At 45.2% G+C, this 144,179-nt stretch overlaps 1 protein-coding gene across 6 annotated transcripts; it reads right to left on the bottom strand.

Annotated features, from left to right (window-relative positions):
• Positions 1-25,603: 25,603 nt before the first annotated feature.
• On the bottom strand, positions 25,604-139,803 carry PIE1 (SNF2 domain-containing protein / helicase domain-containing protein). Of its 6 annotated transcripts, none has more exons than XM_086499402.1 (15): positions 139,552-139,802; positions 139,347-139,454; positions 119,506-119,586; positions 119,342-119,430; positions 119,142-119,239; positions 119,014-119,069; positions 118,750-118,902; positions 118,529-118,664; positions 117,923-118,252; positions 114,669-117,581; positions 114,389-114,450; positions 114,219-114,277; positions 111,643-112,375; positions 110,893-111,566; positions 25,604-26,623 (listed from the first exon to the last, which is right to left on the bottom strand). In XM_086499402.1, exons 1-15 carry the CDS (start codon positions 139,687-139,689, stop codon positions 26,011-26,013), a joined length of 6,243 nt encoding a protein of 2,080 aa, XP_086355528.1. In that variant the 5' UTR covers positions 139,690-139,802; the 3' UTR covers positions 25,604-26,010. The 6 variants fall into 6 exon arrangements, with proteins under 6 accessions (XP_086355528.1, XP_086355530.1, XP_086355529.1 ...); XM_086499404.1 differs by having other exon boundaries at positions 119,157-119,239; positions 139,552-139,801; XM_086499403.1 differs by having other exon boundaries at positions 118,040-118,252; positions 118,750-119,069; positions 139,552-139,803.
• Positions 139,804-144,179: the final 4,376 nt, after the last annotated feature.

The raw sequence follows: 144,179 nt of genomic DNA, 5'->3' as shown, positions 1-144,179 counted from the left end.
GACAATGGATTTTCCCATCTCTTATGCTAGTAGACAACTAAACCTAGTAGAAAAGGAGTACACCACCACCGAAAGGGAAGGCCTTGGAATGGTGTAAATGTTGACACTACTTGTTATCCAACAAGTTTGTCTTTTCTGTAGACCACCAAGCCTTACTCTATTTGGTGAATAAGCCATGCAATATTGGAAGAATAACAAGATGGTTTATCATCCTACTCGAGTTTGATTTTATACTGGTAGTCAAGAAGGGCACCACGCACCAAAGATAAAATCACTTGTTAAGGATCACATTAGGCAAAGCACAAAAGCGGTAGATGATGATTTGTCGGATGCCTATCTGTTCTCAGTGGAATCCCTCGATGGTAAAAAAAACTTGTTTTCTCTAATGACCATAGCTCAAGTAGTCTCACTGATCCCACTCCTAATCACACCATGATTGATAGAGAAATCCATCCTATATCAATTGTTGGCTGGAAGATTGTATTGAAAGAACAAAGATGGGATTCTACTTTTGTGCATTAGTCCTAAGGAACAAGGACACTATCTGAATCAATCTCATACAACAATAGTGGAACCTCATTTTGTGGAAGATCAAACCTTGAGATGGTTAACCTAGTTGGGAGTTTATTGGCCCACTATGAAGAGAGACATTCATGCTTATGTAAAGAATTGTTCCCAATGTAAGGAAAAAGTAGCCATTCCCCATGCCCTGTTATTCTAGATCTCTACTGCACCAAGATGGAGTAGATATCTAGTAGAATATCTGACGGATAGGACATTCCCTGAAGATATGAGTAAACAAAGACAGAGATAAATTGAGATGGAAGTAGGCAACTAGCAATGATTATTCATCAACTCTATAGACAAGGAAAGAACCAACAGCTTAGACTATGTGCCAATGAAGATAAATATCTTCAAATCTTGGAACAAGAGCACGTCAACCTGGAAGGGGGTCATTTCCTTCACAAAACCATATCTATATCTATATTGATGGCTAGCATTTGGTGGCCAACTCTACTTGTTGATGCCAAATAATTTGTTCGACGGTGCAACTCTTGTCAACGAGAAAAAATGCCAACAAGAATTGACAAAATGTTGTTGCGGCCTATGATGGGAGCACATGCTTCTGCTAAGTGGGGTATAGAGTTTCTCGGTCCAATACAACCACTAGCATACAAAAATCAAGCACCATACATACTTGTGGCCACTAATTACTCGACCAAATGGGCAAAAGAAAGGGACACTAGAAGAATGATGCTCACACCACTGCAACATTCTAGTATAAGTGCATATTTACTTGGTATGGACTTCCTATCGAGCTTGTGAGTGATTAAGTAACCCATTTCCTCAGTGAGGTGGTAAAAAATTTACTGAGTGATTTTATGGTGATCCATAACAAAATTTTACCCTATTATCTTCAAGTAAATGGTCAAGCCGAACATATGAACAAGATCTTAAGCTCAATGTTTACTAAGATTGTCAGCTTGGGAAATGCATCTTCATTTAGCCTTGTGGTTTATTGAAATTCATTCAAAACGGTTTTGAACACCACTCCCTTTAAGTGGGTCTATGCACTAGGCCATATTGCTCATGAAATTCTTATTGCCGACCCTTAGAGTTGCATACAAATTACAATGGGAAGGTCATGAGTTATTAGAATGAACGGAGGACTAACAATTAGATGAACAGGGATTGGCAACCATAGCACATATGTATGCACGAAAATCAAAACAAAAACAATTCTTCAATTCACATTTGCTCAAAAAGGTCTCCAAATCGGGAGATCTGGTATTGGTTTACTCATTGAAACAACACATTCCTAACTTCAAGAAAAACGGACACGTTCCTTTTGCAATTGAGGATGTTTCACCAAGAGGGGCAGTTAAACTAGCTACCTTAGATGGGGAAATTATGGAGAACTCGATTAATGGATGTCGTCTTTGGAAATACCACCTGCCATTGACTAATGATCTAAGGGACTCAATTTTGATGATGAAATGAAAGCTATCTTCTTTGCCTACATCATGGGATACATTTAACACTACCATTAGTAACTCTATCCCTAATGAAAATCTTGTTTTCAGTGATGTTACTAGTGCTTTGCTCATAGAAGAAATTTGACCTCAATATCTTTCCACTAGTGGACATGGTGATGTGTATATGGCTATTGGAAATAGCCAAAGGAACAATCAAAGGTAGAGAGGTAATTGTTGTAGTTGTAGTCATTCTTTGCGTCACAAGAATGCACATAGCAAGAGTAAGGGATCTAAAACAAGGAACATTAAATGCTACCATTCTCACAAAAAAGGACACATGAAAAATGATTTTTGTTTAAGAGAGAAGGGTAAATCCATTTTTGTAACTTTTGCATGTTCTCAGAGTAGTGCAAAGATAGAGGAGCTCAATGTCGTCGAGTCTCTACATGGTGATGTTGTTTTTGAGATACTGCAACTACCAAATTTCCTAGTCTTCATTTTTTATTTAAGTCGAGAGGCATTGTTAGCTCTTGAAGAATGTTGTGCATATAATTGGATTATTGAATCAAGTGTCAGTTTTCATGTTACTCACAAGGAATAGTTTTCTGGTTATGCTTCTACACATTGTTCAATTGAGCTGGTGATTCTAATCAACTTGAGATACATAGCATTGGAGATGTGAAGTTGTGTATGCACAATGGTATTTTTTCATGTTGAAAGGTGTTACACATGTATCAAAGCTATCTAAGAACTTAGTTTCAACAGGACAACTTGATTATTCGGGCTATACTATAGTTTTTGGCAATGGTTCTTGGATGATTTGCAAGGGAATTTTATTCATTTTGAAGGGCTAGAGTCTAGCTCATTCTATTCCTTGTATGTCTCTCCTGTGAAAGAGAACTCTATCTATGTAGCCGAACTTCCTTCTACTCGGTTATGACATAGCCTGCTTGGTCATATAAGTCAAAATGGAATGAAACTATTTTCGCATTTTAGTCATATCCCTGCATAAAACTATTTTGATTTAATTGACTCTTCTAGCTAAATAATAGTTTTCTCATAGTTGCACATTATATGGTAACTACCACTATCAGATAGGTAGCTAACTACCAAGACTAGGTGACCCTCACCTTAAATAGTAACAAGAATCAAACTAGGTTGGGATCCACTCCCATAGACAATTTGAATAGTGATTTAAAGCAACATGATGATGGTGGTGCCGATTTACGACCCAATCACAAAAACTCACAAGTAGGAGCCAATAGAAGAATAGGATCAATGGCAAAGAAAGAGAGTGCATGCATATATATTCACAGCATGAGAGTGTATGCACAATCCACAAAGGAAATTCCTATAATATCATGGTGTTCTTATTACACCATGTATGCAATATGAGCAGTTTTGAGCCATGCAATACGAGTAGACTTATCAGTACCTTGTAGGTTGAAAGAGGCGGTAGCTACTTGGTGCATCAAAAGGGTAGGGAGTCTCATTTGTAGGAAATGGAGGGGAGGCCAATCAATACATTTTAGAAGTTCCAGAACCTTGGTCAGAAGTAGGACATCAGTGGATCCATATAGAGTAAGGCCACAATATAGAGGGATAGAGTCTAAGATAGAGGGGACCAACGGACGAGGTACGTCAACGAGAGAAATAGAGAATGGGAGTGCATGCCCAAAATGCTAGCAATCAAGGAAGAGGGCATCAAAAGTTATAAGCACTAACTACCTCCCATTACCCAAAGGGTGGTGGTTGAAGTATCATTCGGTGGTAGTTTCCACTAGATAGGCACCATAATCAAGCGCTCCTTATTGGAGTTAGTTGTTTAGGAATTCAACCCAGTAGGAGGCTAATGTAGCCGGGTGACAAGCCTTGCTAGAGTAGAGTAAATTGAAGCCACAAGGACAAAAGGAAAACCATCATCCCCAAGGGTTATGAAGTTCTATGAGATTCATGAAAGGATAGAGAAAAGGTTTACAAAAACAAGGAAGTAGCTATCAACGAAATTATACTGACATAAGGTCCCTCATATTTTTTCTTCAAGGGTAATGCACTTTGGGATGTTAAGCAGGTTGAAGGGACATAAAGTAAAGTCAATGCCATTTTTTTAGGACTACTTAGAGCTAATGGCCGTGCCATTAGCAACCCAGGTAAAGATGTTAATGAAGATGCTTGTTGTTTGTGTTGGTTGGCTCATAGAGGGATACTATGGATGTGAACTATTTACAGGTATGTGAAGAATGTTTGGGTATAAAAGAAGATGATTGTTATGATGTGAAAATTGCATAGGATACCATGGATGTATTATATGATACATATGAGCAGGAGAAAGACCCTAAGGGTACTATACAAAACAAGTGCATGCATATGATGATGATGCAAAGCAGGATAAGAATGATGTTATTCATCTACCACTACGATCCTTCAAATTATCACTATAAGACATTGATAGCTTCCATGTTGTCCTCGAAAAAGGTACCTACTAGTCTGTCTGATTGTGCTTGCTACCAATATTCCATGGTGTTCCTAGTAGAATGGTAGCTACGGCTATCAACCTACTAGTTACTAGTCTTATAGTGCTACCTACCATGATAGTCATGGGAAAGGTAGCTACCACTCCAATAGTGGTAGCTACCACTATTATATTTTTATGATGATAACTACAAGTCTTCCATGGTAGTGTTGGTAAATTGGTAGCTAACATTGTTAGTATCGTACCAACCACTAGTGTTCAGGAAGACATGAGTCTTCTAATACTAGTCATGGTAGCTACCAATGTGATAGTGGTAGGCACTAGTCTTTGCCATGGTGGCCCTGGTGGATTGGTAGATATCATTGTCAACCTCGTAGCTGTCATGCTAGTTTCAATAAAGGTAGCCACCAGTATGATAGTGGTAGGTACTAGTTTGCCATGGTAGTCTTGGTAGCTACCACTACCTAGTACTATTAGTATAATAGTGGTGTAATGGTAGCTACTAATCTTCCATGGTACTTATGGTAGATGCAATTTTTTCTCGAGTGTTAGAAAGGGAATTTTTTGTTGAGCTTTGTAGCAAGAGTCTATCTTGAGACAAGAATCACACCCACAATGTTGAAATTGCAATTGGGTATTTTTCCAATCAAGGTGGGAGAAAATTGCATTTTTCTCTTGTTATTATACTATCTCAAGCATTTTGGACCAACATTTGCACCATGGGAAGACCTCAATGCAAGGAACCCACCTGTGGAGTCAGATCTTAAATTAAGTTGGTGTGCTTGAGATTAGACCAATTTGTCATCAAAAGTGGACCAAAAGTGGGTTAAGTGACCACCTAAGACCATCAAAAGAGTCTAAACCTTATGATTGTTGCAAGATTGAGTTTTTGGTAGTGTGTAGTATGCATGTGGGAGAGTAGGAGTGAAAAGTATCTTAAAAGCATCTAGAGAGGAGAAAATTGTGATTTTGTCCCACAAAGTGCAAAGAGTACAAATTTATGACAAAATTTGGTTCCACACACTGAAGAGATATTTGTAGAATATTAGTAAGCCTTGAGATCAAGGAAATTGTGCACATAGTCTTGTGGTATGCTAAAGTTGTGTATATACCATTTTCTAGCTTGACATAACTCCATCAGTGCTCTAGATTGTTTTGAGTATTGTACATGCAAGGAGATTGATGCACAAGGGGGGTTTGAAGCACGATATAAGTTCCAAGGGATCCAAAGAACTCCGAGTAGCATGTGAAGTTTCAATTCCCATATTCTTCATGTTCTTGAGACTAGGAGCTTGGTACCGGTAAGGTGTCAAATCGTTAAGAGATCAAGTAAGTCGTGGGTCTACTCAAGAGGGTGTCAATTAGGCCAGGTGTCAGATTGCCAAGAGATCAAGTAAGTTGTGGGTCTACTAAAGAGAGTGTCAATCAGGTTAACTTAGAACACTTATAGACTGTTCAAGAAGAGGTGGTCTCTGATACTTCTTTTGAGCTAGCTTCCATCATGCATGTGTTGAGGGTGACTTCCACTATGGGTGTTGATCCCCATGCCTGATTCTCTCCCTAGCCTTCCTAACTACATTCAAAATTTCCTTAGGCCCATTATCTTTGACCCCTTGGCATAGTAGGAGGTATTTGGTAAATAGAATCATCCATCATGTTCTCTACCACTTGATCTGTCAACCATTTTTGGCATGTGTCTGCATGTTCCCTCCCTTGAGGATGTTGCAATTTTTTTTCACTCTTTTCCTCAACTTTTTTGTGTGATGTTTCTTGATAATTTTTGCTTGCAAACTAAAATCTCATGAATTCATTCTTGTTTGCTCTCTTCTTTTCCTTCATGAGTTTTCTTAAAGGTCTAAAGATGATTGAGGTATTATTCTAGCTTGGATATGCATAGCTGGTGAGGGTTCCATGAGGACTTGACCAATCTTAATCATCTTTTTGCACATCTCCAACCTGATTTTTTCCCATTACGCACATTAGGATAAGTCCACCTATATTCCATTGTTTGTTTGTTGTCTATTCTGGTTTCATATGCCTTCATAATTGCTTCCAATGATTCAATTTTTTGTTGATTAGAACCAAACCTCCTGAGCTAGCTTCCTTTGTCTCTATTTTGATGTGCTTTTGTTAAGTCTCACGTACTTCCTCTAGCATGAAACTAGATAAGGGTTTTGTGGTTGCTATGATTTCTCTCAAGCTTGTGACAGCTCAACCGTAAGAGCCTTTAACTTCTTATGGTATGGGCTCTAACGTTGTCCATCGTGGATTTTTTTACTGATTTCACACTAACAGATTTGTTAGAGTCGCTACCACCTTTTTCATTTGTTGCTTTCTATTTTGCTTGCACTGTCATTATCCCTTTCAATGGTACTTTTGTCTCCATATCTGATCCACTTGAAGGAGGAAAAGCCTCCACAATGTTCATCGTCACTTGTCTACCTTTTTCTAGGTTCTGAGGGCAATCCGAGTACAAATGTTTAATTCCACATCCTCCACAATATCCACCATCACCCTTCTTTGCTTGAGGGATGTTGACCACAACATTTGGTTGGTCAATAGGTCAATCCCTAGCTAAATGGTCTCCATGACACTTGAAGCAAGGTCCCAACATTCTCTGTTGTCTAGGTTGCTAAGCATAGGGCCTTTGGGGATATGCGTTCAGTTTAGCCTTATTTTGACTATCTATGAACATTAGTGTTTCTTGATTGTGAGTAAACCCTTCACTTTGTGCTACATCACCCATTTTTGACTCAAAAATTCTAGAGGATGAAACAAAATTCTCATGCTCACAGGATTCCATGACCCTTGTAATGAATAAGGATCACTTGGATGGTAGGGTCTATAGTTTTCCTCTTCTTAATACATATGTAGTGGCATTAGAGCATTCTCCTCTTGGTATTGATATGGATACACATATCTCACTACTACCTGATTTTCACCCATCAATGGTGGTTGATGGCCTAACACTATATTATCCTCTCTAGTCCTAGTTGTGGATTTGTGGCCCTGTTGCATACCTTGGCAATGGTGGTGTTGGCATGTTTTGTTGATACTAAGAATTTATTGGCACGTTGTCAGGGGATATGTGTTTGAAACGTGATCCGAGTAGGCACGGGGCCTCTGGCTGTGAGAGGTGTGAAAGAGAGAGAATGAGAACAACACATGCAAATGGCTCTGGTAATCACCGTAAACTTCAATTACGATTCATCTTTGAATACAATGTAATCATTAGCCAAGGTGGGTTGTTAGTAGCACCAACACTTGGATTACATGGTAAATAGGAGTTTAAGCTCCTTTTACAAGATTAGCTTGGCTGTTAACAGCTCCAAAATTGACCTGCTTCAACTACCTTCAAGATTCTGCAAACTTCATTTAAGTTCACTATGTCAATCATCATGCTTCCATTTTTCTCAAATGTTCTGCAACTTCCTGCTCTATTTGCTTTGCACTACCTTAATTTCCTTTCACAAGCTTCAACTTCTCCTCTAATCGACTTGCTCTGATTGCCTTCAAGCTCTATATGCCCTTGGTGATTTATTTTTTGAGCTCAAGAGAGTGAGCTTACTTGCACCTTATGAGATGAGAAAAATCCGGATTCCTTTTGCTTAAGATTTTCAAGAGAGAGAGAGAGACATGCTTACTCACGGATGAGAGAAAGGGCCTTAAATCGCCAATGTAAAGAAAGAGATATTTCTCCTTCTCCATGCAATTCCCCCCCTTCTCGCCTCCTCGTTCATGCTTTTCTCCGAGAGAGAGAGAGAGAGAGAGAGAGAGAGAGAGAGAGAGAGAGAGAGAGAGAGAGAGAGAGAGAGAGAGAGAGAGAGAGGACATCCTTGACGTCGAGAGCGAGAGATTGCGAGCCCTCCTTCTTCTTGATCCTCCTCACATTCTAATCTCCTCATGCAATTCCCCTTTCTTAAAATATCCATCCCATCTCCTCGTGCATGCCCTCTTTTTTAAAATCAACAGCGTCGTCGGTGATGTGGCATGCAAAATGGCCCTTGGTGACATGGCAGGCCATTCAATGGACCTCCACCAATCCGTCTCCACTGATGCCAAACGGGAGCACCATGGTGAGCTCTACATTTTTCCTTCCTTGCTCGACATCGTCTGATGCCTCCTGTGGCCGGCAGAAGCGCTTCTTCCTCTCCCTACACCTCTACTTGCTACCTACACGCCATTCCCTCTCATTTCCCCCTTTGGTTCTTCTAAGAAAGAAGAGTACTATTTCAAGCATTTTGATGGCACAAACTTCACGATATGGAAGCATTGTATGCTTGATGTTTTGTAACACCATTAAAAGAGTGCAGGGAAAGTGTTAACATTGATGATCAATGGGAGGAGCTCGATGCTCATGCTATGGAGACCATTTTCTTGTATCTTGGTGAGTCCATAAAGAAGGACTTATGGAAGTCATTATGCTCATCTTGGGATGGCATGAGTGCCTCAAAGAGTTTACCATTGTTAGTTCACACTTATGATTTCAATAGCTTGTTTGTGCAACTTACATCTAAGGGACTCAATCTCAATGATGAAATGAAAGCTAATTTCTTGTTGTTTTCTTTGCCTTTGTCATGGGACACATTTAACACTACCATTAGTAACTCCGCACCTAGCGGTAAGATTGTTTTTTGTGATGTTACTGGTGTTTTGCTCACGAAAGATTTTAGATGCTATTATTTGGAAACTAGAGGGGATGGTGATGCATATATGGCTAGTAATGGTCATCACAGATAACGAGGTTGTAGTTGTAGTCACGGTCGATCACACAATCACAAAAATGCTCGTATATAGAAGTGTCATGGACATGAATTGAAAATGTAAAGTGTTATCATTGCCACACAAGAAAGTCTATGTAAAGAAAGATTGCCACATTTTGCAACATGAAAAAGGTTAAATTTATTGTCAAGTCTGACCCCCCTAAGAGTAGTGTCAAGATTGAGGAGCTCAATGGAGTCTCCACCAACTAAGGTTGTTTCTGATGTGGCGCAGCTATTGAATGTCTTGATATTCATTTTTGACTTGAGTATAGATGCATTATTGGCTCTTGATGAGTGTTATGCACAAAAGTGGATCATTGACTCAGGTGCCATTTTCCATGTTACTCCCCATAGGAAATAGTTATCCAATTATACATATGCATGGTTTGATCAAGCTAGGTGACACATATCAACTTGATATTTGTGGCATTCAATATGTGAACTTATGTATGCATAACGGCAATGAGTTTATGCTACAAGGTGCTAGACTCATTGCCGTTATGCATTGGGCTATACTACTGTTTTTGGCAATGGTTTCTAGACTCAGTGCCAAAGATGACTAAGAGCTTTGGGCTATACTACAGTTTTTGGCAATGGTTTCTAGATTATTTGCAAGAAAATTTTAATTATTTTGAAGGGCCAAAAGTTTAGCTCGTTGTACTCTTTGTATGTCTCTTCTGTGAAAGAGAATTACCATTTATGTTTTTGAGCTTCCTTCTATTCAATTATGGCATAGTCAGCTTGTTCATATGAGTCAAAAAGGAATGAAACAATTTTAACATTTGGACTACTTACATGTCTTAACTATTTTGAATTTAGCTTGTATGAGCACTGCATTTATGGCAAACAAACTAGGAAAATCTTTTTGCCATTGAATAGAGAGCTAGGATATCCTCTAGGCTTAGTACATATAGTGATCTGTGTGGGCCTATGCCACATAAATATCTAGGGAGGACATTATATTTGCTAACATTTATTTTTAACTCTACTGAAAGGTGTGGATCTACCTATTGAAGAGGAAAGACAAATTCTTTACTACATTTTAGAAATTGCTTACAATGATAGGGAACCAATCAAGCAAAAAGCTAAAGGCTTTGCACAGTAACAAGGAGGGAAAGTATGTCTCCACTGAGCTCAAAACATTCCGTAGCAAAAGACGCATGAGATGATAGTTTATTGCACCATACATGCCTAACATTGTTGAGGGTATGAATGGGACAATTCAAAAGAGAGTCATGGGACAATCCAAGAGAGAGTCACAGCCATGTTGTCTATGTCAAACTTACCTCAAAAGTTTTGGGGAGAGGCTATTATGATAGTAATCTACATCATCAATCGATCACTCCAAATGATAACACTAGGATTCCTATCGTCTCTTATTTTTAAGCAAATCTTTTCCAACTCTTTCTGATCATTTAACTGAGCTGAGACATCGCCCTCTTCCAATTCTGCCATTGCATATCGAGGTTCGGCAAAAATCATCACTCCAAGAGCATTGCTATTCAACTATAAGATTCCACAAGAGGTGTGTATTGGCAAGAAGCCAAACTATGACAAACTACATGTATTTGGGTGTGAGCCATTCTCACATGTCCCTAAAGGTCTACATAAGAAGCTAGACCCCGAATCACACAAATGCATTTTCATTGAGATATGGCACAAATGGATAAATCTAGAAAAGTCATTCGTAGATCACAACTTATCTTCAATGAGTCAAAGATGCATAGAAAACCTATCAAAGAGTTTGAGTATTGCAAGGTTGGACATAACCTCGAGTGAGATGAAATAAATAGCTCAGTCTACTAGTGACGTTCCTACCACTAGTAGCACTCTAGAGAGAGAAAAGTACAATAGTCAAGAAGTGGGGAGATCTACGTAAGTCTCTCATGCCCGTGAGCATTTTCAGCTAGGGTTAGACTATTTGTTGGGCAGTGATTGTGTAGAGCCTACACCAAGAGGCTAGTTAGATGGAAGATAGCATGAAGTGGGAGGATCCTAATGCAATTGGAGTATAAGTCAATTGTGACAAATGATACTTGAGAACTAATAGAGTTTCCAAAGAGCAAAGAAGCCTTGCCTTGCCAATGGGTGTATAAGAAGAAATACATAGTAGAAGATCCCGAGCCTAAGTATATGTCTACATTGGTTGCTAAGGGATTCAAGCAGAAGAAAGGCATGAATTTTGATGGGATTTTCTCTCTGGTAGTCAAGATGACTACATCATGTCTTGCGCTTGGACTAGTAGACACTGAGGACATGGAAATTATCCAGATGGATGTGAAGACAGTTTTCCTTTAAGAGATCTAGAAGAATATGTCTATATGAAATAGCCAAAGGGTTTTGAATAAACCTAAAAGGCCTACAAGGGTTGAATTGGCATGTAGACTTTGTAGGGCATTGTATGCCTTATGCGGACTATGTGGGTTGTAAGGATAGTAAAATACCCATGTTTAGCTATATATTCCTATTTTCTAGGCAACTGTGTCATGGAGATCATGTCTCCAAGATTACACTTTGTCTTCATCACAAAGGTACAGCTTGTTGCAGTTTTTGGTGCTTAGCAAGGAAGCTTTATGGTTAGCTTTTCTAGCGAGAGACCTTGGCATTTATCAGACTCTAATTCTACATTGTGATAGTTAGAGCTCTATTTTATTAGAAAATAACCATGTATTTCACTCCAAGTCAAAACACAGAGGTTAAGTATCATGTGATACACAACATATTGGCTAGCAAGCGCATCAAAATAGTCAAGGTTCATACTAATGACAACATTGCAGATTTTTTCATGAGGAGTCTAGCCTTGAAGCAGTTTTCACATTGCATTTACATGATGGGTAGCCACTAGAATGCTTCATGATTGTACAAGTTGTACATACATAGGCCACTTGTGCCATGTTGGCCTTCAAGTGGGATATTTTTGGGTTTCAGGCCAGTTGGCAAATACCCTTTCACAAAACCCATGATTACTAACTCACTTATTCTTTAATTGAATATAGAATAAATATCAACAGAGGATAACTCACTCTATGTGCTTCACCCACTCGGTGCTCTCCATCCTCGCACAACACTACACTTATGCATCCCCATATAGGACTCTTCATAGTGATCGAGTTACTTCCACTCTGACGGATGTATGGTTGTTTCAATATGGATTAGTATTTATGTAGCCAGTTTATTAAAAAATGAATATTTTTGTCTGCTCATTGAAACTACATGATGTAGATAGCCACAGGTTCTATAGGTTTATAGGTACAAATTTACCCAGATTTTGCACGTAGATTTCTAGGATGTATTTTGAGCATTTTATTTTCTCACTACTTGCGTGTATGATTATATGATTTATGCTAGGTTGAGAGATGTTTATCCCCGTATTGATCCCACTCGGTTTAATGATGCTATTTGTGCTTATATATCTCTTGTTGGTGGAGCTTGTTTATGTGCAAATCTGGGTTGTGGACTTGACAGTATATATCCATGGTAGAGTTTTTTTATGTATATGCAATGATTATGTATATGTCACATAGTGTTTGAGCTAATCTTCCACTTAGATGCATATGCAAATTTTGGTTTCTTGACATCCATATAGTAGATATGTGTGAAGTTTCAAAGTTTGCAAAGATGACTCCTGAGAGGCAAAGGTCTTGCTCTTGCCGATTTATATATTGTTGGCATTGTGGTCACACAGAGCACATTAGATGACATTTCTTTAGTCATATGAGATAGTACAAGATATCTATATGAGATAAAGATGCGGTTTTGACACAAGTTACAACGGTATTTTGATGGCTGCTATGCTAGTGATGGTGATGTTATGTTTGCCCTTAGTATTCCTCTTGCTTATATGACTAGCACATGTGAAATTTCTTCCCATTGATTTCTAGATGAAGATATAGCCTTCCACATACATCATGCCATGAGTGGTTTAGCACTTTCTCTAGTGGGAGTCTTGGTCGAGTGATGTTTGACATTGTAGGAGTAAAAAATATATGTATGTCATTGTCCAATGGTGCATCATATACACTTCGACATGTGCATTATGTTCCTCGACTAAGATAGAATTATGCTTGTATCTGAGGTATGAAACGGTTCGGTCTTGACTTGGTTACAAACATGTTAGTAAGAGGCGAGCTGAGTCTCTTTTGCAAATCTCTAGATTGTTGTGCATGACATGTCTATAGATGTAGAGTTAGAGCAGTCTTTCTAGATGCATTGCAAATCACTAGTGATTGCAAGGAGATCCTAGAGTGGCTTGGTCTAGTCTACATGTATCTAAGGTACAAGATGTTTTGATCTTGATTTGGTTACAAACATGTCAGCAAGAGGTGAGAGAAGTCTCTTTTGTGTGGATCTCAAGATTGTTGTGCACGAAATATTTGTAGATGTAGAGTTAGAGCAATCATGATTTAGAAAGACATAGTGGATTGATCGTCTTAGGATAGAGATGCCTCCTACTATGGAATTGGAACATATGGAGTGTTTTTATATGCTCATGCTAGAGGCTGATATGGTGATGTCAAGACATGTTGCAAGTAATCTTAATGATGCGGATGATGCAATTAGCACTGAGGTTCCTACTACGGATAGATTTGTAGAGGTTACACTAAGCTTAATACAAATACTAGGGACTAACAGACATATAACACACAATTTTCATCGGCCTTTGGGAGTCTCATGTAATAAATTGTAATGTTGAGACATAAAATAGTAGTTTTAATGGCAACCTTTGTAGTTGGCATTGTTTGTTGTGTGATGATTAACTCTAGCATGATGCATCATAGAGCTATGCAAGACATTACAGGATACTGCAAGATATACATGTGCACTCTAGGGGAGATACGTGCTTTCACACATCGCTAGAGCATAAATAGTGGCATGCATGTACTTTGAGAGAGCCAATGGGCATAGGTTGAGAGAAAATTATCCATGTTTTTTATATTCTACTAAGTCATATAGTAGGTCCACTTGTCCACACATTTTCCTTTAAGTGGGAAGTTGTTGGGGTGAAGGCGGTGTACCTTACCCCGGGCGCTAGAAACAATTCTTGGCGACCCACTTAATTTCACTTTATATATTGTATTTATACAAGAACAAGGATCTCTCTCTTGTACTTCTGAGAGGAAGCTTGAACCTATTTATGTGTCATTTCCTCTCTTCCCTTCCTGCTCTGCACTTGCACACATCATGCATGCCATCCATCTCTTAGTGATACACTCTTGTTTTGTGTGCCTTGAGCTTCTTCTCCATCTCCAAGCTATGTGGTCATTCGTGCAACCCTCGGGGGGATTACTAAATGTAAAACCTATATATCATGTGTGTGCAAGGACTATGAATAAAATGCCTCTATTGTGAAATTTTCACCCCAATAAAAGGAACCCTTTTCCTATTCAATCTGTAAAAAAAATTGAGATCATTTTTTCAACACCCTTCTATATGTGAAAATGTGACAAAATATAGAAAAAATTATCCCTACTATTAAACCCATGTGATAGGCATTTTTTATTGTAGTGACCCCCCGAGCTACAACCCTAATGCCAACAAAAGTATCTCTATGGATTCAAAAGTAGGAGTTCCATTTAGTGTACATGGACAAGATTCCACTGGATGATAGTGGTTGACCATCTGACCAAGATGTAAAGTTTATTCCTACAAAGACTACAATTAAAACTCTAAAATTGCCAAGGCTATTTGTGGAGAACCTCTATAGGTTATATGTTTTACCCATCAATATTGTAAATTCTCACAATCATACTTGCTCAATAGCCATTTTTGGCGAGCAGTATTCCAAAAGTTGGCTAAGTTGAGTCTTAAGTGTAGCTAACCATCTTGAAAGTGGTGGTCAAATTGAAAGGGTAAATCAAGTCATTGATAATATGTTGTGTGCCTGTGTAAGCAAGAAATAGTTGGATTGGGAAGATTATCTACCAATCTTAGAATTTGCTTACAATAGTATCAAGCATGTTCCTACACGTTTTAGTCCCTTTATGTTAATGTACGAATTTCAATGCCAATTGTCAATTTCGACGGGGTTAGCCCGCAAAAAGGTCCGGCAAATCAAGGACTTCTTATATGCTCACCTAGGTGTCTATGTTACATGTTATTCGTTTAACTGTGATAAGGGCACAAGACCAACATCAAAAGTATGCTAATGAAAAACAAAGATTGCTTTTGCCTTTGGTGATGCTACTATCGATGTTGTTGCTTTTCTTCTTCGCAAGAATTTGGACGGAGGATGACTCTTCTTTCCACACTTGCCATAGAATTTGAAGTTGATGTAGCAATCCTTTGCTACATGCCCCATTCTACCACAATTGGACATAAGCTTCTCTCAACAATGTCAATGCGCCCTTTTGATTCCTTTAATCAACTTGAAGAGAATTGATGACATCTTGAAATATTGGTGTTGGATCTTTTTCCTCAAGGATGGTAACTAAGTGGTCATATGAAGGTGGAAGTGCACTCAAAATGACAATCACTTTGTCATCTTCGGGGACTTCACAGTTGATGTAGATAAGTTGCGTGATAATTCTCTTAAAGGTTTGGCTAGGCTAGCTGTGTGTCCCCTACACCATGGTTAGCTTATAAAGTTTTTGTTTAAGGCTAGCTTTGCTCCTTTTAGCTTTAGCCACATGCACTTTTTCATTCATCAATAAAGTGAGCATCCTCACCATTGAATTTGGCAAAACCCTTCTCCTTCATTGTGTCTTGAGGATTGTTTCATCTTAGAGACTCTCCAACTTATTCTCTAATTCCTCTTACAAGTGCACCCTTTAAGTGATAATCAAAACATGTGTTGCAATATGTTGTGCAGGGATGTAGTTTCTTTTTAATAAAAAATGGGGAGAGGGAGAGAGAGAGAGAGAGAGAGAGAGAGAGAGAGAGAGAGAGAGAGAGAGAGAGAGAGAGAGAGAGAGAGATGAAAAATGCTCCTTTTACTTCTTACGTGAAGTACCTCTTCACTCAAGGGTGAAGCTACCCTTCACATTAGAGTAAAGCACGGCTTGGTGCAGCTAGGGTCCATCCATTAGCAAAACTCAAGGCCTTCTTCAATGGGATTGAGCACCTCCGATAGTTCTAGGCAGTGGCTTGTTGGCAAGTGGGCACCCAAGGAGGGTTTCCTTTTGACCCTTTTGGATTTTCCTTATATAGGTAGGTTGCCCATGTTCTCAACATTGAATGCTCCCCACACACACAAAGACACGTAAGCTCTTGAACTTCAGATCCGTAGAAAAATCAGAGAGAGAAGCTTGGAAAAAATTGCAATATTAATCAATATAGAACTTGATCATGGATACACCAACTCGAGCTTAAACTAGTGCTTTTGAAAGCTTAAGATGAGGTCAAGATGCACAAACATGCCAATTCCATTAATTATGATTTGGTTAGGGATAATAGAAGCTTCAAGAATGAATGGATGGTAGGGATAGAAATTATCAATATGAGGCCAAGATGCACACACATGCCAATACCATTAAGTGTGAGCTGGTTAGGGACAACACAAGCTTCAAGAATCAATGGATGGTAGAGAAATAAAATGATCAAGGTGCTCCAAATTGATGTGTAGCTACCAAACATCCTTCACCAAGGTGTGTATCTCTCAATGCCAAATCAATGCAAGCTGAAGGAAAACCCTAAATGCAAATGCAATAGCCTATACACACACTAATCAATTTCAATTAACCAAGAAGGGTAGTGGCCAACAACGAATCAAGTCTAAGAACATGCCCAATACTTGGTAGTTAAAATTGATAAGAGTGCTTATTAGAGAAGCTAGGATCGAAGAAAGTGATTAAGATATTTCAATCACCTTAGAAAGCTCTAATACCATCATATGTTAAGCTTAGGGTGGATGAAAGAGAGTTGCATTCATGCTAGTAGCATGCTAATTTAAGTATTGATGGCTCAATAGAAATCGGCTAGAGTGTAGACACAAAATGAACTGGATTGTTTGGTGAAAATGAGTACAAAAGGGATGCTTAAATAGCACAAAGGAGGTAGCATATGCTTAGCTCATGCATGAAAACTTGGAACAACCTATTCTAAGAGCCAAACTCAAATTTGCATATTTAGGGGGTTTATTCGTGCCTACATGACTCTTACATGTGTATTGTGCTGTAGAAATTTCCCACATAGGATGGCCTATGACCAGGGCCTCATTTGGCAATGCTACACATGCCATATTCCACTTACGATGCCCAATAATCTAGGGAGATTCTTCATGGAAAAAGTCCACAAACCTTACACTTTCTATTTCAAGATACATGTGTCTGTAATGTCCAATTACACTAAAAGACAAAAAAAATGTCCTTTGTAATAATAATGTAACTCTAGGGTGATTTTCCTTGGCATGTCCATAAAGATCAAAGTCCATCTTCTTCCAATTGCAATCAAGAATTGGATACAATCAAATTTCTCCTTTATAGTTTGAGAACTCTAGCAACCTTAGGCATGCTAATAGATGCATGTACCCCATGGTATCCCATCATTCCTTCACCATGAATCGTGATCAAAAGAATTGATCTTTTGAGGAAGAGTTCATTCTTTGATCAGGGTCTTTTCGTCCATGACAAATCAGCTTTTGTGTGTCCATGTCGATGTCCATCGTTTTTTGAAGCCAACGCTTGCTATGTTTTTGCATCTCTACTCCCTTCATCAATGCATCATGATTATGGTTTTATCGTCTTTCTCTTCTAAATTAATTTCTCATGATTCTTGCTTTGCTTTGCAACCCAACACTCTCTACTTGCCTTAAAGCTTCAAGGCTTAGTGGCATTTGGCATCATGGAAGCTTGTGCTTGCATTTTCATCACTCATGCTCCTTGATTAATCCTCTAATCTCGGGTAGTTTGTGGGTTCCCTTAGTTTTGAAAGTGTAAATAGCTTCGTGAAAAAATCTTTTGATAGCCAAAAAAATATTGACTAACTATAACACTTAGCGAGCGATACAATTACTTGCCAAAAGTAGAAGAGGTGAGAGAGAGGGATAACTATAGAGTGGAAGGAAGGAGGGAAAGGGTGAAATCTTGCAAAGAGGTTAACACCAAACGCGTTTTGCGATTAGCTCTTCAGTGGTGCAAACCATACAAGAGGTGTAGGAGGAATTAAATAGGTATCCAAATAAGGGAGCAGGGGTTCCCAAGGTAGTAAGTACAAAGTTTAAAGAGGAGGAGGCCTCTTCAGTAGATAAGAATTAACTCTTTTAATGGGATAGGAAAAGGAGGGAAAAAGGGAGGCTTAAAGAGTGCTTTTAGGGGGTACAAAGAGAAGGGGACTTTGACCAAAATTTATGGAGGAAAAGGAGGGTAGTAAAAAAAGGGCGGGCAAGGGGGGTTGTGGTAAAAATTCTTTCAGGTTGTATCCTTGGAATAGGGTAAGGGACCAAAGTTATGGTAGGGGAGAAGTAGGAAGGGAAAGGAAGATGAAGTTAAAGCTTTTGGGTGGGGGGGGGGGGGGGGGGGGGGGGGGGGGGGGGGGGGGGGGGTGCGGCCAAGATTCAAGAAACGAGGGGGAGGCAAGGAGACGGGGGCGTAGGGCTCTTTTTTGAGAGAAGGTTGCCGAAATTGGGTGCATTTAGCCAACAGATGACCGGTTTGGAAATAGGGGGGGGGGCTCGGAGTTGTTTTCTAAAGGCTTAGAAAGAGGTTGGTTAATGGAACGGGCTAAGTTGAGTTTGCGTGTAAAGGGTGAAAAGGGGATTTTGACAATGGAAGGTGGGGCATTCTTGAGGTTTCCCTTTAAAAGGAAAGAGGGCCTAGATTCATAGGTAACGTAGAGAAAGCACGCCTTCAAAAAAGGTGTAGGGTAGCCTTTGCCTCCACCTTTAGGCTTGATGATATATAGTATGATTGTCTTGTCTTTGCATTGCCGCAAGAGCCCTAGTCTAGAAACAACAAGGCAAAGTATCATGTTGTTGATTGGTTGCATTTAAAAAGAAGAATACCAATGTTGCCACCTCCAATACTTCTACAAGTAGCAGGTATGTCCTTGTTACTACTCCTTCCTCACAACAATAAGTCTAAAAGATCTGGTGATCAAGGTAAGAAAAAGATCAAACGTCACTATTATAAGGCAAAAATTGCCATCTCATCAAGCAATGCTCTAAGCTTAAGGCTTAAGAGGCTCATGAGAAAGTGGCATTTGTAGCCATTGCATATGCTTTATCAAATGTAGACTCAATACATGTTGTGCACAATGCACAATGGGCTTTTATTGCACAGTGTCAATATGACCCATTTGTTCATGATGCATGTATTGCAAAATTGTGGATGTGGTACTTTTACAATGGTCCAACTAAGCACACCATGGTTTGTTCACTTCTCTTGAGATTGTCTCTAACGGGGATACAATCACGTGTGCCACCAACGTCTCTTATATAGTTAAGGAAACTAGAAATATTGTTCTTATTGGTGCAGGTGCCAGTTCTTTCATACTTTCCAATCCTTTTGTATGTCCCTCGTATCAACAAAAAACTTTTGTATATGTTTGCACTTGCAAAACTTGGTCTTGGTCAAGTTTGTGGATGATAGATATAGTGTGCTTATTCTCGATTTAGTGATATGATTGTGGCATATAACACTTTATTTGGTGGGATATATAAACTCAATACTCATTAAAAATGTCTGAAATATTTAGCATTTTGTTCAAAATCTATTTCATATGCAAAGCTTCGGCATGCACATTTTGGTAATATAAATTTTGTAAGTTTGATGCATTTACAAATATTTGATATGCTTGCTTCCTTTTCTCCTCTTAAGGCACCATTGAAACCATGTATGTGAAGGCTGTATTTTGGGCAAGATGTAACGTTCCAAATTTCCTCAGGATTTCTTTGTGCAAGCTATTTGCACATTACAACTTGTCCGTAGTGGCATTTATGGTTTGATAAATACTCCATCTTATGGGAATATTTATGCTTTCTGAATTTTATTGATGATTATTTCAGGCATGTAGGGGTATATCGGCAAGGAAAGTTTTGAAGTGTTTACGTACTTCAAGTAATTTTGGCTTATGGTTGAAATTGTTTTTGGATTGTACTATGGGCACCCCCCTTTGGAACAAGGAGGGGAGTATATGTCTATAGAGTCCAATGCATTTATGGCGAGTTAAGGGACACAATGTACGTTAAGTTTTTTTGCATGCATTTTGGTTTGAGACTACCATGTTTATTGTGTATAAACTGAAAAGGTGTCCCATCAAAGTATTACTGTCCATCACTCCATATGAGCTTGACATTATTGGTCACTTTCATGTGTTTGGTTGTTGGAATTATGTTTTGATGCCAGAACAATAATGCAAGAAATTGGATGATAAGGTTGGGATTCTTTTTTGTTACAATTTAAAAAGAAGAGGCTACATGTTATATAATGCGCAAATGAGCATAACTTCATTAGTTAATATGCTTTTATGAAAGATGCAATTCAACCCTTGTTACCATGTACCAAGGAGACAACTATGAGCTTATAAAATGTATATGATACTTTGTTGCATTTGACAAATGATGTGTAGCCTATGCAAGCTCAAATGATGCTAAAAATTGGCCAATTTTTTATGTGAATTTACGAGATGTAACTGATGAGGATAAGGATGACAATGAAAAGGATGAAGCACAAAATTCAAAAGTGTGGTTGGCTGAAATGTAATGTGAGCATGATTCTATTGTGAATAATGGCACGTGGTCTTTGTGTGACTTGCCTCTTGGCAAAAATGCAATAGGTACTATGTGGGTTTTCAAGTTGAAATGTAAGCCTTATAGTAGTCTTGATTGGTACAAGTCTAGACTTGCAACAAAAGGGTATGATATTCTCTAATATCAAAGTGCATAGTTTGTCACTCCATACAAGGCTTGGCATGGCAAGAAGCCATTTATTGGTCATTTTCATGTGTTTGGTTGTTGGGCTTATGCTTTAGTGCCTGAACAACAATGCAAGAAATTGTATGACAAGGTCGAATGTTTTTTTCGTTCCAGTTTAGAAAGAAAGGTTACATGCTATATCATGCGCAAATGAAGCATATCTTGATTAGTTAGGATGTTGTTTTTATGAAATATGCAGTTCAATCCTTGTTACCATGTACCAAGGAGATATGATACTTTGTAACCTTTGACTAATGGTGTGCAACCTATGCAGGTTCAAATGATATCACAAATCGGCCATTTTTTATGTGAATTTACATTGCGTAACTGATGAGGATAGGATGACAATGAGCGGGATGACACACAGAATTCACAAGTTTGGTTGGTTGAAACGAAGTGTGAGCATGGTTCTATTGTGAATAATGTTTCATGGTCTGTGTGACTTGCCTCTTGGAAAAAAGATAATTGGTACTATGTAGGTTTTCAAGTTGAAATGTAAGCCTTATAGCAGTCTTGATTGCTACAAGGCTAGAGTTGCGGCAAAAGTGTATGATCTTCTCTAATGTCAAAGTGCTTTGGAAATTGCAAGGGACCCAAAGTTCCATGCTTGCACAAAGCACATCGAGGTGCATTATCTTTATCTCAGGGAGAGACTCTCTGTGTAAGAGAGGTCAGCTTGGCTATATGCTTTCAAAAATCTGTGGGCTTACTCCTCTTTTTGGAACTCATCACATAGGATTTAACACTTCCCTATACATGACTGCGAGATCATGTCATTGCACCACTCTCAGGGGGATATTATGGTAGTGATGTGTGTAAAAACATTTAGATTACGAAACAGTTTTGGCCCTCACCACTAGGATGTCTTTTCCCTTGGCTACTCTTGAGATTCTCATTCAGCATTGTATGCATTCTTACCATATTTCAACTAGGAAAACAAGAGTTATTGAAACAAAGTACAATAGTGATAATAAGTCAAAGTGGACCGTCACATGGAAAAAGTTTGTTTATGGATGGAGTATTATGTGATTGTTAATCTTTTTATATCACTATGGCTCTTCTTCAATGCCATGAGACAAATGTTTTTGGAAATTCTTCATTATTGTTCTTGCTTAGTGCCATGAGGAAAACAATGTTTGTTATAATCATCATTCCTATTTCTATATCCTCAACTTATAACCTCTTATCTTGTCGGCTAAACGTGTAGACTACAAATGTCCAAAGCCTCGGCAGGGAGGAGGCTCGAGCTCTCCACCAGAATATAGAGGGAATGATGAGAAGGCTCTCATCATTGGGCTATACATAGCAACCTACCTATCCACACTAGCCATGTTGCCCATGCACTCCATCGCGGGTGCCCTCATCTTGACATACAACTTGACATATTTCCTCATCTTTTGAGTTTGTTTACTTGTCCATTGTGTCATACATTAAATGTGAATGTGAATGCATTTTAGAAATCAATGCACCTTTTCTTCATATTGCAAGTTAAATCGCTAACTCCAAAATGACCTTGGGTCATAGAAAGACTCTAGAAAGAGTAATAATTCCTTCATTCTGATTTACTCCCTTGTATCTATTTCTACATAACTAAGCCTTTGTGCTCCATAAGAAGGTTGCACATTCAAGTCCCCATAGACTCTCTTGTGAAGAAAGGGACAATTGTGCTAGATTGGATTGTTGTGTTGCATTGCCTCTTCCCTTGCGCACTTGAGCAATTCTTTTTCTTTTTACAGTGCACGAGAGGGCCCACAGAGGGAGGTGCTTATCCCTTCCAAATATTAGCCATGAAACATGGTCGGGCAAGGGCCGTGTAACATCTTGCAAGAGCCACGCATAGGCATCACCACGGCCACCGAATTGATGCACCACGTGTTGGGAACGGTGGAGAGAACTCATAGCAACCAACTAAGACCCTCCTCCTCGGGTGACCCATCCGAGGAGGAGGGTCTTAGCACTGAACACCAGATGAGCACAAGGTGTCCCTCTAGAGGGGACCCAACGGAGGATTTGAACCCACAACCTATAGGTTGAGAAGCCACATCCTTATTGTTGGACCAACTCTTTGGGGACCTTGAGCAATTTTTGTAGCTTTAATGATTCATAACTAAGGTTGTGGGCTCGATTCTTCTTTGACTCTATTGTGAAGAAAGGAGCATGTGTATGTGTTCAGTGCTCTTCCATTTAAAACCATGTGATTCCTTCTCCTTGGGTGGAGCACTAAAGGAGTGAAATTCCATTTAGGACCCTTGCCGTACCATCTAGCACTCTTCAGTAGGGGAAACCAACTTTCCAAACATACTCCTTTGGGGTAATTAGCTCATTCTTGCCTAAGTGGTCTACTTTGTATTTGCAATGCAAGTAAAAAGCCTAAATCCTTTCTACCCATGTGATGGTCCCTTTCTTTTTTTTGGAAAGTTTCAACACAAAGGCATGACCATATTAAAGGACTTTGGAAAGTTTTCCACACAAAGGCATGACCAAATAAAAGGCTCTTTGTCCAAATTGTTTAGGCATTGAAGCACGATTGGGTCTCTATTGAATTGACTCACTCATTATATAGTATGAAATCCATCACGGCTATACAAAAATTCAAGCTAACCATGATAACACACTAAATACTTCTAGAAGTAGGCCCATTATTAAGGGGTAGGGAATGGTCATTTCATGGCCATTCTCCATAATATTGACGACCACATGGCGGCCGGCGAATGCTAGGAGCCATGGTGGGATTCAATATTGTGGGAATGTTCATTAAATGATCATTCCCGACAGTCAAGGTCATTGGAGGGGGGCCAAGTACAAAGGTTTCAGTAAAGTAGAGATTGTGCAAGGCAAGACTGCAACGATCAAGTACAGTGGATCACTGCAAAGATTGCATTTTGTATGCTGACTTGTCGATCGCTGCTGACATTCCCAATGATGACATGCCATGCAATCATTTGCAAAAGATTAAACAAGATTCCGCATGCTGATGTGGCATGCATCCAACGGCTGAAACACTTGATTCTGCAGGAGAAGCACCGATGGACGAAGGGCCTAGATCTTCAGCCCCTCGACCAACGACCTTGACGGATCCATGCATGTGAGCAAAACATATTGGTGTTCTAATTGTTTGTGCATTCCAAGCTTCATCTTTTGCTAAAGGAGCACTATGATGGCATTAGACTTTAATGATGGATGCATCTCAATGGGATATCCTCCCAAGATTAGCCACTAGAGGCGAGAGTTTTCAAGGCCAAGATCCATGCTAATGCAAGCATGCCAAGCAAACATAGATCGTAAGAGAGTTATGGAAAACTCCTCTTTGGGATTTTGATTTTCCACGGTTTTTGTGGATTTAAAGACGCACAAATACATGGGTGCCATGTGTACAAGGATGTTGAGTTTAAGGATATTTTCAGACAAAGCTTTAGATACCTTACCCTCCCAATAAAAAGGTGGGGAACCACTTTTTCAAATTTCAGACGACCAGGACTTCCGCATGTACACACAAATTGTGGGATCTTTATCAAGAGTTTTGCATAAGTAATGAAATTAGTATACTCTTATTAATAACATAGGTTTCTCTGAATTGAAAATTCAACTTGTGCTTGAATTCTGAATTTCCTATAGAGTAAGAGCCTTAAAAAGAGATTACTTTCTCTACTTCACACTTTCATGCTATCATATCATCAAGCTGAATGCGGACGTATTTGGTGTGCAACATTTACCTTCAAATACTTTTGCTTTGCTTTATTCAATCCTTGGTACTTACAGATGTCTAATACTATGTATTTGTCTGAACCATATTTCGTAGCATCCCTTTTACTGCCAGTATTTGGACCTCATTTGCTTCTTTCTTGATACGATTTTCTCATTGTTCTGTACATAGAACAGCAAATATTTCATGCTCATAGAAAGAGGAGCTTCTACCAGACTTTCTTAACATAGGTTTTTTGAGCTTTTAAAAGACTCTGTCTCTATAGGAATGGGCCATCGAAATAAGAGCCTTTCGAGCAGGTTTTTTTTGGAACCTCAACAAAGGCTTTGGTCTCACATTTGATCATGTCTTTTAATCTGTACCTGTAACAAGGTGCCTATTGGCAGATGCAAGCACTGTGGAGAGAGAGAGAGAGAGAGAGAGAGAGAGAGAGAGAGAGAGAGAGAGAGAGAGAGAGGAGGAGAAGAAGAGTATTTTAACGTCGTAGGAAACTATCCCAAGAGATCTTAAAGATCTATCCAACGAGGAGAGTTGAACTCGACCTGTTATGAGAGAGAGAGAGAGAGAGAGAGAGAGAGAGAGAAGGGGGAGGGGGTTGGGGTTGGAAAACATATGTAACGTCATCACAAAGGTTCTCCGCTGTATACACCTCAACATACACCCTCCCTTTCGGCAGAGAGGGAGTGCCAACATTTAGGGGCAACCCACCAATACAAAGACACCATAAATGACAATATTCACCACATTTTAACTTCCTTTCAGTGCACTTGTAAATGGAGCCATCCATGAAACCGAAGCGCCACTATAAAGCCAGCGAATAATGAACCCATTGTCCCCAAATAAAAGAATGCCTCTTCTCACATTTTTCTACCATCAATATTACAAGCTCTTGCAAGCCAAGCATCTGATGTATTACTACATTTCACAAAATTGTGAGCAATTAGCACCTGATGATCATGAACCGACCAATGACTGCTGCTGAAGGGACATGTAAGCCTGTCTGTTGTTGAAAGGGATCTTGATTTCTGTAAATGGATCCCAATAAGCCTTAAAGGAGATGTGTATAAAATACAGACGAGGGTAAAAGAGAAGCAAATAAGGGAAAGCTAGGGGGAGGGCAACGTATTTGGGCTGCTGTAAGGAGCCATGCTAGAAGAGGAAGCAGGGGGGACGAAAGATGGCGGAAGGTGTAGTCAAGAAAACCGCCTTATATATATAAGATGAACCCTGAAAACTGGTTTTACCTTTTAACCTCCTGATGAAGTCCATAAATCTGGACTCCTTGAACCTGTTTCGCACATTGGGTCCTTGAAGGTAACCTTTCTTGTATCACCTCCCTGCACTGAGAGGGGGTTTAACTCATCTGATGAGATAAATGTTTGTTGCGGTCTCTCATCCATATCCAATCCCGTACTACATAAACCTTCAGGAAAACTCCTCAAACTAGTTGACGCAATGTCAAAAGCGTCGCAACTATCGACGGCCCTCTGCGGATGCCTTGCAATCCCATCCATAGGCTCATTGCCATCTGCCTCGGGAAGCTGTGAAAGGCTCCTTGAGATCCCCGCAGTAATTGCAACCAATGCTTCACTACCATCACCTTTCTGTCCATCCTTTGGAGACTCTGCCCTTATATTCAAATCGATCACATCTGTTTGCGTCTCTATCTCCTCAGCATTGCTCTTCTCCTCTCTAGATAGACGCCGCTTCTTTTTCTCAGTGTTCTTAGCTGACTCTAAACGTCTTTTTCCAAAACCTTGCAGACTGGCAGATGAAAATTCACCTACAACACCCAGTCCAGTACCTGCTGCGGCAGCCCACTCCATGGATTCTCCTTCCACAGACATCTTACAAGCCAATCTGTTCCGAAAACAAAAAATCTTTATATATTGGCACATATGATAGATGGACTGTCCCCTCAACCCCCTCTTTTTGCTTTGTTCTTTTCTCATCCCTACAAAAGTGTGCTGTTTATAGCCCCAATGACATTATAAAATGAGGAAATCTTTTAACAACTAGATCATATTACTGTTCTGAAGTTCCCCTTCTATACAGATGTACTTCGATTTATACATCTATCCAATCTTATACTCTCTCTCTCTCTCTCTCTCTCTCTCTCTCTCTCTCTCTCTCTCTCTCTCTCTCTCTCTCTCTCTCTCTCTCTCTCTCTCTCTCTCCGGTACGTACATGCCCTACTACTGACCTGTATAATGCCATGACCCCCCAAATGAGCTCTGTGGGTACTCCCATCTGCTGTAATCTGCGCATCAATCTAGCTCTGGGCACTGTGTCAAATGCTTTGCGGAAATCCACAAAGCTACAATAGATCTGTCTCCCACGCGATCTGCCCTCCTCAATGATGGCTCTGAGTGTCAAGATATGGTCAAGCGTAGAAAAACCCCTCCTGAAACCTGCCTGCCCTGCTGCGCGTATCCCCTCCCTCTCTGCCCATCTACTCAGCTGCTGCTCAAGAATAGATGCGTACAACCGTGCCAATGTGTGTCCAATCATGATAGTGCGATAATTCCCAAGCTCCATAGGGTCTCCCGACTTGAAGATAGGTACAATAGTAGATAGGCTCCAAGTATCAGGCAAGCCCTCACACATGGCACGGTTAAACATAACTGCTAGAAGCTCTGCTAGTAAATCTTTGGCATGCGTGAAATGCTCAGCCACTAAGCCATCATGATCATATGCTCTCCCAGTCCTCATCCTGTCAATGGCCTTCCTCACCATCTCAGCGGTGAAAAAAGCACATGTGTGTGGGCATGGATCGGGGGGGTCGGGAAGGGGGGGCTGCTTAGGAACTGTGTACAGAGATGATGCATACTGGCACTAGGCCTCTGTAGAAGTGATGGCAGGGGGGGGGAGTGCTCATGAAAGAGCCGCCATGCCTCAGGATTCCATAGTATTTCATTTTGTCATTTTGTCATCTTGTTACTCTGACTTTGTATCAGGTCCACCACATTGTAACTTTCTGGTCTCATAGGTCACTTTGGCCTTTTGAAGACGTTAATATAACATTTCATTTCTCTCTCTGCCACCACCCACCCACCCCCTCCCCCCCATCTGCTCACGCGCTACCATCTCTCTCTCTTGCTGACCTTCTGCGCAGCCCATCTCTGCTCCCAGCCCACAACCAGTCCCCCGCCACCTGTCTCTCTCTGCTCCATGCGCTGGTCCTCCAGCAGCCGGCCAAGAATAACGTGCCGTGCTGGGGACTTTGTGATTAAGTTAAGGTTTAATCTGCAGTAAGCGAACGTCCAAAAAAAAAATAAAAAATTTGCGTAAAGCAGTTGAAGCAGGGCACATAGGAAGGCAAGCAGAAGCCAGGCACAGGTAGCAATCCACCCCATGAAGCGTATGTAGCATCCACCGTAGCAAGAGCAGGGTCAACAATGGAAACCACACCAAATTGCAAGTCTTCCCCACCGGTCACAAAGGCAACTTTCATGGTCACGAACAAATGGATAACGCAGACCGAAAAGGACATGAAGGAGCGGAAAGCGGAGACGGAAGGATGGTGGAAGGAGAAGGCTAGCCTTCTCCAACTTCTTTTCAGAAGGCAAGCAATGGAAAAAGGAGAATGAGGACTTACACGCAGAAATCCAAGCACTCAGGCGGACTCTCAAGCACTTAGAGAGGAGGTTTCAGCCCTCAAGCGAGAACTTGCCGATAGAGCAAGCGGTGGACTTGAAGGAGAAATCCAGCCCCCGAAGATAAAGGAACTCAAAGTTATCAAGGAGCAGATACGGATGATCAAGCAGGAAGAGAAGCAAAATGTGGAAAAGACATCCTCGTGGGTGGATGTGATCACGAAGACACAAAAGAACGTGGATGAGGCCGAGAAATGGATAGAAGTCGCCAAGAAAGAGAAAGTGAAAGAAACAGCATCTATCCCCACTCCTACAATCATCAATATGACATTAGAAGAAGAGCAGAGGAGGAAGACTAGAACTTTGCATGTACGAGTAACCAGTCTAAAAGATCGCGATCATGTGGAAGAGGAAGTCAAGGAACTTCTCTCCATGATGGGTGGTGAGGCTACTCACACAAAGGCATGGAGAGTGGGGAAGAAGAGAGAAGGAAGTGGGGAGACTTCAAAGGAAAGAGCAATAATCAGACATAGACTCAAACAGGTATTGTCGTACACGCGCGCTCGCTGCTGCCGCCTTCGCCTTCGCCACCCCCCCCCCCCCCCCCCCCCCCCCCCCCACTCATATCGCCTCCCCCACCCCCTTGCGCGCTGCCTGCTGTCCTCAGCCTGCGCACTGCCCTCCCCCCCCCCCCCCCCCCCCGGGTCGCCCGGCTTTTCTGCATTGGAGGTGTTGTGTTGGAAGACTCTTCTCTTCCTGATTTCGCTCGCTGCCACAGTAGCAGACCCAGATGGAGGACTCCGCTCCGCCACCGACGGAGACGGAAGCCCCCTTGCCCGACCCCGCGGAACCCACCATCCGACTTGCTCTTTCAGCGACAGAGGAAGCAGCGACAGAGGAAGCAAGCTTAGAGGCAGAGGTGGCGCGCCTGCAAGCCACTTCTGTTATCTGCAAGATTCTCGGCACCAGACCCAGCAGAGGAGAGGTGTGTGATCTCCTCCACAACCGCCTTCTGGCAGAGGTGGGCAAGATCCTTGATGTTCAGCTTCTCGGATGTGGCTACTATCAAATAGAGTTTGAGACTTCCGAGATGGCGTCCAAGGTCATCGCGATGAGCCCCCTGGCAATCCAAGCAATTCAAGCTCATTTTCCACAGTGGCGCCATGGATGTTCTAGTCGAGGAGGTAGGCCTTCCCATCTCAATTTGCTGAAGAGAGTACCTCCCGCTCCTGTCCATGATTGGCTCAGAGATTGGGATTGTCCTGGAGACACCGCCTCTGTAGCTCCCAAGGCAGCGGGCATACCCACAGTACACGTTCTGGTTCGAGACACCCACCCTCCCGAAGGTCATTCTACTACCTCGGGTGAGTGGTGGTTGGCTCCGCCAGAGTGTGGAGTATTCGGGCCTTCTAAACCAATGCTTTATTTGTTGGCGGATGGGCCATCTCGCGAAGGCCTGTCCACGTAGGAGGCCCCGACCTTCACCTCAAACCCAACCCCAGCCTCCTAAGGCTGGCAAGCCTCAGCAAACAGAGACACAGGGTTCTCAGACAGGTTCATCCTCCGAGCCTGGAGTTCAGGCAGAGGAGAGTTGGCAGCAATCTGTGGTCGGCGTCGCCAGGGGCCACCACGCCATCCCGGCCCTCCTGGTGGTTGTTCTACTCCAGGCCAGCAGCAGTGGGTTCCCAGAGGGAATTGTTTCGACCCTCTTCAGCAGGACAAGGCCCCAGCTCCACCCTCCACCTCAGCCTCACCATCGACAGCCCCTCCTCCCCCCGAACCTTCCACTGTCCCTCCACCCCCGCCTCCAGCCTTCTATCCACCACCCCTCATCCCCCCGTCACTCCCCCCTCCTCTTCAGCCCCTCCCACTACCCTCCATGCTTCCCCACCCTCTCCCGTTCCTGCCCCACAGCCGGCCCTTGGGGCAAGTCCTTCCAGATGCTAGGAGATCTCTTGGCTGTGCATTTGCCACGGGCTGCCTGGCGAGAGAGGGGCAGCCTTTCTTACGGAACCCCCTTCTAGAGTAGACGTCTCCCTTTGCAGCAGTCCCTCGTGGACTGACAAGCTTCGACATCCGTCGTAGGTGGGACTTCTTTGCCTACAACTTCACACGATTTCTCAACGACTCTTTATCAGACTTTGAGGCGGCTTGCTTCAGAGTTCATGTATTGTTCCTTGCCACTAGAGGGATAGAGGCCCTGGACACAGCGGTTGGCTTCTCTTTTCCCTTATGTGGTAGGGACCAATCTGAGTGGACTCTGGATTTAGTGATGGATTGGCTGCAGGCCCAGGCCCTCGAGTTCTCTCGCCACACGGGAGACTTGGGGATTACAGATTTGGTACAGACTTTGTGGCCGTTGGCCAAGTTCTGAACGACACCTCCAGACATGGCAGGATGTAGACACATTGTGGTACACTTCTTTGCTGACACGCACAGACCACCATGCTATGTAAACATACATGATGGCAAAGGAGGTTGCCCTGGGCACGGCACCCTCTTTTTGGACTTGGGTTGGACAATCTTTGCAGTCACGCCTAGGGGTATGTATGACTATTGCGGACTCACGGCAACAGGTCATTGTGGGCAGAGGTATTATTGTGCCTGGTAGGGCTCAGTAGATTACTCTGTAGGTTCAGGGTTGCCATAAGCTTCATGAACATCTATGCGCCCAATGTGACAAGTGCACGTGCAGAGTTTTGGTCTCACATTGTAGAGTCTCTGCCGCATGCAGAGCAATGGTGCATTGGGGGTGACTTCAACATACTGGAGGACCCCTCTGACAGGATTGGAGGTAGCCATGCTACTGTGCACGGGGCTGAGTTGGCAGCTTGGGAGAGTCTATGACCTTGAGGGTTTCAGATGTTTGGCACCAAACACGGTTTGTGAGGCCCCCAGACAACTTAGCCTTTTCTCGCTCAGACCGCACAGTAGGAGGAGTGAATCTATCTCGGATAGATCGCTTCTACGCCAGTGACCACATCTGTGACATGGATGGATCTATTTGCATTTTGACTAGGACATCTTTTTCGGACCATGCACCAGTGATCCTCACTGTGACAAACAAAAAGAGGAGGGGGAGCACGATGCTACGCATCCCTGAGAGGATCTTGTTGGACTCAGAGCTTAGAGAGCGAGTGGTGGCTCTTTGGACAGAGGGCTTGGACAAGCAGGACTCCCCTGCTGACAGAGTGGCCTTTGGACTGGCTGAGCTTAGTCGCTTCTTCCTCCAGCAGTCTGCAACTCGCCTGGCTGCAACGAGGGAGGAGGAGAAGCGTCTCAAACGGGGAGTTGCTTCCTTGCAGAGGATGCGGGAGCAGCACCAAGACAGTCCTTGGTTGGAGGAGCAGTTGCAGCAGGCTCGTCAGGAGCTAGCCAACATAGAGGAGCGGTGCCATGAGTTCGCTTTCCCTCGACACGCGTCTCAGTGGACCCAGTGGGTGATAGAGTGATTGGGGCGTTCTTTGAGACAGTGGGACCCCGCCATGCGCACGCCATTGCCAATGTCAGTCAGCCAATTGAGGAGACTCGACGGGTCAGTTGCTTCAGAGCCGTAGGATATACAAGCAGTTGCTACTAACTTTTTACCGTGACCTGTTGTCAACTGAGCCTCAGTCCGAGCGTCAAGATGCATGCAGAGAGCAGGTTTGGGCACAGTTGCCTTGTCTTGTGACTGAGGAGATACGCCAAAGGCTTTAGCTGCCTCTACAACTAGAGGAGCTCTATGAGGCCCTCAAAGCACTTCCCCAAAGTAGTTCTCCAGGTGAGGATGGTTTGACTCGCAGTTTTTTCTTGGAGTACTGGGACTTGCTTGGCTCAAATCTTTGTAGCGCATTTCAGTATATCTTGCACACAGGAGAGATACTAGACAGCATGAGTGAGGGCTTGATCTACCTCATTCCCAAGAAGGAAGGGTCCTTGGACGAGATTTGAAGTGGTGGCCCATCACCATCCTCAACTCAGCCTACAAAATTCTAGCCAAGGCTCTGATCTCGAGGATTCAGCCACTTCTAGAGAGCATTATACATGGGACCCAGATAGGTTTTGTCGAGCATAGTATCCTAGACAACATCTTCACTTTTTGGGAGGCGCCTGCCCTCGCGGGCCTCTGAGGTGAGGATCTAGTGATATTTTTTCTCGATTTTGAGAAGGCTTACGACAGAGTTAAATGGGACTTCTTGGAGGGCACTCTACGCAGGATGGGTTTCTCAGACGTTTAGATTAGAGGTGTGTCAGTTCTCTACAGACGTGCACATAGTCAGGTGCTTTTGGCAGGAGGTAGAGGGACCGGTTCATGCTCACACGCTCGATCAGACAGGGTTGCCCTCTAGCCCCCTTCCTCTTTGTGTTCTATGTTAAGGCGATGAGCAGATTCTTGGTTTCACAACAGGGATCTGCGTGGCTTAGCGCTCCCTATTCGGGGTGATGAGCTACTGGATGCTGAGTTTGCCGACGACTCAGCTCTGTACTTGGAGGGCCAAGAGGCCAACTTGCACAGGTGTGAGCAGGCTCTAAAGATGTTTTGTTGTGCATCAGGCGCAATGATCAACTCGAGGAAGACATTGGCTTTCTGGGTTGGCAGTGCTCTTATGCCTGATTGGTAACCAGGTGAGGGCTTTAGATGGATTCCTCCAGGGACTGCAGTTGGGCTGTCACATTGGCCTCGACTCGTCTCTGAGTAGCAGATTGCTCCCCTCGTCTTGTCCATCAAGAGGAAGTTGCTACATTGGAGTTCGGCACGGCTCTCTTTGGCGGGCAAAGTTGTAGTGGCCAACTAGGTGTTGTTGGCTACTATATGGTACATTACATCTTGTTTTTTTTCGAGCTCCTGCATCAACCACTTACAGAGGTTAATCAGGAAAAAAATTTGGTCAGGACGCGACACTTAGTTAGCCCGGGCCAAAGTAGCCTGGTAGGTCATCACTCTACCTTGTTCTCGGGGGGAGGGTTGGGGATCATAGACCCAGCACGGCAGAGCAGAGCCCTTCTTGGGAAGTTTGTTGTCAGAGGACTGCTTCCAGGGGAGGAGCCTTGGAAGGAGTTATTGCTTCAGCACCTTAGAGCTCGAGTGCCTCATGCAGGAGGCCCTTGGAGACCTTCCATCAGGTGGATCTTTACAGAGATGCGCATATTTGGTCTGAGCAGGAGACTGGAGGATAAATTTGTTGCGAGCCTGCTTCGCTCTTGAGAGCAGCTACGATGTGGCCTAGAGTAGCACCAGCCCACTTGCACGGAGGAGCACTTGAGACAGTCCCTTGTTTGAAACCCCATGGTTAGCACTGAGAGGCCAGTTGGTTAGCAGTAGGCCTCATGTTTCTTGGGGTCCCATGGCAAAGGGTCCAAACGCTCTCTAAGCGACTGGCTTCAGTTCTCAGGTTTGCCAGAGGAGGTACAGAGCATCCAACGACATGGCATGAGAGGGGTGCAGAGCATGTGCCAAAACATCACAGAGGCTCTACCAGATGAGTGGCTCACTCCTCTAGAGACAGCAGCTCCTCGATGGATAAGGGCCTTCACGCGACTAGAGGTCCTCATTGCAGTTCGTGCTTGCTTAGAGTTCGTACCCTCCATGTTCTTCGAGATTCAGGCCGAGGGTCGACTACACAGAGTCTCAGTAGAGGCTCCACAGGTTGCAAAATGTTGTTTTTAGAGGATTTGAGTAGTAGGCATCTGTGGGAGGACTTGTGTCATCGACCCTGACCAAGCAAATCTTGAGACGGGCCACTGGAAGCTTTGGGCTTGGGAGACCTGCCCTCTGGCACGAATGTAGTGGGATCCTGGAGAGTGGTTTTGGAGAGAGCCCTTCTCTTCACCCGACCACCTTGGGATCCCTTTCTTTCAATACACTGTTCGACTAGGACGTGTCACAAACGGGAGCGCATAACAATATAAAATATACTCAGATAAATAGAATTTATCACTTAATACTGAAGCCAAAGGATATAGAGAGAAATAAATAGAGAGAGAGAGAGAGTGAGAAGATCGACACAGTACTGGGGACCAGAAGATGGGCTGGTCCCTTCCCTTAAAGAGAATTCTTTATTGGGGAGAATCTTTTTACAAGCACAACAACCGGAGAAAACCCCTCCGTTCTAAATCTTTGACTCGATGGTCGTTCCTTCCCGTAAGGGAAATCCGAGAGACAAGCTCTCAATCCTTTTTCCGTCTGTACTCGGAGTTGAGACTCCGCAGACAATTTCCGAATTCCGTTTCCGGAATTCCCAAGCGTAGGCCGAAGCCTTCTCGCTTCTCCTTCGCGATGAAGTACCTGCAAACACACATGCAAACACACGACAACAATTCGTATGGCGAATCCACAATAGATACAGGTCGCTCTTGCGCGGGAAAAGCGACTTTCGTGCTTCGTAGTCTCGCGATCTCTCGCGTCTTCTGGCGGCAGAGTCTTCTCTTGCTCGAATTGGTAACCTCCCTTCAGTGAGGGCATGTGGTGCTTTTATAGCTCCTTCACCATGGCACGAATAGTTGCTCGCGGAGAGATCGCGACCGGTTTTTTTTTTTTTTTCCCCGTTCTACCCGAAATAGGGAGAGAGAATTCGCTGGCTGGTTTTGTTGCTTTATTTTCTAAGTGGCTGCCCACTTATTAAGTGGACGGCCGGCATATTTTTAAAATTGGTTTGAACCTGCCCAAAAACTCAATAAAACCTTATAAGTTAGAAACAATGCTTCCACAGCACTTCCCAGGCGTCCCTGGATGCAACCACATGCACGAATGCAATGCAAACATAGATTCCTCGCGGGAAAGCGTCTGCTCTTCCCGAAAAACTCGTTAAAATATTCCGCTTTTTAAGAAAAGCTTCTCAGAACCCATCTTTATTCTTGTGCTTGCGTCTTTACGCGTATTCCTTTTTTCCAATTCGGATTTCCTCTCGACTATGGATATCCCCTTTCTGATGCACCCGTCACCCACCTTGTGACGCATCAAGAATACCCATCACCTAGTCCTTTCCTACCGAACTTACGGTACAATCCCCTTCACGATGCTCTATGTCACCCATCCTATGACGCATCAGAGATGTCCGTTCCCGGATGGTCGGATACTTCTTCCCGATGCTCCCTGTCACCCATCCGATGTGACGCATCAGAAGTACCCGTTCTTGGTGGCCTTGCAAATATTCCCGTTCACAATGCTCCCGTCATTACTTTGAATGACACACTAGGAATACTCTGTACTCGGATGTCTCCAGAGAGAAAAACCCTCTCACTTAAAATTCCAATAATTCATTTAGAATTATTTTCTTGGTGTTCCAAGCGAGAAAACCCTCTCACTTATAAATCCAATAATTCATTTAGAATTATTTTTCTGTCAGATAAAGCCAATTTAGCAACAGGACGTCACATACTCGCAACACGTAGAGAGGCTCGTTCTGTTGCAACACTTCATTGGCACGAGGAGAGTCTCACAGCTGAGTTCTTGTCAGGCTTTTAGGCGAGGTGGGACTCCAGACAGCCGCGGCGAGTCACTATGTTCCAGTGGCTAGTTGCACACAGAGCTACAACAGTGGGGAGCTTGCTAGTACATAGTGGCCTTTCAGCAGCATGTGCAGCTTGTGAACATCCTTTGGAGAGTCAGTATCACTGTCTGTGGGACTGCCCCATTGCACAACAGGTTTGGCTTCGGGTTCTTCGATTGATGCCAGCTCTTTCCACAGCGCGACAATACACTTGGGGTACAGCTACACTCCAACCCTGCTACAGAGCTTCCCCCCCCCCCCCCCCCCCCCCCCCCACGAGTGGTGCAATGAGAGAGAGGTGTATTGGGAGCTTGTTTGTGGCCTGACACTCTGGTTCATTTGGCGGGTCCGTTACTCCCACATCTTCGAGGCTCGCCTTGTCCCACCAGCGGAGACTGTTCGTGACTTTTGGCTGGAGTTGATCCACTCTCGGGGGACAGTTCAAGAGACTTCATGGTAGCTCATACCGCATGCGAGAGCGCAAAGAGGTATTCCTACGACTCTGGCGTCCTGGGCCTTTCTTCACCATGGTCCGGGGTGAGCCCAAATGGCACTATCGTCCACCTGTGTGGCTTTTCCCTCCTCCCATCTCTTGATTTAGCCCTCATTGTACATATGTTGTTTTTTCATTGGGAGAGTCTCCCCTATGGTAGATGTAGTTGTAAGCTGCAACAGAAGTGAATTGTTTATAGTGCTAAGGATGAGTGCTCCGAACTGTGCTCAAGGGTTCCTCTTACTTACGGAAGGGAGAGCCTTCCGTTCTTCTTAGAGAGAGAGTGCAAGTGCAATGATCACAAACAAAGTGAATGCTATTGCGAATGAGAGTGCTGAGAATGAGAGAGAGAGAGAGAGAGAGAGAGAGAGACGACACCAAGCGGTTCTCAAACCCTCCTCCAAGGGAAAACTGAAAACTGAAAACGCTAGATGTTCTGCTATGGATATGCTACTATTGCGCCACTGCGGCTTGGATCTGCAACCGCTGAGTCGCACTAACGCTGAAATGCAAAACGCTGGCTGATCTGCTGAATTCCGAAAACGCTAGGCTGATCTGAGACAAGATGGGGAATCTGGCGAGGATCTGCAACGGGTGGGAGCCGATTCTCGCGAGGCTGTCTGCTGAAAACTGAAAACGCCAAGCTGATCTGGGTCTTCTTTTTCTTGAGAAAAACACTAGGGCTCCTGCTGAGGTGTTGCCTGACTGTTGGGTGCCTACCTCCTTGTGTCCCTGCTTCTATTGAGTGACCACTGGGTTTTCTTTTATATAATTCCTTAGCAATTTGCCCTACTTACTTTTCGAACAAACGTCACTCATTAATAAATAAGTAAAAAATGTGTATTTTGGGACAAAAGGTTCTATGCTCTGTAAAATGCTTATGATGGGTACTGAATGCCATGCTAATGATTACGTTGTGTGCAGTCAAAGCATATGCAACTAGTTTGAGTGCCTAGACATGCACGGCCTGCGCACAGGCTCACAAAGGTGCCAAAACACTTCCTAGGCTAACCTGAACCCTAGACCTGAGATAGCTTGTCCACATGCATATAGGGTTAGATGTGCACGTGACAGTAGCCCTCTCTCGTAGAGGTGACTGTAGCCCTGTGGGCAGTTTTATTAATTAATGGAAGGATCTTTTTCTTGGGGAAAAAATAAGAGCATTAATCATGTGTCTCCCCTCTATAGAAGAAAAGGAGGACTTTTTATTCCAAGAAAAAAGATCCTTCTTTTAGTTAACAAAACTGCTCATAGGGCTACAACCACCTCTACTAGAGAGGTCTACAACAACCATAAGGGGAGACTCTCCCAATGAAAAAACAGCATATGTACAATGAGGGCTGAATCAAGAGATGGGAGGAGGGAAAAGCCACACAGGTGGACGGTAGTGCCATTTGAGCTCACCCCGGACCATGGTGAAGAAAGGCCCCGGGTGCCAGAGTCGAAGGAACGACTCTCTGCGCTCCCGCATGCAATCGAATCTGCCTTGAGGTCTCTCGAGCTATCCCTAAGAGTAAGGATCAACTCCAGCCAAAAATCTCGAGCAGACTCCGCTCGTGGCACAAGGCGAGCCTCGAAGATGCAAAGGCAACGGGCCCGCCCGATGAACCAGAGTGTCAGGGCACAGACGAGCTCCCAACACACCTCTCTCACTGTGCCACTCTTGTGGAGTAAGCACTATAGCTAGCTGGAGTGTAGGACGACCCCCCTGTATCACTATGATCCTGCTAATGGAGGATAGTTCAAACTGTAGTGCAAGGCCGTGACAATGGACCAAGCAACTGCCCCCCAAGTGTACTGACGTGATGTGGAAAATGTTGGCATCTACTGAAGGACTCGAAGCCAAACCTATTGTGCAGAGGGCAGTCTCACAGACACTGACGCTGACTCTCCAAAGGATGGTCACAAGTTGCGCATGCTACCGAAATGCCACTATGTACTAGCCAGCTCCCCACTGCTCTAGCTCTATGTGCAACTAGCCATTGGAACAAAGTGACTCCCCGCCGTTGTCTGGCATCCCACAACCTTGTCCAGAAGGCTGACAAGAACTCTGCTGTGAGACCCTCCTCCTACCAATGAGGTGTTGCCAGCAGGACGAGCCTCTCTCCCTGCTGTCAGTATGTGACATCCCAATCGAACAGTGTACTGAAAGAATGGGACCCTTGGATGGTCAGCTGAAGAGCAAGGGTCCCTCCAAAACTACTCTCCAGGATACCATTGCACTCGTGCCAATTGTGGACAGCTCTCCCAAGCCCAAAGCCTCCAATGGTCTGTCTCAAGAGCTGTTGGGTCAAGATTAATGACACAAGTCCTCTTGAATGCCCACTACACGGATTCTCTAAAAACAACACTCTGCAACCTGTGGAGCCTCTACTAAGACTCTGTAATCAACCCTCGCCGTGAATCTCGAAGAACATGGAAGGTACAATCTCTGAGCAAGCTCGAACTGCGATGAGGACCTCCAGTCGCGTGAAGGCTCCCGGATGGTGTCTCTAGAGGCGTGAGCCACTCAGCTGGTACTGCCTCTATGATGTCCTGGCACATGCTCTGCACATCTCTCATGCCCTGCAGAGCTGGATGCTCTATAACTCCTCTAACAAACATGAGAATTACAGCCAATCACCTAGAGTGCATGCTGGACCCTCTGCCATGGGACCCCAAGAAACATGAGGCCTACTACCAACCAAGTGGCCTCTCTAAATGCTGACCATGAGGTTCCAAACAAGGGCCGTCTCAAGCGATCCTCTGTGCAAGTGGGCTGGTGCTACTCCAGGCCTCTCCGCAGCTGCTCCCTAGAGCGAAGCAAGCTCACAGCAAAACGATCCTCCAGTCTCCTCCTCAGACCGACTCTGCGCATCTCTGTGAAGATCCATCTGATGGAAGGTCTCCAGGGATCTCCAATCTGAGGTACTCCATCTCTAAGCCGCTGAAGCGAAAACTCCTTCCAAGGCTCCTCCCCTCTAACAACAAACTTCCCAAGAAGGGCTCTACTCTGCTGTGTTGGGTCTATGATCCCCAACCCCCCCTAAGAACAAGGTAGAGTGATGACCTGCCAGGCTACTATGGCCCGGGCTATCTGAGTGTCGCGCCCTGACCAAAGAAAGTTCTTGATAAGCCTCTCTACTTGGCTGATACAGGAGCTCAAAAAGATCAAAAAGGATGTAATGTACCACATAGTAGCCATCAACACCAGGTTGGCCACTAGAACTCTACCTGCCAAAGACAGTCGTGTCGAACTCCAATGTAACAACTTCCTCCTCATGGGCAGAAGGAAAGGAGCAATCTGCTGCTCAAGAGACAGGTCCAAGCCAACCTGACAGCCCAAGTAGCGAATTGCAATCCCTAGGGGAATCCATCTAAAGCCCTCACCAAGCGACCAATCAGGCGTAGGAGCACTACCAACCCAGAAAGCCACTGTCTTCCTTCAGTTGATCAATGCGCCTAATGCACAACAAAACGTCGCTAGACCCTGCTCACATCTGTGTAGGTTGGCCTCCTGGCCCTCCAAGTACAAAGCTGAGTCGTTTGCAAACTCAACATCCAGTAGCTCATCGACCCGATTAGGGAGCGCTAAGCCCCATCCCCTATAACTATAGTGTGCACGTCTGTAGAGAAATGACACACCTCTGATCCAAGCATCTGAGAAACCCATCCTGCGTAGAGTGCCCTCCAAGAAGTCCCACTCAACTCTGTCGTAGGCCTTCTCAAAATCGAGAAGAAGTATCACTAGGTCCTCACCGCGAAGGCGCACGAGGATAGACACCTCCCAAAAAGTGAAGATGTTGTCAAGGAGATTGCGCTCCTTGACAAAAGCTATCTGGGTCCTCTAGAAGTGGCTGAATCCTCAAGCTCGAAGCCTTGGCTAGAATTTTGTAGGTTGAGTTGAGGATGGTGATGGGCCGCCACTGCCGAATCTCATCCAAGGAGCCACCCTCCTTGGGAATGAGGTAGATCAAGCCCTCACTCATGCTGTCAACTATCTCCCCGTGAGCAAGATATACCGAAAAGCGTTGCAAAGGTCTGAGCCAAGCAAGTCCCAGTACTCCAAGAAAAACCTGGGAGTCAAACCATCCTACCCAGGACAACTACCTCGGGGAAGTGCTCTAAGGGCCGTAAGCCACTGACCCGTCAGGTCTCCTCAACTAGCTGACACTGGTGTGCGAATGACGGGGTCCCACTCTCTCAGAGAACGCCCCAGTCACTCTGTCACCCTACCTAGGTCCACTGAGACGCCTGTCGATGGAAAGCAAACTCATGGCGCCTCTCCTCTATGTTGACAAGCTCCTGGAGAGCCTGGTGCAACTGCTCCTCCAACCAAGGACTCTCTGGGTGTGCCAAAATCTGTTTAGGAACAACGATCTCCTCGTTTTCTTCCACTTCGGGTTGCTCATCGGGCTCCCCATCATCAGGCACATCACCTTTAAAAGGTTTCAAGAGACTCACATGAAAAGCATTGTGAATCCTCCAAGTATCTGGTAGTTTCAATCGGAAGGAGACATCATTTATCTTTTCAGTAATCTGGAAAGGTCTGTAGTATCGCATACTAAGCTCTGAAAAAAGCCTCTCCTTTCCCTTTTTCTTTCTTAGGCGTGCCTTCTCAAAACGTAAGAGTACCCAATCATCCTCCTTCAATTTCAAGTCGCGACGATGGCGATCCGCTGCCTTTTTCTGTCGATCTTGAGACTTCTGCAAAGTCTCGCAAACCTTGGCAAAAGCCGTATCCATCCAAGTCTCGCGTATATTCATCCGCTTCAAAAATCTTATCTTTCGTGCTTAGGAAGGATGGAACCTTCGCAGCACCTTCAACAATCTCAAATGGCGCCTTCCCCGTCAAAGAGTGTCTCATGTTATTGTAGGCAAATTCCACCAAAGGTAGGTACTTTTCCCATTGAGTCTTTTGATCTGAGATATAAGACTACAATAAATCTAGAACCACTGAATTTGCAATCTCAAATTGCCCATCAGTCTGCGGGTGGAACGATGACGAGAATTGCAATCGCGTGCCAATGTTCTCCCAAATTGCCTTCCAAAACAAACTCGTAAATATGGGGTCTCTGTCGGAGACAATCGTCTGAGGCATGCCATGTAATCTGAAGATCTGGGCCACAATCTCGCTAAGTGATCCGGATGATTGTTTTCTTCACTGGAATGAAATGAGCCTGCTTGCTAAATCTGTCAATAACAACCCAGATACCATCGTGACCACTCTGTGTTCTCGGGAGATCAAAAATGAAATCCATTGCAATACTTTCCCAGGGGTGGGTGGGTATGGGTAAAGGCTGTAACAATCCCTGTGCCTTACGCCTGTCAAACTTGACTTTCTAGCATACTAAGCAACTGCGCACAAACTCTTCCACATCCTTTTTGAGTCTCGGCCAAAAGAAGTATCTCTCAACCCCTTTCATGGTGGTAGCAATGCCACGGTGACCCGTAAAAGGTGGACAATGGCATTCAGTCATGAACTTTTCCCTCAACGGCTGTGTAACGCATGGTTTTTCTCATCAAGTAGCCTTCCCGAATGGAGTATCCTTCTATGATAGTGAGCAAGGAGTTAGGGACCTCAAAGATTAGTTTTATAGAAACTTGAATTAATTTGTAACGAAAGAGTGTTATGCTTATTCACATTGATGAGAAGTTGATAAGTTGTGACATTTTCAGTGTATAGGTCCCCATCCCGTATCCGTGTGAAAATATCTGCAAAATCTGTATCTGTGGCATACTGGTTGACCATATCCTTGAAGCTCCTATGATGTATCGCGGAAATAGCCAGAACCAACGGCTTCCGAGACAAAGCATTTGCCACCACATTCTTCTGTCCCTGCACATGGACAGTCTGGAAGTGAAACTGTGACAAGATGTTCGCCCACCGCATCTGCTTTTCCGAAAGCTGCTTCTGTGACAAGAAGTAGCGCAAACTCTGATGGTCTATAAAGATAGTAAAATCAGCTCTGAGTAGGTAATGCCGCCATCGAGTAAGAGCATGGATAACCGCCAAAAGCTCTTTCTCATAAATCTGTGTCGTCATCTCCACCCTTGAGAACAATCGGCTCTCGTAAGCAATGACATGGCCTTCTTGCACTAAGATCGCACCCAGACTACGACCACAAGCATCACAATATACTTCAAATGACTTCTGCAAGTCTGACAGAGTCAAAACTGGTCCCGTAGTCAATTTCTCTTTCAATTCTGAAACGCAGTCACCTCTGTGGGTCCCCATGAGGAAGGGACTCCTTTCTGTGTCAAGATATGCAAAGGGGAAGCAACCTCTGCAAACTTTCGAATGAACCGCTTGTAGTACGAACACGGTCCCAAGAAGCTTCTAACTTCATGGACATTCTTCAAATCGAGCCAATAGTCTCTATCTTGGCCGGATCCATTTGGACACCTGCTACGACAATGTGTCCCAAAAAGTGTATCTCTGGTAGGAAAATTTCACTTTTCTTTGCATTAATCACTAACCTGTGATCTCGTAATGCCTGAAAGGCCTGAAGCAAATGATCTTTGTGTTCTGCCTCATTCTTGGAGAAACAATGATGTCATCAAAGAAAGTGCCAACAAATAGCCTGTACTCTCGAAAAATTTGTCCATCATCCGGTTAAATGTCGCAGGAGCATTGGTTAAGCCAAAAGGCATCACCAAAAACTCAAATAACCCAAAAGTAGTCCGAAAGGCTGTCTCGTAGACGTCTCTTGGCGTGATTCGGATCTGATGATATCCACTCTTCAGATCAATCCTACTAAAGCACGAGTATGTACCTACGATTTTTGAAAAATCCCATTTTAGCAGGAATCTGCAACGATCCTCTCGTTAATTAACCGAGAGTATATTTTGCTTGCCCCTTTTTCCACTCCCTATTCTGTCCGACACACTACTGCCTGGTAGCCTAGACTGCGGCATGCATAGCAACGGTGCAGACATAGCTACCCTGCAGCTGCTTGAGGAGAATTGGGGGAGAGGAACAAGCCTTCCCTACAACAACCTACACACAGTTTCCTTGGAGCGCGTGCCTAGGAGAGAGAAGAAGAGGCCTGCCTTGCCAAAATTCAGCAAGCCCCGTCAACAAGAGCCGCTGAGCTGAGATTTATTTTTTTTGGTTTTAGAGAGTCGATGCGTAGACAGTATGACAGGTCAGTTCAAATGGTTAGCGAGAGAGTCTCGTGGGAAGCGTGGATGTAGTGAGGTCAAATCCCCATATGCTCAACAATAGTTTTGTTCCAGGTCTCGATAGAATGAGAAAGAACTTGGAATCTTCAAAGATTCCAAGTAATATGATTATAGACGAACCAGTATGTACACGTGCCCGCTTATAATTAAAAAAAAACGAGGATCCCTGTAACCTGTCGAATATATCATCGATCCTAGGAATCCGAAATCTGTTCTTGATGGTGATTTTGTTGAGAGCTCTATAATCGATGCACATTCTCCAAGATCCGTCTTTCTTCAAAACCAACAACACTAGAGAGCAATACGGTGGAGTACTAGGCTGGACAAGACCCTTTTCCAAGAGGTCTTTCACTTGGTTCATAACCATTCTGTGCTCGGCTCACGATAGGGTGGTCAGTTCGGTGGCGTGCTTCCAGGTATCTGATCAATGGTATGATCTTCAGGACGAGCAGGTGGTAACTCGCTTGGTAGGCCCTCTGAGAAGCAATCGGCGTGAAGTGGAGAAAATCTTGGCGTTCTTTATCAAGTTTAGACATATTTGTCCTATCCTTATCGCTCAATTCTTTCATACACATCGAGTAAACAAACAGACTGGATTTCATTAATTTTGAAATGGCCGAAACCGATACAATAGGGACAGACTCGCCCTTCAGTTTAATATCAAGTACAATAATTCTACCCTTCTCTATAGTCAAAGTCGCTTTCCTTGCCCGATAATCGACCACGGCGTTGTTCTTGTGGTACCAGGGAATCCCTAAGAGAACATCACAACCCTCCAAAGGTATTATGAAGAAGTCTGCATGCCCCAAATACCCTTGACAATGAAACTGAAGTTTGCCAATGACAGGTGTAATGGCTACGTCCCTGCCGGTTACCGCTAGAACTACCTCCGCAAGTGGTCCCATCCGATCGGGAGTGCTCTCGAGCCACACCACCAATTCCGGTGAAATGAAGTTGGCCTTGGCTCCTCCATCAAAGAAGATCAGGGCTTCTTGATCTTTCACTTTGCCCCAAGCTCGGCAAAGTTCTGTACTCTCGTCTATGGTGTTGGGATCAATACCCACACAATCAGGAACCAGTCTTGTTTTCATCTTGCCTTTTCGTCCATGTTCCTCAGCTGCTCTCGAACTCTCAGGCCTGTCATTGTCCTTATCATTCTGTTCTTTCTGTGCCTTTTTTAGGCACTTCGTGGAGATATGTGTTCCCTGCATCCAAAGCACTTCCCCTCCTTGATGAAGCGAGCTCGCTCCTGAGCAGCAAGCTTGGGCCGTGCATCCTTTTTCTCTGGGTTGCTCTTTTTCTTTCTACTTTCATTCCCAGAAGTCTGTTCGGCTCGTTGTGTCATGGCCTCATCTGTGGGGTAGGTCCGACTGCCAGAGTGAATGGCAAAGCCCCGCTTCGCATGACTCATCAACTCTTGAATAGAAGCTGACTTCTGCTCCAAGCAATGATCTCGGATCTCTGTAGGTAGACCCAAAGTGAACCGCTCAATCTGTTCTCTGAACGAGATCTTCTTGAATGAAGAGGCGGGTAGAAAAGAGCTCCAAAATCTCTCACAGTAAGCATTTATTGTATCTTTCTTGGTCACCTGAAGATGGTTCCAAGCAGCTCGTATATCGCGTTCATACTCTTGCGTCAACCAAGAAGAAATAAAAAGTTTCTTAAATTTCAGCCATTTAACTGGCGCAGTCTTGTTTAGAAGAAGCGTGGACCACCAAGTGCGAGCATTCCCCTTAAAGTAAGAGGCAGCTCTTTGAATCTTGGAGTGCTCTGAGTAGCATCCTCCCGCAAAAGCGATTTCAAACTGTTGTACAAAAGACAAAGCCTTCGAAGCATCTGAGTATCCTGAAAAAGTATCAAATTTGATCGAGTGTCCACCTTCCTTAAACTCTCGGACTTTCTTGCTTTTATCTTCCAGAAAGTCATATTGGTTGGCTTTATAAAAATTCTTCTTATTCGCATAAAAGTTTCCGTCATCGGAGTCTGAATTGTCTGTAGACGAGACCTCAGTAGAACTATCAGTCATTGGGCGAGATTTAGACTTCTTTGCCTTTTTCTTGCCCTTTCCCAAGCGTTGTTTCTTGCTTCGCTTTTTGCCTTTTCTGTCTTCTTCGCTCGAATCTGAAGAGCTAAAAGAATTGTCAGAAGAAGAAGAAGAAGAAGAAGAAGAAGAACTGGGTACTCCTTCAAAGTGAACACGCTTCTTCTGTGTCTTTGCTTTGTCAAATGTCGACTGACGACCCAAATAACTCGGAAAGTCAGTGCCTTTCTTCTGCTTTTTGCCGTGCTTTTCAGCTTTCTTTTGCGCGTCAAAAAGCTAAGCAATCCGTGCATCAACCACCTCTTCTAATTCTTTCTCTGAATATTTCTTGTGAGCAGAAGGTTTCTTGAGAGCAGGTTTCGGGGGTGGTGTTGTGGTTTTCTGCCACTGCTCGTGCACTTCCTGAAAAGAAGTCTCGCTCATATATTTTACAAATTTTGGGTCCTTCGCAAAATTGAGCATCATCTTTGTTGCATCGTCGATCAATTGACAACGCTCCATCTCTCGTCGCTCCGTCTGAGTAGGCCGAGGCGGGCCATACTCTCTGCCGGAATCTTCGTTGTGATCCCTGCCTGTATCTCCAGATGCAGAGGGAGTCGACTGATCCTTGCGTGAAGCCATAGGTGTCGTGGGAAAAAAAAATTGGGGATTGGACTTCCCGTAGAAGAGAAATCGGCCGTGCTCTGATACCATCTTCCATCTGTGTCTGTTATGCTCAAATGATCCTCCACTTGTTCAAATGATCCTCCACATGTGGCCCTTTGTGGCCGAGCAAAATCTTCCATTTGTGTCTGTTGCTGCGAAAGCGAGCGAAGGGGAGTCAAAGGCGTCGACGAGAGCGAGGTGAAGCGGCAGGGCGAGTCGATGCCGCTAGGAAGCAGTATCGAGGAGGGAGTGAGGGAATGCTGGCAGGTTGCGGCCAGCGCAATGGGGGGGCAGGGGGGGTCCTATGCGGCGGGACGGGTAGCGCGAGAGGGGGGGGGGGGGGGGGGGGGGGGGGGGGGGGGGGGGGGGGGGGGGGGGGGGGGGGGGGGGGCGAGGGGTGGGACGGGCTGGCAGTGTTAGGGCAACGAGAGGGGGGGAAGGGTAGCAATGGCATGCGCGATAGAAGCAGCAACGAGCTCCCCAAAACGTCCACACTTAGGTTCAATGGAATTCAGAAGCGAAGGACTTCTTGAAGGGACGTCCCACACTAAAGAAAACGGGGATATTTCTTGGGGATGACCTCACACTCTCACAGCTTGCCCATATGAAAGAAGTTATGCCTGAAATTAGGACAGCTCAAGAGAAAGGGAAAGTGGCCTTTCTACAGGGATGGACGAGTGGTTATTATGGAGAGACGCTCCGCATGACGGCGCGAGACCTATGGGACCACACTCAAAGTTGTCACCTACAATTGTAATGGATCTCTACGCCTTGATGTAGGTGCCTTTGAGGATAGTTTCACTGCGAGGGACATCATCTTCTACTCTGAGAAACATCAAGCCCCTAGGCAGTCCATGCCACAGGTGAGCGGGTACAGATGGAGACTGCTTGTAGGCAGGAGACTCGATCGAAGCATAGAGGACGAGGCTCAAGAGGAGTGGCAGTTTTATTTAGGGAGGAGCTGCAGCCATTAATACATTTAGTCCGCAGGGATGAGCATGCTAGGTACATGTGGGTGAGACTGAGGGCAGAGGCAAACATATACCTCTACATTGCTACATGTTCTCCCCCTCCTAGTACGTCGGTGTATGCATCACCTAGAGGACAGTCCCCCTTCGCTATTCTCGATGATGACGTATGGAAGTTTTCCAAGGATGGTGACATTATCATCCTAGGGGACTTCAATGCTAGGACTGCCCATCACCAGATAGTACTCTATGATACTTCAGAGGAGATGCTTAGGGAGCTAGATGTTACAGAGGGCCTATCCAGACTATCATACGATGAGGAGCACACTGAGTATGGCCGATACTTGATAAACATGGGGACTGCACATGGATTGGCCATTTTGAATGGCCTACAGAGATTTCCTACAACAGAAGGTTATACATGTTTTCCACATTGACATGGGGCTAGTACAGTGGATTATGTTATGGCTCAACCAGGTCTCATTCCATTTTTTCAAGATTTCATGGTGGACACTAGGCCAGTTGGAGTAGCAGTTGATCATGCTATCTTGTCTTTCACTCTCATGTTTCAGTCTAACAAAGCTCCATTAGGAGAGGTCTCTACACACACTCGGTATACCTTCATGAGGGAGACGGATTCCGTGTACATTGATGAATATACAAGCAGCTATGCACTCAGGAGCCACGACGGCCACTAGATGAGCTCACTTCAATAATGACAGAGACGCTCCATGATGCAGCATCAGAGGCATATCCCCACAATCAACCTACACGGAGACGATCTGGGAGTATGCCCCAGAACAGCTGGTATGATGAGGAGTGTAGAGAGACGAGGATCAGACTATAGAGGGAGGTGCTCATGGGTATTACCACACACAGACAGTCACGAATTATCTTTCGCCGCCTAGTGCGACGAGAGAAGAGGGCTTATATATCTCAGCTAGAGCGGAATCTGTATAAGCTGTTTATAAGCCAGGATTCAGGCGAGGCATGGAGACTATTCCATGAGCATTCACCTCTACCAGCCATCACCTGCACAGAGACATGGGGGCAATATGCCACATCTCTCTACACAACATCAGGGCAGCCACCTTTGCCGGACCCACCAGAGACATGCCCAGAGACGTGTACTTTCTTTACTGCTGAGAGGGTAAGGAAAGCCATTGACAAGATGAAGACAGGGAGATCACATGATCATGATGATCTGGTAGCAGAGCATTTCATCCATGCCAGAGTTATGCATGCGGAGCTTCTTGCAATGATGTTTAATAGAGCCATGTATGAGGGCTTTCCTGAGACTTGGAGTATGTCCACGATTGTGCCTATCTTCAAGTCAGGAGATCCCATGATTCCTGGGAATTATCGCACAATCATGGTTGGTCACACATTGGCTAGGCTGTATGCATTATTCTTGAGCAAGAGCTAAGTAGATAGGCAGAGAGAGGGCATACGAGCATCAGGGCATGCAGGATTCAAGAAATGTTTCTCTACTCTTGACCAAATTTTGACACTCAGAGCTATTATTGAGGAGGGTAGATACCATGGCACGAGGATCTGTTGTAGCTTTGTAGATTTCCGCAAAGCTTTTGACACAATGCCGAGAGCCAAACTTATACGCAGACTACAGGACATGGGTGTGTCCACAGAGCTGATTTGGGGGATCCTAGCTTTATAAAGGACAGTGGTGAGCGGAGTATGCACTACTGACGGCATGTCTGACATGGTCCATGTAACAGACTTTGGACACTCCAAGTCAAGAATCAATCACCACAGCACCAAATAACCACTTCAAGACAATTCACAGATCACAATAGATTGCACTGGCCCGGCGGAGTTCCGTGCCTAGAGATATTGGCCCCAAAGACTGGCGCCCCTTTCGGTATTTCTTTATGTATTAATCAATGTTCACAGTACAAGAGAGCCGTTAGGGTTTCACTCTCAGACTCTGCGTCCAGATGCTCTACAGAGTGAGCCCTAAACCACTTATTTATTTGTTTACAAGGGATGCCCAAAGGAAGAGCCCCAAAAGCTTCCAGAACAAAAGCAAAAATTCTCTCTCTCTCAAACCCTCTATAGGGCTTTCAAAATAAAGCAAGTAATCTCTCTCTCTCTCTCTCTCTCTCTCTCTCTCTCTCTCTCTCTCTCTCTCTCTCTCTCTCTCTCTCTCTCTCTCTCTCTCTCTCTCTCTCTCTCTCTCTCTCTCTGCATAGAGCAAAAAGCATCAATTTGCGTCGCTTGGCTGGCTTCTTTTCATCTCCGCAAAATCCAAAAAATTCCATACTGCTGCCACGTGGCATTTGCCGCCAGAGAATTAGGGTTTCCAGAAATTAGGGTTTCTGCAGATTAGGGTTTCTGGCAGAAATTAGGGTTTTTGCTCTCGGTAGCCACGTCATCACTTTGTGATAGTCCACTCCCCTATTGGGATGAAGCAGGGCTGCCCCCTTTCTCCGACTCTTTTTTGGGATGTATGTGGATGAGTTTTCAGACTATGTAGAGCAAGAGGGAGAGAGGTGCTCAGCTAGCAGGGACATGGATTCCGCTGTTGTTATATGCTGATGATTTTGTGCTGATTTCAGATTCTCCAGAAGGGATGCAGCGTCATTTGGATGCATTACAGGTGTTTACCCATGATAGTGGAATGTCAGTGAACCATGGTAAGACAAGGGAATGGTGTTTAACACCACGGCACGGTGGGTTAGGAGGTCAGCTCCCACATTAAATATGGTCAAGAGACAGTGGAGTATACAGATGCATATACCTATCGTGGGGTGGTCGAGGCACTCTTACCAAATCAGTATCCTTTATGCACAGTTTATGGGACCTCCCCATAGACGGATATGCTCAGTTGGCCCTTGAGTCCTCCAGACAGCTAGCGCTGCAAGGTGATACAGCATGTTGGTATGGGCAGATGACATCATGGTTTCAGTTACATGGGTTCAACATGGACAGATTGCCCCCCTTCCAGTACTCCTTGGATGCACCCTCCCTATCTATCACATGGACAGAGATCAATGGACTCATACGTCACGATCTGATTCAGCTAGATACCACGAGCACATGGATACAAGCGATACAGGAGTTGGGCACGAAGATGGCTTTCTATAGAGAGCATCTTCTCCAACTCATGGAGGACGGATTTGTGACGAGGCCTGTATACATGGATACACACTTATCCCATGGAATACGGTGTGCTATTGACCAGATATGCACATCCTCGCATCAGCTTCAGATCAAGACTAGTAGATTTCGAGGAGTATCAGCAGAGGCTAGGATGTCATTTATGTCATATTGAGCCAGAGATAGAGCTGCACTACATATGTCACTGCCCTGTGTACTATGAGATCCGTGGCCGCTTTCACTGCTTGTTCAGAGAGGGTTTCGGACCACTTTCTAGAGTCATGAGATACCCAGACCAGAGATGCCTAGGCCTATTTTCACTCGAGCTGCGCAGACACAGGGAGAGCTTGTTCAGGACAAGAGGGGAGAGCTAGTCTCATAGGTAGATCACAGATTTCTTTACACCAGACAATGAGCAGCCAGAGGAGTGCTCACCACAACAAAGCTCAGCTTCAGGTCACACTTCCACCAGAGGTACGTTGATCAATCAGGCGATTGAGCTAGGGAGATCCAAATGACCACGATCACGGGGGGCTTCACAGTATCAAAGGAGGCTCTAGCAGAGGATCCGGATCACCCTAGCACGACATGCGAGGCGCCCGGTCAAAGTACTAACTATGGAGGATATTGACAAGATTCGCCACTGACCGATGAGGGATTTCCTCTAAACCACCACCCCAACCCCCCCCCCCCCCCCCCCCCCCCCGATCCGCCTACCTTTTTTATATCATCCAATGTATCAGCCCACCCATTGTACCATTGTATCAGCTCTCACTTCTCCCCCCCTCCCCCTTTTTTAGTTGTACTCAGACATTGTACTAGATTCACCACTTGTAACTTTTTTGGTCTCATAGGTCACTTTGGCCTTCTGTAGATGTTAATATATCATTTCATTTCATTTCCTCTCTCTCTCTCTCTCTCTCTCTCTCTCTCTCTCTCTCTCTCTCTCTCTCTCTCTCTCTCTCTCTCTCGTGTGTGTGTGTTTTATGGTTACTCGCTACCTGTTTCAGGGTTCGTGTTGCCTGTTTATAGGGTAACTCGCTGCCTGTTTTAGGGTTAATACTCTCTCCTGCTGGTCGCGCTGCTCTACAGTCCAAGCGGGCATTCCTGAACGCTGGTTCTTCAGCCCCCTGCTGGTCGCGCTGCACTTCAGTCCAAGCAGCACCTGCACCTATTTCGGGTACCTGCACCGGCTGCTCCCATCTCGCCATGGTCTGCTGCTTCGGCTGTAGCCGGTAGGCTCCACTGACCTACTTGTTGGCTGCCTGCACATTGCCTGTGTGCTGACCGCAGCCCACCCCCGCCACCCGCCCTTTCTCAAACCCCCCGTGGACAGCAAATCCTTGCTTTTAGCTTGGCACAGCAATGAAGACCAAGAGCAGCTCACCCATGTGCAAGTCTCCCTCGATGGTAACGAAGGCAACATTCATGGTCACGAACAAGAGGATAACACAAGTGGAAAAAGAGATGAAAGAATGGAAAACGGAGATGGAAGGATGGTGGAAAGAAAAGGCCAACCTTATCCAAATGGTCTTCAACGCGGGCAAGCAATGGAAAAAGGAGAAAGAAGACTTCCAAGCGGAAGTCCAAGCGCTCCGGGAGGGCTCAGTCCTCAAGTGATAGCTTGCGGAAACTAGAGCAAGGAGTGGACTTGAAGAAGGAGAAATCCAGCCCTCGATGATAGCGGAACTCAAAGTCATCAAAGAACAAGTGCAGAAGATCAAAGAAGAAGAGGAGCAACATGAGGCGAAGACGTCATCGTGGGTAGATGTAATCGCGAAAACACAATAGAAGGTAGATGAGGCCGAGACATGGATAGAAGCCGCCAAGAAAGCGAAAGGGAAAGAACCAACACCTATCCCCACTCCCACAATCATCAACATGACCCTAGAGGAAGAGCAAAAGAAGAAGGCTAGAGCGTTACATGTATGAGTGACCGGTCTAAAAGACCGTGATCATGTGGAGGGGGAAGTCAAAGACCTTCTAATTATGATGGATAGTGAGGCCACTCACACAAAGGCACGGAGAGTGGGGAAGAAGAGAGAAACTAAAGAAGACAGGGATATTCCTTGGGGACGACCTCACACTCTCACAGCTAGCTCATATGCAAATAGTTATGCCTGAGATAAGGACAGACCGAGAGAAAGGAAAATTGGCCTTCTATAGAGATGGATGAGTGGTTATTATGGAGAGGCGCTCCGCATGACAGCGCAAGACCTATGGGACCACACTCAAAGTTGCTACTTGGAATTGTAATGGATCTCAACGCCTTGATGTGGGTGCTTTTGAGGATAGTTTCACTGGGAGGGACATCATCTTCTACTCTGAGACACATAGGCCCCTGGGCAGTCTATGCCACATGTCAGCAGATACAGATGGGAAACAGCTTGCAGGCAGGAGACTCGGTCAGAACACAGAGGACGGGGCTCAGGGGGAGTGGCAATTTTATTCAGGGAGGAGTTGCAGCCATTGATACATATAGCCCGCGGGGATGATCAAGCTAGGTAGATGTGGGTGAGATTGAGGGCACAGACAGGCAAATATCTCTATATTGCTATTTGCTACTTTCCTACGAATACATCAGTATATGCACAAACTAGAGGACAGTCCCCCTTTCTATTTTGGATGATGCCATATGGGAGTTCTCTAGGTGTAACAAACTGCTGACGTGTCAAAGCCTAAAGAATGGAGCCAACTTACAGATGCCGGCCGAGGGGCCTAAACCCTAAGAAGAAGAAGTAACAGAAGAAGTGTCACAAAGTGATGACATGGTTGCCCAAGAGCAAAAAACCCTAACCCTAATTTCTGCCAGACACCCTAATTCTAGAAACCCTATCCCTAAAACCTGCAAACCCTAATTCTGGAAACCCTAACCCTAAAACCTGCAAACCCTAATTCTGGAAACCCTAACCCTAACCCTAAGGACAGCGTGGCAAATTTCCGAAAATTGCACTGGCTTGATGACGTGGCAGGCTATATGGATTTCCGTGATTTACTCTGGCAGCTTTTTGGCTTTCTTTTGGACCAAAGCTTTTGAGTTTTAAAGGCTTTTTACTGTAACTGCTTTTCAGGCCAAGGGCCTTTAAATATGAGGCTAGGGCTCATTCTCTGGCATGCTTCTAGCGAAGGTGCAGAGTCTGGAGTACCGACTTGTACTGTGTTGATGCAATATAAAGAAATACCGAAAGGGGCGCCAAGGTTTGGGGCCAATACTCTCTGGGGTGGAATTCCGCCACTCCGTGTCGTCTCTCTCTTTCAATTCAGTTGTTATTGAAGTGCTAAAAGTATGTTCAGTCTGTTCTTTTCTATTGGCACGTGGTGCCCGTCTTGTGACACTAAGAATGGTGACATTATCATCCTGGGGGACTTCAATGCTAGGATTGCCCATCACCAGAAAGTATTTTATGATACTTCAAAGAAAATGATGAGGGAACTTGATGTTGCAAAGATGGGCCTATCTAGATTATCACAGGATGTGGAGCATATTGAGTATAGACAGCACTTGATAGACATGGGGAATGCACATGGATTGGCCATTTTGAATGGCCTACAGAGATTTCCCGCTGTGGGAGGTTTCACATGCTTTCCACACACACATGGAGCCAGCACAGTGGATTATGTCATGACACAGCCAAGCTTTATCTCTAGTATCAAGGACCTCACAGTTGGACCCAGACCTATTGGTGTGGCAGTAGATCATGCCCTTGTGTCGATGACCATCTCTTTCCACTTTAGTGTAGCACACCAGCCCCTACTCGCTACACCTTTACACGGGAGACAGACTCTATCTACATAGATGGGATCTACAGAAGCCTGTGCACCAAGGAGCCAGTGCGCCCACTGGATGAGCTTACTACTATACCGACACAGACATTGCATGATGCAGCAGCACAAGCATACCCACACACCCAGCCTGAGCAGAGACGACGTTCTGGGAGCATGCCCCAGAACAACTGGTAAGATGAGGAGTGCCACGAGATGAGAGCTAGGCTTCAGAGGGAAGTGCTTTTGGGGGATGTCACTCATAGACAATCACGGATAGCTTTCCGACGCCTAGTGCAACGGAAGAAGAGGGCATTTTTGGCTCAACTAGAGCAGGATCTATATCAGCTATTCTTGAGTCAAGAAAGTGAGGCATGGCGACTCTTTCATGAGCACTCCCCTGGGCCAGTATGCATCATCTCTGTACACAGTTCCTGGACATCCGCCTCTTCCTGACCCCCTCGAGCCATGCCCAGACACGTGCTTTTTTCACCACTGAGATGGTGAAGAAGGCCATTGATAGGATGAGGACCGGGAGAGCATATGATCATGATAGCTTAGCGGCTGAGTATTTTATACATGCCAGGGATCTGCTCACAAAGCTTCTAACAGTGATGTTCAACCATGCCATGTATGAGGATCTCCCTCATACTTGGAGTTTATCTACTATTACTTAGATCACATTAAACACAAAGTTTCAATCATTCAATCTAGCCATCTCATTCCGTCCACAATTCTTGATGCACCTAGATCACTCCTATATCACTGTGCAGTCGTCTCATCCTACTAGAACTCTTGATGCACTCACAACAATATCCAATCCTCTCATCGAGATAGACATCTTGATGCACTAGAATCTCATTAAGTTCACATTCAGTTCTTAGACATCACATACAAATCTCGTTGATCTCTAACAGATGTCTAGATGCACTAAGTTCAAATCAATCATCAAACAAAATGTTGCAGACATTTCATTTTTCTCTATCTCTAACAATACACACATGAAAGGGCACATGTTTTCAGTTCAATTGAGGAAATTTCCAATTCTATAGACATGTTCATAAAGTCATTCCGCAAAATATTGTCAACTTGTCAGTACCTTTAAACTCTCAAACAGAAATTAGTGATTTTATTCAATCAAGGCAATCTAGGACAAACGAGTGGAGTGGCTCCCCTCTTTTGAAATCCGCACCGCACCAGATTCAACCTGCTGATTCATCCGTATAGACATTGCTAATGACCCAAAAGTTTCAAGGTACAACATTCTCTAAAGAGAATTTGCGATGTTCTCCTCCTCTATCCACTTCGCATCAAGGGCCAAAAAGTTCCCTTGACGAAAGTATCTGGTAGACATGTCGTACCTTTTTGTTCTTTTCTTCTGCCTTGTGACCTGTTGGTAGCCTTGCTAACCTCCTTTGTCTTTGGCACCTCAATCTGGATCCTTGGAATCTTCTTATCTACCAAATGATTCCCTTTATGTTTTTTCTTGTGCCACCCCTTCCAGACACCCCTTTCAAATCATCCTGAGCCATGCCTATCTACGTGTACCTTCTTTACCACTGAGATGGTAACGGCGGCCATTGACACGTTGAGGACCAAGAGGGCATATGATCATGATGGTCTTGTAGCCAAGCACTTTATACATGCTAGAGATATGTTGGCAGAGGTTCTTGTAGTTCTATTCAATGATGTCATGTGTGAGGGCCTAACTTGAGACTCGGAGACTAACTACAATTGTATCTATCTTCAAGGCACGTGATCCTATGGAGCCTCGAAACTATCGTATGATTATGATTGGACACACATTGGCACGGTTGTATGTTGTTGGGTAGAGAGTGAAGGCATATGGTGCAACGGGACAAGCTGGCTTCACAAGAGGCTTCTCCACTCTTAACCATATTCTGACACTCAGAGCCATCATTGAGAAGGGTAGGGCAAATGGGAGATGGATTTATTATAGCTTTGTGGATTTCCGCAAAGCATTTGACATGGTGCCCAGAGCCAGATTGATGCGCAGATCACAAGGGATGGGAGTGACCATTGAGTTGATTTGGGGGATCATGGCTCTATAGAGATCAATGGTGGGATATGTACACACTCTAGAGGAGATATCTGATTCCACTATTGGAGTGAAACAAGGTTGTCCACTATCTCCTACTCTATTTGATATGTATATAAATGAGGTTTCTAATTACATTGAAAGAAAGGGTGACAGAGGAGCCCAGCTGACACGGACATGGATTCCATTGTTGTTATATGCTGAAGATATTGTGTTGATCTCTGATCCATTGGAGGGTATGCAGCGACATTTAGATGCATTACATAGATTTGTGGAGGATAGTGGATTTTCTGTAAACCTTGGTTTTACCAAGGTTATGGTGTTTAACACCACACCGCACTGGATCGGGAGATCAGCACCTACATTCACTGAGACTGTGGAGTACACAAATGCATACACTTGTCTTGGGGTAGTCTTCACTAGGCCAAGGTTTTCTTTGAACAAAGCAACAGAGACTAGACTCACAAGAGCGTATGCGGCCTCAGGAGGATTGGGGAGGATGTGTTCGCACGTTCAGTTTTTGATACCTTGGTAGCTTCAGCTATGCTCTATGGGGTTCAAGTTTTGGAACCCTCTATGGGTCAGGATGAGTGGAGAGGTATGGAGAGCCCTTGGTATCTATGATCTCTCGATTGATTAGAGCCAAGGCCGTCATGCTAGACAAGATCGTTAGAAAGAAGTTAGCAAACCCCCCCCCCCCCCCCCCCCCCCCTCCCTCCCTCTGGATATAGAGGCACTTGCCAGATTAGTCTCCTTTATGCACACTTGTGGAATACTACCAGAGACAGATATGCCAGATTGGTTGTTCCATGCTTGGACACTCCAAGCGAGAAATCAATAGCAACACACGAACACAAACTGCAAAATTACTCAACTTGAAGAGAGAGAAAATAGGAGACTTGACATGAAACAGCGGAGGTCCATCCTCAGATGCATTGGCCTCAAAGACCCGCGCCCCTTTCGATCTTTCTTTAGTATTGCTTCACGAAGGTACAACTCCCGAAAATCCAACTTTCTCCGAGACTCTGCATCCATATGCTATTTGGAAGAGTGGCCCTTTGGACACTTATAAACGTACAAGGGATGTCCAAATGCAAAGCCCCAAAAGCACTTGATCCAAAAGCACTGCACCCAAAGCATTATGCTTGAAAAGCTCCACACAATGAACTGTCAAAAACTGCCAACGAAAATTGCCAAAATTCGTACATCCTGCCACGTCATCATTGCAACGCGATTTACGAAAATCCATACATCAGCATGTCGGCGCATTTTACGGAAACCAATTCCAGAGGTCAAGCTTTTGATAATTTTGGGCTAGGCCCCTCGGTTGATGCTCATAAGTTCTTTAAGTTGGTAGAGTTTAGGATTTTTGATCCCTAACCCTCCTTAGGCCCCTCGGCCCATCTTTTTGGGTTAAGTTTCTCAAGTTTCATTTCCTCTTGTCCACTCGGCCATTTCTCTTCCAATTGGGCACGCCATGTCCTCACTTTGTGACATTCCCCCCCTCTTGAAAGAATTGTGATCGCCCTTGATTATGCTTGTTAAACAGCCACAGAACAGAAACTTTCTTTTGTAGGCACTAAAATCTTGGATCCTTCTCTTGCAAGTGATCTTTATGGCTTATGCCTTGTAAGACATGAGCGGTGAAGACGGGAGCGCGCCCAATGCGCTATGAAGGGTGGGAGTGGCTAATGAGTCTGGGTTCGAGCCCCAAAGATACTTCAAATAAAATTCCAGTAGTCTCTGGTTTGCTCTATCTGCTATTTTGTAGGACCGGTATGCTTTGAAAAAAGCACACGCCCGATGCTTTGATACCACTATCACAAGACGGGCACCACGTACTAATAGAAAAGAACAAACTAAACAGACTTTTAGCACTTCAACTGAACTGAAAGAGAGAGACGACACGCGACACAGAGTGGCGGAATTCCACCCCAGAGAGTATTGGCCCCCAAACCTTGGTGCCCCTTTCAATATTTCTTTATATTGCATTAACACAATACAAGCCAGTACTCCACGCCCTGCACCTTCTCCCAGAAGAGTGCCAGAGAATGAGCCCTAGCCTCATATTTAAAGGCCCTTGGCCATTAAAAGCAGTTACCGTGAAAAGCTTCAAACTCAAAAGCAATTGGCCCATAAGCTGGCATAAATCACTGAAATCCGTACATGCTGACATGTCAACACAGTCAACGTGAAACGCGAAAATCCGTACAGTTCTGCCACGTCAACAGCCAACGGAAAATCCAGAATTCCATATAGTCGCCACATCATCAGTTCCACGTGCGCGTGTGTGTTTGTGTGTGTGTCCTGCTTTGTTTTATTCTCTTGTGTCACTTGGGCCCCATAGGACGGGGTTCCATAAGTTGGTAGGAACTTCTTCTTCTTCGTCTGCTTATTCTTAGGGTTTAAACCCCTCAACCAGATCTTCATAGTGGCTCCGTTCTTCAATGGCTTGACACGTCAGCAGTTTGTGACACACGGTGTATTACAAGATACGGAGTCGCTTCCACTATCTATCCAGAGAGGGCTTCGGACCCTTCTCCAGAATCATGAGCTATCAAGATTAGAGATGTCTTGGACTGTATCTACTTGAGTTACACAAACACAGAGATAGTTTACTGAAGAGATCTACAAAGAGACACACTGGACAAATAAAGGAGTAGCCATCACTACAAAGCTCAGCTCACACTCACACCTGCGGTACTCATTGACCATGTCATAAGCTGATAACGTGGCAGTCTCGGAAATCGGGTTGGAATGCTAACGTGGAAGAACCGTACGGAAATCCCAAAAAACGCGCTAACTCGTGCTGACGTGGTAGCGTATGGATTTCCGCTCGCTAATAGCTTTTAGGCCAGAAGCTTTTGAGTTAGCGGCTTTTCATTTTAAGTTTGAAGACCATGGGCCTATAAATATGTACTCGAGGGTACACTTGTAAGGTGCAGCGGAAGTGAATGTTGAACTTTGCTCAAGATGAGTGCTCCGAACTGTGCTCAAGGGTCCCTTTTACTTACGGAAGGGAGAGCCTTCTGTTCCTTTAGTGAGAGAGTGCAAATGATCACAAACAAAGTGAATAACATTGTGAATGAAGGTGCTCAGACTGAGAGAGAGAGAGAGAGAGAGAGAGAGAGAGAGAGAGAGAAGAATACAACACTAGACGGTTCTCAAACCCTCCTTCAAGGGCCCCCCTCTCTATGGCGAGAGAGGTCTATGCTATTGATTGCACAAATCTGGTACAATGGTCTAGATGCAATGGGTTTGCCGACAATGTCGACGATAATGATGACGACGATGAGACGGGCTGAAATCTGAAAACGCTAGAGGCTCGAATCTGCAAATCTGCTAAGTACTGAATTCTGACAGTGCGTCGGCGAGGACGACGATGGCGACGACGCGATAACGATGCGCTGAAAACGCAGGTGTTGAAATCTGCGGACAACGGGCTGAAACTGAAAACACTGGCTGGTTTGACCGTGCGGCGAGGATCTGCTACGGTTAGGTGAGATCTACGAGGCTAAGGGCTGATTTTGCGAGGCTACGTGCTGAACACTGAAAACGATAATGAATTGGGGCTGATCTGACGCCGGCAACTGCAAAACGCTAGGCAAGGTCTGCAGTTGAAAAACGCCAGGAGATCTGTAGCAAAACACAAAGGTTGATCTGCTATCTGCTGAAAACGCTAGGCTGAATCTGTAGCAGAAAACGATAGGCTGAATCTGTAGCCAAAACCGCTAGCTGCTCTGCTGTTGGCTGGAAACACTAGGCCTCTTGCAGAGAAGGTGCACTGCAAGTTGCTGGTACTTCTGTTGCCTCTTCTGCCAGAAAGTGCTATCGCTAGGTTTAATTTATAGTAGCTTAGCAAATTTGCCCTACCCAGTTTTCCAACAAAACTTATTAAATAATAAGTGAAAATGGATAAATAGGGAAAATGGGTTCTGTGCACTATAAAATGCTCATGATGCGTATTGATTGTCATGCTACTGATCATGTTGTGTGCAACCAGAGGATATGCAACTACTCTAAGTGCCTGGACATGCACGGCCTGCGCACAAGCTCACAAGGGTGCCAGAACACTTCCTAAGCTGACTTGAACCCTAGACCTGAAGTAGCTTGTCCACATGCACATAGGGTTAGATGTGTACGTGACATCCCCTCCTTTTTGAAGTGAGGTACTAGTACCGAGCTGTATGGCATCGAGGGAGTGCGCCAACAACTTCTGGAATCCTGCGAAAAACGCTTCGCCAACCCACTCTGATGCGTGGGTCGTGCGATACTTGAACTTCATGAAGGTCTGCAATGCTTGCTTCTTTGGGCCGCGCGCGAAAGCGACACAAAGTGATCTGCTATGATTTCAATGCTCCAACTTCGGCTATTTTCGTGGATCTACCTTCTTCAAGAATCTCTGAGGAGGAAAATTCCTAAAACGACCTCCAACACAAAATCATAAACATACCCATTCCATGTAGAGTGACTGGAAAAATACTATGATTCCTAAAAGACTGTGTATGCAATGCAGATGAACAGAGTGACGGAGTGTTCAGCCATTCACCAAAAACACGCAAAAAGTGGGATCGAAGCTGGACTTTTCGACCTAAACCTATCAACTGTGGCAAATCACAATAGAAATGCCAATGCTTCATGGACAATCTTTCTTGGGCTCTTTCTGAGACTGTATCATGCCAAGAAAGAGACATGGAATGTGAATTCCTTGAATGCAAACTTTTCTTCTTTTCAAGAAAGATCCGCATACATGTGCATCGTACAATACGGCATGCCTATCAAAAGGAAACACGTAAAAACAGTGACGAAAATGCAAGAAACCATCACAAATGAAACACTCGAACAATGCATGCTGACTAATCATGTGAACACACAATCCTGCCTGAGTGGGTTCTTTGGACCTCGACTCGAGAGCCAAGATCGGTTCTTCGTGATTGATCGTATCTGCAATGAGGTTAGCTTCACTAGAAAAAGTATCATCTAAACCATCATCCTTGTGAACAATCATATCTCTATCATGCAAAACATGTGTGTCGTGCTTTGGAAAAGGAATGACTAAGAGAGTCTCCTTTTCTTGTTCGTCTTTGGGTTCCGTGTCATGTGTCTTTTCTTGTTCTTTGTCAAGTAACAAATCATGCTTCTCTAGAATGAGACTACGTGTTTTCTCCTCGTCCAAAACATGAGAGAGAGATTAGTGACATAGATGGAAGCTTAGTGTCACATTGAAGAACCACGAAAGGTGCTCCTTCAACTGCGAGACTGAGAGTGTTTTCTTTCCAACAAACTTGTGGATTATGACCTTTAAACCACTTAATGCCAAAAATCACATTGTATCTAGAAAGAGGAGAAATCAAAAACTTTCGACGAAAACGGACATTTTGAATGGAAACGGTCACATCAGGACATTCATGCGTAAACGAAGAGTGCATGCCAGGAGCAAAACCAGAGGCCGCAATGGGATCAATGGGTCAAGCTTCTAGACGTGCACTCTTCACGAGAGAGTTGCTAATCACATCATGCATACTACCAGAATCAAAGAAGACCACAATGAGTTGACGATTCACATAACCATAACAATGTTTGAGAGATGCATCGGCATGATCGTGAGAAACTTGGGACACATTAGTGTGCTCTCTGATTGCATTAATAGAAGATGTAAATTATGTGGATTCTTTAGGTGCGTTCTTAGGACAATCTCCTCTTATGTGACCCTTAGTGTGAGATTGAAAACATCTACCTTCGTTAGCATAAATGACTTAGTCTTCTGACGTTATTCCTCCTGTGCATCTTTTTCATATGGGGTGAGCTTAGGTTTAGCATGTGTGTTAGCTTTACCCTTAGGTTCATTTTGAGAGTTCTTTTTCAAAGGATTAGAGAAAGATTGGCTAGAAGAGTTACCGCTCTTATCATTCTTACCGTTCTCTAGGTTCTTAGGAGTCTGAGAGATACTATAGAAGACTTGTTCTCCTTAGGCTTTCTTTTGTTGTGCTTCATCTCTTGAGCGAGAGCAATCGCTACCGCCTAGTTGAGATCTACGGGATCGAAGACTTCGACATCAAACTTGATATAGTCTTCCAACCCGAAAATAAAAGCCTCTTTGCGTTTCACATCCAATTTGCGTAATTGGGTGCCAGGCTGTAAAACACGGTTAGAAAAGGACATGACTGGGGTACCATTTTGCTTGAGATTGCGCCAATCTTCCTTTAACCGCGCTAGGTATTGAGGTGGCAAGACTTGAGAGTCGGCCCAATTGAAAGAAAGGGCACGCCTTCCTCGGCTTCCTCTAGGTGCGCGGCCAATTGTGCCTCTTGCCACGCTTGGTACCAATTCATGGCATCACCAGCAAGATACATGGCTGCCGTCAAAACTTTGCTATTCCCTGTTTTCTTAGTTGTCGCAAAATAAGCATTAAATTGATGCAACCAAGAACGAATAACATTAGCATCCATCTTATTGTTATACTTACTGAATGTCAACTTCTCAATGACCGGGTTGTTGGAATCCGCTTCTCGACTTGTGCTACCTGATGATTCGCCCACGTCCTTGAGTGGCTCGGACTTCGAGGTGAGTACCTGTAGAACCAAGTCTTGCATGCATTGGTCTCTCTGCGCCTCACGCTCTAATTCCAAGGCCGCTCATCTTTCTTCGGCCGCCATGCGCGCTGGCTCACGCTCCCACTCCAGGGCTATCCTTCTTTCTTCCGACCGCCAAGCGCGCTTGCTCGCGCTCGCAATCAAAGGTGGTGCCTTGCGCCTCTTGTTGTAGCATCATGTCCATCATTGACTTGACTAAAGCCTCCATAGGATTTGGTACAACCCGTGGCGTAGATGGGGAAGAGGGAGTGTCGGAAAATCCTCCTGGTGGGGAAAATTCTTCTTCACCACCTCCATGCTCGTCACCTTTACACAAAATATCCATTCCGCTTCTGGTGATGACCATACACTGAGATCTTGGGTACTTACGTTCGCGACAAGCTTGGGTTCTTGAGGTTCTGGAGTTCTTTAGCTTGCAACCGGTGTTTGAGAAGTCTTTTCTCTTACCCGAGCTCCACTCTTTCCTACAGGCGCACCCCTTGGCGGCCTTGCGCTCACACCAAAGTTGCTTTTCCTCACCTCACGTCGATTGGCAGGCCGCTAGGTGCACGGTCCGCTTTCAATGAGTGAAAAGAGGAACAAGGGGAGGTTGGACAAGCCCTTCTTTCTTGAGTTACCTATCACTCTTCAAAAACAAGATTAGGAATTGACACGCCAAAGTGGACTTGGGTTATGTGCGACCGCAACAAGCAAAAAAATTCTTGTGGTTCTTTCCTTGAGTGATACTGGACACTGCCAAAGCTCTATACCAATGTAAGGTGCAGCGGAAGTAAATGTTGAACTTTGCTCAAGATGAGTGCTCCGAACTATGCTCAAGGGTTCCTTTTACTTACGCAAGGGAGAGCCTTCCGTTCCTTTAGTGAGAGAGTGCAAATGATCACAAACAAAGTGAATAACATTGTGAATGAAGGTGCTGAGACTGAGAGAGAGAGAGAGAGAGAGAGAGAGAGAGAGAGAGAGAAGAATACGACACCGGACGGTTCTCGAACCCTCCTCCAAGGGTCCCCCCTCTCTATGGCGAGAGAGATCTATGCTATTGATTGCACAAATATGGTACAATGGTCTAGATGCAATGGACTTGCCGATGATGTCGACGATAATGATGATGACGACGTGACAAGCTGAAATCTGAAGAACTTCTGTTGCCTCTGCTGTCAGAAAGTGCTAGCGCTAGGTTTAATTTATAATAGCTTAGCAAACTTGCCCTACCTAGTTTTCCAACAAAAGTCACTTATAAAATAATAATTGAAAAATGGATAAATAGGGAAAATGGGTTCTGTGCACTCATGATGGGTATTGACTCTCATGCTGATGATCATGTTGTGTGCAACCAGAGGATATGCAACTACTCTTAAGTGCATGGACATGCACGGCATGCGCACAGGCTCACAAAGGTGCCTGAACACTTCCTAAGCTGACATGAACCCTAGACCTGAAGTAGCTTGTCCACATGCACATAGGGTAAGATGTGCACGTGACAACACTTTCTCTCAGTTTTTGCCAAAGAGCACTAAGCAGAGAAGACCCTCAGACTTCGTACTTTGCTCAAGTATTAATATTAATATAAAAATAAATACCAAAAGGGACACCATACTTTGGGACCAATACCTCTGGGCATTGAACTACGCCGGGCCGTGTCGACTCTATTTAACTATGATAAAGTTTGTGAAGTGTTTTAAGTGATTCTCTTGTGTGTCGTGCCAAATTTCCCACTTGGGGTATCCAAGTGTGTTACAAACCAAGCATTGGAACTAGGGAGATCGAGAGGCTCAAGACTGAGAAGAGGAGCTTCACAACATCGACGGAGACTACCGCAGAGGATTCGAGGCATACTATCTTGACATCCAGAGTGCAGATGAGAATGGATTCATCACCCATTACGTCATTGTCTTGTATTGGGCACCCATTGTATCAACGGTCACACACACCCCACACAATTCCAACTAGTAGCACTCTAGATTCATTTTAGTATCTCTTTTCTTGTACCCAAGTACCATACATGGTATCAGATTCGTTCGTAACGGATTGGCCTCCTAGGTCATTCGTAACGGATTGGTCTCCTAGGTCATTTTGGCCTTTTAAAGACGTTAATATCTCATCTCATCTCTCTCTCTCTCTCTCTCTCTCTCTCTCTCTCTCTCTCTCTCTCTCTCTCTCTCTCTCTCTCTCTCTCTCTCTCTCTCTCTCTCTCTCTCTCTCTCTCTCTCTCTCTCTCTCTCTCTCTCTCTCTCTCTCTCTCTCTCTCTCTCTCTCTCTCTCTCTCTCTCTCTCTCTCTCTCTCTCTCTCTCTCTCTCTCTCTCTCTCTCTCTCTCTCTCTCTCTCTCTCTCTCTCTCTCTCTCTCTCTCTCTCTCTCTCTCTCTCTCTCTCATATGTACGCAGTCCGGAGGGGATATCTGATTTAGTTCACTCCACCATTGGGGTGAAACAGGGTTGCCCATTGTCTCCTACTCTATTTGGTATGTATGTTGATGAGATGTCTGATTATATTGACAGAGAGGGTGATAGAGGTGCCCAGCTGGCAGGGACGTGGACCCCATTGTTGTTATATGCTGATGATATTGTGTTGATCTTTGACTCACCAACAGTATGCAACAACAGTTGGATGCATTACACAATTTTGTAGAGGATAGTGGATTGTTTCTAAACCTTGGAAAACCAAGGTTATGGTGTTTAGCACCACACCACAGTGGATCAGGAGATCAGCACCGACTTTTACATTAAGTCATGACATTGTAGAGTATACAGATGCATACACTTACCTTGGGGTTGTCTTCACTGGGCCAAGGTTTTCTTTGGGGAGAGAGCCAGAGACAGAGCTACATTACATATGTCATTGCACAGTGTACTATGAGATACGGGGTCGTTTCCATTGCTTATTCAGAGAGTGTTTCGGTCCTCTCTCTAGGGTCATGAGTTATGAGGATCAAAGATGTCTTGAGCTATATCTACTTGAGTTACACAGATATAGAGACACTTTACTGGGGAGAGATAGAGAGAGACAATCCCAGAGACAGATTACACATTTCTTTTCATTAGATATGGGACAGCCACAGGAGCATCCATCACTGCACAGTTCGGCCCACACTCATTCGACCACTACTGGCACTCTCATCGATCGAGCACTGGAGCTACACAGATCCAAACGGCCACGATTGAGGAGAGGGGCTACACAGCATCGACGGAGACTACGACAGAGGATTCGAGCCATACTCTCTCGACATCCACAGTGCAAATGAGGATGGATTCTAGTAGTAGTATCTTTGTTCTAGTTCTTTTGTACCCAGACATGGTATTAGATTCACTATTTTGTAACAGATTGGTCTCATAGGTCATTTTGGCATATTGAAGACGTTAATATAACATTTCATTTCATCATCTCTCTCTCTCTCTCTCTCTCTCTCTCTCTCTCTCTCTCTCTCTCTCTCTCTCTCTCTCTCTCTCTCTCTCTCTCTCTCTCTCTCTCTCTCTCTCTCTCTCTCATTGGATGCACCATCTCATTCTTACACGGTCGGAGATCACCAAGCTCATCCGCCAAGACCTGACCCAGCTAGACACCAGGAGGACATGGATACAACCAGCACAAGAATTGGGCACGAAGATGGCTTTCTACAGAGACCACCTTCTCCAACTTACGGAAGATGGTTTTGTGACGAGACCAAGATACATGGATACCCACTTGTCTCATGGGATACGCTGTGCTATTGGCCAACTATGCACATCGTCTCACCAGCTGCAGATTGAAACTGGGAGATACAGCGGAGTACCAGCAGCGGCCAGGACATGCCCCTTGTGTGACATGGAACCGGAGACAGAGCTGCATTATACATGCCGCTGCCCTGTCTACTACGAGATACGAGGCCCCTTCCACTGCTTGTTCAGAGAGGGTTTTGGACCACTCGCAAGAGTAATGGGATACGAAGATCAGAGATGCCTAGGTTTGTTCTTGCTCGAGCTGCGTAGACACAGAGAGAGCCTGATGAATGGCAGGGCTAGCCAGTCTCAAAGACGGATCACAGACTTCTTCAGAGCAGACACAGGACAGCCGCAAGAGCCACTCCCACAGCAGAGCTCCCCCTCGTCTCATACCAGCGGCACATTGATCGACCCAGCGATTGAAATATGGAAATCCAGGCGCCCACGACTGCGAAGGACTACAAAGCACCGACGGAGGCTACGTCAAAAGATTCGGAGCACGCTGGCCAGGCATGCACGACGCCCAGTCAGACTACTAACCATGGAGGAAATTGATGAGATTCACCAACGACCGATGCTAGATTTTTTGTATAAACCGCCCATTTTTGCTTAGTCTTTTGCTTAGCTCACACCGACCAACCTAGGATCCCATAGTATATATCTTTGTTTTGTATTGTTGGTAGGTTATTTTCGTTACTCTGACTTTGTATCAGATCCACCACCTTGTAACTTGCTGGTCTCATAGGCCACTGTGGCCTTTTGAAGACGTTGATATAACATTTCATTTCATTTCATTTCTCTATCTATCTATCTATCTATATATATATATATAAAGGTGGGTTGGTTCCCATTTCCATTAATATTGTAGAGAATACATCAACACTTCCACTGACCAATATACAGGGATTGTCACAAAATGGGCACCACATCATGCCAATAGAAAAGAACAGACTGAACCGACTTTTAGCACTTCAATGACAACTGAACTGAAAGAGAGATGACACGCGACACAGAGTGGCGCAATTCCACCCAGAGAGTATTGGCCCCAAACCTTGGCGTCCTTTTCGATATTTCTTTATATTACTTGAACTCTGTACAATGCCGGTACTCGCGCTCTACACCTTCTCACTGAAGTTCGTCGGAGACTGAGCCCTCTGCGATTATTTAAAGGCCCTTGGCCTCTGAAAAGCAGTTTACATGAAAAGCCTTCAAACTCATAAGCATCTAGTCCAAAAGCAGATGCCCAAAAGCTATCAACGTGATTTACGAAAATCCATACAGCTGCCACGTCAACAGCGCAAATCGCGGAAATCCGTACAAGCTGCCACGTCATCAACTGCTTTATTTTAATGTGTTTGGGTTTGGACCCCATCGGACGGGGTCCCATAAGTTGGTGGGAACTTCTCTTTAAAATAGTCCACTCGGCCAGACTTTGCAAGTTGGTAAAACTTCTTCTATTGCTTCTGCTTCTTCACTTAGGGTTTAGGCCCCTCGGCCCGGATCTGCAAGTTGGTTCCGTTCTTCAGTGGCTTGACGCATCAACAATTTGTGACATCCCCCTTCTTGAAAGAAAGTAATCGTCCGCGACTACAGCATATTTGCAAAACAACTGCTTGTGCTTCTTCACTTAGGGTTTAGGCCCCTCGGCCCGGATCTCCAAGTTGGTTCCGTTCTTCAGTGGCTTGACGCGTCAACAATTTGTGACATCCCCCTTCTTGAAAGAAAGTAATCGTCCGCGACTACAGCATATTTGCAAAACAACTCAAGTTGACTCAAAAATTTCTGAGGGACAATCAATTTTCTCTTTTTTTTTTGTTAAGGAGTTGGCTTCTCCTTTCGGCTCTTTTGTTAAGGCGTTGGCTTCTCCTTTCGTCCAGATCAAAACTCTTGATATTCCGGCGTAGTAAAATTAGTCATCACACTCAGACCGCATTGATCTTCCACGGGCGTCGGCTCCACTGGTTTGTCAGTGCGTTGGGGACAACCAAAATAGTTATGTCCTGTTTGAAAGCATCCAAACATTCGCCTTCTTGTAGTAAGGTGTCTCGTTGTGGAGGCGTCCAACGAGGCTTTTGCGGTTGACTTTCACGAGACTCGAGAATTTGTTCTTTGTTGGCGATTGTTGTGGTTAGTGGCCGGAGGTTCTTTTGTGGTAAACTCTAGCTTTCCCTTCATCAGTTTGTAGCCGACCGCGGCATGGTCCATAAGCTCTTGCATGGTAGAGGCTTGCTTAGAAAGACAATATTCCTGCAATGGTGATGGTAGTCCAATGGTGTAGCGCTCGCACTCGTCCTCCAAGGGAATGAACTTAAAGAAGGACACCGGAAGGTGGACGTTGAGAAACCTTTGGTTATAGTCCTCCATGGTCTCTGTGGCAAGCATTTTCAAGTTGCCACGCCGCACGGAGTGGTGGAATTCCACCCCAAAGAGTATTGGCCCCAAACCTTGGCGCCCCTTTCGGTATTTCTTTATATTACTTGAACTCAGTACAATGTCGGTACTTGCGCTCTCCACCTTCTCACTGAAGTGCATCAAAGATTGAGCCCTCTACACTTATTTGAAGGCCCTTGGCCTATGAAAAGCAATTTACATGAAAAGCCTTCAAACTCAAAAGCATCTAGTCCAAAAGCAGACGCCCAAAAGCTGCCAGCGTGATTTAGAAAATCCGTACAACTGCCACGTCAGCAACGCAAATCGCGGAAATCCGTATAGGCTGCCACGTCAACATCGCAAATCGTGGAAAGCCGTACAGGCTACCACGTCATCAACTGCTTTAATTTATTGTCTTTGAGTTAATTGGGCCCCATCAGACGGGGTCCCATAAGTTGGCAAGAACTTCTCGTTAAAATAGTCCACTCGGCAAGACTTTGCAACTTCGTAAAACTATCTTGTTGCTTCTGCTTCTTCACTTAGGGTTTAGGCCCCTCTGCCGGGATCTGCAAGTCGGCTCCGTTCTTCAGTGGCTTGACACGTCAGCAATTTGTGACAAGGATCAACTAAAGTGAAAAAACCCAGAACCCAAGTGGATATACAATGAAGCCCTCTCTAGGGGAAAAACTCCAAACACAGATGACATAAATACAACAGAGCATACAAAAGGACCACAACAAAAAGTGGTGGGGGGAGTATAAGCCACTCAACAACACTACATGAATCTGTTCGAAGTGTCGTGGACCTAGGCGATGCAGTGCCCAAGGCTGTAAACTCCAATACCGAGGAGACAAGTCTCCCCAACCGTAGTCACCAAAATACGCTCTGAACTGTTTCACCAACTCTGTGTCTAATCCAAAGTCTAAGGATGAGAAAAGAAAGGCACCATATATCATGCAGAAATGCCCTGGATCATCTTCAACATCCACCTACAGAGGGGGAGCTCCTCCATACCAAAAAAAGGTGTTGCATGTTTCCCTGATAAAAGGGCCAGTGAGGTCTTCGAACACCAATTCTACTCTATCACAAAAGTGATGGGAAGATACCAAGTAGAATACGTATCAATCCACATCGGTCTCCCCAACCACTATCAAAATCTCTCATAAAACTAGTGTCCTCACTGCCAACCAAGTGCTCTAGCTGGTGGAGGACTTGATAAACGATAGCGTCAAATATAGTGAGAGCAGCCCATCCTCCACTGACATCAATGTCTCCTGACTGAAAAGGAAATCTATTACAGGGGGACCCTGTCTGCTAGACAACTGTAGAAGCATAATATTAATCTGCAAGCGTCCTCACCTTAGGAGACTGCCAAGGACCAGATGCAAAGAAGTGCTCTGGTAGGCTCTTGAGGGTAGGAGCCGGGAGGAGGTGGTAAATTGGCATGTGAAGCCTCAACAATCTGTAGATGTGCCTCCTCAACGATCTGAAGCACCGAGAAGATCCCTCATCCCGCTCTGTTGGGGTCTCCTCTACTACTGCCACAAGCGTTGGTCCGCTGGACTCCTGATCAGTCGAGACTGACCCTGCTACTTCCACTTGCTGCAGGACATCAACTTGCTGAAACTCTGACTGTCTCTCAACCGCACGCTTATCTAGCACTTTCTTATGCTGCAGGAACCACTCTCCTCATGTAGACAAGCATAGAAAGCTACTGCAATTGCGGTTGCCGTTGTTGCTACCGTCTATGTCTGCAACCCTAACTAGAACAACCTAGATCCTTAGCAAGTTATTCACTATTTGTGAAGTGCATCTACGCTGAGGTGGGTGGCAGTATCTGCCCGCCTGAGGTTGTGTAACAGACTTGGACACTCCAAGTCAAGAATCAACCGCGACAGCACTAAATAACCACTTCAAAACAATTCACAGATCACAATAGATTTGCACTGGCCCGGCAGAGTTCCGTGCCTAGAGATATTGGCCCCAAAGACTGGCACCCCTTTCAGTATTTCTTTTTGTATTAATCAATCATCAAAGTACAAGAGAGCGGTTAGGGTTTCACTCTCAGACTCTGCGTCCAGATGCCCTGAGAAGTGAGGCCCTCACCACTAATTTAAAGGTTACAAGGGATGCCCAAAAGCAGAGCCCCAAAAGCTTCAAATCAAAAGCAATTGCTCTCTCTCTCTCTCTCACAGAGAGTCAAAACATGAAAGCAAAAGCATTCTCTCTCTCTTTCTCATTTAAGTAGAGAAAAAGCGAAATTTGCGTCGCTCATCATTTTCCAAAAAAAATAAAATTAATAATCTGCCTCCGCGATTTCCGGAAATTAGGGTTTTTGGCAAAAATTAGGGTTTGCATGAATTTTAGGGTTTCTGGCAGAAATTAGGGTTTCTGTTGTCCGCCACGTCATCACTTTGTGACAGGTTGCCTTTTGCACAATCTCTCGCAAGATGCCCCAAGGCTTGACAAGAATAACACTGATTAGGGCGACCAGTAACCTCCATTTTCTGGTTCCCAACTACTCCATCCCACTAGTAGGATATAGCATCTGGAAAGTCCTAAGCAGGCGTGGAGGCCACTTTGATAGAAGGAACAAACGACCCCACATCTGTAGAGCTCAGAAAGGGGATGCCAAAATAGATCCAAACTGCTGAAGCACAATGGCTACCCGAAACTAAGCAAGTAATTCTGGAAAACACACTCACTCTCTCTCTCTCTCTCTCTCTCTCTCTCTCTCTCCAAAGAGATTGCGTCACTCAAGAGGGAGCTCGCAGAGGCACGATCACGAAATACACTTGAAGAGGGAGAATTGCAACCTTCAGTAATAGAAGAGCTAAACACGATCAAAGAGCAAGTGCGAGCCATCAAAGAGGGGGAAGAGCAGCACAAAGAAATGACGACCTCTTGGGTGGACGTTATTACAAAGACTCAACAGAAGGCAGATGAGGCCGAGAAGTAAATTGAGGTTGCCAAGAAAGGGAAAAGCAAGGAAACAACTACGTCCACACCCAACATCATTAACCTGACACTTGAAGAGGAACAAAGAAGGCGTGTGCGCTCTCTACATGTGAGGATTTGCGGTCTTAAAGACAGATAATGTGGATGAAGAGGTAAAAGAACTCATGGCTTTGATGGGGGTTCATGAGCCGATGCACTAAAGAGCCTGGAGAGTGGGCAACAAGAAAAACGGGAGCAAGGGGGAAACCTCGAAAGAAAGGGCACTCATCCTTCGTTTTCCATCCATGGAAGCGAAGAAGGACTTTTTGAAGAAGAGACAAACTCTTAAGAAAACGGGCATCTTCCTCAGGGATGACCTTACCCTCTCACAGATAGCTCATATGCAGAGGTAATGCCAGAGATTAGAGCGGCAACGGAAAAAGGTGAGATTGCTTTTTACCGAGATGGAAGAGTGGTGATATTGGAGCCACGCTCCACATGACGGTGTGAGACCTATGGGACCACACTCAAAGTTGCTACCTGGAATTGTAATGGATCTATGCGTCTAGATGTAGGTGCTTTTGAGGAAAGTTTTAGTGGGAGAGAGATCATCTTCTACTCTGAGACACATCAGGCCCCTGGGCAGTCTATGCCTCAAAGTAGTGGATACTCTTGTGTCGCTGACCATCTCTTTCGAGTTTAGTGCAGCACACAGGCCACAGGCAGCAGCTCCTACTTGCTACACCTTCACGCGAGAGACAGACTTTGTATACATACATGGGATCTACAGACGCTTGTGTACAGAAGAGCCAGGGAGACCTTTGGAGGAGCTTACTACTATACTGACACAGACGTTACATGATGCAACAGCAGAGGCATACCCAAACACACAGCCTGAGCAGAGACGCTGTTCTGGGAGCATGCCCCAGAACAGCTGGTACGATGAGGAATGCCGCGAGACCAGAGCTAGACTTCAGAGGGAGGTGCTTTTGGGGGACATCACTCACAGACAGTTACAGATTGACTTCCGACGCCTAGTGCGGCGGAAGAAGAGGGCATTTTTGGCTCGCCTAGAGCAGGATCTATACCAGCTATTCTTGAGTCAGGACTCACGTGAGCCATGGCGGCTCTTTCATGAGTAACCCCCCCCCCCCCCCTTGCCATTACCTCTACAGAGGCCTAAGGCCAATACGCGTCATCTCTGTACACGGTTCCTAGACAGCCGCCCCTTCCCGATCCCCCGATCCATGCCCCCACACATGTGCTTTTGTCACCGTTGAGATGGTGAGGACAGCCATTGACGGGATGAGGACTGGGAGGGCATATGATCATGATGGCTTAGTGGTTGAGCACTTCATGCATGCCAGAGATCTACTAGCAGAGCTCCTAGCAGTTATGTTTAACCGTGCCATGTGTGAGGGCTTGCCTAATACTTGGAGCCTATATACGATTGTACCTATCTTCAAGTCAGGAGACCCTATGGAGCCTAGGAATTATCGCACTATAATGATCGGACACACATTGGCACGGTTGTACGCATCCATTCTTGAGCAGCAGCTGAGTAGATGGGCAGAGAAGGAGGGGATACGCGCAGCCGGGCAGGCAGAATTCAGGAGAGGTTTTTCTACTCTTGACCATATCTTGACGCTCAGAGCCATCATTGAGGAGGGCAGATCGCATGGGAGACGGATCTATTGCAGCTTTGTGGACTTCCGCAAAGCATTTGACACAGTACCCAGAGCTAGATTGATGCGCAGATTACACGAGATGGGAGTACCCAAAGAGCTCATTTGGGGGATCATGGCACTACACAAGTCAGTAGTGGGGCATGTACGCACCTCAGAGGGCCTATCTACAGCGGTTCATTCCACTATTAGGGTGAAGCAGGGTTGCCCGCTCTCTCCTACTCTATTTGGTATGTATGTGGATGAGGTTTCTGACTACATTGAGAGATGATGATAGAGGTGCACAACTGGTAGGAACATCGATTCCACTATTGTTATATGCTGATGATATTGTGTTGATCTCCGACTCTCCGGAGGGGATGCAACGTCACTTGGATGCTTTGCATAGGTTTGCCCATAAAAGTGGTTTATTTGTCAACCTTGGTAAAACCAAGGTCATGGTATTTAATACCACCCCACAGCGGATCAGGAGGTCAGCGCCCGCATTCACATACGGCCAGGAGACAGTGGAGTATACAGATGCTTACACCTACCTTGGAGTGGCTTTTAGTGGACCAGCATTTTCATTGAGAAGAGCAGCAGAGACTAGATTGACTAGAGCCCATGCAGCATTGGGTAGATTGGAGAGGATGTGTTCACATGTTCAGTGTCAGGAGCCTCGGACGAATTTCTGGCTCTTTGACGCCCTAGTGGCTTCTGCATTGCTCTATGGATCTCAGATTTGGGGACCTTCATTGGACCATCATGGGAGGACGGGTCGCACTGATGGATGGGGGGACATGGAGAAGCCACTAGTCTCTATGATCTCATAGCTCATTAGAGCCAAGGCTTCAGTACCACGTGCCATTATCCGAGCAGAGCTAGCTGCCCCCCCATTAGTGGTTGAGGCGCTCCCCAGATCTGTCTCCTTCATACACCGCATGTGGGAGCTTCCCAGAAACAAATATGCCCGCCTTGCACTCGAGTCCTCTCGACAGTTAGCCATGCAGGGAGATACAGCATGTTGGTATGGGGAGATGACATCATGGTTTAAGGCACATGGGTTCAGCATAGACAGATTGCCCCCCTTCCAGTACTCACTGGATGCACCCTCTCTGCCGCTACACAATCTGAGATCACCAGGCTCATCCGCCAGGACCTGACTCAGCTAGACACCAGGAGGACATGGATACAACAAGCACAGGAGCTTGGCACGAAGATGGCTTTCTACAGAGAGTATCTTCTCCAGCTCACGAAGGACGGTTTTGTGAGGAGACCCAGATACATGGACACTCACTTGTCTCATGGGATACGATGTGCTATTGGCTAGATACGCACATCTTCACACCAGCTGCGGATCGAGACTGGGAGATACAGCAGAGGCCAGGACATGCCCCCTGTGTGACCTAGAGCCTGAGACAGGTTGCACTACGCATGCCACTGCCCCGTCTACTACGAGATACACGGCTCCTTCCACTGCTTGTTCAGAGAGGGCTTCGGACCACTCTCCAAAGTCATGCGGTACGAGGATCAGAGATGCTTGGGTCTGTTTTTGCTCGAGCTACGCAGACACAGAGAGAGCATGATGAGGGGAGAAGCCAGCCAGACTCAGAGACGGATCACAGACTTCCTTAGAGCAGACACTGGACACCCAGAGGAGCTACTACCACAAGAGAGCTCGCTGCCTCACACCAGAGGCACACTTATCGACCGAGTGACCGAGCTAGGGAGATCCAGACGCCCACGACTCTGGAGGACTACATAGCATCGAAGGAGGCTGCATCAGAGGATTCTGATCACTTTGGCCCGACATGCACGACGCCCGGTCAGGCTATTGACCATGGAGGAGATTGATGAGATCCGCCAACGACCGATGCTGGATCTTTTGTGATCTGTGATTTAGCTATCCCACCTAGCGTTTCACACCTAGTTGTTTCGGATTCCATAGCATTTTATTTTATCATTTTATTTTATTTTGTCATTTTCATTACTCTGACTTTGTATCAAATCCACCACATTGTAACTTTCTGGTCTCATAGGTCATTCTGGCCTTTTGAAGACGTTAATATAACATTTCATTTCATTTCTGTCTCTCAGCTCGTAACCCTAACCCTTTGCATAGCACCGTCGCCCTCTCCAACGCCCTCAGCCTTCCCCTGGGCGAGGGGCTGCCCTTGGTGAGGCGTTAAGCCACAGCCCTGCCCCATTAACCAAGCGTGAAGCAGCCCACCGAACCAGTAGCTGCGCCCTCGACTGTGTACTGCCTGTGGGGGACGTTAAGGCCCAAGCTTGCCCCCCTCATTGCCATCTCAAGCATGAAACCCACCATATGTTGCCTTGCTGCATCTGTATCCGCAAGCAACCTTCCTATCCGCGTACACAGAGAAGTTCTCACGCTTCATTAAAGGTTTTGGAGCTTGCTGCAGTCTTGGCTTTACTTGGGATGTTGTCCGGACTCTCGACCGCCTCTTAGGCTAGCAAAGGCATTTTCAGATAAGCCGTGGCCATGTCCACCTAAGCCTCAACCCGAAACAAGTCAACCTTTGCCGGGGTTGTGGCAACACCCCCGAAGCTCGACAACACTGCCCGCCTTCAACACGAACTCGAGAGACTTCGCAAGGAGAACGATGAATTGAAAGAAAGACTCAAAGCAATTGAGGCCCGCCTCACCATAGTGGAGGAAAGCAAGAATGTGGAACAAATGGAAGCCATTCTCACCGAAGTAAAAAGGGAAATAGCGAGCAACCTCACGAAGGAGGTCAAGACTCAAGTGCATGAGGAGATCTCTCGCAAGATTGACGACAGTGTGGCATCAACGCTACGCGAACAAAAGCGGCAAGAAGATATAGCCCTCAATGTTTGCATTGGCGGGCTCCCAAGCGATTGGAAAGGGGAGGGGGATCTCAAGTTCAATGAGTCGCTTTCCCAAGTTCAACCGATAATCCCAGTGAGCGTACAATGGGATCATGCCCAACTCAAACCGAAGAAGGTAGAACTCCAAAGGGTGCGGAAAGCGCGTGCAGCAGGAAAATGGGCAGTTTACCGAGGAGGTAAAACCATTCTCCAAGAGTTTCGAACTCCCAAACCGGCTACCCCCGCACCTGTCCCTCCTTTAGTTTTTGTTCTCTTTTTTTTTACCCTTCCTTGGACCATCAGTCCTTAACTGAGATGTATCTGACTCCCCCACTCCGAATGAACCCTCTATAATGTTTTGATTTTCGATCCCATAGGTCCTATCTAACCTCCGTGGACGATAATTCAATCTCTCTCTCTCTCTCTCTCTCTCTCTCTCTCTCTCTCTCTCTCTCTCTCTCTCTCTCTCTCTCTCTCTCAATGGACCACCACAACAGATCTGGTAGCACTAATGAACGGAGATGTATGGAGAGGCCTTTGGTTTCTATGATCTCTCAGACGATTAGAGCTAACGCTTCAGTACCACATGAGATTATCAGAGCAAAGCTGGCTGCATCTCCACTCGTGGTCGAGGCACTCACCAGATCGGTCTCCTTTATGCAAAGTTTATGGAACCTCCCCAAGCATAGATATGCTCGCTTAGCTCTTGAGGTGTCACAAACCAAGGTTGGTTGTTTGCGTACGTACATACGGATCCGATCCGTACTGTACGCTCGTACTATACGGTACGGATCGATCCTTACAAGTCCCTTTTTTTTTAAGGTGGGGGAGTGATATAGAGGCCATCAAGTGATTTCATGAGGGTTTCCAAGTCATTCCGTACATTTTTGGTGTCAGGTGCAGCGGAAGAGAATAAGGATTTGCTCGGATCTAGTACTCCGCACACAAACACAAGGGACACTTCACTTCACTTGAAAGAACTGAACTAAACTAAACGAAAGAGAGAGACGAAAGAGAGAAAAGAGACGACACAGGGATGTTGGGTCCCAATCCTCAAGGGCCCCCTTGCTCTGTTGCCAGAGCAAGTACTTTCTTTATTCTTGCACAATGCTGATACAATGACTAAATGCTAAGATGCTAATGCCAAGGGATATTGATGTTGTGGTACTTGATGACGACTATGTTGACAACGATGATGATGATGATGATGTTGTCGTCGAGTCTAGGATTTGCGACAATGGCGACGAAGGTGTCGTCGTCGAGATAGGGATTTGCAATGACGATGACAAAGGTGTCGTTGTCAAGATAGGGACTGCGATGACGATGGCGATGTCGACGACGGCGATGGTGTCGATGACGACAACGTCAAGGCTGAAAACTGAAAACGCTAGGCTTCCTACTCGGGTTCTGCTACTGTGGCGGTACCACGGCCTGGATCTACAACCGCTTCGCTGGGCTAGGGCTGAAATGCAAAAACGCTCGCTGAGGTCTGCTGAATCTGAAAATGCTAGGCTGATCTGGTACTAGATGGGAAATTTGGCGAGGATCTGCAACCAGAGGATGTGGGTTCTCGCGAGGCTAAGGCTAAAAACTGAAAACACCAACTTGATCTGGGCCTTCTTCTTCTTGAGAAAAACGCTAGGGCTCCTGTTGAGGTGTTGCCTCACAACTGGGTGCCTGCCTCCTTCTACTAAGTGCCCAATGGGTTTCTTTTATAGAACTTTAGCAAATTGCCCTACTTACTTTTCCAACAAAAGTCACTTATTAATAAATAAGTGAAAATTGTGTACTTTGGTAAAAAGGGTTTAATGCTCTAAAAAATGCTCATGATGAGATAATTGTTATGTGCAAGAGAGGGTATGCAACTCTGACCGACTGGGCATGCACATCCTTTAGAGGCTCACAAAAGTGCCAAGCTCAGTCCTAAGCTAAGACTGACGCTAGACTATGGTAGAAGCGTCTCCATGTGGCGCAAGTGAAGTGCGCACGTGACATCCCCCTGTTAAAAGTGAGGCACAGCCGCCGAACTTCTATCTGTACTTCTGATGCTGAATGATGAATGCTTCTGATGTTGTGGATGCACAAACCAATGTAGATTCCTTCGAAACCAGGGACTGATGGTACTACGGGTATTGTCGATACTGTTGGCGATGCAAACACAGTGTAAGGGTCACTGTCAAGCCTTACTACGATTGCCGAATATCAACCTAGGCTCTATACCAGATAGTGCTGAATCTTCCTGCTACAGCAAGAGCTGTTCCCTGAACACTGACTTTGGTGAAAACATTACCGGTGTTGATGGACTGCGGTTTGGTTCCGGAGTCCTTTCCAAAGGTTCCATGACAAGGGAAATGGATGCACGCTACATGCGAATGCGAAGAGGTTATGGATCCTGTCTCCAACTCCTTCCATATCCGCATACAGATCTTGGTACTCAAGATCTGGGTTTTTGTATATCTGATGTCGATCTTCCTTCAAAGGTATGGCAATGAACATGGGATCTGGTAGGTCCATGGTCGGGACTCAAAGATTCTTCACGGAAAAAAAAACTGTGAAAGGTTCCTTGGTTTCTTGATGGTTCTTTGGTACTTGGGTTCTTGAGTTCTTGAGGTTCTTGAGGTTCTTCTTTAGGTTTCTCCCTTGACTTGGCGAAGCCAAAGCACGCATAGAGCTCTGATACCAATGTCAAGTGCAACAGAAGAGAATAAGGATTTGCTCGGATCTAGTACTCCGCACACAAACACAAGGGACACTTTACTTCACTTGAGAGAACTGAATTGCACTGAAAGAAAGAGAGAGACGCGAGAGAGAGAGGGAGAGAGAGAGAGAGAGAGAGAGAGAAAAGAGCCGACACAAGGATATTGGGTCCCAACCCTCAAGGGCCCCCTTGCTCTATTGCCAAACCAAGTAGTTTCTTTATTCTTGCACAATGTTGATACAATGACAAAATGCTGAGATGTTGATGCTAAGGGATACCGATGTTGTGGTACTTGATGACGACTATGTTGACGACGACGATGACAACCGTGACGATGACGACGATGATGTTGTCATCAAGTCCGAGATCTGCGACAATGGCGACGAAGGTGTCCTCGTCAAGATAGGGATCTGTCACAAACTGCTGACGTGTCAAAGCCTTGAAGAATGGCGCCAACTTACAGATGTCGGTCGAGGGGCCTAAACCCTAGAAGAAGCAGAAGCAACAGAAGAAGAAGCATCAGATTTCTGCAATTCACGTTGGCCTGCTGACGTGGCAGATTGTACGGATTTTTGAAAATTGCAGTGACATGATGACATGGCAAACTGTACAGATTTCCGCGTTTTGCGTTGATTGCTAACGTGGCAGTCGTACGAAATTCCGTGATTTACGCTGGCAGCTTTTTGGCACTGCTTTTGGACCATAAGCTTTTGAGTTTAAAGGCTTTTCATGTAAACTGCTTTTCATAGGCCAAGGGCCTTTAAATATGTGCTAAGGGCTCATTCTCTAGCATGCTTCCTGGCGAAGGTGCAGAGTCTGGAGTACCGGCTTGTACTGTGTTGATGCAATATAGAGAAATACCGTAAGGGGCGCCAAGGTTTGAGGCCAATACTCTCTGGGGTTTTAATTCCACCACTCCATGTCGCGTGTCGTCTCTCTCTCTCTCTCTCTCTCTCCCAATTCAGTTGTTATTGAAGTGCTAAAAGTCTGTTCAGTCTGTTCTTTTCTATTGGCACGAGGTGCCCGTCTTGTGACAGGATCTGCGATGACGATGACGATGACGAAGGTGTCGTCGTCAAGATAAGGACTGCGATGACGATGACGATGTCGTCGACGACGATGGTGTCGATGACGACGACATGAAGGCTGAAAACTGAAAACGCTAGGCTTCTTCCTCGGGAACTGCTACTGTGGCGGTACCGCGGCCTGGATCTGCAACCGCTTCGCTAGGCTAGGGCTGAAATGCAAAAACGCTGGCTGATCTAGGCTGAAATTGCAAAACGCTGGCTGAGGTCTACTGAATCTGAAAAAGCTAGGCTGATCTGGTACTAGATGGGAAATCTGGCGAGGATCTGCAACCAGAGGATGCGGGTTCTCCCAAGGCTAAGGCTGAAAACTGAAAACGCCAGGCTGATTTGGGCCTTCTTCTTCTTGAGAAAAACGCTAGGGCTCCTGCTGAGGTGCTGCCTGACTACTGGGTGGTTGCCTCCTTGTGTCCCTGCTTCTTCTGCTTCTACTGAGTAGTGCCCAATGGGTTTCTTTTATCGATCTTCAGCAAATTGCCCTACTTACTTTTCCAACAAAAGTTTAATGGTCTAAAAAATGCTCATGATGGAATAATTGTTGCGTATTAATAAATAAATGAAAAATGTGTACTTCGGCAAAAAGGGTTTAATGCTCTAAAAAATGTTCATAATGGGATAATTGTTATGTGCAAAAGAGGGTATGCAACTATGACCGGCTTGGGCATGATCGTCCTCTAGAGGCTTACAAAGATGCCAGGCTCAATCCTTAGCTAAGACTGACGTTAGACTATGGCAGAATCGTCTCCACGTGGCGCAAGTGAAGTGCGCACTTGACATTTGGGCACACAAACACAGATCAAACTTTTGGCGAAAAACGCGGAGACCTCCAACGTACCATTTCTAGGTTCAATGTCATCTAAAATCTCTCGCAATAGTTACACAGTATGAAAGTATGTAGATGTCTTGTAAAACATGTCTTTACATGTCTCTAAAAGCTGATGCATGTAATCTTGTTTTAAATTGGAAATATCCTAGAAAATTCGGTAAATTGAGGTTTTTTTACAAGAGTACATATTTCTACGTACATAAAAATATTTTCTTTATCCGAGTTGGACACCAGGAGGACATGGATAGAGCCAACACACGAGGTGGGCACGAAGATGGCTTTCTATAGAGAGCATCTTCTCTAACTCACACGGATTGAGTTTGTGATTCGACCCAGCTATATGGATACACATCTATCTGATAAGTTAGAGTGAGCCATTGGTCAAATAGGGACATCTTCACCCCAGCTTGAGATTGAGACCGGTAGATTCAGAGGGATACCAGCAGCTAATAAGATATGCTGCCTATGCCATACAAAGCCAGAGACGGAGATGCATTATATATGCCAGTGCACAGTGTATTATATAATGCCAGTGCACAGTGTATTACGAGATACGGGGTCACTTCAACTGTGTATTCAAAGAAAGCTTCAGACCCTTCTCTAGAGTCATGAGCTCTCAAGACCAGAGATGTCTTGGACTGTATCTACTTGAGTTACACAAACACAGAGATAGTTTATTGAGGAGATCTGGAGAGAGACAATCTAGAGACAGATTATTGATTTCTTCACATCAAACACCGAATAGATAGAGGAGCATCCACCACTACAAAGCTCAGCTCATACTCACACCCGCGGTACTCTCATTGACCGAGCATTAAAGCTAGGGAGATCAAGACACCCACACTAATTAGAGGAGCTTCACAGCATCGATGGAGACTACAACAAAGGATTCAAGCCATACTATCTCGACATCCAGAGTACAGATGAGGATGGATTTATCACCCATAGTATCTTTCTCTTGTAATGGGCACCCATTGTATCAGTCATCACACATACCCCACACAGTTCCAGCTAGTAGTACTTCTAGATTCAATTTAGTATCTCTTTTTTTGTACTCAGACATGGTATCAGATTCACCAATTTGTAACAGATTGGCCTCATAGGTCATTTTGGCCCTTTTGAAGACTAATATATCATTTCATTTCATCCTCTCTCTCTCTCTCTCTCTCTCTCTCTCTCTCTCTCTCTCTCTCTCTCTCTCTCTCTCTCTCTAGCTATCCCAGCTAGCTGCTTAGTTCAGACCTAGCAGTTTAGGACTCCATAGTATTTTAATTTGTCATTTTGTCATTTTATGAACTTGTTACTCTGACTTTGTATCAGATCCACCACATTGTAACTTTCTGGTCTCATAGGTCACTTTGGCCTTTTGAAGACATTAATATAACATTTCATTTAATTTCATTCTCTCTCTCTCTCTCTCTCTCTCTCTCTCTCTCTCTCTCTCTCTCTCTCTCTCTCTCTCTCTCTCTCTCTCTCTCTCTCTCTCTCTCTCTCTCTCTCTCTCTCTCTCTCCTGGGGAGAGCTAGAGAGAGAGTCCCAAAGACAGATTACGGATTTCTTTTCACTAGATATGGGACAGCCAGAGGAGCAGCCATCACTGCAGAGCTCGGCCCACACTCATTCAACCACTACCGGCACTCTCATTGACCGAGCACTCGAGCTACGGAGATCCAGACGGCCACGATTGAGGAGAGGGGCTACACAGCATCGACGGAGACTACAGCAAAGGATTCGAGCCATACTCTCTCAACATCCACAGTGCAGATGAGGATGGATTCTAGTAGTAGTAGTATTTTTGTTCTAGTCTTTTTGTCCCCAAACATGGTATCAGATTCATATTTTGTAACAGATTGGTCTCATAGGTCATTTTGGCCTTTTGAAGACGTTAATATAACATTCCATTTCATTTCTCTCTCTCTCTCTCTCTCTCTCTCTCTCTCTCTCTCTCTCTCTCTCTCTCTCTCTCTCTCTCTCTCTCTCTCTCTCTCTCTCTTTTTCTGGAAAAAGTGAGGGTTGTATATTACTGAGTACAATATAATCCCTAGCGGATGCCAAAATAGCCTATCACGTGGGGTGTACAAGCTGAATGTAAGGAGGAGAGCCACTATAGTGACAACTCGACTAGAACAATCTCATGGTGGTCGGTGTGACGAGTGGAGGAGAAACCACCAAGGAGGGGCATAATGCCACGTAATCTGGCCACCTGTAAGTGTGAAGAAGAGTGGGGATCGTGCCCAACGTCGAAGGAAGGCAAATCGGCGAGCCTCGGTTGCTCGAGATGTACCTGAGGAAGAATCCCATTGCCAAATCAGGGTGTGAATGATGTCCAGCCAAATGGCAGTGAGGGTATCCTGAAGGAGCTGTGGAGCCGCACTTAGAATGTGGAGACAACGAGCTCTCCAAACATTCCATAGTGTAATACTAGTGATGACTGAAAAAACTTCATCACGTGTAAAAGGGCTCGCTGCTGCTGCACGCTCCCCCCCCTCTTGCGCCATCGCCTCCCCTCACCCCCCTTCTCTCTCTCGCCCTCGCGCTGCCATCAGCCCCCCTCGCGCTGACCCCCCCCTCGCCCTCGCGCTGCATCCCCCACCCCCTCCCGCCTTGCGCTTTCTCCCAGTCCCAGCCCTGCCCGCCACTTGCTGCCCGCCGCCCTCCCCCCCTAGCCCGCCCGCTGCCCCCCTCCCCCTTTGTCCGCATTATCCCCGAAGGTCTCTTTGCGCCTGGCTCTGCAACATTTGTTCTTCGGACAAGTGTTCGGCGTCCTCGGTTGCAGATTGTTCTTCTCCGTCTGCCTCTTCGACTCAGCAGTAGACACAGATGGAGGCTCCAGCTCCGCCACAGAGGGACTCGCCTGAAGCCCCCTCGCCCGACCCCGCTGAGCCCACCATTCGACTTGCTCTTTCGCCGACAGAGCAAGCGAGCCTTGCCGCAGAGGTAGAGTGTCACCAGCGTGTGACTACTATCTATCCTTTTTGTTGATTTCTTTCTTATTATCTATTTACTTTCACTTTTTGGAAACACCCCTCGGGAAATCTAACTGCCCTGCATTGCATAGCTAGTGTGGAACTGTCCAGAGGGAGTCCAGGCCTGAGGGCAAGAGAGCACTAAGGTTGGACAAGGACTATGGTTAGCCAAGTGGGGTCATTGACTAGCCAAAGTGGAATCCTTTGCTATAGAGGCTACATTTCAGTTCTGGATGTGGCCGCAGTGTACAAAGAGGGTCGGATGACCTAGAAAGATACAATGGCAGCATCTCCTAAAATTTAGGGAACTGCTATTTTGGGACCTGAAAATGTCTTCGCGTCATTACGTGCAGTTTGACATGGGGATCATTTTGTTACTCTGTGGCCAAGTCAACAGAGGCTGCAGGTGAGATATTTTTAGACCCGAGGGTCTAAAGCGGGAAAATGCACAAATGAGTGACACTTGGCACTTTGAGGCCAGTTTACTACTTATAGAGAAGGCAAAAACGTGATTTATAGTTGGGAGGCTCATTTTGCAACTCTTTGTCACAGGTTAAGAGCTATGGAGTGCTTGCTTTCCCTCTTATGCACAGTGCGGTGCCAGGAGTGATGCCCTGCACGCTACGCACTGCCCTCTCTCTCCCCTTTGGCAGTATGTTATGCCCCTCTAGTGGGCTCTTCATTTGACCAATGTACAGTTGTGTGGGTTCATGCGCGATTGCCGAGGCAAGAGCCTCTTGCACAGGTACCGGATTAGCTAGCGGCTAATCCCCCCGCAGGTACAGGTGAATTCGGAGAGGTTTCACGCCAGAAATCTCGTCCGATTCAAAGGGCAAGTAGCCCTACAGGTGCGGGAGCTCGAGGACTTGCTAGGGATGCGACCGGCACGCGAAACGGAGCCCGAAACAGTGAATTACAGCCTGCTGTGTATTTTTGCAGGTTTAGGGTTTTGGCCCTAAACGGACCCTAATACCCCCAGGAGGTTCGGGGACGCAAGGGGACCGCTGTACAGGAGATCTGGCGCATTTTCAGGGCTGAAAACAGAGAATTCAGCGTGCTGCAGATTCTCGCCAGGTTTTGCAAAGTGCCCGTATGCTTCGGGAAAGTCGGTCAATGCGTGGGAATACTGACCGTGAAGGGTTCTAGTACAGTTATGCTGCCGAAATCGGGCTGGAACAGAGGAAATTCAGCCGAGTTTGTGCGGGGCAGCTTGTAGGAACCACAGCGTTTATTCCCTCTTTTGAACAATAAAGAAATACCGAAAGGGGCGCCTAAGTTAGGGGCCAATCTGGTGTCCGTCTACTCATACAGGTGCAATCTAGCAGCCTGTATCCCTCTCCCCTTTATTGTGTCTTGAAAGTACAGGTAAAATAGACGACTAATAATGGGTGAAAGCTAAATCAAGGTTTAAAGTAAAGTCTACCGCCCTTTTTGTAAAGAACAGGCCGGTTTCATGGTTCCATCGCCGGGATTAAATCACTTTTTCCCATAGAAGTGAGCCTTGGTCAGTTTTGGGCTTGAAGACACAGGGGATCATAGACCAGACACAGGGAATTGTAATTATGGCTGACAGACCAGATGATGTGACTGAAGAGGTTTCCTCTTCACCGGGTCAACAGACACATGAAGTGGGTGAGTCCTCAAGACCACCACAGACTGATGATGATATATTCAGGACCCAGTTGGCTACTGTTGTGGCTATGTTTACACAAGTAATGCAGAATCCGAGGTTTTTAGTCTTTCTGCAACCTCCGGTTCCGTCTCAGCAAGTTGGGTCACTGGATCATATTCAAAAGCCTGTTAAGGCTCGAACACAGGTGATTCATACCGCACAGTCAATGGAAACACCTGTACACTTGACGGAGAACATGCAGTCTCCACAACGTATGCCTAAGGTGCAAGAACAGGTGGCTGAGATGCCAGTTTTTCAAGCTGTACCAGTTCAGCCCGCCACCTTTCAGCAGCCTATAGCTGGTTCTAATGGGCAGGGAAGCAACTTACAGGCTATGCAACAGGTCTTCCCACCACCTTCAGTTCACCCTGGCTATTTTGGAGGTGGATCCGTATTCCAAAGCATGGCTGGTCATGCACCTGGAAATCAGTATTATACGCCAGGAACAGTGTTTGCGGGTGCTCAAACGATGATGCCTAACCCCATGTACAGTGTCATGGGTATGCAACCAGGGTTTCAAAGCACTCAGGGACAATTTGGGATGCCACAAGCAAATTTTGGTATGGCTGGAATTACAAATCAGCAGCCAAATATGGCGTTTCCAAGTCAAGTTAATAGCGGCCAAGGAACACAGATGAACCCTAATAGTGTTCCCATGTTTCAGTCACTTCCATATGACAATTTAACGCCGCTGGAGAGGCCAACTCCGTACAAAGAAGGTGGCAAAGGTGTGTCATTCACGACCTTTACAGGGTTTGATGACAGGAAGAAGGCTCTCTCATTCCTCCAGCAGTTTGATAAGGCCTATGCAGGGGGAAACTTTACAGAGGCTTCAAAGGTCCGCAAGGCAGCCACTTTCTTGACAGGGAATGCGGGACAATGGTGGACAACTTTATTGCTTCAAGGGCAAGCTCCGTCCACATGGATTTACTTCAAGCAGATTTTTGCAGCAGCATGGTTATCTGATGACTTTGAAGCAGATGTCATGACAGAATGGCACCAGCTTAATGCTGCCACTTGCAGAAATCTGGATGATTACAATCGGAAGTTTTGGAAAGCTCTACTTCCAGTAACTTCCTATAGGTTTGTGCCATTGACAGAACAGATTGAAAAATACTGTTGTGGCCTACCCAAAGGATTGAGAAAATACTGCACGAAGACAAAAGTCACTACTTTGACGCAGCTCATCGAGGTAGCAAACACTGGCAATGGTTTGCTCAAGGGAGAAGATTGTGAATTTAACACTGGCGTCAAGGCAGGATCAGGCAAGAAAAATTCAGCCAAGAAGCACGTTCCCAATGAGGCTCCTAAAGGGACTCAGGAGTCGGCCAATGCAGGGAAAGACAAAGCTACGGCTGAATCAGAAAAAGGACCAGCAAAGAAATGGAAAAGACGTTTTCCTCGCAAGTCAGAAGAGCAAAAGAAGGTCCTGAGGACAGAGAACAAATGCTTTATATGTGAGCAGCCTGGCCACATTGCTTACAATTGTCCTACAAAGAAAAGGCCAGCTGATTCTGAAGACAAGGAAGACAAGAAAGGAAAGAAGCCCATGGCTGGTCTAGTGCCAGATATGGTGGGCGACAAGCCAAATTCAGATGCAAGTGAGCTTTGCAGAGCATGGGGAAAGGTTAGGGATCAAACAGTGCTTATCTTCTTTGATCCAGGTGCCAAAGCCAACTTTATTTCCCCAGAATTGGCTTCAAAGTTGGGAATCAGACCTGAAGAGATGGGGTATACAGCAGAGGCAGGTTTGGCATGTCCTGGCCATACAGAGGCTGTGACACCCATCATTGGAAAGTTGCGTCTACATATCCAGTCCTATGTAGATGCTGAAGAATTTTACATCATGCCACTGGACGGATGTGATGTGTTGTTAGGTATTCCTTGGTTATTTCGTGTACAGGGAATCATGGATGCCTACAACAAAAAGATCACTGTACAGAGCAGGGGAAAGACTCACATTCTGGATGTAAAGCTTAAAGGGGAGTCTATTCCTACTGTATCAGCTTCTGCTATTACTTCTGTAATGAAAAAGCATCTTTCTGCGTACTTGGTTTTTGCACGTGAAGTGTCAGATTGTGATGAATCAAATTTATCTGTGCTAGATAAAGAAAGGTCAATGTTTTTACAACAGTATAGTGACTGTTTTTCCGATTCATTACCGTCTCAATTACCGCCAGAGAGACCCGAGGACCATGCGATAGATTTGGTGCCAGGCTGTAGCCCACCAAATAAGCCTCCGTACAGGGTTAGTGCGGCTCAGCAGAAAGAGATAATGGGCCAAGTACAGGAGTTGTTAGAAAAGGGGCTGATTCAGCCCAGTTCATCTCCATTCTGTTCTCCAGTGTTGTTTGTGCAGAAAAAGGATGGCTCATGGCGTATGTGCATCGACTACCGTGCACTGAACAAGAATATCATCAAGAATAGGTTCCCTATACCTAGAATTGATGATATTATGGACAAATTAGAAGGAGCAGCTATGTTTAGCAGGATAGATCTAAAGAGTGGGTATCATCAGATCCGCATTAGATCAGAGGATGTGCACAAGACTGCTTTTAGAACGACGTTTGGCCTTTACGAATTTTTAGTGATGCCCTTTGGTCTCACAAATGCTCCTGCTACGTTCAATAGGATGATGGACAGAATTTTCCGTCCACACCAGCAGTTTGTTGGTACATTCTTTGATGACATGATAGTCTACTCAAAGAATGAAGAGGAGCATAGGCATCACTTGGCCATTGTGTTCAAAGAGCTACGCAGTCATAGGTTGCTCATCAATGCAAAGAAAAGTGAGTTTTTTCTGGAAGAGATTCACTTTCTGGGACACATTGTCTCAAAGGACGGTGTCAGAATGGATCCTGCAAAAGTCGAAGCGATCAAGTCATGGCCAAATTTGAAGACGGTGCATGATGTCCGAAGCTTTTTGGGACTATGCTCCTATTACAGAAGGTTTATCCGAAATTTCGCTGAGATTGCTTCACCTTTACATGCTCTTCAAAAGAAGGCAGTCACCTTCAGATGGACACAGAAAGAGATTTCAGCTTTTAATCTCTTAAAGGAAAAGATGACTTCAGATCCAGTCATTGTGTTGCCAGATCTTAGGAAGTCATTTGTGGTCCAGTGCGACGCCTGCGGTAGTAGCATTGGTGCTGTGCTAATGCAAGATGGCAGGGTAGTAGCCTATGAGAGCAGAATTTTGCAAGGGCCAGAGATGACCATGCAGGTCTATGAGAAAGAGTTACTGGCTGTGATTCATGCGCTCTTAAGTTGGAAACACTACCTGCTAGGTGCAGATTTCGTTGTCCAAACGGATCATCAGACCTTGCGATACTTCTTGACACAAACAAAGTTATCTGAAAAGCATATGCGATGGGCAAATATTTTGTCCATGTTCCATTTTCAGATTGTGCATGTGGAAGGCAAGAAGAACGTTGTGGCTGATGCCTTGTCAAGGAAGCCACAAATTTCAGCTGTGTCGATTCCTTACCATCATGAACTTGATGATATGAGAGAACAGTATGCAAATGATGAAGATTTTGCAAGGGTCTTCGAGCAGCTAATGGATGGACAACGTCATGAACACTATCTTCTTAAAGACGGGTTCATGATGATGCATGGCAGATTGTGTGTCACAAAGCCATTGCGACGCAAATTTATGGAAGAGAGTCATGTCCCACCGTATGCAGGGCATCGTGGTATCGATGCTACAGTTAAAGCGGTTGAGACATTCTTCTATTGGCCTACATTGAGAAGAGATGTGGATGCCTTTGTGCGAGAATGCCTAATATGCCAAAAGGTCAAGTTTGACAGGCAAAAGGCACCAGGGTTATTGCAACCACTACCTATTCCAGATAAACCATGGGAAAGTATTGCTATGGATTTTATCTTTGATCTTCCGAGAACGCAGACAGGAAACGATGGTATTTGGACCATTATTTGCAGATTCAGCAAACAGGCTCATTTTATTCCTATCAAGAAGAAGATAAAACCAGATCAGATGGCACGCTTGTTTATGAGCAATATTTTCAAGTATCATGGCATGCCACAGTCGATTATTAGCGACCGTGATCCACGCATGACAAGTTTGTTCTGGAGAGGCTTGTTTGAGAATATGGGCACCACGCTCAAATTCTCTTCGTCATTTCATCCTCAAACAGATGGGCAGTCAGAAGAGGCAAATTCTACTGTCCTAGATCTGTTGAAGTGCTATGTGTCAGAGCATAAAGGAAAGTGGGAGCAGTTTTTGCCATTGGTGGAGTATGCATACAATAATACAGTGCATTCATCAACTGGCAAGGCACCTTTTGAGATAGTTGAAGGTGGCAAGAAAGTTCCTCCCATACTGCATACAAAGGACAAGATATTTGAAGCAGATAAGTATGTTCAGGACATGGATGAAATGTACAAGAAGGTCAAAGTGGCCTTAGAAACGACTCAGGCAAAGCAAAAGAAAGCAGCTGATCGTCACCGTCGTGAAGTGGTATATTCACTTGGTGATTGGGTGCTTTTACGCTTTGAAAAGGCAAGGTTAAAGAAGATGAAGGGCAAGGAAAGACTATTTCCAAAGCTCAGCATGCGTTACTATGGGCCTTTTCAAGTATGCGACATAATCAGTGATGTTGCATATAGGCTGAAATTACCTGACAGCTGGAAGATTCACAATGCGTTTCATGTGAGTCTTCTCAGACCCTATGTGGGTGATGTGCCAGAAGATATGCCAGCTGAAGATCAGCCGGAAGTCGAGGAACTTGACGAGATCTTGGTCCCTGAACAGATTTTGGCACACAAAGAAAGGAAAGTGAAAGGCAAGGTTACTAGGCGTTACTTGGTAAAGTTCAGAAACTATCCACCAATGGATGCTAAGTGGATGGAAGAAGGTGAACTTGCAGAGTCACCAACTGTGTTATCACTTTACCTGGAAGCCTTCGATTTGCAACCTACCTTGACCCCTTGAGTTTCAAAGCTAAATGGATTGTCAGTGTGACAATGGCTTCTGAAACAAATGATGTACAAGGTATTTAAAGTGAGCTCAAATCAAATACCTGTTACATGAATGTTAGAGCTGTACAGATTGTCAGTTTGGCAATTGCTCTTATGGAATGTCCAAAAGTTTGATTAGTGCTATAGAAGTGAGTATTTCTTGTCAGTTTGTCAAGAATACAGTGATTGCTTCTATTGAAGAGTACATGTGTAACTGCATTCTTAAACTGTCGGTTTGGGTATGCTCGAAAGTGTTACGGGATCCAACGTGTACTATAAGACAGTGGCAAAATGTGCAGCTACCATTTTGTCATTGGAAAGTTAGTGACTCAAAGCAATGGCAGAGTGCGAAGCTACCACTATGTCATTGGGACAGGGTTCACACGCAGGCAATACATGAGTCGACGAGGTGTTGAATACACCAGGGTTGACAATGAGCATGTATGTGTCGTATATGTGTCGACAGGTGTTGAATACATCAATGTTGACAGTAAGCATGTACGACATAGATGCAAACGAGGACGTTTGAGATTTCAAGAGGGGGGTATGTCACCAGCGTGTGACTACTATCTATCCTTTTTGTTGATTTCTTTCTTATTATCTATTTACTTTCACTTTTTGGAAACACCCCTCGGGAAATCTAACTGCCCTGCATTGCATAGCTAGTGTGGAACTGTCCAGAGGGAGTCCAGGCCTGAGGGCAAGAGAGCACTAAGGTTGGACAAGGACTATGGTTAGCCAAGTGGGGTCATTGACTAGCCAAAGTGGAATCCTTTGCTATAGAGGCTACATTTCAGTTCTGGATGTGGCCGCAGTGTACAAAGAGGGTCGGATGACCTAGAAAGATACAATGGCAGCATCTCCTAAAATTTAGGGAACTGCTATTTTGGGACCTGAAAATGTCTTCGCGTCATTACGTGCAGTTTGACATGGGGATCATTTTGTTACTCTGTGGCCAAGTCAACAGAGGCTGCAGGTGAGATATTTTTAGACCCGAGGGTCTAAAGCGGGAAAATGCACAAATGAGTGACACTTGGCACTTTGAGGCCAGTTTACTACTTATAGAGAAGGCAAAAACGTGATTTATAGTTGGGAGGCTCATTTTGCAACTCTCTGTCACAGGTTAAGAGCTATGGAGTGCTTGCTTTCCCTCTTATGCACAGTGTGGTGCCAGGAGTGATGCCCTGCACGCTACGCACTGCCCTCTCTCTCCCCTTTGGCAGTATGTTATGCCCCTCTAGTGGGCTCTTCATTTGACCAATGTACAGTTGTGTGGGTTCATGCGCGATTGCCGAGGCAAGAGCCTCTTGCACAGGTACTGGATTAGCTAGCGGCTAATCCCCCCGCAGGTACAGGTGAATTCGGAGAGGTTTCACGCCAGAAATCTCGTCCGATTCAAAGGGCAAGTAGCCCTACAGGTGCGGGAGCTCGAGGACTTGCTAGGGATGCGACCGGCACGCGAAACGGAGCCCGAAACAGTGAATTACAGCCTGCTGTGTATTTTTGCAGGTTTAGGGTTTTGGCCCTAAACGGACCCTAATACCCCCAGGAGGTTCGGGGACGCAAGGGGACCGCTGTACAGGAGATCTGGCGCATTTTCAGGGCTGAAAACAGAGAATTCAGCGTGCTGCAGATTCTCGCCAGGTTTTGCAAAGTGCCCGTATGCTTCGGGAAAGTCGGTCAATGCGTGGGAATACTGACCGTGAAGGGTTCTAGTACAGTTATGCTGCCGAAATCGGGCTGGAACAGAGGAAATTCAGCCGAGTTTGTGCGGGGCAGCTTGTAGGAACCACAGCGTTTATTCCCTCTTTTGAACAATAAAGAAATACCGAAAGGGGCGCCTAAGTTAGGGGCCAATCTGGTGTCCGTCTACTCATACAGGTGCAATCTAGCAGCCTGTATCCCTCTCCCCTTTATTGTGTCTTGAAAGTACAGGTAAAATAGACGACTAATAATGGGTGAAAGCTAAATCAAGGTTTAAAGTAAAGTCTACCGCCCTTTTTGTAAAGAACAGGCCGGTTTCATAGAGCGCTTGCAGGCGACTTCTGTCATCTGCAAGGTTCTCGGCACCTGTCCTAGCAGAGGAGAGCTGCGAGACCTTCTCCAGGCCCGCCTTCTCGCAGAGGTGGGCAAGATTTTGGATGTTCAGATCCTCGGACGAGGGTACTACCAGATTGAGTTCGAGACTTCTGAGATGGCCTCCAAGGTCATAGCTATGAGTCCACTGGCTATCCGAGCATCACGCGCCCACTTTCGACAGTGGCGACATGGTTTTGACCCGACTTCGGATGTGCTAGTAGAGGAGGCAGACATCCCCATCTCAGTCTGCTTTCCGGGTTTACGGAGGGAGTACGTTCCACTTCTCTCCAGGATTGGCTCCGCCATCGGGACTGTTCTCGAGACACCTCGTACGGCAGCATCAGTAGCTGCCAAGGCGGCTGGCATCCCTTCAGATCGAGTTTTGGTCAGAGATACCCACACGCTCCCGAAGGTCATCCTCTTGCCTCGGGTGAGTGGGGGTTGGTTTCGACAGAGTGTGGAGTACTCGGGTCTCTCGAACCAGTGCTTCATTTGCAGACAGATGGGCCACCTAGCGAAGGCCTGTCCACGAAGGAGGCCACGACCTGCACCTCAGCCTCAGCCCCAGCCTGCCAAGGCTGGGCCGCAGCCTCAACCAGTGACAGCGCGCAGATTCTGAGCCACCCTCCGAGCCTGAGGCTCCAGCGGAGGAGGGATGGCAACAGGCCCGTGGCCGTCGACACCAGGGGCCACAGCGACAGCCTAGCACGCAAAGTGGCCCTCAGGTGCCTACTCAGCAGCAGTGGGTTCCCACGGGGAACCGCTTTGGTCCTCTTGAGCAGGAGGAGTCCCCTACGCCAGCTTCCACCTCCGCTTCACCCTCGCCAGCCTTCCCACCTCCAGATCTCCCCTCTTCCTCCTCATCCCCTCCTCCGCCCTCTACTCCCGCCCACTCCCCACCTCGCCCCTCTGTCTCTGTCCCCCCACCCCGCTTCTCTTCTCCTCCGCCCCCCCCTGCTCCTGCTCCCCCTGCTCCTGCTCCTGCTCCTGCTCCTGCTCCAGTACCTCAGTCAACCCAGGAGACTGGTCCCTCGCCGGCGGCTAGGAGATCTCTTGGCAGTGCTTTTGCCACGAGTCGCCTAGCGAGGGAGAGTCAGCCCTTCTTGCGGCCCCCTCTGCAGATTCAGACATCTTCCCTTGCAGCTATCCCTCGTGGTCTGACGAGCATTGACCTCCGACGCCGCTAGGATTTCTTTGATTACGGATTCACTCGCTTTCTCGGCGATTCCGCAGCAGACCACGAGGCAGCCTGCTTCAGGGTCCACGCTCTGTTCCTCGCCGCTAGGGGGACAGAGGCCTTGGACTCGGCAGTTGGTTTCTCCTTTCCCCTCTGTGGTAGGACCGAGACAGAGTGGTCCCTCGACTCAGTGGAGGGATGGTTGCATACACAGGTTCTCGAGTTCTCTCTCCACATGGGAGAACTTGGAGTTACAGATTTGCTGCAGACTTTGTGGCCACTGGCCAAGTTTGCGATGACACCCCCAGACTCAGCAGGATGTAGGCACATTGTGGTATACTTTTTTACTGATACGCAGTGTTTGCCTTGCTATGTATACATACATGAGGACTCCTGGACAGAGGAGGTTGCTTTACGCATGGCTCGCTCTGCTTGGGCTTGGGCCAGACACTCACTACAGGCTCGCCTATCTAGAGGACGCTCGGATACGGATTACTCCCCATCCAAGCCTGCCTCGAAGATAGCCCGTCTTGCTACTGCGGCAGCATCTGTTCTCTCTCGCTCCCCATGAGGATCGTCTCGTGGAATGTGCAGGGATTAGGTGGGCCCAAGTTTCAGCGACAGCGGGGCCGATTGCGTCAGGAGCTGCAGCGTTGCCTTGTGGGAGGAGAGATTGATCTCCTTATGCTTCAAGAGCACCATTTGTCTAAGAGCCGCATTCGGCGATGTGGTCAGATTTTGCGTGGACGTTATGATACCTTTTGGTCAGCTACTTTTGGACCTGGAGGCATCCAGGGTGGGGTATGTATGACTATTGCGGACTCACTACAGCAGGCCATTGTGGGCAGAGAGATTATTGTGCCAGGCAGGGCTCAGTGGATCACTCTGCAGGTTCAGGGTGACCTTGTGGGCTTCCTGAACATTTATGTGCCCAATGTGGCGAGTGCTCGTGCAGAGTTTTGGTCACAGATTGTTGAGTCTCTGCCACAGGTTGACCATTGGTGTGTAGGAGGGGACTTCAACATGTTGGAGGACCCCTCTGACAGGATCGGAGGCAGCCATGCTACTGTGCATGGAGTCGAGTTAGCAGCTTGGGAGAGGGTGTGTATGACTTTGAGGGTCTCGGATACATGGCAGCATTCAAGCTTTGTGAGGCCTTCAGAGAGTCTTGCCTTCTCTAGATCGGACCGCAGAGTGGGAGGAGTGAATCTATCACGGATAGATCGCTTCTACACTAGTGACCACTTCAGTGACATGGGGGGATCAGTGGGCATCCTGGCAGGGACATCCTTCTCTGACCATGCACCAGTGATCCTCACAGTGGCAGACAGGCAGAGGAGTGGGAGCACGATGCTTCGCATCCCAGAGCGGGTCTTGTTGGACTCGGCACTCAGAGAGAGGGTCGAGGCTCTTTGGACAAAGGGCATGGACAGCCAGGCTCTACCGGCAGACAGTGGCCTCAGGCCTAGCTCAGCTTAGCCACTTCTTTCTCCAGGAGTCATTGGCTCGACGGGCTACAGCGAGAGAGGAGGAGCAGCGTCTCAGACGAGGCATTGCTTCACTACAGAGGATGCAGAAGCAACATCCAGACAGTCCATGGTTGGAGGAGCAGCTACAGCAGGCTCGACAGGAGCTTGCTTGCACAGAGGAGAGGCGCCATGAGTTTGCCTTTCACCGACAGGCATCTCAGTGGACTCAGGTAGGTGACAGAGTGACAGGTGCTTTTTTTGAGACAGTGGGACCTCGGCACTTGCATGCCAAGGTCAAACAACTGAGGAGACCCGATGGGTCAGTTGTTTGTGAGCCTGAGGATATGCGTGCAGTTGCTACTGACTTTTACCGTGAGCTACTGTCGGCTAACCTCAGTCAGAGAGACAGGATGCATGCAAGGAGCAGGTTTGGGCGCAGATGCCTTGTCTTGTGACTGAGGAGATGCGCCAGAGGCTAGAGATACCTCTTCTGCTTGAGGAGCTGCACACGGCTCTTAGGGACCTTCCTCGTGGTAGCTGTCCCGGTGAGGATGGGCTGACTCCCAGCTTCTTCTTGGAGTACTGGGACTTGCTTGGCCCAAATCTTTGTAGTGCCTTTCAGTACATTCTGCACACAGGAGTGATGCCGGATAGCATGAGTGAGGGCCTCATTTACCTCATTCCAAAGGAGGGTGGCTCCTTGGATGAGATTCGACAGTGGCGCCCTATCACCATCCTCAACTCAGCCTACAAAATTCTTGCCAAGGCTCTGAGTTTGAGGATTCAGCCACTTTTGGAGAGCCTTATTCATGGGACTCAGACAGGTTTTGTCAAGGAACGTAGTATCCTTGACAACATGTTCACTTTCTGGGAGGCTTCTGCCCTGGCACGTCTCCGTGGGGAGGACCTTGTGATTCTTCTTCTCGATTTTGAGAAGGCATACGACAGAGTTGACTGGGACTCTCTAGAGGGCACGCTTCGCAGGATGGGCTTTTCAGATGCTTGGATAAGAGGGGTGTCAGCTTTGTACAGACAGGCTCACAGTCAAGTGCTTTGGCAGGAGGTAGAGGTGAGCGCTTCATGCTCACACGATCGGTCAGACAGGGTTGTCCTCTTGCCCCCTTTCTCTTTCTGTTCTATGCAGAGGCGATGAGCAGATTTTTGGTGTCACAGCAGGTTGGTTTGAGGGGCTTAGCACTCCCTATACGGGGAGATGAGCTTCTGGATGCTGAGTTTGCCGACGATTCAGCCTTGTACTTAGAGGGCCAGGAGGCCAATCTACACAGGTGTGGGCAGGCTCTGGAGACCTTCTGTTGTGCATCGGGCGCACTGATCAACTGGAGAAAGACAGTGGCTTTCTCGGTTGGCAGTGCTCCCGTGCCAGAGTGGATGCCAGGAGAGGGTTTCAGGTGGATTCCTCCAGGGACTGCAGTTCGATACTTGGGTTGTCAGGTTGGTTTGGATTTGTCCCCCGAGCAGCAAATTGCTCCGCTTCTCCTGTCCATCAGGAGAAAGCTGTTACATTGGAGCTCAGCACGACTTTCGCTGGCTGGTAGAGTAGTAGTTGCCAACCAGGTGTTGTTGGCAACTATGTAGTACATCACTTCTTGCTAGATCTTCTTGAGTTCTTGTATCAGCCAGGTAGAGAGGCTGATCAAGAACTTCCTTTGGCCAGGACGCGACACTCAGATTGCCCGAGCCAAGGTGGCTTGGTCGATCATCACACTCCCTTGCTCTCAGGGAGGGCTTGGGATCATTGATCCAGCACAGCAGAGCAGAGCCCTTCTTGGGAAGTTCGTCGTCAGAGGACTTCTTCCAAGCGAGGAGCCTTGGAAGGAGTTCTTGCTGCAGAGGCTTCGTGCCAGGGTGCCTCAGTCAGGAGGACCTTGGCAACTTTCGACCAGATGGATCTTCACAGAGTTGCGCCGAGTTGGTTTGAGCAGGAGACTGGAGGACCGATTCGCTGTGAGTTTGCTTCGTTCTTGGGAGCTCTTACAGCGTGGCCTAGAGCAGAGACAGCCGACATGCACAAAGGAGCGCCTACGGCAGCCCCTCGTCTGGAACCCCATGGTTAGCACCTAGAGAGGCCACTTGGTTGGGAGTAGGCCTCATGTTTCTTGGGGTCCCATGGCAGCAGGTCCAGCGCGCTCTCTAGGTGACTGGCAAGAGTTCACAGGTCTGTCAGAGGAGGTACAGGCTGTCCAGATACAGGGCATGAGAGGGGTTCAGAGCATGTGTCAGGACATCTCAGAGTCAGTTCCCGCTGAGTGGCTCACACCTCTTGAGCCAGTAGCACCCCGATGGATGGGAGCCTTCACACGACTCCAGGTTCTCATCTCAGTCAGGACCTGTTCAGCGACTGTCCCAGCCCTGTTCTTCGAGCTTCAGGGTGGGGGACGATTACAGCAAGTTGCAGTAGAGGCCCCGCAGGTAGCAGAGTGCTGCTTCCAGAGGATCCGTGTTGTGGGCATCTGTGGGAGGACTTGCGTCATAGACCCTGACCCAGCAGCTCTTGAGACGGCACTGGAGGCTATGGGCTTGGGAGTGCTGTCCATTGGCACGAGTGCAGTGGGATCCTGGTGAGTGGCTATGGAGGGACCCCTTCTCTTCTGCAGACTGCCCAGGAGTCCCTTTCTTTCAGTACATTGTTCGGCTAGGACGTCATATACTTGCAGCGCAGAGAGAGGCCCACCCCGCTGCAGCACGTCATTGGCAGGAGGAGGGCCTCACAGTTGAGTTCTTGGCAGCTTTTTGGCAGAGGCTGTGGGACTCCAGACAGCCGAGGCGCGTCACTTTGTTCCAGTGGTTGGTTGCACACAAAGCCACAGCAATTGGGAGCTGGCTTGTGCATAGTGGTCTCTAAGCCGCATGTACAGCCTGTGACCAGTTGGTGGAGAGTCAGCGTCACTGTCTTTGGGACTGTCCCTCGGCCCAGCAGGTGTGGCTACGAGTTCTTCGGCTGATCCATGCCCTCTCCACGGCTCGACAGTACACTTGGGGGGCAGCAGCTTGGTCCACCCTCACGGGCCCGGCACTTCAGTTTGAGCTATCTTCCACCAGCAGGATGATAGTGATATAGGGGGGGCGACCTACACTCCAGCCTGTTAAAGATCTTACTCCACAGGAGTGGAGCAGTGAGAGGGAGGAGTGTTGGGAGCTCATCAGCGGCTTAGCTCTCTGGTTCATCTGGCGGGCCCGCTATTTCCACATCCTTGAGGCTCGCCCTGTGCCACCAACAGAGACTGTTCGTGACTTTTGGCTAGAGCTGATCCATACTCTCAGAGAACAGCTTGAGGGACTACAGGGCAGCTCCGACCACATGCAGGAGCGCCGAGAGGCTTTCCTTCGACTCTGGCGCCCTGGGCCTTTTTACACCATGGTCCAGGGGGTGCTCAGATGGCACTACTGTCCACCTGTGTGGCTTTTCCCTCCTCCCATCTCTTGATTTAGCCCCATTGTATATATGCTGTTTTTTCATTGGGAGAGTCTCCCCATCATGCTTGTTGTAGCCCTCTCCTGCAGAGGTGGATGTAGCCCTATGGGCAGTTTTCATTAACTAATAGAAGGATCTTTTTCTCGGAAAAAAAAAAAAAAAAAAAACTTCATCACATGTCTGAGAGTCCCCCTGCCAAGCAATCTGTGGTAGCATAGCCAAAGTCCCTCGCCGATAACCAGCCGAGGTAAGCATAAAGACTGGATCTGTGTCTGAGCCCTCGTAGAAAAGATGGGGGCCGGGCATCGGCATCAACCATGAGACGGTAAGAAATCCATGCTGAACACCTGCTCTGCTAAGTAGAAAGCAAACTGCAAGCCACACTACATGGGAAGCTGAGCATGACCAAAGACAGTGTGCAGGTGACTCAAGTAATCGCAAAGGACAGCGAGTACATAACGGATCATGACGCATAGTAGCTAACCAAGTCCCAACTGGAAGTCCCGCATGTGCAATCATCCACATGAAAAAAGAAATACGACGAGCCGTATGTAAATCCCAGATGGCGGACCAAAACTGCTGCAGATAGGCATGGGAGAGGCCTGAATGTAACCAGAAACGCATACGAGTGGGCTGCTCTAGCTGCAGTCTCATCAATGCTAACCATTCAATCCTGACAGTGTACTCAAAGAAGGATACAAGTGCACCGGTGGGGTCAAAGTGAGGCCAATGCCACTCTCCTGGGTCCCAATAAAGCTGAGATAGGGCACGACCCTCCCACACCCAAAGCCTCCAAAGTGCAGTATCAACGGAAGCGAAACGAGGGTCAACACAACGACGCTTCCCGCGGGAGCCAACTCTCTCTCTCTCTCTCTCTCTCTCTCTCTCTCTCTCTCTCTCTCTCTCTCTCTCTCTCTCTCTCTCTCTCTCTCTCTCTCTCTCTCTCTCTCTCTCTCTCTCTCTCTCTCTCTCTCTCTCTCTCTCTCTCTCTCTCTCTCTCTCTCTCTCTCTCTCTCTCTCTCTCTCTCTCTCTCTCTCTCTCTCTCTCTCTCTCTCTCTCTCTCTCTCTCTCTCTCTCTCTCTCTCTCTCTCTCTCTCTCTCTCTCTCTCTCTCTCTCTCTCTCTCTCTCTCTCTCTCTCTCTCTCTCTCTCTCTCTCTCTCTCTCTCTCTCTCTCTCTCTCTCTCTCTCTCTCTCTCTCTCTCTCTCTCTCTCTCTCTCTCTCTCTCTCTCTCTCTCTCTCTCTCTCTCTCTCTCTCTCTCTCTCTCTCTCTCTCTCTCTCTCTCTCTCTCTCTCTCTCTCTCTCTCTCTCTCTCTCTCTCTCTCTCTCTCTCTCTCTCTCTCTCTCTCTCTCTCTCTCTCTCTCTCTCTCTCTCTCTCTCTCTCTCTCTCTCTTAGTACATCCATGTTACTTTCCTCCCAGTACATCCATGTATGTTGCATCCAGAGGGCAATCACCTTTCTCTATTCTAGATGATGACATATGGGAGTTTTCTAGGGATGGTGATATCATTCTCCTAGGGGACTTCAATGCCCGAACGGGCAACTCGCAGACAGTCTTCTACGACACTTCAGATGAGATGCTTAGAGAGCTGGATGTGGGTGAGTTGGGACTGGACAGATGCTCAGATGACAGAGAGCAGACGGAGTATGGGAGATACCTCATGGAAATGACGACTACACATGGATTAGCCATACTTAATGGCTTACAGCGATTTCCCGAAGCAGCCGGTTTCACATGCTTTCCACACAGACATGGGGCCAGTACAGTGGATTATGTTATGACACAACCGAGCTTTGTCCCCTGCATTCAGGATTTCACAGTGGGAGACAGGCCATTGGGCATAGCAGTAGATCATGCTCTCTTGACACTGTCCGTTAAATTTCAGTATAGTACAACCCAGACACTAGGAGACAGGTCACACACCCGCTATACATTTACACCAGAGACTGATTTCGTTTATACAGAGGAGATCTGGGACCGTCTATTGGAAGGCACAGCTGGCACAAATGGTACAGGCCTCTCAGTGGAGGAGTGCACCACTCTACTGACTGAGACACTGCATGGGGCTGCATCAATGGCATACCCACACACTCAGCCGGGTAAGAGACGACATTCTGGGAGCATGCCCCAGAATAGTTGGTATGATGAGGAGTGCAGAGAGATGAGAGCCAGCTTCAGAGGGATCTTCTGTTAGGAGTCATCACTTACAGACAGTCTTGGATTGCTTTCCGACGCCTTGTGCGACGGAAGAAGCGAGCTTACCTAGCTCAGATGGAGCGAGACTTATATCAGATGTTCTTGAGTAGGGACTCAAGAGAGGCATGGCGACTCTTCCATGAGCACTCCCCTCCCCCAGTGATTACTTCACCTAATGTGTGGGGCCAATATGCGACATCATTATATACGGTTCTTGGACAGGAACCCCTTCGAGACCGTACCAAGCCTTGCCCAGCTACGAGCACTTTCTTTACACCTGAGATGGTACAAAGGGCCATCGACAGGATGAGGACCGAGAAGGCATATGATCATGACGGTCTAGTAGCGGAGCACTTTATACATGCCAGGGATATGCTGATGGAGGTTCTCGTAGTGTTGTTCAACCGTGCCATGTGTGAGGGATTACCTGAGACTTGGAGGTTGTCTAATATTGTGCCCATCTTCAAGGTTGGTGACCCTACAGAGCCTGGGAATTACCACACTATTATGGTTGGACACACATTGGCACGGTTGTATGCATCTATTCTGGAGTAACACTTGAGTAATTGGGCAGAGGGCGAGGGTGTACGAGCAAAGGGTCAGGCCGGCTTCAGGAGGGGTTTCTCCACTCTTGGATCATATTTTGACACTCAGGGCCATCATTGAGGAGGGCAGAGCACATGGGAGACGGATCTATTGTAGCTTTGTGGATTTTTGCAAAGCATTTGACATGGTACCAAGAGCTCGATTGATGCGCAGACTGCAGGAGATGGGGGTGCCCATAAGAGGTAATTTGGGGGATTATGGCTTTGTACAGATCAGTGGTGGGACATACCAGAAGGGGTATCTAATTTAGTTCACTCTACTATTGGAGTGAAACAGGGCTGCCCATTGTCTCCTACTCTATTTGGTACGTATGTTGATGAGGTGTCTGATTACATTGACAGAAAGGGTGACAGGGGTGCCCAGCTGGCAGGGACGTGGATCCCATTGTTTCTATATGCTGATGATATTGTGCTGATATCTGACTCACCAGAAGGTATGCAACGACATTTGGATGCACTATGCAGTTTTGCAGAGGATAGTGGACTACGTGTAAACCTAGGTAAAACAAAGGTTATGGTGTTTAACACCACACCGCAATGGGTCAGGAGATCAGTACCTACTTTCAAATATGGTCAAGAGATTGTGGAGTATACAGATGCATACAATTACCTGGGGGTAGTCTTTACTGGGCCGAGATTTTCTTTGAGAAGAGCAGCAGAGACTAAACTAACTAGAGCCGGTGCGGTTCTGGGAGGAATGGAGAGGATGTGTTCGCAAGTTCAGTTCCAGGAACCTAGGACAAAGTTATGGCTCTTTGATACTTTGGTTGCCTCTACTATGTTATATGGGGTGCAGGTTTGGGGACCTTCTATAGGCCAGGATGGTTGGAGGCGTATGGAGAAGCCCCCGGTATCTATGATCTCTCGGCTGATTAGAGCCAAGGTTTCCGTACCGCATGATATCATTCGAGTAGAATTAACTGCCCCCCCTATGGAGATTGAGGCGCTCACCAGATCAGTCTCCTTTGTACACAGTCTGTTGGATACTACCAGAGACAGATATGCCAGGGTGGCTCTAGAGTCCTCCAGACAATTAGCTCTTAATGGGGATACATCATGCTGGTATGCACAGATGGCATCATGGTTTCAGACACATGGTTTCACCATGGACAAGTTGCCTCCTTTTCACTACTCTCTACAGGCACCCTTGAGGTCTCTGACACGGGTAGAGATTAATAGACTCATCCGTCAGGATCTGATCCAGCTAGACACGAGGAGGACATGGATAGAGCCGTTACAAGAGTTGGGCACAAAGATGGCTTTCTATAGAGAGCATCTTCTCCACCTCACAGGGGATGGGTTTGTGATTCGACCTAGCTATATGGACACGCATCTTTCGCATGGTTTGCGTTGTGCCATTGGCCAGATACGCACGTCCTCACATCAGCTCAAGATTGAGACTGGCAGATTCAGAGGGACACCAACAGATAGCAGGATATGCCGCTTATGCCATCTAGAGACAGAGACAGAAGTACATTACATATGTCATTGCACAATGTACTATGAGATACGAGGCCGTTTCACTGTCTATTCAGAGAAGGTTTTGGGCCTCTATCTAGGGTCATGAGTTATGAGGATCAAAGATGTCTTGGGCTATATCTACTTGAGTTACACAGGCATAGAGAAACTTTACTGAGGAGTGTTGAAGAGAGACATCCCCAGAGACAGATCACAGATTTCTTTACACTAGATATTGTACACCCAGAAGAACAGACAAAGGAGCAGCCAACGGCGGTGGAGAGGTCTACCCGCACTACTGGCATTCTCATAGACCAAGCATTGGAGCTAGGGAGATCTAGACGACCCCGAGGGAGAAGAGGAGCTACACAGTTTCGAAGGAGGCTACGGCAAAGGATTCAAGCCATACTCTTTCGCCGTCCAGAGTGCAGATGAAGATCTCTACTCCCCTCCCATATTGTCTTCACATTGTACTGCTTAGTTTAGGATCCCGCAATATTTATATTTTGTTATCCTAGTTTAATTTATTTTGTTAATCTGACTTTGTATCAGATACACCGCATTGTAACTTTCTGGTCTCATAGGTCACTTTGGCCTTTTGAAGACATTAATATGACATTTCATTTCATTTCTCTCTCTCGGATTTCAATGCTAGGACTGCCCATGTCACGATTGTGACTAAGATACATCATATACACATACTCATGGATGCAGATATGCGAATCGCCATGCCAAGGAGGACCCCTACGCTCGGATGGTCGCAACCCTTCGCCCAAAAGATATGCCTCTTCGCCAAAAGTCACATTCCTTCGACGATTGGTCACACCCCTTCGCTCTACGGGTGCGACTCTTCGCCCAATGGTTGCAGCTCTTCGCCAAAAGGACGTGTCTTTACGTCTAAAGTCATGTCTCTTCACCATGAGACATGCCTTTTCACTAGTGACTCTTCAATTCCTATAAAAGGAACCCTTTGTACTCAGTTTTGATTCATTCAATCAAACACGGTCTCTTGTCAGAGTTATCTTTCTAGTTCTAGTCTTGTGCAAAAATATAATAAACACATATGAAGTAATACACAGTTCTTCACCGTGGTATCAGAGCAGAATTTTTCCCCGACCCTGCGGAGTTGTGAGCCTCTCACCCTAACCGCTACACGCTCCTTACCCTATCCCGGCGTTGTATGGCAGCAGCCGAAAGGTGGTACACACACACGAACATGAACACATGAGGTAACGTGACTTCATTACCCGAAAGGCTAGCACCCAGTGTGAACGGACCCACTCCTGGCTGGCTGGATTTCCTTCGCAACGCACCCCTTCGCGATGCCCTCCCCAAGCGTTGCATTCCTTCGCTGGCTGGCTGCCTTGTGCTGCTGACTCTTCGTCGAGTTTTTTTTTTTTACGCAACGTTAATTCACCAGCAGCGTTTCAGTTTTATGCTAAGCAAACAGCAGCGTAGTTTTTTATTAAACTCAGCGAAAGGATTTTTTTTCCATGGCCGGTCAGTCCCACATTATTAACCCCCATGTGAACACACCTCTTCAATTACTAATGCCTGCAAGCCAGCCATTCCCAAAACTGTACGCTACTTCTCCTCTCAGCGATGGATTTCTGGATCTCCTACGCGAGCCACATGGCCAACAACGAATTCAAAATATATCTGTGCCGTTTCTCTTGTACATAAACAAGATTCCCGAAGAAGTCTTGCCGGCGTACCCTCTCCCGGCACCCGAAATAATCGTCATTCCCGATACTCCAGAGCCGGAACCAGACTCAGCACACACGAACCAGAGGTAATCATAATTCCGGATTCCCCAAATCCGAACCCGCTCCCGTTCCATTCCAGAACCCGTCCTACACCCATTCGCGTCCCAGGCGGTGCCGGTCCCACAGGAGTACTTGCTATACGTCACCCACAGCCACGTGACACAGTTCTAGACTTGGGTGGTTTGGCACATTTTACTCACATGCGACTCTCAACACCTTCAGCATTACGAGTATATCCTTGGGCGGTACCCCCACCTTGCCTACTCACTGATAGAGTGCAGGGTGGACGTTATAAACAAAATTCTTTCCCTCCAACCCCTAGTACGTGTTCAGAGCGAGCTACGACTTCCGGATTACACACCTCTAGCGCCCACTCCAACAGAGACACCCCCTGTCCACGAGGTCGAGGACATCTCCGATTCTTCACTTGGCTCAGAGTTCTTCACAGGGTTTGGCAACGAGTTTGCATCAGCTTCTCCCAACTATCTACCTCACATCTCACCAGCCTCCCCTCGTTATTTCCTTTGAGAGGTAGCCATGTCGACATCACAGGATGGAAGTCAAGCAGAGGACACCTTGGCTATTCTCAAGGAACATATGGGAGTACTTATGACCAGCCTCGCATCCATTTCCACTCGCTTCGACCAGATGCAGATGCAAATGCAGACCTCTTCTAAGCATCACCACACTACTTCGCGGACTCCACATGCAGCTTCTCCATCACCTTCTTCCGAAGCCTCCGCGGACAACAACGAAGAACCGGATCCGACAGCCCAGGTAGATAATCATGAACTCCAATTACTTTATAAAATCTTTAATGCTGCTCAGAAAAAGAAACTTGACGTTAAATTGCCAAAGCCCTATAATGGTCGCCAAGACAAACGCATGTTGGACCAACTGTTTAAGATGGAAGTTTATCTATCCAATACGGATTTGGCCGAGAACAAAAAGGTTGCACTAGCAAGTTCTCTACTAAAGGACGCCGCTTTCCTTTGGTGGCAACGACGGGTTGCAGATAAGAAACACACCCCTTCGTGGGATAAATTCCAACACGCAATTTGCAAGGCCTTTGAGCCGGCCTTTGAGCCTGCCAACGCGGATTTTTATGTTCGGTCCTCTCTCCACCGCTTGAACCAGACTGGTTCCTTGGCCGCGTATATCACAGAGTTCCAAAGGTTGACTCTGGAGATAGAGACCCGCAGCCCTTCTGATAAACTCCACAGTTTTGTCGATGGGCTTGAACCCACCCTGAAGGATGACGTGCACAAATACAACCCGGCCACACTGGATGAAGCCATTGCCTATGTGGAACGCCTTGGTGATAATCGGTGTATACTCAACGGAATTTTCCTCCTGGAAACCAATTCTCCACTAATGCTCGTCCTTTCCAACGTTTGAACCAAACTGGTTCCTTGGCCGCGTATATCACAGAGTTCCAAAGGTTGACTTTGGAGATAGAGACCCTCAGCCCTTCTGATAAACTCAATAGTTTTGTCGATGGGCTTGAACCTACCCTGAAGGATGACGTGCACAAATACAACCTGGCCACATTCGATGAATCCATTGCCTATGTGGAACGCCTTGGTGATAATCGGCGTACTCAACGGAGTTTTCATCCTGGAAACTAATTCTCCACTAGTGCTCGTCCTTTCCAACGTGATCGCAAAGGACGCTATAATCAACAGCAACGTTCATCTCAAAGCTCTCACCAATCTTCTAGACAGCCCTTCTCCGGACAACGAGCCTTTCGACCCTGTTTTTCTGGCCAAGCATCAACTTCTCAAACAGGCTCCTCTTCCAATGTTAATCGAAATCGAGGCAGATTTCGGCCAGATCACCGTCGAAATGGCCGCCGTGATTTTTGGCCAAATGCTTCCTTCGGACAACAAGCCTCTTCATCGGCTCCCTCCACCTCTCAGTCCAATCGCACAGGATTGTGCACAATATGTGGTGGTTCACACAAGTGGTATGAATGTCCAAAGTTCCCAAACCCTTCCAACATTCGGCAAGATTCAAATATGGAGTCATGCACAGATGCAGAACATTGTCCACCTCCTATACTGGAAAAAGGCAAACAAGCTATTCGAGTTTCCAAAGTGGTCAGTGCATTCATGTTGAATGCACACAATCGAACCTCAGTTTCTATTGATTTGTCCAACCAAATTCTCAGTCTTCTTGGTTTCATTGGTCAACATCAAATCAATGTGCTAGTGGATAGTGGATGTTCTACAAATTTCGTGAGCACTTCATTAGTAAGCAAGCTCCGCTTACCAACACAACAGAGTTTGGAAGCTTTTCAAGTAGAACTTGCAGATAGATCATTTTTGGAGTGCAACAGGAAACTTCAACAATTACAGTTCCAGATTCAAGATTACCGAGATCAATTAAATTTCTCAGTAATGCTCTTGTCACACTAGGATATGATTCTTGGTCAATCTTGGTTGTGCCAATATGATCCCTTTATCAGCTTCAGAGATCATTCCATTCAGCTTTATCATGATCATCAAGAAGTGGAACTCCGTGGTCTTTTTAATGCAAAGCCTATCACATTGGTTTAAGCTTTACAAGTTAAACGTTTGGTCGTGTGATAGTGCAACGGCCTTGGTTATGTTGCGTGAAAAAGAAGCTGAAAATGAAGAAAAATCAGAATCCTCATCGTCACCCACTGCTTACTTGCGACAGCCCTTCTTTCAACCATTCTTGGACTTATTAGCATAGTTACCCGGAACAACCTTCGCCAATTCGAGCTCCTTATCGAGTTTCATATTCGGAATCTCAAGAAATACTAAGGCAGTTAGAAGATTTATTGGATAAGGGTCACATTCGTCCCAGCAAAAGTCCTTTTGAAGCCTCAAATTTTTTGGTAAAGAAGAAAGATGGTTCTATGCGCCTTTGTATTGATTATCGTGCTCTCAATAAACTGACAATCAAAAACAAGTTCCCTTTGCCTCGCATCGACGAACTCTTTAATCAGTTAATAGGTTCAAACGTATTTTCAAAGATTGATCTAAAGTCAAGCTATCACCAGATTCGCATTCAAATTGGAGATGAGTACAAAACAGCCTTTCGTACAAAACATGGCCATTATGAATTTCTAGTCATACCTTTTGGGTTAACCAATGCCCCAGCTACCTTCATGACTTTGATGAACGAGATCTTTGGCCCTCATTTGGATACATTTGTGATCGTGTACCTCAACGACATCCTTGTCTTCAGCAAAACCATGGCAGATTCACAAAGAACACTTGCAGACTGTTTTTGAGATATTAAGTACAAATGTGTTGTACATTAACAAGAAGAAGAGCGAATTCTTTAAGAATTACGTGAACTATCTTGGACATGTGATCTCTGCTACAGGGATTGCAATGGACCCCAAGAAAATTCAGGTCATTGTAGATTGACCTTTACCTCTCACTATTTCAGATGTGCGTTCTTTCTTAGGACTTGCCAATTTTTATCACACCAAAGTTCACAAGTTCTCAGATATTGCTTCTCCTTTGATGGAATTGACAAAGAAGGATAAGCTACATTGGACTCCTGAAGCAGACAAGTCGTTCACCGATCTTAAACATGCTTTGACGACAACGCCGGTCTTAGCAATAGGAGATCCTACTCAACCATTTGATGTAACAACAGATGCTTCTGATCAAGCATCAGGTGCAGTTCTTATGCAGAATGACGCGTCATAGCTGCGATACCCGGTGTATTACAAGGAATTTTTGGCTATTGTACATTCTTATCGAACTTGGAAACATTACCTACTTGGCCTAGATTCATGGTTAAAACGATCATCAGTCTTTGACGTATATTTTCACTCAACCTATGATGAATCCTCGTCAAGGAAGATGGGTTGAATTTTTGGCAAATTTCGACATGGTAATTCAGTACGTGCTTGGTTTACAGAATATGGTTGCAAATGCTTTGAGCCGCATGCCTCGAGCAACAAATTATGCCATAAGTGACGTACAGATGGAAATTCCTGCTTGTTTCAAGAAGGAATAATTAACAGATCATGATTTTGGAGATGCGTTTCGAGCTCTCAAGTCATCTTACCCAACTCCTACAGAAATGAACATGTTCGCAGCTTATATAAAAGTGGATGAGTTATTGTATTACACTGATCGTATTTGTGTACCTCAAATACACAATTAAGGAAGATTTTGATACAAGAACATCGTCACGTTTCTTTTGTTGCACATCCTGGAGTCAATAAACATATCGGCTTTTGTCAACAATGTATTTTTGGCCACAAATGCAGAAATGAACATGTTCGCAGCTTATATAAAAGTGGATGAGTTATTGTATTACACTGATCGTATTTGTGTACCTCAAATACACAATTAAGGAAGATTTTGATACAAGAACATCGTCACGTTTCTTTTGTTGCACATCCTGGAGTCAATAAACATATCGGCTTTTGTCAGCAATGTATTTTTGGCCACAAATGCAAGCAGATGTGAGAAAGTTTGTAAAGGCTTGTCACTCATGTCAGATCATGAAAGCTTCTGGACAACTTCCTCAAGGTCTACTTCAACCTTTACCAATACCAAAAGAAAGATGGGAAAGTATAAGCATGGATTTTATCACCACTTTGCCTCGCTCATCCAAAGGCAATGCTCAAATTTTAGTGGTGGTTGATCGGTTTTCCAAAATGGCACATTTCATTCCTTGTAAGAAATCAGCTTCTGTCCCAGATGTTGCTATACTATTCGTACAGAATATTTTCAGACTACATGGGTTACCAAAATCCATCATTTCAGATAGAGATGCTTAGGGAGCTTGATGTTACAAAGGTGGGCTTATCCAGACTATCGCAGGATGAGGAGCACACTGAGTATGGCAAATGCTTGATAGATATGGGGACTGCACATGGATTGGCCATTTTGAATGGCCTACAGAGATTTCCTACATCTCCTCGTCGGCTAGATCTTTAAGGTCTCTAGGGATAGTTTCCTACGACGTTAAATTTCTCTTCTTGTTCTTCTCTCTCACTTTGTATCAGATCCACCACCTTGTAACTTTCTGGTCTCATAGGTCACTATGGCCTTTTGAAGACGTTAATATAACATTTCATTTCATTTTCTCAACTTTCCTTGGTTGTTGTCCGATTGGTAAGAGCTTCCATCCTAATGAAGAGTCCTTTTTTTTGTGAGAACGACAGAACTACTGAGCTCTGATGCCACTGTAAAAGGCTGGCACCACGTGCCAACGGAAATCAACTTGGGAGTCGGTATTGGGATACACTCTCAAGTTCAGTCATATCGGGAGAACAAGAGAACTACTGAGCTCTGATGCCGCTGTAAAAAAGGCTGGCACCACGTGCCAACGGGAATCAACTTGGGAGTCAGTGTCGTGATGCACTCTCAAGTTCAGTCATATCCAAATGGAGAGAGAAAAGAGTTTCGCGGTCACTTTGACATGGCACATACCAATGGTACCGCCTCTTATCACCAAGCAGTCAGCTTGGGAATACTTTCTGCTACAAGAGATGCAGCTGCAAGGGGGGCTTGCATCCATGAAGTAAGAGATGACCAGGAAAGAAGAAAGAAAAGCTGAATTGGAGCCACAAGTACAAGAGATGAAGACGGAGCAGAAGGAAAGGAAGGTTACCACACCACAAGTTGATCTGACAAACAAGAGCAGAAAGAAGTAAGAGTAGGAGGGTCTCCTCTCGTGTGTGGCACGGAAAGCCTTACTGAAGAGCTCCGGCAAGATTAAATTTTAGGAATAGATGTTCTTAAAGAGAAATTAAGCAAAGTTTTCTCTTTCGTCAACTTAGATCACATGGTCCTTGAAGTCAGAGGCACACAGGCAAAGCTGACATACATTGACATGAGAGAGAAGATAGCTATATGAAGCAAACAAAATCCCTCAAGGGGACATCAATGGGGATAGCAAATGAATTCACACCACTTGAGCTCAAGAACAAACCAGCAGAGCTAGCTAAAGTTGAAGAAGCCTGAAAGAATGGGAAGTGTGACTATCTATAGAGGAGGGAAAGCAATTATTAGAGAGTTTCACAAGATGCTCGCAGCTCCCCAAGAAGAGCACATTTTTTGTCTAGATTAGCTCTCTTTCATTTTATGTATTGAAAACCCATTGTAAATATACCTCTTCAGAGTCCTGAGAGGGTTTTCCAAAGCATTGTTATTTTCATTTTTCTTTTTATGCATTCATGGCATCGATGCCTAGAGTGGATTGTGACCAAGATGTATCTGATTCGTCCTATAGGTGAACTTGCTTTGCTTCTCATCACAAAAAGCATAAAGAATAGTTGATCGCTCACCTGTAGCGCTGATCGATAACTGTTTTTGAGAATCGCCGAACAAACTTTGTGAGAGAAGAATCAGAGCGAGGATAAGCATTTGTAGAAGCAGTATTGGGAATGGAAATCTCTACCCTCTGTGGAAATTCTGGATCATCATAGGTCTCTCGAGACAAAAATTCCACCTCAACTAATAGATCCTTGTCACTGTCTTTGGACGTATCCAGAGAAACTTGACCGTTGGCAGAACATATCAGAACATTAGATTTGTCTTTGCCATCTCCAGCCTCAGAGACGTGTTGCTCTGATTGAGAGAAGACTCCTTTGTCTAATTGGGGTGATGCATCCTTTTCTTGTAATGATGATGCTTCCTTATCCTGCTGCAAAGAGAAATCTTTTTCTTGTTGGAATAGAGCAGCAGCAACAAGCTCAGTGGAGGGAGGAACCTTATGGACTCCTCCAGGTGGAAACTTGTCAATATCAATGGGATTCAAAGAGCTCAAAGAGACTCTTGGCAGGCGAATAAATGAACGCCCATGGGGGGAATTGCCTAACTTCACAACACTATTTCTCAATCCTTTCGAAGATCTTCCATAGAGCCCTTCACTCGTAAGTGCTGCCACAAAATGGCGTTGAAGCAGCCATTCATTATCTGGTAAATCTTGCACTGCTTCTAATAGCTGCTTGATATGTTCCTGTTTACACATCATAAAAAACTGTTAGCATTTGAGCGATTGCACTCATAACAAACACAAAATCGATAATGCCTACCTCTGTCACTTTCAAAGGGGCATTAGTCCCTGCATTTGAGCCAGCTTTGTCAGCATTTATTTCCTTTGAAGATGCAATAGACGTATATTTCGATAGCAGCTGGCGAAACCTCTCTCTGCAATGAGCTGGGTGCCGATATCTTCCCCTGTATAAACCACCATCAGGAACACCAAATAACGTTTCACTGGCAAGAAGCCAGTTGCCACCATATTCATGCACAACAGCACAAAATATAGCATCCTCTGACGACATCCAAGGATCTGCAGAAGGAACTCTGTCTCCTGTCTTTGAAGCATCTTTCCTCTTCTCTTTGTCAAGTTTTACCCAGAAACCCTTCTTTATGGGCATCCCAAACATAGGCAAGCCACTATATTTTTTCTCAGGTACCAACAAAGGAGAGTCCAGAAGCATAACCACAGAATCTCGTTCTTTTACACCATTGTGATCCGCTTCCAGATAGTAGCTGTCATCTGAGAACCCACTTTCTCTCCTTAATTTCTTTCCCAGTACTTCCGAAGGCGTTTCTTCATCAAGCAACGTAACACTTTTCCGTTTTCTTTGAGAAGGACCACGGTAAGGTGGAGACACAAAAAGCCCTTCAGGAGCCTGCCAGTCAATCTCATTATAAAAATCTGCTTCGTTCTCCACAGCCACTTCCTCAAGACCACCTTTCTTAAGGGATCTGAACTTGGCCTTTTTCCATTTAGTTGTTGACTCAGCTTCTGTCTCTTCCCTATTTTGCCAAACATTACAGAAATGTCACTCCCTTAATGAGAAAACTGATGATTACAAAAACAAAGGCAGTCAAGTAACCGTGATGCTTTACCACATCTTCAACTAAGCTAATACATCTTACATCAGAGAATGGCAAAAAAAATTGTAGCAACATTATCTCTATCTACGCTTTGGTCTCTCTGTGAGGATATGACTGTACTGAAAATTTCATGATGGCAATCTGTAAAATTTAACTACCTTCCATGGTCGAAGTGAAATGAAAGGTGTACAAACTGATAGACTCCAAATGCATGCGATCCCTCCCACCTCTACCCCTTCCCTGCCTACTCAATGGTATAGTCTTGCACCTCCCTTAGCTTTTACCTCTTGCATTAGGCATCTTGTGCACCTTTGGTTAGGTTCATGAGCCTTCTAGTCAGCATATCATAACTCATCCCTTTTCCTAGTGGACCGTCTCAGCTCTTGGGAATCTTTTCATAAGTATTAAGAGGTAATTCCTTTTTAAAATTAAGCCCCCAAAAGATAGAATCTGTTCTCAGCAGCAAGTTTTTGATGCTCTACGAGTACAAATCCGTGGCCATAGCGACTCTTTCACCTTCTCCTTGCTGTTTCGACATAACGAGCCAGTGAATATGAAAGTATGAGACGACTATGACTCAAATCCTTGATTTGAATCAGACATGATCCTAAATTTTCAACATTTTATAATCATAATTTCAAGATATAGATCCAAAATAGAAGCCATCAATACCGTATTTTCAAAATTATCATACAATGCCGTATGCACATTTTACTATGCAAAAAAGGAATTTGTGGGAGGTCTTTTGACTCCAATTCCTATGTTAATCTAAGTTGAAATTGCCAAGTTTGAAACATGTTTTCAAAAAATGAATTTATTCGGCATTTCAAACATTTGTTAAGAGTTTTCTAACGAGTTTGAAGGCAGCTATGATCATGCCTAGCTCAATTTCAAAACAACCAAACCCCGTCGATCATCTGCATCATCAAGTTTTGGCCGCATGCTGACCTTCAGCAATATCCATGATTTTGACATAACTGTCATCAAGGTTTGGTATGCACAGTTACTGCCCTTTTTGGTTCCTACCAACCATTGTTCAATTCAAAAATCACAATTCAAAAAAAAAAGTCACATTATGTTTGAATTTTGTCAACTCAATCTACAACAGCAACGCAAGCTCCAACACTCTCCAAAGTTAGTACCCACATAGCTTTTCTCATCAAAGAACATCTTTAAAAAGGTCCTTTTGCAAAGGTTTGGACCGACATTTTTCGAGAGAAGATCATCTGAAGCTAATAGAAGTTCTTAACGTTTCACCTGTACCCAAGTATGTCCTCCACAACATTGCTTCCAAGCCAAAGGCTGTTGCAATGCTTTCATTAGAGCAGATCATAGTCATGAGAAAAACATTTACATATGGCTTTTCTACCCTCAAAGCAGCAGGCTGAACTAGCCCCGTTAAATATTTTAATTTAACTTCACCTTTTGTCACATGAAACATAGGGAAGTGGAGAGAGGTTTCAAGTGTCCATTTATGGTCATAAATTGTACCCTTAAGTTTGACAGGAGAAAGGAAAACCAAAGAGAGCATCCAATTATGAACGTATATGTGTATCTGTGCACTTCATGCTTTCTTTTGGAAAATTATTTGGGCGCTTAAGAAGCAACATCATCCATGAAAGATATCATGAGTACACAACCATATCATAGGACTACTTCCATGGATAAATTCATCTAGCGCTATGCTTTAAGATAAACAGATACTCTGATTTCATTTCCGTATATTGCCTCTACAAGGTAAAGAGAAATCCATCAAGTGTACCTTTCATGATCAAGTAATTCCTCTTCCATCCTCTCCAACCGGAGCTGGTGCTCATACTCCTGCCGATCAGAAAGGAAAACACACACACACACCCTTCAGAAATCCCAGCCTGAGCAAACGGAAAGTTCAAGTGGAGTGCAGCCATTAAAGACGAGAGTACAATTTTGTACCTGCTGTTTTAAAACTTCCAACTGTTGCCGATATGCCTCATCAGCATAAGAAGTATCCCAACCTGATTACACAAAAAACATGAAGTCTCATGATCGAATAACTTCTAAAAAGCCCTTAATTGACAAATTCAAAGTCTCTATGCATTGCGTTATGAAGCAGTGTAAATTTATTCTTATCAGGTTCTCTGTAAATTTAATAGTGAGAGTCTATAGCTTTGTGCTGCGACCAGAGAAAAGATGAATACTGCAAGACACTTCAGTAGAAAATTAAACAGCTTACTCTCATAAATGAGAGGCTCATTGTCCTCGTCAATGTCTGCTTCTTGAGCCAGTTTGACCCTCTCTAGTTGATCTAGCTCCCACTCTGACTCTTCAAAGGCAACCTGAGTTCCAAGAGCATCTCTGTCAATAATTGGGTCCCACATCTCCAAGAAACGCATAGCATATCTCTCAGCAGGGCGAAGCTGATTATCGAACGAAACACTACCATGCCCTGCTGCAGCTGCAGCAGCAGCAGCAATCTGTTTCACATCAGCCAGCATATCCATATCTTCATTGAGAGCTGCATCAATGGCCGCGATGTCTTTGCATCCAATAGCACCACCAGTATCATCTGCATCCATCTTGCTAGTTGCCCCAGGTATTTCTTGCGTTTGGGGACCTTTTCCTTCTTCCAGATCGTCGGCACATTCATCCTCTTCCATTCGCCCTGAATATCCCTCTTCGCTGAACTCTTGGTTCTCCGCTGCTTCCTCTTGTTCTACTTTCTTCAAAGCCATATAGTCAGCCTCATCTTCGGCAACTTTTAGGGCTGCTTCAACCTCAGTGTTAGATAATTCATGGACTGGACCTTCCACAGGCCCAGTGGTCTCAAAAACTGACTCTGACTGAGCATTCTGCACACTCTTCACCCCCTTAAGTCCAGACAGAAGTTCCACAGGATCCAGCTTCTTAAAAAACTCTGTATTATAGCTCCCACCCTGAATGACTAGGTCATCCAAAAATCGCTTCTGATTGGCTTTCTTCAAAATATTTTCCTCAATTGTGCTTTCGCTTATGAGCCTATAAATGTGTACTTCACGTGTTTGACCAATGCGATGACAACGATCCTGGGCTTGTAGATCCATAGCAGGATTCCAATCACTATCATAGAAAATTACTGTATCAGCACCGACTAAGTTCACTCCTACACCACCACTTCGAGTTGAGAGTATAAAAAGAAATATTTTTGGATTTGTATTGAACCGTTGCATCAATATTTGACGCTCCTCGGGTTTTGTTGATCCATCCAGGCGCAAATATGTATATCCATGCAGATTAACAAAGCTCTCCAAAACATCAAGCATTTTGGTCATTTGCGTGAAGATCAATGCCCTGTGACCTTCTGATTTCAAACGCCGCAACAACACTGCTAGTTCTTGAAGCTTACCACAATCGAATTGAATAAGTTTCCTATCTGGGAAAAAAAGCTGGCATCGAACTAGGATTGGTCGAAGAAATGCTGCTGAGGAGCTGATCTTGTCCATACATACATGGCCAAAATCCGGCTTCAAACATGTGCCTAAGCCTGCAGGATAACAGCACCAAGCAACTGGAGCAGATGATCGTGCTGCTGGAATTGCAAATCTAAATGCCTGCAGTGAATCTATCATCCCTTCACAGCGTGTTGAGGGAAGCTGAACCGCTCCAGAGAGGCAATCAGCTATCCCTAGAGCTTTTAATGGGTTTGCCAGTATTTTGTGTACAGCATGCACAGGGTGGTCAATGCTCACCTGCTTTATGAACTCTACCCCATAAACAGGAGCCCTGCTACACCTCATGGCATTCAACCAGATAAGAGCTGCTATTTTTTGACGGTTCCTTTCTCTTCTATCTTCACGCAGAGCCTCTTGAATCTCATTCAGGATGCTTTCTTGGGCACTTTTAGCCTTCACAGATTTCTCTTGCTCAACCCATCCATCTTCCCCTGAACTTCCCAGCTCTTCAATCAAGCATGCTGGAGTTGCAAGCTTTCTGATTTCCTTCGCTTCCCATGATGACATCTCAAACTCCAGCTGGCTGAGCAGCAGGTTCCACATCCCTAAATTTATTGATTTAGCTGCACCATGTAAGGCCGAAGCCACAGCAGAGCTGATTTGCAGATCAATACCTGGCATGTCAAAAGAACTTATTATAGGCCTACCCTCAAACAAGTCTGGATGGTTGCAAACCTTCCGAAGTTGCATAAGTACATTGAGTAGTCCCAAGAAGTTTCCGCTGGAGAGTGTAGCTTGGGTATCAGAACTTGCCATAAAATCCTCATACAGATTACGCTGACGCTTGGACAATCTGCAGCGGATTACATGCTCATATTTCTTAGGTAGCTGCTTCTCTACATCTGCCTTCAAGCGCCTCAGTATGAACGGCCGCAAGACATTGTGCAACCTATCAACAAGTGCCTTGTTGATTTGCTCTTGACCTTCAACCATTCCAGAAATAGGATTATTGAACCAATCTCGAAATTGCTGATGCGATTGAAAAATATGTGGCATTAAGAAGTGCATAAGAGACCAAAGTTCCATCAGATCATTCTGAAGTGGTGTTCCAGTGAGAAGAATTCTTCGTTTTGAATTAAAATTGAGCAATGTTTGCCATCTTTGAGACTTCCAATTCTTGATTAAATGGGCTTCGTCCAAGATAAGATACTTCCACTTCTTCCTTTTAAATGCTTTTGCATCCTGTATCACAAGCCTATATGTAGTAATACAAACATGGAAGTAATTTGCCTTGGACCAGCCTTGACGCTTTACTTTACGTTCCTTAGCAGTTCCAAAGTACGTCAAAATCTTGAACGCAGGACACCACTTCATGAACTCTGTTTCCCAGTTTAGCATGACACTAGTTGGAACCACGATCAAATGAGGTCCCCAGATGCCTTTGTCACAAGCCAAATGAGCAAGCAGCGCAATTGTCATGATTGTTTTTCCGAGACCCATCTCATCGGCCAGAATCCCATTCAGACGCCTTTCGTACATAGTGACTAACCAGTCCAAGCCTATGTGCTGATACTCCCGAAGAGAATGCTTCAGAAGAAATGGCATCTTTGTGCGCACCTTGGTTGTTGAAAATGTGAATCCTGTTGGTTGTGCAGACTGAGCCACAGCTGCAGCAGCATCAACAATACTGTACGCAGAACTGTTTCCATCCCTTGGTTCTGCAGCCAAATAGAATTAAATCACTCAATATGTAAAACATAGTTCAAATACCCCCCTATCGGCCAAAACCACTGCATAAACAAAATGTTTTCCTATTGAACCTAGTCTCCGGTCTCTTTACATTGCAGTCAACTCTTTCTGAGACTTTTGACACCAGAATTAAGTAATAAGCCTATCAAACATTCCCTTATAATATAGAAACTATTACATGTTGCAAACAATAAATCAACCTAGCAAAAGAATCCTGCAATCTTTCCAACATTTAGGCATTCAGCAATGATTGACGGATATAAATGCTTGACATTTTTAGAGGAATTTAAAGGCTGGTGTACAAGCAAACCTGCACCAATTTGTGCAGCGTTCATGGACTTGGCCCCAGAAGCTTCTTTCACAGCCTTCAATTCCAGACAACGTTCTTCTGTCTTATTAACTGCTGGGAAAGTTTCAGCTTTATCACCTGGAGCCAATGTCACTGCATCTTCCTTTTTCAGAGCAGCCTGTCCTTCCTTTTCAGAATCATTGTTATGTTTTCCCCTTCCACGCACCTCTTTCGCATATTCATCATCATCCTCAACCACCTCCTCACCTTCCTCCTCGTCCTCCCCTTCTTCTTCTTCTTCCTCCTCCTCCTCCTCCTCCTCCTCCTCATCGTCTTCTGCTTCCTCCTCTCCTGGACCATTAAAGTCTGTAAGTCATATAAATGTTCCAAAAAACAAACAATATCCCAAGTCCAACCTCTGTGAAAAAAACTACTGCCAAACTTCTGAACTACAACAGAGACTTCCAGTCCAAAAAAAAACCAAAAATAGCTCATTCCATGCCCAAAGTTTACACAGTACAATTTGGTCGACAAATCAAGCAAAAGAGAAAGGGCATTTTAGCCTCAGAATTTCCCCTACTCTATGACTTCGGACTACAAATAGAGCACCAGGATTGCAAGTTCAACCTCTTCTTGAGCTATACATTTTCAAAAGCTCCTCGAGTGGAAGAGAGCCTTCCCTCTCAAGTGCAAGTAGTTCCTCATTTCTCTCCTCTTCTGTTATCAAAGCTTCATCCGCTTCTAGAGTGGTAAGATCATCCTCCTGCTTTACAAAAGCTTCTTAAGCATTTTTCAACAAAATTTGAAAGAACAGCCAGGTTTCTTGCTGTATGGACCAAAGCACACACCACATCCTCCATGTTTTCAGGTGAAAACTCCTGATCCTCTTCATATTTCCCCATCTTTGCATGAGCACTGTCACCTCCATTCTTATGTGACACCTCTTTCTTTGAGGATGCAGCCATCCCCTCTGCTTCGTCGAGGCATTTTAGATCCTTGCTCTGATCATGCACATGACTGTCTCCATTTGAATCAAAAGTTTGTGTGTTGGAAATAACCACTTGATTTCCTGGAGCCACAAGACTCCCTTGTCTTTGATCATTATTGTGTACCTGAGGTCTTTGCTTGAGATTGAAATCTTCTCCATCAGCATTTGACACAGCATAATCTGTAAGCAATGGCTTGATTTACTTTCTTAGTGGCACTGACTGATTATAAAGGTAAAGCTAGTTTCGCTTACTATTGTGCGATCTACCTTGCATGTCCTCAAGCGCATTGGCAGGCTGCAACTCCTCTGTAGGGGCATCCATCCAGATCTCAGCTAACATTGTTGAGTATCTAGCATGAAAGATTTGAATCAAAAGATGACTAACACAAATGATCTACAGTTAAGAGGTAACACAAATGATCTACAGTTAAGAGGGCAAAATAAAGATAAACCTCTCTGTTTGACCAACAAGAAAATCAAGATGCTTGTCCAGCGCTTTTTTCTTGATGCCTTCAAGCACCATTTGGTGCTTATACATTATCTGCAACAACAAAAGACACTGAGAAATTAGAGCAACAAAATCTCAGTATGAGGCATATTCGACATCACAAGGTACCAGCTTTTCAATTTTCGTCCAGAATTTCTTCACGTCCTTAGAAATATTGCTTGCAAGCCTACGCATGCGTTGTTCTTCCTCCTGTAATTTGCATGCCAGCAAAGCCATTAGAAGGGGCTTTTGGCTAACAAAGCCATTAACAGTAAACCTACTAGTTGTCATTCACAATGCGAGGTAGTCTGCATGTGATTTTCAAGAGACTACCTTGCACGCACACCCCTTCCATTTAGAAAACCAACCACTCTAGAGAGCTGTCTAGTTTCAATAGGTAAATGATTGCATTGCAGTTCGGCGCTTCAAAGAGTATACCTAGATGAATCCATGATACCTAGTTTCAATAGGTAAATGAATGCATTGCAGTTCGGCGCTTAATTAAATATACAATAAGGTCTTACATACCTAGATGAATCTAGGATAAGCCCAGATTCACCCTTAAAAGAAAGTGCAAGGTATGGACCCATGGTAGTCACCCACAAGACAATATACCATCAGCTCCATCATGCATAGTATTGACTAAATACCATGACATCCCACTAACGTCATCAGTGCCCAATAGTGGGTGTAGAACTAGGTGCTGACATATGCTCCCAAACATAACACACCCACACGCACACACACATGAGCATACATCAACACAAAGTTCAGCGTACTGAGTTTCTATCATGACTCCGGAGATCAAGGGCAGACTCAGTCATAATGAAGCCTAGCACTAAAAGAAGCATTAAATCGGAAAAAGGTCAGCCAACTTAAGAACAAAATTTTTTTATATTATATTAGTCCCAGAGTTGTAGTAAAATGCAAGCCATAAACGTTATTATATTTCAAGTTGTAGTGAAACTTTCATGTATGAAAGCCATAATTTCTTCTGATTTACAAATAGACCTAGTAGGGGGTACCCAATCATGTTTATTGCTTTATTTGAAAGAATTTTCAGAAGATGTCCCCCTCTGCGATCAAAGACAAAAAAGAAAAGGCTGCCAGGTGTTGTCGCATGCAGCAGGGAAGCAGTGACGCGTGCGGAAAAGAGGACGACCAAAAACTTGGGAGCAGGTGGTGGCTGAGCCTGCAAGGGAGGCGATCGGACGCGGTTGAGCGTGCAGTGGAGGCAAGACAACCGCACAAGCCAGTGGAGGAGACGAGGAGCAGGCCTTTTTTCTAAATGTACAGAGGCAATCTTTTTGCAGCCACGACAGCTGCGCCAGTGGTTACAGCAGCGGTGGTCGAGTCAAACATTGATACGTGCGAGTTCGAATAGCTTCTCAGTTTTGGCTTGACGTCAACAAGGGGGGGGGGGGGGGGGGGGGATCTCTCAAGATTCTGGGTAATACAATAAACATCGTGCCAGTAGTAAGCATGACAATAATCACTTAGTTTTACTTTGCTACAGTGCAATATCCTCTCGTGTCACTTAATCTCAACTAATATAAGAAGCAATCAGCCGTTCGACATTTAGCTAGGCCTAACATGATCATCCAGCATTCAAGCAACTTAGTAATATTCACTCAGTTTATATAAACTAACATTCCTAACACACATTTATAGATTGACTTTGTCAAGCATCCCCAACACAAATCCATAGAAATATATAACTCTAGTAACATGTCATAATTAATATATAAGTGCCCTCGCAAATGTGATCTCAGATCAGCACCTTGCTTCTAATCAAAGTTCATAAGCGACTCCTACCCATGTGAGCTGGTCTGTGGCAAGGGAATGAAATGGCTCCCATCTTAAGACCACGGTGGGATTGACTAGTGCATCGAAAACATCTTGCATGCATGGGATCTTCTTGCCGACCACTCAAGAGTGAGACCCTACTTTGTGGGTGATGCAAATACAGATCTCTCCCTTGGGCGGTGCCAAGAGGTTTGGTTAGTTTCGACATAAGCCGCAAGGGGGACTCTTTCACCACGCCTTCACAAGGCATTTGCGAGACACAAGAGACATAGTTACACGGAATGGCCATTTTCAATTCCCCGTTCCCCGTTCCCATCCCAATTTCCCGTTCCGGATCCCCATTCCGTGTCTCAAACGTGAGTATCTAAAACAAGGAATGGCATTTCATGCATGTTGCCGTTCCCCGTTTCGATTTCCCGTTCCGAGTAACTATGACAAAAGAAGATGTTCGAACATCTCAGATCAGAGTACCTATTTTCTTAGTGCCAGCCAGGGGAGATGAGGCTATCGAGTTTTCCGTTGGCTCTCCTTTCCATTGTGCCCGAGCAGTCAGCAGGAGTTGTCTACTAGTAGTGTACTGTGTGATTGAATGCAACAAGACACAGGGAGCCTGTCACGTGACACATCCAACCCTATGTATCCGTGGACAAGCTACAGCATGATCAGGATTCACTTCGGTCCAGTCAGTCTAGATTAAAAGTGATCTGGCACTTTTGTGAGTCTATTCGTAGACCGTGCATGCCCAATCACTTAGAGTAGATGCATATCCTCTGGTTGCACACAGCATGATCATAAGCATTCCCATCAGAATCCTTCAGGGGAATTTTCCAATGCATTTAGCCTATTTTACCTATTTTTGACATTTTTCACTTATTATTTTTAAGTGACTTTTGTTGAAAAGTAGGTAGGGCAATTTGGGTAAAAAAATATATAAGCAAACCAAAGCTAGCACTATTTGGCAGAAGAGGCAACAGGAGCCAAGCTCAGCAGGCAACTTCTCAACAGGACCTTGGCGGTTTCCCCCACCAAGCAAGAAGACCATAGCCAGAAAACCCATTCCACTAGCGTTTTTGGAATTGCACCAACCTTGCATTCTGCATCAGCACCATCGCCCACAAGTCCCAGCAGATAGCGTTTCTGCATCAGATCTCCCCGCAGCAGAAAACAGCTTCCCTAGCGTTTTTGGATTTCAGCATATGCAGAGATTTCAGCATCAGAAGACCTACAAGATCAGCCCAAAGAAGTAGCAGATTCAGCCCAGAAAGACCATCAGTTTTCCGCCTTTAGGAACCTCTGTTTTCAGCCCTCAACCTGCAGAATTTCAGCGACAAAGAACCACAGAAACAGCCCCAAAAATCAGCATTTTTGGACCCGCAGCAGATTTCAGCCCATAGCGTTTTTGGACAGCAGTAGAAAGATTGCAGATTTCAGCCCTAGTGTCGGTCTCGTCTTCCCCGTCGTCATCGTCGACATAGCCTAGACTTGCATCAGTCTCATGCATACCGTTTGTACCAGTTTGTGCAATCACAAGTAGACCACTCTCGCCGACGAGAGTGGGGCATTCAGAGGAGGGTTTTACAACGTCTCTGGTGTCGTATCTCTCTTCTCTCTCTATCTCTAAGTCTCATACACTTGCACGCACAGTGTCCATTCACTTTGTTTGTGATCATAGCATTCTCTCATTAAGAAAGGAAGGCTCTCCCTTCCATAAGAACAAAGGAACCTTTGAGCACAATTCGGAGCACTCATCTTGAGCAAAGCGCAAACATTCATTCCGCTGCACCTAACACAGCCTTTGTGTTCTCTCATCATCTGAACTATCTTGAGTCACAAAGAGATGACGTGGCATGACCTGATCTGGCCAGAAGAGAGGAGAAATAGTCCAAGCAAGAGCTGGACCAGATGAGAGGACCCAAGTTTGAGCCTAGCGACACGTGAAACACTGTGGAAATCCTGGCTGGATTCACGACGTGAATCACGAAGCTATTGATGTGGCAATACGGACGTTGACAACATGGATACGTGGACGAGCGTTGCTTTTTGGCTAGTTATATGAAAGTTGACTTTCTAGGCTACCGCTTTTGATTGCAGAGCATTTGGGGCGCCAGCTTTTGTTAGCAATTGCTTTTGCAGCCCTAGTGGGTTTAAATATGTAGCCTTGGAAGCACTCTACCCATCAGTGCATGGTTGCAGATTGCAGAGTAGCTCCGTGACAGTTATATCTGTCAAAAGATCAATAATAAAGAAGCACCACAAGGGGTGCCTACCTTAGGAGCCACCAGCTTGTAGTGTTGGCCAATAAAAAATATCTTTCTAAGGCTTGTGTCGTGAACATTATGCCTCTGTGTCCTGCGTAAGGAGAAGCATATGCTTCATCCATCACCTTTGTTCTAAGTGGACACGCCACACAAAGAGCTTGATGAAAATAAAAATAACCATCCTTATTAGAGTAGGGAAAGATTTTAGTACCAGTTTGTAGCTGTTGACAAATTTCATCAAAGAATTATCTCAAACATCACGTGCAAAAATCACGTACGCAGAGCAATGATTCTTAATTACAAACGTGATAGGGACAGACTCCCCTCTAAGCTTTACATCAAGGATGTGAGTTTTGCCCCTATGCTGAAGGGTGATCTTCTTGTTGAAGACATCCAGCACTCCATGTATACGGAACATCCACGGAATTCCCAACAACACATCATACCCTTCCAACGGCATGATATAATATTCCTATGTGTCCACATATGACTGAATATGCAGACGCAGCTTTCCAATGATAGGCGTAACACACTCTGAGTGGCCAGGCACACAACAGGCTTCCTTTTCTGTTTCTTAGCCTGCGCTCCAAACGATTTAGCTGAGTCCTTGCCTTCGTTTGCATTTTCTGACCCCTGTTACATTTCACGAGCCGCTTTTGCAATGGGATTCTTTGCTGAATTTTTCTTGGGCTGACCCCCTTTCACGTTGCCCAGAATTCCATTGTCTTCTCCTTTCAACAAAGCATTTCCAGTGTTGGCAACCTCCATAAGTTGAGTAAGGGTGGCCATGTTCTTTGTGCAGTAGTCTCGAAGCCCTTCGGGCAGCCCATAACAATACTTCTCAATCTGCTCTGTCAATGGCACAAACCTGTAGGAGGTTACTGAGAGCAACGCTTTACAAAACCTCCGATAGGACTACTCTGGGCTCTTGCAAGTAGCCGCAATGAGTTGGTGCCAATCCGTCATGACATCGGCTTCAAATTCATTTGACAACCATGCAGATGCAAGTATTAACTTGAAGTATACCCATGTGGCGGGTGCCTGTCCTTGCATCAACAATGTTGTCCACCATGAGCGCGCATTTCCTTTCAAAAAGTGGTAGCTTTCTTGACCTTGGAGGCCTCTGTAAGATTCCCCCTTGCATATGTTGTATCAAACTTCTCGAGGAAAATAAGAGCCTTTTCCTTATCCTCAAAACCACTGAAGGTATCAAACTTTACAGTTGCACCACCTTCTTTGTATGGCTTTGGCTTTTCCAGTGCACCCAAATTGTCATAGGGAATTGTCTGCAACATGGACATTGTAATAGGGATCATCAACACCCCTTGGGCATTGACATTCTGCGTCACTGGTGCCATGTGTCCCTGCTGGTCGGAAAAACCAGCCATGCCAAAATTGCCCTATGGCACACCAAAGTAGCCCTGGTTGCACCGAAACCCTTGTTGCATGTCAATATTACCATACATGGGGTTTGGCATCATGCCTTGCATACCCCCAAACAGTGTTCCTGGCATATATTTCTGGTTTCCAGGCGCATAACCAGCCATGCTCTGAAACACTACTCCACCCCCGAAATACCCATGATGTACCGTGGGTGGTGGAAAAACCTGTTGCATAGCCTGGAAACTGGTTCCTTGTCCATTTAATGCAACATTCGGGCTCTGAAAGGTGGCTGGTTGAACTGGCAAAGCCTGTGGAAGAGGCGTCCTAACCACCTGTTCGTGGACAAAAGGAAGTTGTCTTGGAGCCCCAACTGACTCCGCAACATGACAGCGCTCCCTGCCCTGCTGGGATGCACAAGGGGACCTGGGCTTGAGCCTCAATAAGCTCTACTGCATGAGACATTTGCCTTGTCTGCTGTGACACTGGTGGCGCTTGCAGAAATTCCATAAACCTAGGATTTTGCATCAACCAAGAGAACACATTCACAGCAGCAACCAACTGTGTCCCGAACGCATCCTCGTCTTGTTGCCCAGTCATATACCCTTGACCTTGTGGAGCATTTGAATCAAAGAAAGGTACAGACAGGGGTAGCCGTGAACTCTTGCCACGCTCTTAACATTGGAGGAGAAACAGCCTGTCTATCCTACGAAGAGGAACCCTCTTCCCTGGCGTCATTTGTTCTGTCAGCCATAGTGTAATTTCAGGATTCATGTGCTCTCTGTCTCCACCGCAAACCAGCCAAGGCCCAAGCTTTAAGGAAAAAGTGATTCGGTCCCAGCAACGAAACCAAGAAACCGGCCTGTAGGGCGATAGACTTTACCTTTCACCCGATTCTTTACTTGAGAAACTTTACTTGAACTTTACGACACGGAGAAAACTTCAAAAATAAACCGGTAACTAGAATTAACAGTGAACACTTCACACAAAGCACGGCCTGGGAGCTAGAGTGCTTCCAAGTAGATGACAACACTCTGTAGGCCCCAAAGATTGGCGCCCCTTTCGGTATTTCTTTCTTCTTATAAGACTTGGGAGAAAACATGCAAATTCCTACGAGTTGTCCCGCTTTTGCCGGGCTAAAAATGGCCTACTCTAGCCCGATTTCGGCAGCATAACCACAATAGGAGGCTTCAAAGACAAAATCCCCATGTAGAAGATGACTTCCACGGAGCATACGAGCACTTTCCCAAACCTTGCGAGAATCTACAGCACACTAAATTCTCTGTTTTCTGCCCCGAAAATGCACCCAATCACCTGTACGATGATCCCATCTCTTCCCCAAAGCTCCTTGGGGTATTAGGGATCAATTAGGGTCAAAACCCTAAGCATGCAAAAAAACAAAGCAGGCTGTACTTTACTATTTTGGACTCTGTTTCGCATGCCGGTTGCATCCATAGCAAGTTCTCGTACTCCCGCACCTGTAGGGCTACTTGCCCTTTGAATCGGACGAGATTCCTCGCATGAGATCTCTCCAAATTCACATGTACCTGCGGGGGATTAGCAATTAGCTAATCCAGTACCTAGACAAGAGGCTCTTGCCTCGGCATACGCGCATGAACCCACACAATTGTACATACAAATCCAAAGCCCTTGAGCTGGGCATTACAATCTGTATTCAAAGGGGGAGAGAGGTACGCGAGAGCGAAATCATCGCGGCATATAAGACAAGGGAGAAGGCAAGCTTTCCATTAAAGTTGTGATCACCTGCACCCACTACTCACACACACTGTAGTTCACTTGTAGAGCAACAATCAGCCTCCACTCTCAAAATGGGTGCCCCTCTTGATGCAAACTTGGAAAATCAGTCACAAATCGCCAAGTGTCCACTTTGCCTCTTTTGAGTTAATTTCCTAGTACCCACCGACTTATAAAGTGCATCGAGGGGCCTAAATGACTTTGGACTGCCTAGACACCCTTTTACTGTTCGGATTTCAATGCCGACAGGCCCGACCATCTCGTGGTGACCTGCCCTTCCCGACTGCAGCTGAAACTCTCAGCCATCGTCCGTTTCACACTGGCCACACAATGTCCGACCATTTGTGACTTCAAAAAGAGAGTCTCGAAAGATTCAAGGGAAAGAAACCAACAACTAAGGTTAGTGGTTCCCACAGCCTTGTGACAGTCTATCTGGATGAGATAATTGGATACTATTGTGAGTGCATCAAGAGTTCCGGAAGGATGAGATGGTTGCATTGTAGCAAACTGCTGACGTGCCGACCTACTGAGGAACGGAGCTACCGGCCGAGGGGCCTAAACCCTAAGAAGAACAAGTAAAAGAAGAAGTGTCACAAAGTGATGACGTGGTTGCCCGAGAGCAAAAACCCTAACCCTAATTTCTGCCCAAAACCCTAACTGCTAAAACCCTAATTCTAGAAACTCTAACCCTAAAACCTGCAAACCCTAATTTCTGCCAAAAAAACCCTAACTGCTGAAACCCTAATTCTGAAAACCCTAACCCTAAAACCTGCAAACCCTAATTCTGCTTCCAAAACCCTAAAACTGCAAAAACCCTAACCCTAACCCTAAGGGCAAAATTCCGCGTTTTGCGCTGGCTGATGACATGGCAGGCTGTACGGATTTCCGTGATTTACGCTGGCAGCTTTTGGTTTTGCTTTTGGACCAGAAGCTTTTGAGTTTTAAAAGCTTTTTACTATAACTGCTTTTTAGGCCAAGGGCGTTTAAATATGAGGCTAGGGCTCATTCTCTGGCATGCTTCTTGGAGAAGGTGCAGAGTCTGGAGTACCGACTTGTACTTTGATGATGCAATATAAAGAAATACCAAAAGGGGCGCCAAGGTTTGGGGCCAATACTCTCTGGGGTGGAATTCCGCCACTCCGTGTCGCGCGTCGTCTCTCTCTTTCAGTTCAGTTGTTATTGAAGTGCTAAAAGTCTGTTCAGTCTGTTCTTTTCTATTGGCACGTGGTGCCCGCCTTGTGACGGTGGTATCAGAGCATCAGTCGTGTGCTTTTCTAAAAGCATACCTGTCCTACAAAAGAGAAGACAGATTTTATTTGAGGGATCTTCGCCCTCCAACACGGACTTATTAGCCACTCCAACCCTTACTTCATCGCGCATCGGGCGCGCTCCTGTCTTCACCACAGTGTCTTGCAGGGCATAAGCCAATTAAGATCACTTGCAAGAGAAGGATCCAGATTTGTCTCAAGTCACTGTTTTTTTTCTCAGAAGCAGTGTCATGCAGATGTTGATGTCTACAACTACCAAGCAGCATACTCCAAGTACTTGGCAAGCTTTCAAGAAAATTTTTGCCCGAAGTTATATGGATTCTGACATCTTCCTTCGGAGTGCAACTTCTGGCAGAGTGGGGTATCCTGAAATGCTTGCCATGGAAACCCTAGCAAATTATAACTTGAAATTTCTCGACATCTTACAGTAGATGTCTCTTCACAAGCAGATGACCTTGGAGATCCAGTGCGATTGCTATCTTGGGACTACCATCGCCGCCAACGAAAACACTGTCTGTCCAAGAGCTGATGAACCATGTTATGCTCGACTACGACCTTACGGAATGAACCTAACCCTAATTTTTTGTGCAAGTTCCAAGATGGAAAGTCGGTCGACTTTTCGAGCTGGACTGATGTGGAGATTGCTTTTTTTTTAATTTCAAATCTGTTTGAGAACTTGTTTGGTGATCCTGTTTGGAATTTGTTTGAAATGGATGCTATCTGTTTTGAACCTGTTCTGGTGCCGATTTGAATTGTTTGACTCTGGTTTGATACTGGTTTCAATGATTGGTAATTTAACTCCCGGGTGGAGAAGTGAGAAATGATGTTTGAGAATGCTTGTTCATACTCATGGCCCGGACCCTTGTTGTTATTTGCGGGGGGAGTATTGAATGATTGAAAAGTGTTGTTTTTACTCATGGCCCGGACCCTTGTGGTTATTTGTGGGGGGAGTATTGAATGATTGAAAAGTGTTGTTTTTACTCATGGCCCGGACCCTTGTGGTTATTTACGAGGGGAGTATTGTTGTTGTTACTCATGGCCCAGACCTGGATGGTTATGCGGGAGGAGTATTAAGAAGTCTGAGCAGCGGTTACTCTCAGCACCTCCAAACGACGCAGACTGTGGTCTGGGGGGCGTTTGGTTGTAAAAGGCCTCTATATCTCATGGCTCGGACCTTTTTAGGTTATTTGCGGGAGGAGTGATGAGGGAGTCGTTGAACAGCTCATGGCCCGGACCTGGATGGTTATTTGCAGGGGGGGTGTTCATCGGCGGCTTAATGTTTCTATGTCTTGTAACATGCATATGTGAGCATTTGTGTTGCATTGTGATGTGCCAACTACTGAATATTCCTAATTGGATGAGATTGCTTGGGTATGTAATTTTAGTGCATCAAGACACCCATGGAAGATCAGTGCGGTCTGGGTGTGATGGCTAATTTTACTACGCCGGAATATCAAGAGTTCCGATTTGGACAAAAGGAGAAGCTAACTCCTTTATCAAAACAGCTGAAAGGAGAAGCTAACTCCTTGATCAAAAGAGCAGAAAGGAGAAGCTAACTCCTTAATAAATAAAAAAAAGCAAACTGATTGTCCCTCGAAATGTCCCTCGGAAATTTTTGAACTAACTTGAGTTGTTCTGCAGATATGCTGTAATCGAGGACGATTACTCTCTTTCAAGAAGGGGAGATGTAACAAACTGCTGACGTGTCGACCTACTGAAGAACGGAGCTACCGGCCGAGGGGCCTAAACCCTAAGAAGAACAAGTAACAGAAGAAGTGTCGAGCAGAAACCCTAACCCTAATTTCTGCCCAAAACCCTAACTGCTGAAACCCTAATTCTGGAAACCCTAACCCTAAAACCTGCAAACCCTAATTTCTGCCAGAAACCCTAACTGCTGAAACCCTAATTCTGGAAACCCTAACCCTAAAACTTGCAAACCCTAATTCTGCTGCCAGAAACCCTAACCCTAACCCTAAGGGTAGATTTCCGCGTTTTGCGCTGGCTAATGACGTGGCAAGCTGTACGGATTTCCGTGATTTACGCTGGCAGCTTTTGGCTTTGCTTTTGGACCAGAAGCTTTTGAGTTTTAAAAGCTTTTTACTATAACTGCTTTTTAGGCCAAGGGCCTTTAAATATGAGGCTAGGGCTCATTCTCTGGCATGCTTCTTGGAGAAGGTGCAGAGTCTGGAGTACCGGCTTGTACTTTGATGATGCAATATAAAGAAATACCGAAAGGGGCGCCTTGGGGCCAATACTCTCTGGGGTGGAATTCAGCCACTCCGTGTCGCGCATCGTCTCTCTTTCAGTTCAGTTGTTATTGAAGTGCTAAAAGTCTGTTCGATCTGTTCTTTTCTATTGGCACGTGGTGCCCGCCTTGGGACATGCATAGTGATCTAGGTGCATCAAGAATTATGGACGGAATGAGATGGCTAGATGAATGATTGAAAACACGGTGTTCAATGTGAACTAAGTGTGTGATTTTTTGAATTGCATGCTATGTGGATGTATTGTCTTGTGAGGATGCTCATGGGCATGGTTTGCTAAATTGCTTGGTTGAAATAAAAATCTGATAGTAACAAGATTTAGTAGATCAAGAGATCCGTGAAAGATCAGTGCGGTCTCGATGTGATTGCTAAATGGTTACAATGATCAAGATTTGTATATCAGACCCTTCATAGAAATGTGACTGATCAGTGACTCATGTCTTTATAAAAGTACTAGATTGGTGGAGTTTGGTGCATGAGTACATAGAGTAAGTGTCTACTGACAAAAGTTTCTCTCCTTTGGCTATTTTGCCAGGTGTAATCAAGGGCGATTACAATTCTTTCAAGAGGGGGGAATGTTACAAAGTGATGATATGGCATGCCCAACTGGAAGAGAAATGGCAGTGTGGACAAGAGAGACTGAACTTTAAAGAACTTCTGAGCACTAGACATGGGGCTAAAAAACTCAAAGCTTGAAGTCTGAGGAGGTTTTCCATAAAATGCGCTGACATAGCAGTCCGTACGGACGATGACGTGGCAAGATACTAGGGACTTTCCGCGTTTCGTGCTGTTGGCATGCTGTACAATTTTTTGCAAAAAGCGTTGGCTGTTTTGAGCAGATTTCAGCGCTAGCTTTTGGGAACATGTGCTTTCGGGGTTTAGTGCTTTTGGGGCTCTGCTTTTGAGCATCCCATTGGGCCTCTCACTCTTCATAGCATCTGGACGCAAAGTCCGAGAGCAGAGGACCCTCGAGAGTTGTACTTTGTTGTGAGCAATAATAAAGAACCACCGAAAGGGGCGCCAGCCATTTGGGCCAATGCATCTGGGCACAGAACTCCACCGTGTCGTGTCAACTCTCTCTCTCTCTCTCTTAAAGTTCAGTGATTTTGCAATTTTTGTTCATGTGTTGCTATTGATTTCTCGCTTGGAGTGTCCAAGCCTATAACACAAATTCCTTAAAAATAAATCATTAAAATGATTTATTAATAAATTTGACTGGGGTTAGTTTCTAGGTCAAACTGTCGCACATCTGCCAACCCGAGAATCCGATTGGCGCGGGAAATGGCTCGTTGAATTCCTCTACCCTAAAACTACATGCATGTCATGCTAGATGCTCGCCATAGTGTAATAACATCTGTCAAAATGCTTGTATGATCCATTTATGCAAGAGGATTCCAAAACTAGAAAACCTAATCTAATGGACTTGTCCGCAGATGCAGGTCCTACAAACAGGCTCACAAAATTGCCAGTACTAATCCTCCTAAGATTCTAAACACTTCTCTATCTAGGGATAGGTGGAAAACTAGCTGTGGCAGTCGATGAAGCATGTCCACATGGCACACAGAACCATGTGCACGTGACAGCAGTGGTGGAGTTCAACCACAACACAACCGCATGCTCCACGGACTTGGCAAGCTTTCAAGTCAATTTTTGCACGAAATTATACGCCCTCCCTACTTGAAGTCCAGATTCTGTCAGAATGGGGCAACTTGAAAATGCTTGCCACGAAGACTATGGAAGACTATACCCAAAGGTTTCTCAACATCTACCTTCAAGTGTCTTTCTTCAATTTGATTCCCTTAGAGGACCAATGAAAGCCATACACAATTGGACTGCCATCACCATTACAGGAAGTACTTGTCAGGTGCAGCGGAAGGGTTTAAGGATTTAGCTCGGATCTATACTCCGCACAAACACAAGGAGAGAAACTAAACTGAACACAATGAATGAGAGAGACGGAGTGAGAGAGAAAAGAGACATCCCACCCACCCTCAACGGCCCCCTTACTTGGTTGCCAGAGCAAGCACTTGCTTTTATTATTTGCACAAAGTGCTGATCCAATGATGCTAATGTTGAGATGCTGACGGGAACTAGATGTAGACACTTGGTACTGCTAGGATGTTGATGGGTACTTGCTAGGGATGCTTGATACTGCGAAGCTAAGCTGGATACTGAAAACGCCAATGGTTTTGATGGTAGCGTTGTGCTGAATGGTGTTGGGTATTGGGTACTTCTGGTACTTGCAACTTGCCGGTGATGATGGGCTGAAGGTACTAATGCTGGCTGATCTGAGGGGATGCTGAAAACTGATGCGGAGGCTAAAAACGCTGGCCTTTTGCAGGGCTAAAAACGTTTGCTGAATGGCCCGATGGGTGCTGGCGATGATGGCAAAAAGGTTGAAGGGTTGATCGCTGGCCATGCACGTCTTGCTAGAGGCTCAAAAAGTGCCAGGCTAGATCCTAAGCTAGACTACAGCTGACGCTAGACTGTAGCAGAAGCTTGTCCACGTGTTGCAAGTGCGGTGCGCACATGACATCCCCCCTATTAAAGGTGAGACACAACTATCGAACTTGTACCTAGGGATACTTCGGTATTTCTGATGTTGAATACTTCTCATGCTTGTGGATGCATGAGCCGATGAAAACTCCTCCAAACTTGTGGATACTAGAGATTAAGTACCGTTGCAATGTAAACACCAACCAACCGAGTTACTAGGTAGCCTTACTACTGTCGCAAATACCAGCCTTGATGCTGACTCTGCCTTGCGAGCAAGTACTACCACTCGAAAGCCTTGTCGTGAAAACATTGTGGGTGAAGATAAAAGGTAAGGGTGCTCGGAGGTATTTATGTCACGTGCACATCTAACCCTATGTGTACGTGGACAAACTACTTGATGACTAGGGTTCGGTTATGTTCAGTTAGCTTAGGAAGTATTCTAGCACTTTTGTGAGTCTGTTCGTAGACCGTGCATGTCCAGGCACTTAGAATAGATGCATATCCTCTGGTTGCACACAGCATGATCATCAGATTACCATCAGAACCCATCAGGAACATTTTTACAGTGCATAGACCTATTTTCCCTATTTTAGCCATTTTTCACTTATTATTAATAAGTGACTTTTGTTGGAAAACTGGGTAGGGCAATTTACCCAAGCCAGTATATAAGAAAAGCTAGCGCTAGTGTATTCAGGCAGAAGAGGAAGCAGACTAAGTGCACCTTCTCACCGCAAGACCAGCATGAAGACCTAGCGTTTTCAAGCTACCAAGACAGCCAACATTTTTTCCAAGTGCAGATCAGCCCCAGTGTTTGCCACTTGCAGATCAGCCAGGTGTTTGCAGTTTTCCTAGCGTTCGTCGTCATCACCGTCGTCATCGACATAGAGTCAGAATTCAACAGATAAAAGACTTGCAGATTTTAGCCATTAGCGTTTTCAGATTTCAGCCCGTCTCGTCGTCATCCTCATCGTCCTCGACATCGTCGGCAAGTCCATTGCATTGTAGAGATTTGTGCAATCAATAGCAGCCACTCTCGCCATAGAGAGTGGGGCCTTCGGAGGAGGGTTTGACAACATTCTAGTGTCGTATTCTTCTCTCTCTATCTGTCAATCTCAATACCTTCATTCACAGTGTTTACTACTGTCACAAAAATACGGAAGCGTAAACTGACGTTTAATTGCACTTCAAATACTCAAGAGAATTAGAGGGAGAGAGAAAACTTGACACTCCATTGGGGACCAGAAGATGGGCTGGTCCCCCCCCATAAAGAGAATATCTTTATTACTAAGGGAGAATCTTTACAAGCACAGGAACCGGGCATACGCCCGTCCTCTATTCTTTCTTCTGTTCTATTCTGACTACTGACTGAGAAAGTGTTTCCACTTTCTTTCTGCTTAGGGGATTTCCCATCTTCTGCGAGACTGCTTGGAAGCTCTCGAAAAGAGAGTCTATCTTCCAAAACAGCTCATCGGAAGCTCTCACAGAGGAGAGTCCATCTTCCGTTATGTGTTGCCTTCATGCTCATTCATTCATGCATCGAACACAAAAGAGAAACAAGCAAAATGCACACGCACATGCTTGCTGTAATTTTCTGCACATAACCTGAAATTCTTACCTGTGCACACCCCTATGCCGAAACAGAGGTCTTCTTCGAGATGGAATCGCGCCAAACTTGATGTAGACTTAGGATAAGGAGAGAGAAGAGAATTTCTATGGCTGATCTGCTGAAAACAGCCCTAATCGAGGTGATTAGGAGCTGAAAAACAGAGAATTACAGCAACACTCTGCTAAGAGAGCGTCTACGGCAGCTTCTCGCGATGAAACTTCACCAGATTAAAAAATAGCAGGCTTTTTTCCATGACCTTTGTAGCTATAGTGCAGTGTTTAAATTTCACTGTGAAGAATTCCTTAGTTAGATAGTGAAGGTGTCTGTGATGTGAGATCCCTTGTTCTTGACAATGGGAGCACAAGGCTACCACATATGTCGCAAGGGGCTGCTCTCAAGCTTCAATGGAGGGCTCCGCCGCGTAGAGCACGCTCACATTAGGGGGGGTAGGTGCACTGCCAGCCCTGAAAATGGGGGAGGGGGGCTCCTAAATAGCCATCAGGGAGAGGGGGCACTAGGAAGAGAGAGAGGGTGAGAGAGAGGGTGAGAGTGAGAGTGAGAGAGTTAGTTTGCATTGGTAAGTGTGCCACTTGGCACACTTACTTTAAAAACTTAAAAACCATTCAACTTTTGACTTTAAAAACTTCTAGCTCATTAATTAGAAATGTGCAACTAACTAACAAATGCTACCAATGATTCTTTTATGAGAACACCAAAGGTCTGCCGGCGCAATGCCGCACTTGCACTGCACCGCCTTTACCTGTTCACACTTGTCTGGCCGCCTGCCCGGGCACGGACCGTTAAATTTAATTTAACGAAACTTACCCTAAGACTTTATTAGCCTTAGGGTCACTGTTCTAAGGACCCCATCTCATTCATGTGCTTGTACTGACGCGCGTATTTTTCCTGAGCCTAAAATCTGAGGCTACTGCTTACCCCTTTCTGAAAACCCGATTTCCCAATCACTAGGGCTTCAGGGTAATTACTGCTAAGGTCCCTCTGAGGTGTTGTGGCCCGCATTTAGGCTCACCTGAGGCCTTAGAACTGCTAGGTCTATTCTGGTGTGCACACAACTAATTAGATAATTCTTTTCTCGTAAATAAATTAATTATTTACAAAGTCTGACTTAGTTACAACTACTTTGTTTGTGATCATTTGCACTCTCTCACTAAAGGAACGGAAGGCTCTCCCTTCCGTAAGTAAAAGGAACCCTTGAGCACAGTTCGGAGCACTCATCTTGAGCAAAGTTCAACATTCACATCCGCTGCACCTTACAATTTACAAGTGTTCCATGTCGACGGAAGTGGATGCACGCTGCCTGCAAATGCGAATGCAGAAGAGGGCTAGGGATCCTTGCACCAACTCCTTCTATATCCGCATAGGAGGTAAGTAGATCTTGGTACTCAAAATCTGGATTTTCGTGGATCCGATGTCGATCCTCGTTCAAAGACGTAGCGATGAAGACGGGAGCGTGTCCGATGCGCGATGGACTAAGGGTGGGTGTGGCTAACAAGTCCAGGGTCGAGACGTGAAGATTCTTTGAGGGAAAAAAAACTGAGAGAGGTTCTCTTGGGTTCTTGCTTCTGCTTAAGTTCTTGGTAAGTCCGGCTTGAACGCCCAGATCTTCTTTGACCTAGGAGATACCGAAAATTTCATCCATCCCAACTTCTTGAAGCAAATAGACTTTGATTATGATTCACAGGGTGGCGAACTTGAGGCCGAGCTAGCTACGGGGCAAACTCAAAAAGTGTCTTGCTCATTGGTGCTCTTCCAGTGACTATCCCGAAATACCACGAAAAAGCCGATTTCCACATCATGAAGTTGGGCAATTGTGACGCTCTCTCGGGCATGCCTTGGCACGACAAGAATGACGCGACAATTCAAACCCGAAATTGAACAATTACCTTGATATAGAAGGACAAGCCAGAGTTCGATTGTTTGAATAGAAACCTGAATAAATTTTCTAATTACTTTGTATTTAGCTACTTTTTGAATTTTGTTTGAAATACTATTAGGATATTGTTTGAAATGAATGTTATTTGTTTTGAACTTGTCTTGGTGCCGATTTAAGAAGCTTGACTCTCGTTTTGATACTAGTTTCAATGATTGGTGATTCACTCCCGAGAGGAGTATTGAAGAGAATTGATGTTTGAGAATGCTTGCACATACTCATGGCCCGGACCCTTGTGGTTATTTGCGGGGGGAGTATTGAATGTTTGAAAATTGCTATTTTTACGCATGGCCCGGATCTAGATGGTTATTTACGGGGGGATTATTGAAGAAAACTCTAAGCAATTTTTTCAACACCTCCAAGCAACACAGGCTGCAGTTTGGGGGGTGTTTGGTTATAAAAGGCCTATATATCTCATGTTATTTATGAGAGGAGTGATGAGGAAGCCGTTTAATAGCTCATGGCCCGGACGTGGATGGTTATTTGCGGGAGGAGCCTTCATTGGCAACTTTATGTTTTTGTGTCTTGTAACATGCATATGTGAGCATTTGTGTTGCACTGTGATGTGTCAACCACTGAATATTCTTGATTGGGTTAGATTGTCTAAGTACGTAATACAGTGCATCGAGACACCCGTTCAAGACCAGTGCAGTCTGGGTATCATGCCTAATTTTGCTACGCCAGAATATCAAGAGCTCTGATATGGAATGAGAAAACTGAATGACTTGAATTGTTTTGCAGATATACTATAATCCCGGACGATTACCTTCTTCCAAGAAGGGAGATGTCACAAACTGTTGACATGTCAAGCCACTATTGGCATGTCAAGCCATTGAAGACCTAGCGGTTTAGGGTTTCCCAGATCTAACCCTAGCCAACTTGCAGAACCCGACCAAGGGACCTAAACCCTAGAAATAGTAGAAGAAGTTCTCAACTTATAGAACCCCATCTGATGGGGCCTAAAATAATGAAGACCCACACACACAAAACTACCTAGCATAAACGTTAATGACCTGGCTATTGTACAGACAATTTCCACAAATCGCGTTGACTTGCTGACGTGGATGACTATACGGAGAATCCAGCGTTTTGCACTGACAGCTTGCTGCGTCGCGCTCTGTACAGAGAGCCCAGGGGCGCACGCCTTGGGAGACTAGATGCTTTTAGATTGTATACTTTTCATGTACTGCTTTTGGATGGGCCTAGGGCCTTTAAATGTGACGGGTAGGCTCTCTCTCTGGCATTCTTGCGGGAGCGAGAGCAGAGCAACCGACCTTGTAAAGTGTTGAAGCAATATAAAGAAAATACCGAAAGGGGCGCAAGGGTTTGGGGCAAGTGCTCTCTTGGGGCAGAACTTTGCCACTCCGCGTCTCTTGTGTTGTGCATCTCTTTCAATTCGGTTGTTATTTCAAGTGCTTCAAAGTTTGTCTAGTCTGTTCTTTTCCATTGGCACGTGGTGCCTTCCCGTTACGGTTCTCTTATTTGGGTGCTAAGCACCCAGTTTGACATTAATTTTTCGGTGGGACTTCTTAGTTTGTTTATGTAGAGACCCGCCATGTCACAAATGAAGCGAGCCTCTGAGATCAGAGCAAGGACGCTTCAGCCTACACTGGAGGTATTCCCGAAGCAGAATCAAAGACAGTTTGCGAGGCCCTCATGCTCTCAGAGCAAACCTAAGGATTACTGAGCACAGAGCTTTGTTTCTTGAGTTCCCGAACGGGAAGGAAAAGTACCATCGAGTATGAGATCTAGAACACAGGAATTTCTCCGTTTCTTGTGCTTGAAAAGATTCTCCTTGATAATAAAGATTCTTTTTAAGAAAGGGAAGGCGGAGGAACCAACCCATCTTCCTAGTTTAGGGTGTCGTCTCTGCCTGAGAACTCAAGAGCAATCAGCGTTTCAAATGTTGTCTCTAAACCATGATGACTAACATCACTATGCTAGGATATCAATAAATCCGACAAGCATGAGATGGCTAGATAGAAATCTGATTGTGGTATTGTATGGTGTCATGCATGCTAGAGAGTATATTGTCTTGTGTTGATGTTCTTTGGCATAAATAAAATTGCCTTTTTACAGGTGTAATCGCACACAATTACTACTCTTCTTTTTTTTTGGTGTGGACGCGCATGACAGCATGTGTGTGTGGGGCACCCGGGGGGGGGGGGGGGGGGGGGGGGGGGGGGGGGGGGGGGGGGTATGTCACAAAAGTGATGACGTGGCAAGCCTAACCAAGAGAGGAGACGAAAATTATCACAAGTGATGACATGAGAGTTGCCCTATAAATCACGCCGTAGAATATGTGTCAACGTGGCAACCTCAATGCTAAGTTGGAAGAGCTTTTGGGCACTAGGTTTTTGGCCTACCATTGGTAGAGACCTTAGTGTGTTTGGTTGAGCTTTTTTAGATTTGGAGATAAGGCAATGATGGATTTAAGTGGATACCTTCAATTCATTGTTTGCTCTATAATCTTGAAATTGAAAAAACCAAGACTATTATGATGTGAAGATTGCAATGAGATTCCATGTGTATGGATTGATGCCATGGCAACAAGCTTGGATCATCCAATGACATGGCAATTTCTATACTCAAGATTTTCTAATAAATTCCCAACAAGCGATATTGGCCACCTCTATGTTTTGAGTCCATACGTTATTTCAGTTTCTTTTTTGAAGGTCTTGGTTTAGCTCTGGTGAATCTTGCAATGATTTTACAAGTTTACCTCCTCTTCAAGAGGCCACACGATTACACACACATACAAATATATAGGCATACACCCCTAGATGTACTAGGAAAAGCACAAATTTGTCTTAAAAAGAGGGCGTAAGTGATAGACTCCATCATGCATGATATTGAGAAAATAGTTGGCATCCGGACTGCTTTATGTGATTGTGCCGAGCGACCATTAGAGATATGCATCAACATGCATACGGACCTTTCCATTAGCAATATACATCAGCATGCAGACCTTCATATTGATAGGAGCTTTATGTGAGTGTAGATACATCTCTATGTATCTACATATGTATATGCATGTGTATGTGTACATCTGTATGTGTTTGTTTCTACATCCATATGTATCAACGTTTGTCGGAATGAGTGTGCGTGAGACATATTTTTATATCTGTATCTATGTATTGGGGCTTTCAAAAACACAACCAACCATTAGAACCCATGCAAGTGCACCTTTTGCCGTCGTTGTCCTTTAGATTCAGCAGATAACCCACTCTTGCAGACCTTTACTGCCAATTTCTTTGCTTGGCTGAGCTTCATCTTACGCTCGCTTTCAAAATCCTGGGCAAAGGAGCATGGAGCAGCCTTTAAAACGTTGTTGACACTTCAAGTGATGCAGAGCAACAATGTCGAAAACACAGGATTAGCAAAGACAAACCTTGGCAAGCCAGGCCATCTCTTGCAAGACATAATCCCAGTGGGTCTTGCGACGGGAGGGCTCCTTGCCTCTGGCGGCGATGCGCTTCTCCGGTTCGAAAGGAGCCGCGGGAGGAGCTGGCGAGAAAGAGGAAGCCATGCCTGCTTCCCGCTCCCAGTTTACCTCCCTCTACGCATTTGTGAGAAGCTGTCGACGAAGCTGGACGGGACCCCGCGTTCCCTGCTTCGAAGAAGCAAATTTGGAATCGAGAGAGGAGAGTGTGAGTGTGTTTCAATCATATAGTTGAAGATTGTTCCCACGATGCTTGAATATATTTTTAGCATCCTTCATTGGACAATTTCTTTCCAAATTGATCCACGTGGCATGATGAAGCCAAAGTTGTTCTGAAGTAGCAATTGGAGAATCTGCTCTCTTCTCAACCTCATTGTTGCCGTGTGTAGTGGGGACATTGCATGCTCTCTTTTTCTTCTAGCTCAATCTCTCCCTCTACCCTTCGTTGCCAATCCTCTGTATTAATGTAAGCCCCTGAGACCTTTCTTATGGATTGTGTGTGTGCACGCTCACCATTTTCCTCTTTGTGGAAGTGTAAGGACAAGGGTTTCATAGGAGACGAAAGGTGCTATGTATAAACACCAGGTCTATATATAGGATGATTAGGTGGCGATTTGCTAGTCTTAGCTTATTAGATTTAGGATGAGGGCTCCAGGGAGATTCTCAAAGGCCATGACTATGGAGGTAGCCTAGCCAGTGGTTTGACATTGGTATCATAGCAAGGTCCTCTACTTGTGATAGCAGACGTCGATCAATTTTGAGGATGGATTCAACACATAAGATTAATAAGTGTTGTAGACAGCAAATCAAGCTTAATCGAGCAAATATGCATCGATTTTATGCTTGCATGCAATATGCATGCTTGTATTTTTATAGATCTCTCTAGATCTTATGCTCACATGTAGCTTTAGTTCTGTTGCATGTCTTTATTTCTTACAAGGAGGAGCCCATCCTTAGGTACATTGCCTCTGAGGCGTCCTCTTCTTCTCTCATCCACCACGATGTGCAGAGTAGACATTGATTTCTTTTCTGAGGCAAAAAGCAAAACAAATTATATGAACTACTTTATTTTGTTTCTTGGGGTTGATTTTTGTGGACTAGATCTCCAAAACAGGTTCAATCCTTGTTATTGCTCTCAAACGGTTGAGCGAGCCAATATGAGAGAGTTTCCCCTAAAAAGTTAGTCGCGCTAACGTTGCAAGGATTTTTGGGGACAACGTCCTCATACTTGTTGGATTTAACACAAAGTAAATTGGACAAAAAGGAGGGAAATTCCATTACCTCTATAATTGAGGTTTGCTCATCCAATTTTGTAGTTACATTATGGGTTGTGCTTGCTCACGCAATTAGTTCCAAATTCGGGTGCTAAGGTTGCATGCTTGACATTGTCTCTTGAAGACAAGTTTACTAACAAACTTACAAAGTTTCTCTATTGATGGGCTTGCATGCACTTACACGTTTGAAGTAGTTTGACGCTAGTTATTATAATCGTTTGATAAGTTACGGATCGCATGTGGTTGCATGCCATCATGTATAGCACCAACAAACGGTGAGCTTTCAACCAATTTCTAGTGTTAAGCTTTGCATGTAGGTAGGACTCTCCAACGACTATGTTTGCCTTTAAATTTCTCTCTTTTGTGGTAGAAGATTCAAGATGTCAAAGTTGCCAATGTACACAGTGAGTCGAGGGCACCTCCAACATCAAGTTTTTTAGATATTCCATCTCTTTTAGGATAATATGCTTGTACATCATGATGTATCGGTGCATGTAAGAAAGAAAGAAAGAGTATATTAACATCCCTAAACTAGTACATGTAATGAAGAAAATTATCATCTAAGAGAAAAACAAAAGTAAGCCTAAAGTTAAAGGTTGGAATGAGCTAAAGGAAAGCCTAAAGATAAAGGCTGGAATGAGCTACCTATCTAAAAAGTGCATCCATATTCCAAACATACAAGGTATCATTGGAATAATCTCTCTATGAAGTGTCTCTCTTGTGGGAAGATGTAGGTTTGTGTGACTAAGATATTGTGGAATCCACCACCGATGGAACTCAATGATGGCTCAGATCTTTGTGTGATGTGGGTTCTTGAGTCTCCTCCTAAAGAAGCATGGTTGTCTCACTTGAATGAGTTCTAATGCTCTATCAAAGGTAACATGCCTCAGAGATGAAGGCCCTGAATGGTTTGTCTATGTCATATGTCATAGTTCTACTACTCTATCCAAGGTAACACCCCTCAAAGATGAAGACCATGAATGATGTGTGTATGTCATATGCCATACTTCTACTACTCTATCCAAGGTAACACCCCTCAAAGACAAAGGCAATGAATGATGTGTCTATGTCATAGTCGATAAAGTGGGATTTTTAGACCTTAGGAAAATGGGAATGCTTTGGGAGTTCCTACTTTTAGAAAAGTGGGTGTTGAATATTTTTTTGTGGCCCTCGACAAAGCTGCAAGAAAGGACTCAAAAAAAGAGAGGTTCTCACAATCAAGAATAGATTTCCAATGCCTCGCATGAAGGATTTATTTGATCAGTTATTAACATGAGCTAAATACTTCTCTAAAATTGATCTTAGATTAGGATATCATCAAGTTAGAATCAAAGAGCAAGACATTTACCAAACCCCATTTAGGACTAGATATGGTCATTATGAGTATTTGGTAATGCCTTTTAGTCTTACCAATGCTCTAGCTAATTTCATGAAATTAATGAATGTTGTTTTAAGACAATATCTAGGTAAATTTTGTAGTGGGTATTCATGATTATATCCTCATCTAAAGTTAGCGTATTTGGAACATTAAAAAAAACTACAATCACTAAAAGAGACAATTCTCTCTATGATAATAAATCAAAGTCTGAATTCTTTACACAAGAAGTAAAGTATCTTGGCCATACTATCTCACATGACGGAACTCGACTAGATCCAAACAAGGTGAAGGCTAAATTAGAATGGCTAGATCCAAAGAATTAGGAAGAGCCATAAATCTTTATAGCAATGTCTAGGTTCTATTGACATTCCATTAGAGATTATGCCAAGGTAGCAATTCCCATGACTACCCAACTTAAAGGGAATGGGAACACCTTTGAACGGGGGGAAGAACAAAAATAAGTATGCAAAAGTTAAAGGTATTTATATCTAGAGCTCCTATTTTATTCATTGTGGATCCCAATAACCATTTATGGTTGAGAAAGAATCTAGCAATTTTGCTATAGGTGTGGTTCTATCTCAAGAGGGTCTACCCATTCCTTTTACAAGCAAAAAGTTAGACCGCACATAACAAAACTACTCAATTTATGAAAGGGAATTTTATTCTATTTTACATGCTTTAAACAAGTGCACTATTTATATGGTGCCAAAGTTATGATATTATTTGATCAAGAGAGCATTAAGTGGCTCTCTAATCAAATAGAGCACAAAGTCCAAAAATCTAGATGGGTTGAAGTTATTCAAGCCAAACCATGAGGCCTTATGGATGTAATTATGGGTCTTAGCAATTTATTTAAGCTTCTTTCTTTTTGTGTGTTAAAAAGAAGAAACTCAGTGTTTTTCCAGTGGGGTGTGGTCACTTTCCTAGTAGTTTTTCTTTTCTTTAATTTAATTTTGCTTCTTTTAGTACTTCTTTGCCAAGTACTTCTTGGTACTAACTTTGCAAAAGAACCATTCTTTGCAATGTTGAAGCATCTTGACTTATATATGCATTTTTCTCATTGTTGGATGCGATAACATGCAACCAACGCTTCACATTGTGCTTCTTTAGGAACTTCTTTGTATGATCGTGTGCTTAGGCCAAGGATTATTCTCTACAATGTTGAAGTACCACAACTCATCCACATTTCTATCCTCCTCAAATGCAAAAACATGCTCCAAATCCCTACATTCTGCTTCTTAAAGGAAGTTCCTATATCTTCCCCTTCAAATGCCTATAAGTCCAATCTATATTGGGAATTGTCTTGGGCTTTATTCTTTGAAATGTTGTCATATCTTCCACTTCAAATACCTCTTTCTAGACAATTTTCATCAAATGTTAAAAGTTAACATATCTCTTAGTGCGATGCTAGTACTATCACAATACTTCTTTATGAGATGTCAAATACATTTTAGTACTATCTTAGTATCATTCAAATAGAATAACATGAAAATGCTTTTTTATTTTAACATATTTGCAGGATATTGTACTAATTAAAAAGAGGAACATCACAATGTTTATAATGCAAACTATCGTCCACGAGGACGAACACATCCAAGATATTGCATAACCATAATAGTAAAGGCTGAGTCAATTGTGATAAAGATGCCATTAGTTGACATTTTTGTAGCTAGCACCCATTGGGATGCATTGTCGATCAATACTAAAGGCTAAGTTGGTTGTGATAAAGATGTCATTAATTGACATTGTTGTAGCTAGCGCCTGTTGAGATGCATTGTTGATTAATAGATTGTATTCAATTTTGAATATATCCATATACATAATGACTTTATAGTGTTTAAATTCATCTTCTTCAAATGCTATGACAATATCTTGCTCCCATTGTTGAATGGGCTCCAAGGTACTCTTGTGCCATTCCCCACTCC

This window comes from Adiantum capillus-veneris, chromosome 25, assembly GCF_014529385.1.
Source record: "Adiantum capillus-veneris isolate H3 chromosome 25, ASM1452938v2, whole genome shotgun sequence".
NCBI lineage: Eukaryota > Viridiplantae > Streptophyta > Polypodiopsida > Polypodiales > Pteridaceae > Adiantum > Adiantum capillus-veneris.
Note: the sequence above shows the minus strand (reverse complement) of the source record. Positions and strands in the feature narration are given on the sequence as shown.

Bases quoted from the DNA above. Each gene is read 5' to 3' on its own strand.
- PIE1 (XM_086499400.1), bottom strand. From the start codon at position 139,689: ATGGCTTCCTCTTTCTCGCCAGCTCCTCCCGCGGCTCCTTTCGAACCG. The intron at 114,451-114,668 runs GTAAGCTGTTTA...TTGTGTAATCAG, and splicing joins TGAGCCTCTCATTTATGAGA to GTTGGGATACTTCTTATGCT. The intron at 26,624-110,892 runs GTGAGCGATCAA...TTTTCGGAACAG, and splicing joins GTTATCGATCAGCGCTACAG to ATTGGCTTGTAAGATGTCTG.